The sequence below is a fragment of the Pezoporus flaviventris genome, unplaced genomic scaffold, assembly GCF_033815535.1.
Source record: "Pezoporus flaviventris isolate CSIRO_AGI_PZ_B2104156 unplaced genomic scaffold, CSIRO_AGI_Pfla_v1 ptg000001l, whole genome shotgun sequence".
NCBI classification, from domain to species: Eukaryota; Metazoa; Chordata; class Aves; order Psittaciformes; family Psittacidae; genus Pezoporus; species Pezoporus flaviventris.
This window is the reverse complement of record NW_026892549.1, coordinates 61,018,860-61,133,693: the sequence shown is the minus strand read 5'-3', so window position 1 is coordinate 61,133,693 and position 114,834 is coordinate 61,018,860. Positions and strand designations below refer to the sequence as shown.

Below are 114,834 nucleotides of genomic sequence, written 5' to 3'. Positions count from 1 at the left end.
TTCGTGTGCCTAAAGGTGTTCCCATGCACAGGCTTGCAAAATCGGGTTGTTCTTATCGAGAAAGCAAATAAGTACTGGCTGTAACTGGGATTTTACCGGCTGAAACTGCAGTTACTTACACAGGCTTCTGTGAGTTTGGTTTTATTTCCTCTTGTTCCTAGTCCTCAATTGCTCATAAATCGGCACAGAAAGACAACTACTGAATAAAAATACCATGGGAATTTTGTCCTGCCTCAGACATATTTTCTTTAAAACCACTTATCCACTAAAATATAACAGAACTTGCAAATGCTCTGTTAGAATTCTACTGATTTCTCAGTTTCTATAAAAGCAGTATTAACCCTAGAGGTTATAAAATATGTATATATGAGATATATTTAACATGAAAAACAATAATGAACTACTTTGCCTAACCATACAAATGACTTGTCTGTTACACTTGTATTATCTTCCTTATGAAACCGGGAAGCTCAGACTTTCACTAATCTTACAGCAACTGAACTAAGTTTACAGCACCTGAAGAAACACAGCACATAATCAATAGCTTAAAATGAAATATGGATATTTCCCCCTAGCTGAGGGAAGTGGGCTGTATAATTAGGTTTATGAATGAATATTAATAAACTAATGAATTTATGAACTTAATGAATAACAAGTTATTCACAAAGTCCCCAAAATACGAGTTTGACAGAATTCTAAGCCCAAGTACATCCATGCTTTATTAAGTGCTTATGCGTTTCTAATTCACATATGCTGACTAAAAGCTGCCTTCCTTGCAGATACAGTATTAGTATGACAAATACTAATAAACATACATTTACAGTACAAAAACTGATGGCCAGAATGACCAACATTCTTGATGAACTTTAGATTCTTAATTTACAAAGATTATAATGGAATCGATATCAAAATATTTTTAAGATCTTATCTTAGGGTCTTGGCTCATGGACAAAAAGGAGTGTCTGAGACATTGTTAGAAATATAAAAATACTTATAGACATAATTTCCTCATTAATACCTACAAGGAGGGATAAAGATGCAAGCAACAATCCTGCTGGAAACTGTAATCAGAGCTTAAGGAAAAAAAAACATTTATCTGTGAAAAGTAAGGGAGGGAATCCTGGTTTGCTTCTCATTTTATAGCTTCTCTTATTTCAGAAGGTGTTGGCTCTATTGCCGTAGGGCTATAAAGCAAGAAAACCAGGAAAACACCAAGAGAACCAAGAAAAAAAAAACCAACTACTCTTAAGTACGTAGTATGAGTACTTATACTCCTCCTGCACTGGCAATCATCAGTCTGTCTGGAAGGACTCTTTTCAATCATACTGGTCTCCTTAAAGGAAAAATTGTCAGCAAGTTTTACAGCCTTAATGAAAATATTTCTATGAAAGAGTACTGCATGCTGACTTGTGAAGCATCAACATCCAACATATATCAAGGAAATAAAATGCTGTGAGGGTGCTGAGGCGCTGGCACGGGGTGCCCAGAGAAGCTGTGGCTGCCCCATCCCTGGCAGTGTTCAAGGCCAGGTTGGCCACAGGGGCTTGGAGCAAGCTGCTCTAGTGGAAGGTGTCCCTGCCTGTGGCAGGGGTTGGAACTGGGTGAGCTTAAGGTTCCTTGCAACCTAACCCTGTCCAGAATTCTATGGTTAGGACATATGAACCATAAAGAGTCCACAGATGCATCTTCTTTGTAAGCGTTCTGCAATTATAGTTCATAATAATTCTGTAATTATTGCAAAGCATTAGTTTCTATTTTAACCAAAGTATCAGTCAGAGACCAAGAGGGCTGGGGAGTTGGGGTTTTAGCTTCCTACAAGCCTGAAGAGAGATAAAATCATGTAATTTGCTATTGAACTATGTCAGAGGATGACAACATCAAGTGGCAAATAAGCAAAATAACATCTAACATGAAAAGAAGCTGATGACTTTTTTTGCATAGTTCGTTACAGAACCTCAAGGAAGTAAGTGAAAGCTTATAATTTGGAAAGCAACAGGGAGGCTTCATGCCATGTACTTAAAGGGGAATTTCTGTTGCTTAAGAACCAAGGAAACAATTAAGTAAAATATATATCATTTTGGAAATGAAATCCTGCACAGTCCAAGGTATATACTGATCACTGTGCTATATTTTAAGCCCAAAGTAATATGGAAAACACTAAGCCATTGAAGCTAGGTCTGAAGAGGCCCCATGTTATTATGTGGTTCCTTGTAATCAGTTTTCCTCTGAGGTATTAAACTAACTACACAGCAAGACTGTGGTCTTTTGGTAGGTCAGTCCTTGCTCAAGGTTCGCATATGTGTGCACGAGACAAATGGTTTCTCTGTATTACTGGAAAGATTATCTCAGTAAAACACTACTTGAGCTTAAATCATGCGATGTACAAAAAGGCTGCAACCCTATCAGATTGTCTTGGTGATGGGTAGCTTGGATCTAAGAAGTTTTTGTTACTGCTCCTTTCTATTTTGATATTTTAATATGCATTAGAAAGAATGCATTTAGATTTGGCCCAATACATGTGGGATACTGGTCCTCCTATGAAGACACCCATATTTATTCACCCCACTTCTGTGCATCCTACACTTACAGGACCAGACTTTTTTTCAAGATTTGTCAAGCTTTTCAGCAGCATCATCTTAGCTAAATACGTATTAGGGAAATAATAATGATAATACTAGATCGGAAAACTTTTTCCTACCAAAGCAATTTGCATATGCCTTTTTTCCCCAAAGAGAGGGGAATGGTGAGTCGTTGAAACAACCCTGACCATCTAAAAGGAAATAAATGTCCCAGTGTAGCACCCTTAAGCTTCCGGTTTCATACTTGTGTGTTTTACCAACTGACTTAGTCTATTTTGCAGAAATAGAGTAATGGATACAAAATAGATACATGTATCAAAGAGATACATGTATCCCACTAACCTCCGGAAATACCCTTGTGTATCCTTCCCTTTGGTGTTTCTTCCTCTCATCAGTCCGTTCTACTTTCACTACTTTTACATTGTATTATTTCACTTATAAAAATGAACCCTTGAAACGTATTTATACGACGGTATCTGTTTATCTAGAGAGAAAAGAAACCCGCATTTTACGGCTTTCAGCCGATTCCCCTCCGCAACCACCTGGTGGCATTAGCCACTAAGTAAATAAGCCTTTGCCCTCGATTACGTAGAAACCTCGCTTTTGTGTCCCCGCACACCCGCAGTTGAAGTACTCTCACCAGTTTCTACCAAAATGTGTATCTACTCTGACTTCAAGAGAATTCTTTCCAAAAACCAGCGCCTTGCTTATGTGAAGTAAAAGAATGAAGTTTGCTTCCCTGATCCCAATTTGAGCCAGGTCTGTATGGGTGCTACGATGACAACCTGCCACTGCTCTGGAAAAGTCTCCACTCAGTGCACAGCACAATCAAATCAATGGATAAAGGAATCCAATAAAGTAATTTTATATGGGCCATCACTTTATCTGATGCACATTGCTGAAGTTTTATTTGATAAAAATACTGAATTACTCACTTTCTTGAGTTTTCTGTATTTTTCACCAACACAGGAGTTGGGAGAAGGGTAAAAGAGATTATTTCATCCCAGCTTTCAAGTCCTACAAGCAGCAATCCTCACTTGATGAGCACAAGGGAATATGAAGTCAGGTGTAGTGACCCAGTCCAGAGATGCTACAGAAAGCTGCCTCCTGCAGAACCAGGTTAGTACATAGTCTCTCTGCAAGTTGATACTTCCAAGGAAGTTTCAAAGCTCGGGGGAACCTGCTGCATGGCACCTGAAGTGACCCAACAAATATGTCACAGACACACTCAGAGGCAAAATATCGGTTCTGTACTACTGTAGAGGACAGTGATTCCTCCACCACCAAGAATCCAGCTGGAATGGAGAGCCGGGGTTTGCACAGAGATAAGATACTCTGAAAAGCTGGGCAGCAGCAACAGTTTATCTCAACATACAGCAGTAATTCCTAGCCCCTGTGAGTACACATAGGAGCTGCTGCCCAGCTTTGGGCAAGCTACCTCTGATTAGCAATCCTAAACTCAAATTCATGGGTAACCAGAAGATGTGACAATATCAATAAGACAAATATTAAATATGAATTTCTGGTAGCAGCAATTGATGATGGCTCAACTGTAAATGCTAATTTAGGCGCACCGATTGCTATATAGCAAAAGGAGAGCTGTCAGTCTGAATTTTAGCTCTGGAGTGCAAACCTTTAGCTTTAGAGCAAACCACTCTTGCATCACCTTCCCTGCTCATGTTTAACTTGGTGGTAGAATGTAAAAACATGTTGAAAAGAGGCCTGGGACTGAACATGATTTAGCAATGAGAAATCAGGGATTTGTTCCAAGGCATGAAGATGAGGAAGAGATGAAAATTATCTTTTAAAACAAATGCTTCTGTAGTCATACATCTGGTGAAATATTCTCCTGCTGCAACACATTACAGCATGATAGACTGTTTAAATTGCTATGGCTTGAATTCTATCTGCGCTGAATGATTACAAAGCAGGCCTACAGACCCCAGTATTAGCTTTCAGACAACCTCAGGTTATGTGGGACTAGTACATAGTTACTTCTTCACTTAAAAATCAGATGCCAATTTTATACAACAGACATACGTGCTATCAGTTGTTTGCCATTTGATCTTAGAGAGCTGTTTAGGTAAAATATAAGGATTATAATTTTAATGGATCTGAAAAATACAGTAATCTCACTGTAGTTCAATATGGTAGGAAGGGGTATCATAAAGAAAATGGACTGGGCAAGAGACACTCTTTAAATATTTATCTTTGAGGAGGAAATATAAAACCAAAAGAGCAGATCTGTCTGATAAAACTACTAGAGCTCCTTTAAGAATAGATACTCTGAAGTCTTAAATCTCAGCATATATCATTGTAAATGGAACAATTTATGGGAAGAGAAAAGTGCTGTTAGTGATTCAGCAAACTGGTATAATATGTTGTCCTTGTAAAACAAAAAATTGTCCCAATACGTGTGAATTTCTTTTACTCTTAACTAAGTTAAACGGTATAAGAATACCATCCAGACACTTAGTTTAAAATGTTGTTTGCCAATTCACCACAATTGCAGAAGATTATTAATATCAAATAAATGTGATACTGTTAGCTAAACTATGCTCAAATAAATCTTAAGCAATTATGTGAAAAGCTCCATTTAACTATAACAAAATTTTATTCAGACCTCTTTAAAGACAAATGCATTAAATTTTACTAGCTTCTATTAAAAATTTATAGCAGCCTAACTTTATATAGAAGTTGAAACAGAAAGCATCGCTTTTTTAAGGCCACACAGTAAAAGAATGGTCAGACTGGGATTAAAAACAAACAAAAAATATGTCTGCAATCCAAAATTTTCTGATGACACCAGGTTCACCTTTGAAAGGTCAAACCAACAGTGCCAAGTAACTAGAGGAAAGGGCATTTACAAGTTCAGTAAGAGCAAACTGCACAGGCTAGTGTCCTAGCCTCTCCATCTCATTTGGTCTCTTATTTATATAGATATTTTTATTTCAGCCTACTAGTTATTCACTGCCTATCAGGCTAATGCAATCTGTTTATCTATTTAAAAGGCATTTGAGAAAAATAGGCTACAGGTCACTACTTCAATGTTCTGACCAATCTTTTCTCTTAATACTAGATTCTAAGGTCCAAGGCCACGTGTAATTTCCTGCAGGGCATGTAACTTGTCTAAGAACAGCATTTGTTTTCAGCCACTGCATAGGAAAGCTCTAACTCACAGAAAAGACTTCAGTCTCATCAAATTGCAGAGAGAGTTTTAAAGAAAACAAGCTTTCTTTACAATCAGGGTTGCATTTCTGGACGAGATCGCCCCGTTAGAAGAGGACAGCTCGACAGAAGAGTCAACAACTCTGAAGCTTCCTATTGTTTGAACCACAGCCCACTGTGAACTCATGAATTTACAGGTCATGGGTGTGGGGCATTGAGGAAAACTGTGCTCTCACTTTAAATGTTATGAAGTCTCTTACTCCTGCACACAGGCCAAAGGAATCTGCATTTAATTTTAGTTAGCTGTCAGTTAAGGTCTCTCTCTGCTAGCTGGCTTTTACTGTTGTCATTGGGAGCTATTGCTCTGTTATTAAAACTAATTATTTCTAAAAAGGAGGACTGTTACGCAAGTACTTAAAGTTCCCCCACTTTGCACTCATAACCTTTAAAACAGGCATAAAGCAATATGACATCTGACACCTAGTAAATGGGCTCCCCAAAGTGTACTGAAGCCACTGCTAGGGGAAGTGTTCTGTAATCCTGTGATGCAAAACAGAAAGTGGGAGGGGAGGGAGTACTAAGAAGATGGATGTAAAAGAATGGAAGGATTTGGGTATGAATATAATTGAAAAAGCTGGGAAATTATTTCCAGATAATGACATTGATATGGTATCCACTCTTACTTTGAAGCAACTATTGATCTTTTCCTGCTGTGGTATATCATATCACACATAGAGAAACTGCAAACTGAAGGTAAAACGGCACTGTCAAATCCACCATTTAGATGCTAGTATAGCAAATGCCATGATTGATTGCTGTTGGCCGTGTCCTACACAAAATCTACAATGCTAAATGGTAGCACTTGTGCACTAATGTTTTGCTGGTGTGGTTCCCATATACAGAAAGACTGCTCAATTTATGTCTGCTAACACAGTCCAAAGTCTGTGGGGGATGTGTCAGCGTAAGCTGACAGAGAAAGGATTAGAGCAATCTGCTCCGTTTTCCTGATTAAACTTCATAAACCTGCTATAATCATTCAGTATCTTTGTAATAGTAATTTTTTTCATATTGAATTGTAGGCAAATGAAATGATACTGTTCTAGTCACTAAGTGATTCAATAGTACTCAGGGAACTTTTTTGATGTGCAATGGATCGTGTCCTTCATTCAGACTGTTGACATCTGTTTTAGCTACAGCCACAACTGTTGGTCAAAATAACTGCTTTAGGATTTGGAACCAGGAGGCTCTCTGCTAGTTTGGTTTCCTAATGTTTTTTATCTTGAGAAACTTCAAAATCCCTTTTCACAAACTTGGATGCATTTCAAAACCTGTCTAAATGCACAGTATAGTGGAGGCACATTTTAAAACTTAGTAGCAGTGGTGAAATTGCCTTTAGTGGTACCCTTTGGGGTTTTTCTTTTCATAAGGTATTCAACATGCACTTTAGGGTAACTATTAATGCAAAGGACTTGACTACATAGAAATTATTTGCTCTTCTTCTCTTAGAAGCATTCACTGCCTAAGCAGCTCAGGGAATTTCTAAATCCCACAATAACAGAATGCTGCAGGACAATAGCAAGCCTGGAGGCAGAGACTCTTGTACGAGGCTCTGCGGCAGAGAGTCACTTCCGGCTGCTGAAGCCTGCCGAGGACCACAGCAAAGAGGTGGTCTAGATCCATTTCAACAATATGTCTGTTGGTTTTATTCCTAAAACTTCCATACCTGTTGGAGCATCTTGTGTTTCCCATTCCTACGTTATATCTTCTTTGCTAGGTCACATCCTATTCAGAGAAAACAGCCAGCAAACCAGGAGAGGTGGGTTTCTGCTAGGTGCAAGTCTGTCCTTGTACACAAAGCACACAGGCCTGAAAGCTGAGTAGGAAACAGGGGGGCAAGGAAAGACAAGGAAGATGAGAGAATCCTACTGGGCCCCCAGGAAACATTCATGTAAAATAATCCAGATTGAAAGTATCACTTTTGAATCCTATCTGAATGAGTCTCACTGAGGTGAATTTAAGGGAACTGCACAAACACACAGGGGCTTTTACTAGGAATTTTCCCCCAGTCTCTCTAGGGACTGTAATATTGTTGGGGCATAAAAGCTGACATGTTCATCACTTACACCAACATGAAAACCTCTCTCAACAATACCAGAAAAACATGAACTGTAATGAAGAATAAGCACATGTTCAGAGGGAGGAGCAAGTGAAGGAGGCAAGGCAAAAAAACAGCTACCAAAAGGTAAAAGACTCAGTTTGAACTGGGTGGAAGTGCCTCCATGCATATCATAGAATCATAGAACAGTTAGGGTTGGAAAGGACCTTAAGATCATCCAGTTCCACCCCCCCTGCCATGGGCAGGGACACCTCACACTAAACCATGTCACCCAAGGCTCTGTCCAACCTGGCCTTGAACACCGCCAGGGATGGAGCATTCACAGCTTCCCTGGGCAACCCATTCCAGTGCCTCACCACAGTAAAGAACTTCCTCCTTACATTCGACCCTAAATGTGTCGTAATCAGGTGAACACACTGCAGTAAGACACAATTATAAGGCTATGCATGGGATGACTGGAAGTAAAATAGTTGTCTAAAATTGTTTTACAGGCTCCTCCCAAGTCCACAAAATACTTTGAAAATAAAAAAGCAATAAACAGTATAATGACACCATGGCTGTAAATTGAGAAGCACTTTGTTGGTGGTATTGTTTCATTTTAGGTAGTTCTAGGCAATAAAAATAAACTGACCTTCCGAAGCTGCAAGGGTGGGTGACCTTTGCAGTGGGGTGCAGTCAATGACTTAGGTGGTGAAAGGCCTGGAACAACCGTTCCAAGTATTCTGCAACACAAACCAATGGGAAGGGCTGTCTGGTGACCAGTGTGAAATATGAACTCACTCCTCTAAACAAGATAACAAGCTTTTATTGAGGGATAAAGTCAACAAAGCAAAAGCAACAGCGCTGGGTGCATGACCGTAACCAGAGGCACAAGTGACTAGTATTTGTTACAGGTTTATATACTTCCACTATTACATTAGTTACACACATATTCATAATTCCCGCATATAGGGAGGGGATATTATAACTTATTATCATAAGTCTCCTCCTCTTGGCGTCTGCGCACTGCTCTGTGGTGATTGTGGGCAGGGGTCTTGAGGATGAAGTAAACAGTCTTCCTTTTGTGAGTAGGTGTCTTCAAGATGAAGTAAGCAGTCTTCCTCACAGTGTACTTTTCACCTTTGGCACAGTTGGACCCTCCAGTAATCACACAACCAGCTATATCTGTAATTATTCTGATAACTAGCAAAGATTTAAAACAGTGTGACCTTCCTGCAAAATTTATTGCAGGATGGGCAGACAAGGAGTATCCCAAGCTAGCAGATGTTTGGGAGGCTCTGTCTCTAAACTAACTGATAAGTAGAAGGATGGTGTGAAATAATTCATTCATGTTTAGTGGGGCCACTAAATCCTGTTATCTCACGACTTACAACACAAACATTGCTCTTTAAAACTACTTTAGAAACTAGTGTGAAACAATTAACTCATGTTTAGTGGGGCCACTACATTTCACAGACTTACAACATAAACATTGTTCTCTTTCTACAACCTAAGCTAAAAAGTACTTCATGTTTTCTAGGCACTAGCTTTTCTTACATCAAGCTTCAACGCCCCCCCCCCTTCTTTTACCTTTACAAATTCTTTTGCTATGTGACTCCATTTTGGTCGAGATCTGAACCTTTTTAACTTCTTGTCTAGTCTTGTGGTTTTAGCGTGTTTTGTTTGTTATTGTAAACTCGTACAGTTATATCCACATAACCACACCTACGATTTGCGAAAGCCAATACATTTATGTGTTTATCACACGAGGATGCTCCAAAACAAGGAGGGTGGGTTTTGGGGTCTGGAGTGGTGTTTCTGTTTAAAACCACCTTACCTCTTGCTGAGGCGGATCCCCGCAGCCCCTTTCCACACCCTATATACAGCACCTAAACGCTGGCTGACACCATGTTTGTTCTGCAGGAGCCGGCCGCTGTGTGCCTGCGGCGCGGCCCCAGAGGCGGCGGGGCGGGATCGGTCTCGGAAGCCCCTTGGAGCGGCGTTTCCATCGCCGCAAGGAGCCACTCCAGGCACCGTTTAAAGCCACGTTTTCCTCAGCGGAACGCCCGTTAAATCACACGGAGCGTTGGCCCGAGCCCCCGGTGGCGGGCGGCCCCTCACGCCGTGGTGGGGGCTATGGCTGTAAACGCAGGGGCTTGCCATCGGCTCGCTGCGCGTCCTGGTGCGCTCCGAGGTCCGGCTGGCGGAGAGCTCAGCCCGCCCGCAGCCGCACCGGGGACGGAGGTCCCTCCTGAGGCAACTCTTCCCCCGGGGCGCGCTTCCAGCGGCGGGGTGGGCCCAGCCCGGCCTGGCCCAGCCCCGCACCGCTGCCGGGGCGGGCCCTGGGCTCTCGCGGGAGCTGCGCAGGCGCCGCCCGTCTCCGTGCGCGTACGCCGCGGAGCCGATAAAGTTTGTGTCAAGAAAACCGAAGAAAAGGGAAGGAAAAAGCGCGGTACTGCCGCGGGCGAGTGCGCGAGTGCCTGCCCGGGCCCGCACTGCCGCTGCCCCCGCACCTCCCGCCCCGGCTTCTCTCGGCCTCGGCGGGGAGCTGCACCTCCGCCGCTCCGCGGGCCCGCTCGTGAGTATGGAGGGGCGGTGAGGCGGGCGCCGTTGCGCGCAGACAGCGCGGCGATGAGGGGCCCGGCAGTACCGGGGCGGGCGAGCGCAGTGACAGGTGTCAGCCCTGCCCCCCCGGGGCTCTGGCTGCGGGCCGGGCCGCGCTGTGGGACGCGGAGCGCACCCGAGGTGCTGCCGGCGGCGGTGCCAGGGCAGGGCTGGGCGCCTCCTGACAGCTCCCTCGCACCCTTCTCCCTGCCCTGCAGCGCTTCGTCCCTGCGCTCCCCCGGCGCTGGGGAACATGTAAGCGGGAGCGGCGGCGTGAGGCGTGCCCATCGGCCGCCGTCCCGCGGGGGTCGCCGCTGACCTGTGCGGGTTTTGTTTGTGTTTCCTTATGGCAGGGCTTGCTTTTCCGTCCCCGAAGTGAGTTTGCCGGTGCGGGAGGAGCTTCGGGCAGCCGGCCGCAGCCATGCTGGCCGGTAAGGAGACGCGGCTGCTGCACCTCGGCGAGATGGAGAAGCTGGACAAGACTCTCTTCAGGCTGGAGCAAGGTAGGTCGGGGCCAGCGGCCTCCTCAAACACTGCTTGCATCTCCTTCTCCTCGCGGGGTGTCCCTGGGACCGGGAGCTCACCACCGCCTTCGGGCAGCAGTGGAAAGGGAGATCAGCCTGCGGTGGGGTTCGGGTTTTGCTGCTGCCGGTCTCCCGGGAATGAAGTGCAAAGCATTTATAATGTACTGACGTGACTCCAAAAAGCCTTTATAAATCCAGTGTTTATCTGCAATCTGTTATGTTGCACCCTTTATAATTTTGAAATATATCAATAATGGTAATACCTTGCAAAGTCTGAGGTAACGTTTCAGAATGTGGGCTCTTTAGGTCCTCCTGAATCTTAAGTTGCCTGTCAGATGTCTTAGAGCTGTGCTGTGTTAGTGTTCCGGCTGCCTGCTTGTAAGATCTTAATGTTCTCTCTCTCTGAAAGTGTTCTTAAGCCTATTTGGAAACACACACCACAAACACACACCTCCAAAACCCTCTAAAAAACCAAACCAAACAAGACCCACATCCCCACTAGTTGGTCCACCATTATGCTGCTCAACAAATTCAGAATATAAAGCTAAAGCCGTTTCTAGAAACCTTCTTTAATGGTGCAACGAATCTTACTGCTCATGAAATTTTGTAGGATTTATTACTTCATTTTACTGATCTAGGAGCCTAATATCAAAGTGTCTTAGTGAAGGAGTAAGATTTTGGCTCTTAGGAGTAAGTCTTTTCTTCAACTGTATGGATTTCAAAGTTTCCTGACAGTCTGAGCTAAGGAAGTGTCAGTAATGAAGATGTGCAGAGTTGACCCTAACCTCTGTTTTTATCTCATTGTGTGAGTTTTGTTGGAAGGAGTCACACATTGCGTGGCTATCAAAGTGCTCTGCTGGTGGCAGTCACTGAGAGGGCAGAGCTACTTTTAAGCACAGCATTCCTGATGTCAGTGTAACCGTTACAGGAAATAAGATATCAATGGCATATACCCCTGTCTTCTAATTTTAGTAATCCCTGCAATGAAATGTCAGGACAGTGCTGGGGAGAGGCTACTGAGCCTTCCAAAAGTGGGTTGTTTTTTTTTCTGTTAAGGTTTTTTTTTTCCTCTGTAAATGAGCTTCATTTTATCTGACAAACATAAAGATCCTAAAGCCACTGCTTTACACAGTGGGATTTTGTGCAATGGTCATTATGTTAGTAAGAGGAACTGTGAGCTTGGTGAGACTTACATTTAAATGTATTCAGACATTGAATGCTGAACCCATGAATTGCTCTTTTTCAACTTAAGATAGTGAAACTTGCCATTGTTCAGGTTTTTTTAAACTTTATAATTAGTTACCTGTGTATTAAGAACTTCCTCTTTTTGCAAATCCTCAGGTTTCTTTTACTCCCAATTTTGTAGACTGCTCCAGCTAGTAGGTGGTTCACTACAGTTAACTACATGGCTGGCATGTAATGTAGTAAAAGTTACTGTGCAAGCACTTACACCTGTTCCAGTCACTTGAAGGGGCCCTGTACTTAGCCATGCACACGATGGTGGCCCTCTGCCTGAAGGTGGAAACTGATTCTGAAAGCTATTGATTAAACTGAATAGTTCATTTCCAGCTTAACAGACTACACTATGGGTTTAGTACCTAATAGTTTAACTTAATTTTGTCCCCAACATGAGTATCTTCAGCCTAAATACTGCTCTTTCTATGTATGTGTGAGCTGCAGCAGGTATGCAAAACCCCCTTTGGTTTCTTGAGCTCTCTGAAAGTTTAGCAACTTTCTTGTATGCTGTAGATGGCACAGAAGTATATATCATTCTAAAATTAAAAACATAAGGAATTTAGCCTTGTTTAGTGAACCCTCAATAAAGAAGGAAGGGATTTGAAATATTTTCTGTTTTGAAATGTGTTCCTGATTTTTTTTTTTTCAGATGCTTTCATGGGTCAGCTTAATACATGGACTTTGTAAACCTAAATACTTAAATACTATATAATCAAAAATCTGCATAAAAGTTTGTGTAGCCTGATGATTGTTTTGCTGAATTTTATTTTTAAGGCTTTACATACAGCAAAGAGGAACAAATGGGAAAGGAGTTGAATAGTGCCATCCATATAAGTAAAGGACTATATGTAACGTGCAGAGAACAATGTTAAGAAAGTAGGGAGAGGTAATACTGCAGAATTACATCATTCTGCAAAATTCTTGGCAGATATGTTCATGCCCTTTCTTCTTAATGTCATATCAAATAGTGATTTTTAATTACAGAATAGAAATATCTTCCTGATAAAGTGTTTTTATCTCTTGAGGCTTTGAACTACAATTCCGACTGGGCCCAACTCTTCAAGGCAAGCCTGTGACTGTGTACACAAATTATCCAGCTCCTGGAGAAGTATTTGATCGCCACAAGTTCAGGACGCTATCGTGGCACAATCCCACAGGAAAAGAAGATGATTCTGACAAATACTGCAAGCTGGATCTCCAAATTTCTGGGTCATACCAGTACTATTTCAGTCTCGGGTAAGTGAAATTATACACTTGCAGCCAGATGCAGTTTGTTGCCTTGGTTTACTTTTTAACCTGAAGAAACCACAGTTAAGAATAAAAGCATTTTTTTCATGCATTTTTCAAATTGCAATCGTGGGGCCTCTCTGAATCTGCTAGTGAAAGGCAGTAGCTGTGGTGCTTGTTTAATACTTTCTGATGCGTAGATACTCTGGAGAATACACAGAACAGACTCTTGGTGACTGCTGGAGAGCCAAGCCATTTTTACAGGTTTTCAAAGTCATCGGCATTCTGAGTATTTGGATGATTAATTTGTACTTTCTTCACTGACTTGAAAGTTGCTTTCTTTCTAGAAAAAGGTTCTGGCATTCTTTACTTCCCACTCTTTATTTCCTTCTTTGTTTTCACAGGACAAGTGCAGAAGTTATACCAGCATCTGTAATGATTGTAGTCTGGTATTCTGAGTTGGGTGGTCCAATTCCCTTAAGCTTAAAAGGGCATTTAGCTCTGGGTATCTTCCCAAAGATGGTGCTCTAAATGGAGACTTTGTACAAAAGATGGGCAGCCTTGCTTTCTTTGTGTCTGTGTTTATCCCACAAGGAGGGAGAAGTACTCTGCCTCAGAAAATAACAAGGGCATCTCACTTTTGCAGAGTTTAAAGCTCTGTATCGCAATTGTACTCTTGTAAGCCTAGTAGAGAGAAGATGATGCCTAAGAAATGAACATCTCTTCAGGTGCCCTGCAGTCCTGTTCCCCACTTCCCCCCAGCCACTGTACTGGGTTACTGTGGTTTTGAAATAGTTGTGCTTGTTGGATTCTCCTTCTGAAACTGGCTGGTACAATGGATGTTTACCATACCTATGAAAATGTTTGGGTTTTTTTTCCCTAGAAATGAAAAAAGTGGTGGAGGTTATATCGTTGTGGATCCTATTTTGCGTGTCGGAGCCGATAATGATGTGTTACCTTTGGATTGTGTTACCCTTCAGACGTTCCTCGCTAAGTGTATGGGACCGTTTCATGAATGGGAGGATAGGCTTAAAGTTGCAAAAGAAACAGGTAATGCTCAGACATGTATTAAAGGATATACTTTCGTCTTCTGATCAAAACCCAGAGGTACATTGAAGAGCCTCAGTGGGAACAGCTCATTTGTTCTTCAGTTTATAGACTAAATATTTCCCACTAGATTCAATTCAGTTAACAGATTCAGTGAAATGATTAAAATATTTGAGGAGGTGTAAAAATTCAGGGATTTCCTAAGATGGGAAACCTCTCTTGTTTTATTGTTTTGATTTCAGATAGACTTGGAAGTTTGTAGAACTGACAGGGTCATTTAAAGCTGGTGTTACACAGAATTTCAAGGGGAAGATTTAGATCATTTTACACTGGTTATTCCAATCCTTAGCTTCAAGTACGTGTTATAACTGCGATTTATTATGCTGCTTTCAATTCACTTTGGATGAGATCTTTTTTTCTTACTAAATAAATTGCTTTTTTAATATGTAGGTTACAACATGATTCATTTTACGCCGCTGCAGAAGCTTGGACTGTCGAGATCATGTTATTCACTGGCTGATCAATTAGAAGTAAATCCTGACTTTTCAAGCCCTAGTAAACAGTGCACTTGGAGTGATATAGGAGCTCTTGTGGAAAAGCTGAAAACTGAATGGAATATGCTTTGTGTCACAGATGTAGTCTACAATCATACTGGTAGGATTGTTTTGTGTGTGTTTAATAACCAGATTGGTCCTATAATTGTATTTCATTATTTACCTTAACTTCACTCCCTTGAAACCATCTTTTAGTAGCTGTTTTAAGCAACTTACTTGTCTCTGCCTTTGAATCTCTCAAATCCAGGACAACTCTCTACAATTATAACATTATATGTCTCTGTAACAGTGTAAAAGAATTCATTATTGTTAGTGAAAGAGTGAATAGAGCCCTTCTTAAGAGAGAATTAATGAGCTGTTCGTGTGTCTGTATTTTTACAGTATGGTTATTTTTATGATCTGCAGTGTGCAGCTCCTACATAAATGAATGGCATCTGCAGTATGAATTTTTTGGTGAACATGAACTGAGTACTCTCTTGCTAGACAGGAGATTATTCTTGTAGCTGCTTAAAAGTAACTGTCCAAATTTGGATCTAACATGCAGACAACAAACAATAGGGACAAGAGGCTGGGATTAAGTTATGGAGGAAATGTTACAGCTCAGTTTGTGTGTGTGTGACATAGCTTTGTTTTTTTTGGGGGGGAGAGGTTAAGCATGTATAAGCCAATGCACTGAAGGCTTTACTTCACTGCTTGAGGAGCAGCAGGTTTTGTTCAGTGTGATCTGATAAAACTTACAGTACTTCATCATTTGTAGTTTTGCTGATTACTTGGATAAGTTCGCTTTGATTATGTTTATAATGCACTTGTCATTTTACACTGCAATCCTAAAGATCATACTTCTTCATAGCAGAGTACAGCAAATAGTTATGTATGTTTATGTTGCAGTCTTTTGAGGCTTAAAAAAACCTAGTAAGAGATACCTGTGAATTTGAAATTCACTTTATTTGCTTTAGTTCTTTGGTGTTGACTGCTGCCCAATATTCTTATCAGTCTGTAATGCAGCGTGGGTCCTGTGTTTGCCATATCTGTTTGCTGAGAAGTTACTAAGTATAGTTATTGGCTCTGTGTCTGAGGGAATTTTAAATCAGTTAAACATGAGGCCTTTTAAACATCCTCCCACTTTCAGATCAAAAACTTCTTGCATTTCACCAACTGGGAAGTCCAGTTTTGTTCGCATGTGCTTGAGATACTGTCATCTTTTCATTGTGTGTATATGCATGCTGTCAAGGAAAATGTTTTTATGGACAGAAATACCTAACTATTAGACTCCAAAATATGCTTGAGAAGAAAAATATCACTTTATTGGCTACATTTGTAGAAGGGCTTTTTCAGGTTACATTCAGAGTTTGAAGTAACCTTCATTGGGATGGATGATTGATTTGTACTATGGTAAAAGGATGTTTAGGTGTTTAGAAGTCTCCTAACAGGATAGAAATATGTCTGGGTCCTGACTTAACATCATTAAGCAAGAACTACTTTGATGCCTTTGTTTCCTGCTTTCACACTTTTAAATTCCTATTTCCTGGCCACCTTTGTTGTGTAGAATCAAAACCTCTTGATTTACAACAGACTCCAAGCTTAAACATCAAATTTGGCATAAACAGAAGCATATGCTGAGAAATGTGTCAGTAAGCAATAATGTTGCATATGCCTGTAGAGCTTTTTTGGGGTCTTTTGAAATAAGAAAATAGGCAAGTAGTTTTGGGGGTTCTTTTTGTCTGAATCTCGATTAGGTGGAAGTTTAACTTTACTTTTGTTTGGTTTTATTGAACAACAATTTCTAGTAGTGAAATTAGTTCATTCCTGCACATTAGGGTGGTTTAATTAGCCCCATTTGAATGGAAAAGTCACAAAATGTGTAGGCAGTTACTTAGAGCAGATGATGAATACTTGTACATTGTTATTAATTCTGCAGAGTGTCTGCATTAAAGCTTAAGTTGTCTCGAGGTAAATCCTCTAATGCTGATAATTCTCACAGCTCATGACCCCTCAGCCTACAGTGGCTGTATCTGTTGGTAGTCCCTGCATTCTAGTTGAGACCACTGTGTAAAAGTGGGAGTGTTTCCCCTCTGTTCCTGCTGGAAGTCAGGCAGCTCACTCTCAGCATTAAGCAGTAAAGGTGCTTGGTTTTCACACTGGAGTGGAGGCCAGGCTGTGTGCACAGTGGAAATCAGTGGGAGTCAGGCTTTGATGGCAATGTGTCTTTTAGGCTCTAGTGAAAGCCAGCATCTGTGGCCTGGCTTGAAAATGAAAGTCAGTGCATGTACTAATGTTAAATATAGATGCGCCTTTTGGCATGTTACCCTGAGTAGCATAGATAAACTTGCAAACCATGGCTGGTTAACTGGGTAGATGTATCCTTTTAGGGCTGCCATTTCCTTTGAGGAGTTCAAACACCCTCACATAAGAAGTACTGTGTTTGCTGGCATTTAATTTTCACCAGGAGACGCAAAATGGAATGTCGCTTGGTTGTTCTTCTGAGCTTTCAGTGGCTATAATGAATCACATGAAGTAATAAAAATGGACAAAAATAAATCATATCTTGCTTTATCTTTCAGAAGAGGCTACTACTGTATAATTGGACTTTAACACTTGGGCAAATCTTACTTTAAGCACTTGAATAATCATATCAAACATTTTTTCTCAGCTTTATAAAGGGAAGGAAAAAAATGTCACCTAGGGCAATGAGCAAACTTAGTTTATACAACAATGTCCTTTGAAAAATATGAAATACAGTTCTTTAAAAAATGTGGAATTATTTTCTTAAATAAGAATGCAACAGCCTCTAACAACCTGAGCTCGTTGTTGCTTTATGCAACTTTAAAATAAGTAAGGTATTTTTAGTTGTAGGTGGCATTTGAGCCAGGATGATCTTAATTTCCACCAATGGTTTGACCTTATAAGTATGGAATTCTGCCATGCTCATAATGGTCTTGGAGACATAATGTAAGAGTGTGCTCGGAAGAGCTGGTTGTACTATAGACTGAGAAAGGATTCTCTTTTCTTTCCCTTTAACATTTTTGTTTGAACTTCTTTGAAATAAGCAAATTTGGGGTTTAGGTACTCATTGTTTGCTACAATTTTGACACATTAGTGGCTCTTCATGTTTGCAATATAATTTTTCCCTTGTGTGAAGTAGTACTTCTGTTTTTTCCTGCTTTTCTAATGCAGTGGACTAGTAAGATGTGTTCTATGAGAAGTGATTATCAACAAAATAATTGTAAACCCTGAGTAAAAATTGTATTTGTTCCTATGCATTCTGTGCTTTTCACATTTATTTTTCCAATTGCAGATATTCATCCAAAGGCATTTATAAAAATTATTTTCAGCTGAACAGTGTTTAGGACACTTCCAAAAATGGAAATAAATGAACTCCTGTTTTTTTTTTTTTTCTTCCATGTCATACTTTCAAAATCAAATTCATCTCTGCCATACATGTATTTACTCATGCTGCTACAGGCACACTACTGTCTATTAGAATCATAGAATCAACCAGGTTGGAAAAGTCCTTTAAGAACCTCAAGTCCAACCCTTCCACCACTGAACAATGTCAAATATTACACCCATTTTCTAGCGAAGGCTCATTTCCTTCTCTGATTTAATTCTTAATGTCCAGTGCATCCTCTGGTGCTTGTCAATACCTACAAGGGTTGTTTAGAAGATAGAACAGTCAAGTGACATGTTTGAGCTGAACTAGTGTTCCCTTTGTGTGCACTCATCTTCCTGTGTAAGGCTCGATGGCATCGCTGCCCACTAGTCTGCTACTTCCTATGTACACAACAGGCTCACAGCTAAGCCTTTCTAAAAAGCTCATTTAACTACATTTTTCATTCACTTTTTGGGCAGTGTGTGTAGCAGTCTTGCTCTCTGGCTGCGAGTGTAACATCTGATAGGGTTAAGAATATTAAAACCCAAAAAACTTGAGTAATCTTAAATCTTGGTTTGGGATGTATGTTTAGCTTTTAATACACAGAGAACATTTCATGGCCATTGTTTGACGTATTTCCTGCAACAAAAATGTGATTTTGTTTTTTTAGTGTTTTAGAGTTGTTGGTACTATTGCATGTTTTTATGTAATTATCAAGGTTTCTCTGTGGCCTCTGCAACTGTATTTGTTGCAAAACAACTGCTAGCAGTAATGCACACCTGCATAAGACATGGAAAACTTTAGCTGAAACATGAGCTAACTATACATGCCATAGTACCTTAACTTCTTGGTGTTAGGATGTTTACACAAAACAACAAAGTGTTCAGTGTGTGTACTTACTTTGTTTTCTTTCTCCCCTCCCTTTCTGGAATAAGCCACTAACAGTGAATGGCTCAGGATGCATCCAGAATGTGGCTATAACCTTGTAAATTCTCCTCACCTGAAGCCAGCTTGGGTCTTGGATAGAGCTCTGTGGCACTTAACCTGTATGGTGGCTGATGGAAAGTATACTGCTAAAGGGGTTCCTCCCTTGATTGAAAATGATCATCACCTGAATGTAAGTGACTGATAACCAAGTATAAGCTAATGAACACTATAAATAGCTGAATAAACCTGTAATATTTCCAAGATTGTGGAAATGCATTAAAAATGGCGCATGCTTTACAGTTATATTTAATGAAATAACTCTTTACTCCTTTTTCCTGAACCATTCACATGAGCAGTTAGCTTTTCTTAATTCTATCAGTTATCAACATTATTAACTAACGTGATTTTTATTCTTATAGTGTATCCGTAAAATAATATGGGAAGATGTGTATCCAAAAATTAAACTATGGGAATTTTTCCAAGTGGATGTTAACAAAGCTGTGCAGCAATTTAAAACCCTTCTAACTCAAGGTAAAGTAAGAGTATGTTGCTGAAGCATGTGGATTATGTATTTATAGTACAAGAAACTTACAGGTAAACTTAACAGTAAGCTGGAGAACAGACTAATACCAGTTTTTGCTCCGTGAGCAATCTGTCACGCAGATTTAAGCAGACAAAAATGCTCTGAGGGCTAGTGAAGCCTTTGAACACTTTGTACCCCTTCAAAGCCTTTATCTACCTGCATCTTGCTTATACTAGAAAAAGGGAAGTTGTGCCTCTTAAATTCCTGTTTCTATGTTATGGTGAATGCTCTTTTTTTTTTATCCTGTTCTCAGGCAAAATGAGCACTAAATCTGATCCAAATCAACATCTTCAAGTAGTTCAGGACCCTGATTATAGGCGGTTTGGCTGTACTGTAGATATGAATATAGCCTTGGCAACATTCATACCACACAGGTATTGTATTATTGATTACAAGTTAAAATCACAAATTAAGTTAAATTTGTAAAACCAAATAAATGGAACTATTTTCAGAAATGGGAAAAAAGACTTTTTAAGTTTCTTATAGTTATGCATAGTGCATGTTTTAAAAATAAACTATTCAAATTGCTCTCTGCTTTCAATGTCCTGAGAAGCAATGGACCAGCTGCAATAGAAGAGTGTTGTAACTGGTTTCGCAAGAGACTTGAGGAATTGAATGCTGAACAGCAGAGACAAACTCATCACCATCAAGAGCAGGTCTTATAATTACTTGTGTTGTAATGCTGAATTGTTTTAAATTGCAAAGAAATATAGGAGTTTCAATAATGCCTAATTTAATCACTTCTAGGCTGTCAATTGTCTTGTGGGCACTGTGGTTTATGAACGACTGGCTGGTGGTGGTCCTAAGCTGGGTCCTATCACTAGAAAATATCCTTTAGTTACCAGGTACATATCTATTTATTTTTTCTTAATTATCAGAATCTTCCAGGAAAAGTGACTTCAAAGTTTGTTAAAAGTATACATTTATGCCTACAAGTGTAGTTTTGTTTCCCCATGGAAAAATGCTTCCTAATGAATTGATTGTCTTTTTTAAGCCACAGTGGTAACTTACGTGACCAGGGCATGAAACAATACTTAGCACGATGAAGTCATATGTAGTGGAAACGGCTCTTATAGGTGGAAGAGGGGTGAAGTGGGAAAGCTTACACCTGTCAGGTTTGATGTACTTGACACCATTCATGTATCTGAAGCGCTAGGGCTTTAGTTGTGTGCTACCAGCTGACACCAAGATAGTGGCAGCACCTGTCTTTTCTCCTTCAGGGCATGCTACCAAACAGGAAGCTCTCCACTTATAGTCTAGTCTGTATCTGGTTTATCTAGCCACTTCATAGCAGATATTTTAATTTCAAAACCACCAAGTTTCAGTTTAGGTTACTTTATGTAGTTGGCTTGTTTTAATTGCCTGTCTATTCCGTAGGTATTTCACTTATCCATTCAAAGAGCTTACAGTGGAGGAAGAAGAAACTATGATACATCAACCAGATAAAGCTTGTTATTTCATGGCACATAATGGCTGGGTTATGGGAGATGATCCTCTTAGAAACTTTGCAGAACCAGGTTTGTAAACAAACTTTGAATGATCTTATAAACCTTTTGATATTCTAACCAAAGCAGAAAGGGTTTTATTTAATGTACCTTTTTTTTCCAGGTGTATTCCTGTGAAGCTGCAGAATAGCAGACAGTTTACAGCAGTTTATTTCCCTTTCAGCATACAGATCAACTATAAGAACTGGGATTTGAGGTGCAGTTTTGCAAGATTTGAGAGGGAAATAACCAGCTTTCTGCCACTGAAATGGGGATATCCTGCCTCCCTGCTTTTGTCATTGTCTTTTCTGCTTACTTTGTACTTTGTTCCAACACCACTGCTTGTTTGCATTTCCATAAGACAATGGCAGCGGCGGAAAGCTAATGCAATAGAAAGGTGGATAGTGTTTTACTGCATTAGTGAGCAAAAAGTGGATACTTGAAAAGGCCACTTAGTGGCAGTCAAGAGATGACTCAGTTCATCCAAATTAAGAATGCAGATTACTTGTGAAAGGAAGACAGGGTATGAAATAACCATGCACTAAAGTAGTGCATTCTAACTCCTTTGGGACAGCACTGATACCAATAAAAGCAAGATTGGCAACTCTAGTTTTCAGAGTAGACATTCACTTCGTAAACTGAATCAAACAAAGGTCAGTTTAATTCTAATCTAAGAGTTACAGTCTGCTTTAGAAGCTAATCTAATTGATATTCCAGAGTGCTCTGGAGTTTGAAAATGCCTCACTTTTGCAAAGTAATCTACAGCCCTTTCACTAGTTTTTATTTACTGTTTCATTTTTGTTTGTTTGTTTTTTTTAAACCTGCTTCACAAGGATGAAAATGTATGTGTCAAGGGTGGGTTTTGTTCAGTTGCCTTTCAGCTAATTCCCCTTTCTTCTGGCAGACTTTCCTTCAGTCTCTGGCTTTAGTTGGCATACATAATGTCTATTACTGAGTTTTCTCTTTTGGAATCATAGAAACACAGACTGGTTTGGGTTGGAAGGATCTTACAGCTCATCCAGCTCCAACCCCCTGCCATGGGCAGGGACACCTCACGCTAGAGCAGCTTGCTCCAAGCCCCTGTGTCCAACTTGGCCTTGAACGCTGCCAGGGATGGAGCAGCCACAGCTTCTCTGGGCACCCTGTGACAGTGCCTCAGCACCCTCACAGGGAAGAGCTTCTGCCTTAGATCCAGCCTGAACTTCCCCTGTTTCAGTTTGAGCCCATCACCCCTTGTCCTATCACTACAGTCCCTGATGAAGAGTCCCTCTCCAGCATCCTTGTAGCCCCCTTCAAACACTGGAAGCTGCTCTGAGGTCTCCATGCAGCTTCTCTTCTCCAGGCTGAACAGCCCCAGTATTCACAGCCTATCTTTTTGTACAGGAGGTGCTCCAGCCCCTGATAATCCTCTTAATTCATCTACAGCTTTTTGAGTGCTTTATACTTGTGTTGTATCTTTGGTTTGTGACACATGTTACTGAACCTGAGAATACATTGTGAAAATATGATACATAAGGGCACAAATATAGGACTTGCAAAACTATTGTGGCTAGTTCTGTAAATGGCCCTTACAAAAAGAATGGTGTTCATCCAAAGGAAGCGTTTTTCTGTCCATGTGGCTGTGTTGCCATTAGTGAAGATAAAAGGTCGGCTGTGCTTCAATGAATGCTTTTGGAAGTTCAGGTGAGTTACAGTCCCTGCTCTTTACTTACTAGTTTCATACTCTTGTGCATCTTTCATTGTATAGGCCCAATCAGTAAGGTGTCCATAATGTGAGCTTAGGAAATCAGTGTGGCTGAAAAACCATGTTTGCTAACCCAGGATTACTTTTCAGCAAGTTTCCTGATCTAATTCAAGCTTCAACGACTAAAATAACTTGTGGTGCATCAGTATAGCAGGGCTGGGAAAGCAGAAAGCAATGGAGTAGCTATGTCCTACTCATCCTGAGTGGTGCTGACCCTGCTTGTGCTTTGATCAGGTTTAGATAAGATGAATATAAATAGACCTTCAGAAGACTGATGGCTCAAATACAATTGTATTTCTCTTATGTGGGTCTGTATATTGACATTTCCATGTTTGTCCTGGATATTACATGTTGCAAACAGTGTGGGGTGTTGGTGTTTGGTTTTTAAGTGGTATATTGCTGCACTGTCAAATAAGTGATTTATATAGGCCAGAAATCATTTGGTTTAGATCTGACTGATTATTTAAGTCTTTGTCACAGTTAAATCTCCATAAGTGCATTCTGTGCAGTAAGTACATTACAGATGAACTCGGATTTAAAGATTTTTTGTTACTGATTGTATCAAAAAGAAGGCAAAAAATTAGTATGTGAAAGTAGGTGAGATGAAGGGTAACTATTTTCATACATACAAAAGCTATTTAGGAACTTTGTCTATTTAAGTGCCCTACAGGCCTAAGTACTTTGGAAATTTGCCTTACAGCATCGGTCTGCTGGTAACAGAAATGGAATTTGAAACTGTGGCTGTGGCAGTTTGTATATGGTAACACAGAGATATGCTTTTCTATTTGGCTGGTATAAACAACCCCAACTACTGATTCCCTTCATTTTTTTGCTGCCTTTTTCTTCTTTTTTTTCCTCTCAAGAACCGTTTTTATACTACTTAGAAGAATTAAAAGGATTTTTATTTCGATTTGAAGAATTAATATCACTATAGAAGTTATCTGTTCCCTTGGAGTACTCTGAAATTGTGTGTCAGTGTCGACTACGTAGATTTTGAGTTGATAACCGTTATTAGAATCTTTATTCTTCATCACAGTGTTCTAGGAAATGAAATATCACATTCTGGTTTTGGTACATGTTCTGTACTATACATATACGCTATAATGAATTTATTTCCCTTGCAGGCTCAAATGTTTACTTGAGAAGAGAGCTCATTTGCTGGGGAGACAGTGTGAAGCTGCGTTATGGTAATAAACCTGAAGACTGCCCCTATCTGTGGGCTCACATGAAAAAATACACTGAAATCACTGCCAAGTATTTCCATGGTGTTCGTCTTGACAACTGTCACTCAACACCCATTCATGTAGCTGAGGTATGTAAAATTAGGCATGTTTGTTGTAAAGCAGGTTCTGCCTTTGAACTCAGTCCTGCTCCACTGCTGTGGAATTTGCAGGATCTACAGAGCAGAGTTCAGGTGTGAATGAATCTTCCTCATAGCATAAGAAAGGTTTCTTGACTGGTGATGTTAGGTGTGGTTTCAGCTCCTTTAAGCAGGTCACAGAGGGGTATAGCTATTGTGTCTTTCACCTCTCTGCTTTAGCTGAAATACTACACATGCAGATGGACCTGGCTAAACTTTCCCTCACATATCTACAGACTAAGTGCAGTGACTGCCAAGGTGCAGTATGTCAGTTTTATCTGGGGTCATTGCCAAGACATGGTTCAAAGTCTTGGTGTGTCTTTGTCATACATATTTTTGCTATTGCTGAATTAATCAGGAAGAGGTTTACTTCCCAGAATTGAAAAGTTGGGAAAGAACACCTGCAACAAGTTGTCTGGCAGGCTTATTGTTACAATTAGTGCTTCTTGTTTACTATGGTGCTGACTCCATCCAGACATTGTACTTCCCTAGGAAATGAGCTTTAAGTAGAGTTTGAGTAGTACAGCTTGTCAGTGCATAGCCTTAGCTTGGTTACAGAGCTTACCCACATCTGTGAAGAGCTCTCTAAAACGAGTTGAGTTGTGCACACAGGAGCTCTTAAATGCAACCATTTCCAAACTTCTGCCATTCTTTCATTTATTGTTACTGGGTTTGGAATGGTAACTTTGAAGTCTAGAACTGAAGTCTTTACAGGTATCGCTTTTATCCAACCTTTGTTTTTCCATTTTGAGCTAAGTTTTGTTTCAAACCAAAGTTGTAATTAGCTTTAACTCTTTAAAAGAATTTCCTAGAATCGATTGTAAAATACAAATGTGCTTTTATCCATCTTAACTGCTAGGAATTTCTTTAATGAACAGCATATATGAGTTACTTAAGTTTGGTTACTGTTTGTGTTCATGATTGCATATATACAGCTGACAATGCCTTGCATTAAAAATGTATTACGATCTATAGGAGATGCTAGCGACAGCCAGATCAGTCAGACCTAATCTTTATGTGGTAGCTGAACTCTTCACGGGCAGTGAGTACATTGACAATATTTTTGTCAACCGCCTGGGAATTACCAGCCTGATCAGAGGTACAATAAGCAGATGGAAATGATGTAGGATTGTCATGTATGGTTTGGGGTTTTTAATGTGAAACTAACATTGGTATGCCTTTTTTTTTCCTTAAATATCCATGTTCTTTGCTTGTGCAATTACCTCTTCTTCATTTTCTATTTAACTTGCCTGTGTTTTATGCTACTTCTTGATTTTTGCTTATGTTTGTGTGTCCTCTTCTGTGTAAGAACTTTTTTGTTCCTTAATTTTGCTGGTTTATCTTTGCTGCATGGCATTTTCCTATTGTCCACTCCCTGCCTAGCTTTGAAACTTGTCCTTTTTTTGTATCTACCTTTCCCCCCTTTCTGTGGCTTTTTTGGCTGTGCTTTTTGCAGTACATGCTGGACACAGCTAGGAAATTGCGAGCCAATTTGTATGTAGTGGCTGAGCTGTTCACTGGAAATGAGGAGCTGGACAATATCTTTGTGAATAGGCTGGGCATTACCTCCTTAATAAGAGGTAGGCTTGCTCTGTGTGTACTGTGTTCCCAACAAGAGATGATAGATGACATACATGCTTGTTCCAAGGAAAGGTTGCTTCTGCATTATGCACTATGAATTTCATACTCTGTGCAGCTAGAAGTACATTTTTTTGTATTGTGACTTCCTTGATACTTCAGCAGAAAATACAGTACTAGCTGTAAAAGAAGACATCCTGTATCAGTTTACAGGTGGTTAAATATTTCCCTCTTATTCTAGTGAGGGAAGAGGTTGTAGTGCAGTTCTGCTGTGCAGGTGCTGCATTGTGTCTGACTTCTGTCACATCAGTTTCTGTGAGGAACAGTTTGAGATCTTTTTTTTCTCCCTTTTCCCCCTTAGCTTTCTCTACCTTAATCTATGACACTGACTAGCTCAACAACTCCTGGGTTGCACATTCATACTGGAGCATATAGTTGTATGCAATTTTTGTGTTTTTTTAATGATAGAACACACCAAAGTAACAACTGTGAAGTGCTGCATTAACATCTTTCTGCATGTTTTACTCCATGGTAGTTACTCTTATGCAAATGTCTACCTGTTTTGTTCTTTAGAGGCAATGACTGCTTATAATAGCCATGAAGAAGGAAGGTTAGTTTATCGTTTTGGAGGTGAACCCGTTGGCTCTTTTGTTCAGCCGCATTTGAGGCCTTTGATGCCGGCTATTGCTCATGCACTCTTTATGGATATTACCCATGATAATGAATGTCCAATTCAGGTGAGCACCTAAACGAAACCCCAGAGTTTATATTGAATGTTTTCTGATTTGCTGTGCCTGAGCCATGAGAAGGCTTGGTACAAGCTGAATGTTTTCCCTGAGCAATATTGAGTGAAAATGTGTTTCAGTTCTTCAGGTTGTGGTGCAGAGAATAGAATTTTAGCACAACTCCCTCTGGTGCTCAGGATTTTTTCTTTTAAGGGAAAAAGCGTATAAAGCTGCTTCATGAGCTGGTTTGATTTTTTTCATTTCAGCCACTGTTTCTGCTTCTTAGCCTGTTCTCCTAAGCCACTCTACAGGAGAGAATGAGAGTGTGGTGGGAACTGGATGCTTATTTTCATGGGTTTCTCTCAAGTTGCTTTTGTTAATGCATTTGTAGTTACTTTTACTCCTCTTTTAAACTGAGAATATCTTCTGCATGCTGAATTGGGAGGGATGAATTATGTCTTTGTTCCACTGTGTTTTTAATGTAGCATCGATCCGCATATGATGCCCTTCCCAGCGCAATGATTGTTTCCATGGCATGCTGTGCTACAGGAAGCACCAAAGGCTATGATGAACTAGTACCACACCAGGTAAGTGTCTGCAGTTGAGCTCTTCAGTTCTTTTTAGATATGTAAGCTTTGTTCTTCTCCTAGGACATACTTTTATGCTGTTTATTTGAAATTTCAAGCAGTTAACTGGCTGGCGTTACTTTGGATTATCTGATTTCATATGAAATTTGAATTGATTATATAGAATCAGCCAGGTTGAAAAAGACCTTTGAGATCATAAAGTCCAGCTGTTAAGCCAGCACTGCCAAGCCTACCACTAAAGCATGTCACCCCCAGTTGTTTGTTTGTTTTGTTTTTCCAGAGTAGCTGATATTTGCTTAAATCTTAATTTCTCTGCAGATCTCTGTGGTATCTGAAGAGAGGTTTTATGCAAAATGGAATCCAGCAGCACACCTGGCTTCTGGTGAAGTTAACTTCCAAACGGGAATTCTAGCAGGAAGGCTGGCCATTAACAGGCTGCATCAGGAGCTGGGGGCTAAAGGCTTTAATCAGGCAAGAAGTGAGAGTACCACTGTGATTTCTCTATATTCCTGTTGTGAGTGAGCACAGTTGCAATGGTCTGTCTTTTCTAGGTGTATGTAGATCAAGTTGATGAAGACATAGTGGCAGTGACAAGGCATTGCCCTAACACACACCAGTCTGTTGTGGCTGTAAGTCGAACTGCCTTCAGGGATCCTAAAACTTCATTCTACAGTAAAGAAGTACCTGAAATGTGTATCCCAGGTAATCAGATTTCTTTTCAAGAGATGGCAGGCATACAAAAAATTCAAGTTATTCTCATTCCATCCTTTTTATACCGATTTCATGTGTTTCAGATTGAGAATTTTCAGTATATAACACTCTTTTTATATGTACCAACATGCATCCACCAGAAGTGGTTAAATAAACCATAAGAAGCTTACCTTGCTTAGGGTTTTCAAAGGCATGTTGAGTCTGCTTTCTCTTAGAAGCTCCCCATGAGGGTGTGCTTTTGTTTGCTGTCTTGTTTGTGAGCTGGTAAGAAATAACAGCAAGAAAGTTAGTTGTACAGAGCTGGGGCAGGGATTGCTATTAAGTGCTATACTGTGAAGGCTAAAATACCATATTTGTAAGTCATTGATGTTTAGCTTCCTTGTGTATGACTATTTTTGTAGTTTTAAAATACATATTAAGAAACAACTTTGTAGTGCATAAGTTAATATAGAGATAATATTAATATTATGTATGTATTACCTCCATATGCAAGTATTTACTATACTTAATAGCAGGAAATTATAACAACTTCTATACACTACCTCAACACACTTCTGAAGCGAAGCTTTCCAAACTGGCTTTTTAAGTATATTCAGTTCTTTGTGTGCATGTGCCTGTTTTAGTCACATTACATGTTAAGACATTTACAAGCAGCTGCAAGACCTGTATACCTTAGTTTGTAGTTTACTGAAAGGATAGAGAAAATTGGATCATTTGAATAATAATGGTAGCTGTTACACTTTGAAGATAAAAATAGGATCCCAGACTGGTTTGGGTTGGAAAGAATCTTAAAGCCCATCCAGTTCCAACCCCTGCCATGGCCAGGCACACCTCATACTAAAGCAGCTTGCTCCAAGCCCCTGTGTCCAACCTGGCCTTGGACACTGCCAGGGATGGGGCAGCCACAGCTTCTCTGGGCACCCTGTGCCAGTGCCTCAGCACCCTCACAGGGAAGAACTTCTGCCTTAGATCCATCCATCTGTAGCTGCAGTTTGGAAACCATTCTTATGGTTTCTCCTATAAGGTAATAGAGACTAACAGATCAGGAGAAGTCAGTTTGTAATTCACTAATTGGTGGCTGATTTTATGGTTCAGTTATGAAATAGCAAAACTTTTAAATACAGTGCAACAGTGAGTGTGTAGTGAGTGTTTATAGGATATTTAAAACACTTCCTCACATCTGCTTGTTCTTTAGCTGTATAACAGACTTGTATTTTCAATATTTGAGGGTTTCATTCGGAGTATTTGGGTATTTAGTTTTAGGTTTTGCTTCATGTTTTCAAAAGAACCCCTTTTCAAGTATCTTAACAGCTACAATATGATTTAACTTTTCTTAGGAAAAATAGAAGAAGTAGTACTTGAGGCTCGGACTATTGAGAGAAGTGCCAGTCCTTACAAAAAAGATGAGCGTTTTGTAAATGGATTGCCTAATTTCACAGTGGAACTCAGAGAGCACATCCAGGTAGCCTCCTTCCCCTATGTTCTCGTGTAATACTTTGTCATTTGTGTTATTTTACCTTAGAAAAAACATTGAATTTCAGTTGCAAATGTGTTCTCTTTTCAAAGATCAAGGACAGTAAAATCATAAAGCAAGCAGGAACTGCCATAAAAGGGCCGAATGAATTTGTTCAAGAAATAGAGTTTGAAAAACTGACGCCAGGAAGTGTAATAGTGTTCAGGTATGTTGTTATAGCTGGGCAACAGCTGTGTTAGCAAACAGAATGATGGGCTGCTTTGCTTTGAGACTGGGGAATAGTTATTTGAAGTGCTCCATTTCTCCAAGTTATGCACTTGTTTTTACAGAGTTAGTCTTGACCCAAAGGCACAAGAGGCTGTTGGTGTACTCCGCAATCACTTGATCCAGTTCAGCCCTCACTTTAAATCTGGAAGTCTTCCTGATGATCATTCAGCACCCATATTAAATACGTTGTTCTCCTCGTGAGTATGCTTTCAGTTTCTAAAGTAGAACCGAGAGAACTACACTTGGGAGCAAAGAATGCTCTGCAAACTCAGTGAGGATTTTGTTGTTGTTGCTTCTGAGGGTAGATTTGGATTGTCAGAAGGCAACAAAAACTCTGAGAGATTCTTTTTGTGTATAATACAAGCAAGTTTAATACTTCAGAACTTCAAAACTTCCTGAGCTCTTTTGTTCATGTTCTGTATAATTGCTGCTTAAAGTGGACATGCTACATGGAGTACTTGTCAGCGTTGGGGTTTGACTGTTCAGGGTTTGTACTTAATACTGTGTTTCTAAATAAATAGTGAAGCAACAGAGCAGAGCATCTCAAAATTTAGGCTCTTAATTTACAGGATGAAGTGGTGAGTTATTTTGATTGAAGTCTGAAGCTAGCATTGTTTATGAAATCCTCTTCTGTCTTTCCCTACTGATGCTGCTCTTTGGGTTTAGAATTGTTTTTGTTTTCTCCACTGTTTTTAAAGTATTGCATCTAAACTGACTTTGGCTGACCTAAATCAAGTGCTGTATAGATGTGAGGCAGAAGAGCGAGAAGATGGTGGAGGCTGCTATAATATACCAAACTGGTCATCACTGAAGTATGCAGGCCTCCAAGGTAATAGTTTCAGCTTTCTTTTTTCTGTCAAGTTAAAAAAAACATCGCATACAGCTGCCCAGTATAGGTCATACCTTAATGCTGGTTTATGACTAGTGCCATTGTTTGAGTAAAGAACATAAGTGAGGGTTTTTTTCTGCTTGACCATGCTGCTAATCAGAGTTGTACCCAGAAAAATCATATACTAAACCAAAGCTCCTCTCTCTTGATACTCTGGGCTGCAAAATGAAGTTTCAATATGTGTTTTAACCCCAATGCCATTGCTTTTACAATAAAACCAAAATACATATATCTGCAGTGAAAAGTCACATTAATAAACTCAGCATTACTAAATTCTGAGCACTGTTGACCACTTCTCAAATGTATTAATTGCATCGTAGTTATTCCACAACTTTCGTAACTCTGTATGATGTATGCTGTGGAAACAGCTATTGAGTTGTATCCTACCTCATTGTGCAGACCAAGAGAATGCAGTTAAATTCGCAGAGAATCACAGAATCACCTGGTTTGGAAAAGCCCTTTAAGCTCATCCAGTCCAACCATTCCCAGTACTGCCAAGGCCACCCCTAACCCATGGCACTGAGGGCCTCGTCTCCATGGTGTGTGAACACTTGCAGGGACGGTGACTCCAGCACTGCCCTGGGCAGCCTCTTCCAATGCCTGAGCACCCTGTGGGGAAGGAATTGTTCCTCAGCTCCATCTAAACCTGCCCTGGTGCAGCTTGAGGCCATTTCCTCCTGTCCCATCCTTTGTTCCTTGGCAGCAGAGGCAAGCCCCTCCTGGCTCCATCCTCCTGTCAGGCAGTTGTAGGGAAAGATAAGGTTCCCCCTGAGCTTTCTCTGCTCCAGACTGAACTCCCCACGTTCTTCAGCCGTTCCCCATCACACTTGTGCTCCAGACCATCTGTTGCGCTGTGTACCTTTTCTTCCTGAATTGTACTTGCTATTTGTGATAACAGCGTGTCTTTTAATACAGAGTTGGGTTTGTATCTTCAGGGTTAATGTCCGTGATGGCAGACATTAGACCAAAGAATGATTTAGGTCATCCATTTTGTGACAATTTAAGATCTGGTGACTGGATGATTGATTATGTCAGTAATCGCCTGATTTCACGTGCAGCAGCCTGTGCAGAAGTGAGTAAAAATACTTACTTGGTGACCTTGGGGTTTTAAATGACTAGTTTATTTCCTTTTCAGTTGCTGCTCTGTTCTGAACTTCAGTCTGTCTGTAACACCTTTTGTCTAGGCAAGTTCTAGTAGGACTTCCAGGACACCATTTTTCTTCCCTCTCTTCAATCCTGTTTAAGAATAGACTGCAAAAGGAAAGTGAAAACTGCCTAGGGCATGGAGGGATGGATAGCTGTGGTGGAAAGGCTTGCAGGGTCCTTCCCTGTTTATTACTTTTCCTCACATAAAAATGAAGTAACTGTTATTTCTTTAAGTACTTTCAAAAGAGGGCCTGAACACCAGGTGTACATTATTATGATAGAGTTACTGTAAGATGGCACAGTCAATCACTGAGAAGACAGGGATTGCTGAGATTCAGGTTACCTGTATGCAGTCCTTTTCTTTCTTTGTCATATTTGATTTTCCTGCATGGCAATTGCTGTAGTTCACAAGATGAACTGATTTGAGTAACTTCCATAATGAATATAATAATAAAGGCTTTAGCATTCTTACTTCATTTTATTCCTGAAGTCAAGTGTAAGAAAGCAGAAGAATAGATAAAGCAGCTGATGTACTGAAGTGAATGTTGAGTTCGATTTCACAGACAGAGCTTTTATAGAAAGGAAGTTGCTCTGATACTTGCCAAATTTACTGCTCCTCAAAGACTATTGCATGTTTGTTCCTGTGTAGTTTTTGAGTTCTTTTGTAGTGTCTTACTCTGTTTTGCAGAAAATATAAAGTACCTATAGCGATAGGTACTTTCCCTTCCTAATTTCCAGGTTACAAGCACAATGTCATCATGTAATACATTGACACTTACTTTCTTCATCTGCAAGGTTTGAATCTCAAGTAACTTCCTAGTAGGTTGTCAAAATGCTTTTTTAACAGGAGAAATACTTCCTATGTGTTGAATGCTTTACAGTGACACAGAGGAGGTGAAGCTCCAGAATCTCGAGCCCTAGGCCCAGATCTGCAGTAATTTTTCACTAGTGGCTGTAAATAATTCAGCCTTCTGGTAATTTTTCTATCACTGTCTCAAGCTTCATCTCTTCAACCTTGTCTTTATAAGCAATGAGGAACCCTTCCCATGGGTTGCAGTGATGCTTTCCAAGTTGCAGCTTTCCTTTGCTTCTCAGTTTTGATAACTTCTTCGTGATATTTGGAGTTTTTCCTACCAGACTAGCAAAATATAAACTCTTTCTATAGTTGGTGGTTTTGCCCATTTATGACATAATAAATATAGCACAGATTTTTCCCAACTGCTTTAGGAGCAGGAGGGTGCAGCAGTTCTACCACAAATATCTATCATGGACAGCTTTGAAAATGTGAATGGTTGCATGCTGATGGTGGTGTTAGTAACAGAAGAGAATCTCATTTTTGTGGTAGCCAAGCATAACTTGGGTGTAATAAATGTACACATACTTCAGCTAGCTGCATCCTGAAAGCACTGGTTTTGAACCCTAGTGTTATCAAGTTCTGATTCTCTTGTATTTTAATAGGTTGGTAAATGGTTGAAAGCCATGTTTGTCTACCTGAAGAGAATTCCACGTTACCTCATCCCATGTTACTTTGATGCCATATTAGTGGGTGCATACACAACGCTTCTGGATGTCGGATGGCGTCAGATGTCTAGGTATGCTGGGCAGATCAGAGCTGTAGAGGTACCTGCACATATTTGCACCTTTTCAGTTTTATCTGCTGGAGAATGTGATTTAAATCTCTTCATACTTGTCCAGTGTCAAAGGGTAAAATAGGTAATGAATATCAAATCTATCTTCTACCGGTGGTGGTTTGGAAGGCTGAGGTTTTGCATAGCTATGCAGGGCTTGAATCTATAATTCCTGTTGGTGGTGTGCAGCAGGAGGAGGAAGTCTTAAGCCAGCATTTCTTTGCCAAGCTTCAGAAACCTTTTTTTGCTGTAATTTTAGTACAACTGCAACGATTCCTGAAGTTCAGGGAAAGAAGAATATAACCAGATTGTCCTTGGGCTGTTGCTTTGTTCAGTGTTTCTAACACAGCTGAATAACCTTTGTTATCTGAGCACTTTTCTTACTTCTTCAGATAACTGTTTAGTCTTCAGCATCTGCTTCTCTTTTCTCCCTTGGAAAGGGAAGGGAGATGGATTTAATGGAGGCTTTATTCTAGTTATGAGCACTCTGAGCAAGTCAGGTTTGGGGTGTTTTAAATACAGATGTTAAAATGGGACTAGAATTTGGAGTGGCAGCGAACTCCTGTGCAAAGGGGTACATTCCATAAAAAAAGGTTTGGGCCTGGACTTGTCAGGAACACAGGCTGCATTAATTTGGACAGTGTTCACTGATCTATACATTTTTATGTATGATAATATATATTAATATGCGGTGATCTTTCTTTAAAAAAAAAAACAACAGGTTTGACAGGAGCTCTTGTTCACGGTAAAATATCTTTCCTCATATTTTTCAGGTCTGAGGTCTCTATGAAGGCATCATGTAAACCAAGCTTTTGGTTTTGCCCTTTTCCCTAGAAATATTTGTCATCAATACTCCCACTGCCGTTGTTAAATTGAATTTTAAGACTAATATTGGGCATCCATTTTTGGGGGAAAAAATTGATTTACAAACTGAATCTTATGTACTGCAAAATAGAAATATTAACCCATTGTTAGTTTATTGTATTCATTATGCCTAATACTTACAGTAGTTATTGGTAAATGAAAAAGGATAGATTGATGTTGCTGAAAATGAATTTATTTTAATTGAATTATGTTGCATTGCAGCTTTGTGCAGAATGGATCAACATTTGTGAAACACCTTTCCTTGGGTTCGATCCAGATGTGTGGCATAGGAAGATACTCCTGCCTGCCAGATCTGTCTCCTTCCTTGCGTGATGTTCCCTATAGGCTGAATGAGATTACGAATGTGAAAGAGCAGTGTTGTGTTTCCTTGGCAGCTGGTAAGTGAGGACAATGTTAAAAGTCTTCCAGAATAGTTCAGCTGTCCTTAGTAACTGTATTTAGAAGTGTCTCCATTGTGTTTGGGATCCATTATGTCAGCAACCAGGAATAAAATGTAGGTATAAAACATAGGCAGCAGTTTTACTTGCCCTTCCCCTAGGTTTCAGGTTTAAAACTATGGGAGCTCTGTCTAGTGGTACTACTCTGAGAAACCCATTTTGTTACTGCTCTTGGGGAATGGGAGATGGAGCTTATAAACACTTTATTTAGTGGATATAGATAAAAATACCTTTCTTTATCATATATGGAGATCCATAAGTATGTTCTCTCTTTCCAGGAGACTTGCTTGAGATAAATAGACTTGGTGTGATAGGCTTTAGTTTATCTTCCTTTAAACATGGATTTAAAAACTGAATTGTAATGAAGTACAAGAGTGAATTCATTTTTCACAAGTTCTCAGAGAAAAAGAGCCTTTAGCAGAGCAAAACGCCTGATCTGAAACTCTCCAAAAGGAAAGAGCATAAAAGCAGTCAGCAAATAGTGCTTATAGCTCCTGATGTTCAGCCAGCATCTTGCAGTCTTTAAACTGGGCACTTTCCTATGTCCAAAGTATTATCTCCTGTGTTTAGTGGCCTAGAATGAATTCAGTTTTGTTCTGAGCTGGCCCATTCCTTTTCTGCAACCACAGAAACTTTTCACATCCACAGAGTCTGTGGCATCTGTGTCAATGGGATGTTTATTTCCTCCTTTCTGCCATCTGTCACAGAATTTTACTGCTTCTGGTTTCTGGGTTTTAGTTACATTCCATCTAACTGCTTTAGTGTTACCTAGCAGGAAAGAGGCACAGTGTTCCCTTAAACTGGTCATGAAGATTAATTACACCAAAGGGTTTGAGTTTACGTATTCCCTTCACATACTCAGTGGTAGTTGTGTCTCAGATTTTAAACTTGTACATGGATTCATTCTCAAGTGTTCTTGTCATGTACCATAAAATCCACAAGTGTGGAGGCAGAATTTGAGTGTTAGCAAATACTTTGGACAGGTAGGTGAGGGAAGTTGAAACGTTGTTCTGTCAAGCATGCACCAGCGGCTGCTGGTTTAAGACTTCACCAAGGGGAATTTTTTGTCCAGTAAGTTAAATTTTCAGGTTAATAAATGGAAGTAAACACAAGGATGGACCCTCCTGAACCATACTTATTAAGCTGTATCAGTCAGAATCATGAGTTAGGTATTAGAAGTCTGCAATAAGATGTAGTACTAGAAGCTGCTGGAAAAGAGAAGGAGGATTCCTTTTATACTGGCTGAGAACAGTTTTGGCCTGAACAAATGCATAGCGCTTCAGCCTTGTCCCCTTTGTACTACTGAGATGGATGGCCCTCCTGCAGTAACCCTGCTGACAAAGCAGTGTAAATCCTCACATAGCTCTGGCTTTTTGGTTGTTAGTTTTCTTTCTGCTCCTGTAATTAAAAGGGTGGCACTTGGTTAAGTTACAAAGTGACTTAATTAAAATGGGACTCTTACTGAGGTGAGAATTTCTGTTGCATGATCTCGAAATTCTAGCAGATGTTCTAAAATGAGGTTTTATTTAATTCTATCAAGAACTTGGCTGGGGAGATTGTTTCAATATCTTCATCTAGAAAAATCATGATAAACGTGAATATATTCTTACTTGTGATTATTTTATGTGTACGTGTGTGCATGGAGATTTCTGCTCTATCAACAAATGAGACAAACAATGACCTTTCTGTTTAGGTTTACCTCACTTTTCCTCTGGAATTTTTCGCTCCTGGGGAAGGGATACCTTTATTGCACTGAGAGGTCTAATGCTGGTTACTGGGCGCTATCTAGAAGCAAGGTAGGAGACTGGCTTAGATTCAGTTCTTCCTGGTTTTGCAGTTAGTTAGGAAAAAGGCATGGTCTCAAAGTAGGATGACACACAGGAGTTAGAAGCAGTTGATGTGCAGTATAAAACTGTAATGGCCCTGGATGGATTTGGGAGCACTCCCAAAGTGAAATTCAATACTACTTAAATGACTTTCTCTTGCTTGCTTAGCACCATGAACCCAATGTTCTGTATAGATTAAGGTAGTTCTAATTCCTGTAACACTACTTCTTATCCTTAAACAAAGCCACTGTGTTTCGCATGTACCCGCATCATTGTTGCATTAATTTGATACTTTGTTAATATTTAATTTGGACAGAGGTTGCCACATGATGCAGACATAAATATTGGCTTAAACTGATTGGTTTAAGTTGGTATTTGTTCATGCTGTTGTACATTTGGCACAGGCTGCCCACAGGAGTGGTAAATGCTCCATCCCTGGCAGTGTTCAGGGCCAGGTTGGACAGAGCCTTGGGCAACATGGTCTGGTGTGAGATGTCCCTGCCCATGGCAGGGGGTTGGAACTGGATGAGCTTTAAGGTCCTTTCCAACCCAAACCAGTCTGGGATTCTATGATAACTATTACCTTTCTCATGCAGTAAGATCTGCAGTCTACTAGTATGTTTATATTCCCTTCTAAAGCTGGATGGAATTCATGTTTTATTCAAGGTATGTGCAAGGGTTCTCAAATGAAACTCCTCATAACTTCAGTTGCCATCACCTCTTTGTATCTTAATAGGAAATTCCGATCTACTCCTGCCCTCCATCCCCCTTCCACCCCAGATCCCCATCAGAATGAATTCCAGGGTAAACAATGTCAATAAAATCCTTCCCTGTGACCTTGGTGGGATTTGGATATAGGTTCTATAGTGTTAGCTATGAAAAAGCAAACTAGCTTTGTCATATCAGCAGATGTTGTATGTTTTGCACAGACTGACTCGAATGCATGCATGTTGGGGAATTGATAGGGAATAGAGGTTTTATTATAGAAGAAGTAATGCCAAATGAAATAACTTGTAGCTTTCACCAGCAAACTTCTGGCATCTCTCTTTGAGATCCTGTGTGTCTCCTTGACCCACCTTGCTAAAAACTTGTATGCTTTGTACTTAGTGCTCAGTCCAGTAAGGGTCTTGAAAGTAACTTAGTCAAGACTGTGTTTTTGTTTTGTTCTAGAAACATCATTTTAGCATTTGGTGGGACTTTAAGACATGGTCTCATTCCCAATCTGCTTGGCCAGGGGACACATGCGAGGTACAACTGTCGAGATGCTGTATGGTGGTGGCTTCAGTGTATCCAGGACTACTGTACAATTGTGCCAAATGGATTAGACATTCTCAGGTGTCCTGTTTCTCGGATGTATCCAACAGATGACTCTTCTCCTCAGCGTGCGGGCACTGTGGTAAAGATCCCTTCTGATTTAAGTATTTCATTAGGAATGTATAGTTGTGTTAAATCTTGTGTTTATGGTGAAATTTGAATTCCATATTTTAGGCACTTCTTGCTTCACCTGCATCACGCGATTAGACAAGTGTGGGGAGTAGGATGGAGAGAAAAAATTCCATGAGCTTCTAAATTTGTTCTTTGCTTTTTGCCTTGGAATGTTAAAGTATTAAAATTTGTATGCAATGTATTGCCATTGACAAAGATGCTACTGAAAATAATAGATGGGGCTTTTCAAGCCTCAAACTAGAGGCTAAGAATTGCTACTTGTTTGCACATTAGATACAGCCTTTCTGCTCGTTTTTCATCTTGCCTTTCACGTATCATCCCAACATGCAATCCATCTAGGATCAGCCACTCTATGAAGTAATACAGGAAGCAATGCAACGACACATGGAAGGCATAAATTTCCGCGAAAGGAATGCCGGTCCACAGATAGATCAAAATATGAGAGATGAAGGTAACAGAACACTTGCTATACAATTTAAAAGGTGCTGGTTATGGCTTATATTTGTTTAGGTCTTGAGTATGTTTCTGAAAAACTAATAATGTTTAATGCAACTAAAACTATATTTATTTAAATACATTTATTATCAGCAACTGTTACATGTTGTGGTACAAATTATCCTTAAATAAATCTTGACTTAAGTTAAAGTTGCTTCAGAAACCCACCTCAGATCTGTTGTTTGGAGGAGGGTTTGGTTTATTTAGAAGGTTTGGCGTGGGGAAGAGGGGAGAAGTTGGGGGTTTGTTTTGCTTAAAAAATGACTTCACATGTGATACTCTTTCTTGGCAGGTTTTAATGTAACTGCAGGGGTTGACCATGAAACTGGCTTTGTCTTTGGAGGGAACCGTTTCAATTGTGGCACTTGGATGGATAAAATGGGAGAGAGCGACAGAGCTCGCAACAAAGGAATTCCAGCTACTCCAAGGTGTGAAATCCAGGCTGGGAAGGGGAGGATCTTTGAACGGAGGGGAGTTTTAAACTTCAGTTCTCCTGCAGAATCATAGAATACACTGGGTTGGACAAGACCTTTAAGGTCATCCAGTTCAACCATTCCCAGCACTGCCAAGGCCACCACTAATCCATGGCACTGAGGGCCTCGTCTCCACAGTGTGTGAACACTTGCAGGGACGGTGACTCCAGCCCTGCCCTGGGCAGCCTGTTCCAATGCCTGAGCACCCTGTGGGGAAGGAGTTGTTCCTCCGCTGGCACAGCTCGAGGCCTACTGTGCCTTCCATTAACACATCTGAGAGGTGGTCTCTCAAATATTCTAACAGTTTGTGCCTACTAAAATGTTCATGCTTTTTTTTTCTTTTTTTGTTCATTTGAAGTAAAATGAAAGGTGTGTTCTTAGCAGATGCAGCCCTCAGCTTCTAGCATGGTCTTCGCTCCCTGCTAAGAGTTGGCTTTGGAATTCAAGTAGTAAAATGTAGTTTAGGAAAAACTGTGTACAAGTAGTATTAGCAGTATTTTGTTATTTAGGCATACTAGAAGAGATACCTGTTGATAATTGTATCATTTGAGTACTTGCTATTTACAATTCAAAAATACCTACCATGCGATGAAGGGGCTCTTCATCAGGGTCTGTAGCAACAGGACAAGGGGTGATGGTTTCAAAGTTATGAAAGAGCACATAGCAGTCAACTGACAGAGCATGTGGATTACCAAGCACAGTTACAAAAAGTTAGTGGCCAAACGGTAACTATGCAGTTAAAGTGGGACACATTCATCAGGGACTGCAGCGATAGGACAAGGGGTGATGGAATCAGACTGAAACAGGGGAAGTTCAGGTTAGATCTAAGGCAGAAGCTCTTCCCTGTGAGGGTGCTGAGGTGCTGGCACAGGGTGTCCAGAGAAGCTGTGGCTGCCCCATCCCTGGCAATGTTCAAGACCCATGGCAGGGGGGTTATTTCCAGTCCAAACCAGTATTGGATTCTATGATTCTATCTAAATTCTTGAAGTTGGGATGAAACATGTTAAAAACAAGCTCTTAATTCTGTGTTCACAAATTGCTGCAGGCATCCTTGCTTGACTTTGGATCTGAAACTGATGCTGTACTATTGCCATCTGTGGGTGAGAATTGGAAGAAGACAAGTTAGGCAATTGAATTGAGAACTGGGGGATATTGAGGGAACTGCCCCTAAAGAGGCTAAATCACTGATGCTGCTGGAGAGAAATTTTGCATCAAGCAGGCAGTAAAATTCAATACAATACGAGATCTATGCACATGGTGATTATTTGAATATCATCTGACAAAAAAGGCAAGTCCAAGAAGTGCATTTAGTGCTTATTTTAATTCTTCATTTTTTACTTGAGTAATCTAATACAGTAGAAGCATTACCCAAGTTACCAAAGTGCATTAAGATAAGCAGAGAAGCAATGTGTTGAACACAGTTTTAACAGCAGAGGACCAACTTGCTTGAGGATGATCTGTTTTTTTCATGTTCTTAACCACATGTTCTTAGTCACTGGTATGAAATTATCTTAAATCTGTTCAAATTAGCTGGATATGATTAAAAAAAAAGTATCTCTTGGGCAGTTTGCAATCAAGCTTGTTTCCTTGCTCTTAGCTGGTAGAAAACCTCACCTGTTTTCCACCCTTTCCTCCATAGTTTCTTCATCAGTTAGAATCCTACTGATCTAAACAAAAGTAAATTGACCCAGCTTGGGTCTTTTATTTTTGGCCCTTCATGAAACTCAAAAGTGCCACATAAAACTGAGCATTCTTTAAAGTGGCAGATAAGCTTCAGTGTGGATGGAGTTAAGATGAAGTTTGCATTTAGGGCAAAAATAGTCTAAACCATGCCTATACAGTGCTGTCAGAACTGAGCTACCACACAGGATGGAAATCAATTGCTGGCTTTCTGAAATCATGTCTTAGTGTTGAGCAGCAGCCAAAAAAGCTGATAAAACCCAGTAACACTGGGTGTCATCAGTAAAGGTTTTTAGAACAAGACAGAGGGCATTATTCTGCCTCTTGGTGGAACTTTGTACCTGAGAGATACACTTGTTATCTTGAGTGTTCTGTGTAGTGCTGCTCTCAGGAAGGGCATGATAAAGGTGGTATGGAGAAGGGCAGTGAAGGCTCAAAGGGATGGAGTAGCTGCCTTGCAAGGAGAGACTGGAGTGTCTAAGAACTCATTTTCAGTCTTATTTCATAGGTGGGAAAGGTCTGACTGCAGTTTAGGAAATGATGAATAGTGGTGATGATGGAGCTGTTATTCACAAATCACTGCAATTCACGTAATACTGCAATACTGTAGAACTTTGGGATGCTCACATAGGAGAAATGGGGGAATAGCAGAAGAATCGGGGAAAATGAAGTGTCTAAATAAGATACGGATATATTTTTTTCAGTTACCTATTGCTTTGAGAGGCCATTAAAGTAATTCTTGCACTTTTTTGTATCATTACTTTAGAGATGGCTCTGCTGTGGAAATTGTTGGCTTGTGCAAGTCAGCTGTTCGCTGGTTGCTGGAATTATCTGGGAAAAATGTGTTTCCATTCCATGGAGTCACTGTAAAAAGACACGGTAAAAACAAGCACATCTCATACTTGCCTTACTGGAGTATCAAAATAACCAGAATGGTGCAGTCATGGCCATATAGCATCAGGGATGATTATCAGACTACTCAGGAAGGCGTAAGGGAAAAAGGGGGGAAAACTTGGGAAAGAAACTTGTATGATTTAATATCTTTTGTTACTAAAAAAAGAAAAATGATTGAGTTGACAGTCTGCTCTATTTCAAGTATTTTATTCCATATATCAAGGTGTGGGTTCCAAAGGATTCTTGAGTCTAATAACATTTCTCAAAATGGATGCAAGTGATGGGATTAGTGTATGTTACAATGACTGCATCACTCTTTACAAGGATGCCAAGTAAAATGTCCAAGACACTCTTTCTGTCCCAATATTCACAACACAGAACACCATTTCCTCTGAATTTTTACATCAATATCTTTAGCTGTCCCATATGTTTCAGAGGGATGCTGCTCTGTTACAGAGTTACTTTGAGCTTACCTAGCCCAAGTGAATATACATGCCCTGTAAAGCTTTCTTACCCTCCAGTGAAGGAGAATATTGGACAGCAGTTAGCTTACTGGTTCTTTTATTCTCTTTTAGAAAATATGAATGTGTTTTCCTGTCAGTCCTAGACACAACAGATTCTTAGGTCATGAACTTACCTGTCATCTCAGGATTTCTTCAAATACACAGCCAGAGCAAGACAGCTTAGATTTCAGTGCACAGCAATGTTATAATCTGTAGATGTAGAAATATTATTTATAGGAGTTGCCTTACCTTTTTTGTCCCAGAGTTGTAAGCAGCTTCTTTACATTCAGTTTGATTTGTGGACATTCCCTGTTTTTTCTAATCTCACGTAACTGGGTTTAAATTTCATTCCTCTGCTGTTGAATTTATTTTAAAACTATATAGAAAATATATGAAAAGAAAGCTTTTAAGTGCTGCTTATCCTAATGTTTTGAGACTGTCTTTGAAGTGTCCAAAAGAGCACGAATATGTATACCAAGGACTATAAAAGAGCTGACATGTTACCATGCTGCACTGTTAAGTATAGATTTTAAAGTTAATTTACTATTTACTGTAGATCACAGTACCCCACACTGTTTGCTCTAGCTAGCTGTGTAAAAAAGTGGTGCATGTGTTGGAGTTCATCTGCAGTAGAATTCAACTTCTAGATAGTAACTCTTTGCAATGCTACTATGGCCTTTCTTGTGTTAGGATATCTTATGTAAAACTTCAGTAAGCAAAACAGTAAAAACCAGACACACACATACATACACTGCTGGTGTTACCACTGTGGCTGTTCTCACAAAGTAACCCCTGTATGTAACATCTTGCAGGAAGGGAGGAGACCATCACATATGATGAATGGAACAGAAAAATCCAAGAGCACTTTGAAAGGCTCTTCTTTGTCTCTGAGAACCCAGCAGATCCTAATGAGAAACATCCCAATCTCGTTCACAAACGTGGCATTTATAAGGACAGCTACGGAGCTTCAAGTCCGTGGTGTGATTACCAACTCAGGCCAAACTTTACAATAGCCATGGTTGTGGTAAGTGAGGAGCAGTGGGGGGGGAAGCATTTGCACTTGAAATTCTCTTTATTATTGAGCTAAGCTTGCCTGGTAAGGTCCATTTGCTTGGCATTATATTGCTTAGAATAACTTTGAAAGCTTTTCCATGCTTTTAATATTGGTCCATCTTGGAGTATGTCCTAAGAAATACATCCTTGGCTAGACTTGCCTAAATGAACCTGCTGTCCAGGGTATAGCTAGGATGAATTTGGAGTGTTTGCTGTATTCAGAATGTCTCTTTAGGTTAGATCTGGGAGGCTGCTTTTCCTGTCAGATTGGCTAAAAACCATGGGTTGTTTGTCTTTATCGGGTTTGTGAAGAGCTTCAGCAATAATACTTGGCAAGTTAATTCTTATTTTAAATGCCGGAAAGCATTGATGTCTTCTGTCTTCTTGCTTACTCTGACCTGTAGGTTCCAGAAGTTGATTCAGTAGTATAAAACTGGAGCTTTTTGTGTTCTTCTACATTTGTATGCGCAGTCTTACATGTGTGCACGCATAGAGTTTACTCATTAAATGTTTATTATTTGATTAGGCCCCTGAGTTATTCACACCTGAGAGAGCTTGGAAAGCTCTGCAGATAGCAGAGGAAAAGCTGCTTGGTCCATTAGGCATGAAAACCTTAGATCCAGAGTAAGTATAGTAGAGATAAGTGTTCATTATAGAATGTGACAGTGGGAATTACTTGACACATGGGGGTAGTATTTCTTATTTCTTAACCTTAGATCCAGAGTAAGTATTGTAGAAATAAATGTTCATTGTAGAACATGACAGTTGTGATTATTTGACACATGGGCGTAGTATTTCTTATTTCGTATATACCTGTGAAATAAGGCTCCAATAAATGTTTCCAGAACAATTCTTTTAATGTTCTAAAAACCCATGAAATTGATGTTATTCCTGTAGACAGCCACCTGTGGTTTTGGATGCCACACAGTAAGCTAGTCAAATTTGGTGTCATAAGAGATGTGTTGAACTTGTATCTTGATACATACTTACATATGATACAGTGAACAGCACTACAGTTTGAGTTAAACATACAAGGGTAAAATTATTAATCTGAAGTCATTCCAAGACTTTAACTGTTTTCCTACAAGTTTAAACTGTATTTGGAATTCCGTTGTCACACAAAACACAGAACCTGGCAGAGAACTCCCTACGTTACCCATCCTTAAATGTAAAAAAAATATAACAAATTTTTGGGCCACTTCTGCATTCCATTTTTATGTATCGTTATTCTTAAGGCTTTGTATAATTTCTTTTTTCTTCCTTGCAGTGATATGGTTTACTGTGGAGTGTATGATAATGCTCTTGACAACGACAACTATAATGTAGCCAGAGGTTTTAATTATCACCAAGGACCTGTAAGAGCCAGTTTCTTCAGCTTTAGAAGAAGTGCTGTTACCATTTCAAACTGACAGCTCTAATTGTCTCTGTTTGTTCTTTGCTTAGGAATGGCTGTGGCCAATTGGCTATTTTCTTCGTGCCAAACTGCACTTTTCCAAGCTGCTTGGTCCAGAGATCTATGCAAAAACTGTAGTTATGACTAAGAATGTTCTTTCTCGACACTATGTTCACCTTGAAAGGTAAGACACCAACTAATACAGATTCCAAGTGTTCAGTCAGCCTACTGATATCCACTATCCAATTGCATCTATACACATCTATAATATCAACAGCATCTGTTTTCTACATAGAAGGTTCACTGCTGTAAGTGCTATTGCAGATATCAAGTCAGGTTTTAAGTACAGCTGAGCTCTAGTGCTTCTTAGTGACTGCAAAATTACTAACACCCATGTAAAGACTGGGTGAAATAAACCTTATCTAAAAATTAGGATCTAGTGTCATACAAAAAGTTAATTTCACAAAAAAAGTTGGTGAGTTGTTTTTTAAAATAAAACATATTTCCAAACAACTTGCAAAACAAAATCATGAAGGGGCTGGTAGTGACAGATAAAATTGGGGCAGATCAGACAGAACCATGGGTGCTGGAAGGGCCCTCTGGAGATCATCCAGTCCAACCCCTGCCAAGGCAGGGCCACCTAGAGCAGGGCACACAGGAATGCGTCCAGGTGGGTTTGAAATGGCTCCAGAGAGGGAGAAGGGAGACTCCACAACCCCCTGGGCAGCCTGTGCCAGGGCTCTGACACCCTCACATAAAGAAGTTCTTCCTCATGTTGAGGTGAAACTTGTGTTTCAGATAAGCTGCTGCAAAGCATAGTTAGGACTTCTTATGTTAGAAATGAGGAAATTAGTATTTCAGAATCTTAATACTCTTGATATTTTGAGAGGGCAGAATTACCTTTGCATTTTGACTTCTCCCTCAAACCAAACCACCAACCCCGCACTGTTTTTTTTCCCTTTTTCTGTTATATTTTTAATTCTTAAGGATTTGAGACAAATGAAAACAAACACACAAAGATCTTGCCCTTGATATCTCTTCCATACAATCTGTTCTGCAGTACTTCAGACATGCATAAAAGTAACTCAGTAGAACTGGTCATGATAAAAGGGTTTTGTTAAGCAACTTTTTGGACTACATAGTGTCTTGTCCCAGTGTCTTGTTTTGTAGTAGTACCAAATAATCCACCATAATCCACTTTCAAGTGTGGCTTGATACCATTCAGTTATCTCAAATATCATTCCTGTTCTTCCAACTGCATAACTACCTGAATGACAAAGAGGAGCAGCATGACAGCAGTGTAAGTTCAGATATTACTAGTAGCAGAGAATCTACTTTGAAGAAGAGGCACCCGCAAAAACCACAATTCCCAGCTGCAGGAAAAATCACTACATCACAGTTATTAAAGTACAGACTGCCTGTAGGACAACAGACCTTTAGTCATGGTTTTCAATCCCTACTAGGTAACTTTCTGAATGATTTTAAACCGAAATGTTCTATTAATTTCAATGTATAATCTAACAAGAGTACTTGTTTGTTTTTTTTTTTTCTTTTATCAGATCATCCTGGAAGGGGCTTCCAGAGTTGACCAATGAAAATGGACAGTATTGCCCTTTCAGCTGTGAAAGTCAGGCCTGGTCTATTGGGGTTATCCTTGAAATCCTTTATGACCTGTAAAAGTTCATTGATTTTGATCAAACTTCTGTGGTCTTATTATTGGGCATAAATGAACACTTGGCTTATACTGCAGGGAAATGTCCTGTTCTGCACAACCAGTGAAGCTGTGTCCTGACTTTCAAAGATGCTGAATGCCAGCAGCTCCCTTGCCTCTAACTGTGTGGGGCTTGGGTGGTGTATTTGAAAATCAGGCCACGACAATCAAACAAAACTGCAGTGCACACTTAATGCAGAAACTTTTACTTCAGGAGCAAGTTTAAGCATATGCACAAACTTAAAAGTAGCTTTGTTCTTTTTAGACTTTTTGAATCAAAATCTTAATGTAACAAAGGGAGCTCTTTGCTGAGCTAAAAATGAGTAGCACAGCTCTGGTTTTGTTGTCTCATAAAGAGTAAATGGCTGTTTTGCAAATGCATGCTTAAAGGGGCATACACTATCGTACACCTTTGAGTTTTGTACGGTTTGTGATGTGGCACTATACATTAATGAAGGCATAACTTGTTGTCTCTCGAACTATATTACAGGATGTTTTTTATGTGTTCAATTGAACACTCCATTAAGCAGCCCCAGAAATAAAATTTACAAATGCTGTAATAAACCAACCTTTTAAGTTGTATAAAAAATTTTCAAAACTTCTAAACTACTTTGAAAGTTAACTTGAGCAAGAATAAGGCAATATCCCACACTGCTCCATTTTTCCATTTATTTAAAATACTGTGGGCCATGCAGGAAACCTTCATTTAAACCTGGCTTTCCCCATGGGGAATTCATAAGAAGCGTGTATGTGCCCATACAACACATGTTGATGGAGGCCAAGGATACAGAAGTCAATGTGTTCAATTGCTTAATTTATGGAAGTGATATAGTCACCTTGGCCCTTTATTCTTAGGAAGATCCTAGCTCTGTTGAAGCAGGTGGAAACACAACAGTAGTGAGAAGAAAGTTTAGCAGTAGGCTACCAGAGAACAGAATGTTTCTAGGCCTTTTGAAATTACACCAATAAGAAAAAGCATCCTACCTCTATGTACTGTTGCTTGGGAACGGCACCAGTGAACATGATGTAAACCATGTTCTGCCAGATTTGGATGCCTATATGCCCTAACGGAGTTCATTTCAGTGTTCCCACATGGAAGGGTGTTTGACAGGAGCACAGCTGGTAATTTTCAACTCCCTGTTGATATTCTGTGATTCTGTGAGTTTTCCATCTTAGTATAATAAGGAGACAGAGCGAAGATGACAACACTTCCTACATCACAAGGGAGGGACAGCAAAACTGTTAATGGCATTTCTTAATGTTAGACAGCACAAGCTGAAAAAATAGACACAGGATGTAATTAAAATGCACTAATAACACATGTCAAGTTCTCACTATATCCATATTTTAAAGTTTCTATACGCTAAGTACAGTGCAAGTGTGCTGTCTTGTTCTGGGAGATGTGTTACAGGTAGATATACTTAAGGGCCAGTTAACAGGCTGAAGGTAGATGAATTGTAAGAAGTGGCTGTATTTAGACTTTGAAAGGCTAGGAAACATTTGAAGTCCCTTCTGAATTGAATAGGCAGGGCCTGTATTACACCTCAGTTTGAGTGCTGCAGTGCATGGGTTGGAAAGCTTATATTTCTCAGCACAGTGCACGAGAGATGTCATTTGTTTGAAAGCATTACTGAAAGGTCAGCCACAGATTTACTTTTGTATTGTGGAAGAGGCGTATAAAATATTTTTCACCATTTACTGAACCTTCCAAAATTCTTGATGATGTTGAGGTGTATCACTAGCTTTTTACTGTTTTTCTCGTTATTTTTTCTCATTTGTTATTTGAAGGTATGTTTTTATAGCTCCTATGGCTTAGAAAGCAGGAACAATATGGCAGGAAAAATCATTCTGACTTGATGAAACCATTTTAAAATTGGAAGAGCTACTGAGGGCTTTTGAAAAATATTTTAAATTGTGTACATTGGCAATAGCCCTCTTTCAGTGTTGGAAAAAGAAATGTTAAATTAATCATCAAAGCCTTCCTATGTTATTCCAGATGACCTTCCACTGCTTTGCAAACTGCACTGGTGATAGAGACTGCATATTTGTCACTGCTAGGGTTTTTTTTCCCATTCACTAGTACAATTTTAAAGCTAAATCACCACTGTGTACACCAAAGTACGTGTTATGGAACTTCTCAACATGCCCATTTATAATGTTGCTTCTGCACTGGTTTGTTGAGCATAGTTAAATAGGAAAAAATACGTATCCTAGTGATTGACTTTGCTGTTAAGTAGCAACAGAAGTAAGATTTGAGGTTGTAACTGTTGGGGGATTTTTTGGGTGGTGGTGTTTATCACAAAGCTACTCAACACTGTGTTGAGACAGTTTAAAAATGAAGAGGGAAGAAAGCAGTGTTACATCTAACACTCATGGGCTCGTATTCATCTAGATGAACTCTATACCTAAACCATTATCACCTAAAAATAGCTGACATGTTGACTGATCCTGAACTGTATTTTCATTCATTAGTATCATTTATATTACACACTCAGAAACTCAGTAATGCAAAGTTATAATCACTAAAATGTGTTTTAGAAATAAGCTAAGTAACTCGGTAAGAACTGTGAATCCATGTGTTCCAGTTGGTGTTTCTTGATCTATATGGTAATGACACATCCGTCTTCTCTTCCTCTCAGTTGAAATAATTTTGACTGTTTCCAGTGTTCGTAGTTAATAGCTCTTGATTTACTCGGAGATTATTAACTTGAATTCAGGTGAAATCAGGTATCCTTCCATGCTGCGTGTTGTCATGTAAATGGAAAGACAAGTTTTACATGTGTCTGCCTAGCACAGCAACACCTGATTTTAGATGTCATTATTCACTTATTTCTGAAATGCACAAAATAAAACTCTTTCTTTCAGACAAAGTAACCTTTTCGTGTGGTTATTAGGGGGACGGATGGACAGAAAGCCAAACATTATTGTTGCTGCTTGTTTAGTTGTTGCCCATTTTACACACATTGGAGGGCAATGAACTTCTCAGGTCAAATGTTAGTAAATGCTAACAACATTTATCAACTCATTTGAAAACAAAGCAAAATCTAACTTAAGCCCTATACACAGATTCTTAGGTTTGTGTCCACGTTGGCTGTCCCAGCTGGGATTGAACAGGAGAATGGGATCGGGCTACAAGTCATCGTGTGATTTGAAGCCATGGTACTGCAGATTCCTCAAGGATACTGCCCAAGTGCTATATACAATTATTAATGCAGTGCAAAATCCCTGCGGCTACAGAGAAGGGATTTCACTTTCCAGCCTTGCACAGGTGACTGACAGATATAATGGGGTTTGCACCTACCCCTTTTCATGGCATGCTTTATACAATCAGGGTTTTTCTAGTCCTCAAGCATTTCCTTCAAGAAAATAATCTCAGTTGTTGAAAAGCTGTTAAGGAAATGGAGAAGTGACCAGCGGCTGAGTTGCTGATGGAGGGAGCTGGTACCCTCCGAGCGGCCAGCCCTGGAGCTTCCTGTCACCTCCAGCAGCCAGACGGGAGTCAGTGGATTAAGTGTTAGCGCTGAGCGGCCAGGCTCCTGCTGAAAGCCCCCCCGGGTGGGAAACACCTCCAACCGGGACACTTGAGCTCTCACCTCGTGGTAGGTCACCAGTGACAGCTCACCCCATGGCCTGAGGAAGGGCTTCCTCCGCTGACCCGCGGCCCGAGCCGTACCTCACGGGAGGCCCGGGAGCCCGCCCAGCGCCCGCCGCCTGAGCCCGCAGCGGGCGGGAAGCGGCGCCTCAGCGGCGGTACCAGAGCACAGTCCAGCTAGCGCGGAGCGAGCCGTGTCGTGAGGAGAGACCCGTGTGCAGCGGTGCGAGGGGTCGCTCAGCGCCATGGCGGTGCGGCCTCGTCCGGGGGGAGCGAGCGCCTCTTCACGGCGAGCCCCGCGCCCGGCCCGAGGCGGTCAAACTCGCCCTGGCTGACAGAAAACTTGTGGCTGTGCTTAAAACAGTAAGAAGGAAAAGGGATTTGCCCATGAGTGTGTGCTTTGCTGTGCTTCGGGGCTTATGCGCCTGGCGTATTAGCGTAGCAGCGTGAGGGAGAGCTCAGCCCTCAGAGCTACTGCCGCCAGTGAGAGCTGCCTGTGGGTGGTAGCTCGCTGAATTAAAGTAGTGGCTTCCAACTTCGGAGTTGTGCAGTAGAACAGGGGCTTCTTACTTAGGAGTTGTGCATTAAAACGGGCTCCTTACTTCGGAGTTGTGCATTAAAACAGGGGCTCCTTACTTCAGAGTTGTGCATTAAAACGGGGGCTCCTTACTTTGGAGTTGTGCACCAAGTGCAGTGGTCCCATCGGAACGCGGACAAAGGGGATGCTGATTGCAGAGCAGGAGCAGCAAGTACAGACCTTGACCAAGGTGCAGCTTCTTGTGGCTTGTTTTAGAAATCACTGTTCCTCACAGGGTTAAACTCCAGAGCAGAATTAGGACTTTCCAGAATCTGTGGTGGTTGGAAACGAACCTGAGAGCAGTGCAGAAAGAGAACTGTGTTCTTGGTGGTCGGTCACTACAAGCCATCTGTGCTGTTGTAGACTCTTGAGTTGCTGTAGGCACTTGCATGCTCCTGTGGCCGGTGGTGTGTTTGTCTCATGCTGGAATGCTCCCTAATCTGCTCCCCCCAGAAATCTTTCTCTCATTGTGCTACATCTGTGCTGTCTGCAGCCTTTCACCAACAGGCTGCTGCTCCCCCTGCCTAATAATCTGAGCAGAAATGATGCTGGTATCATTGACTGTTTGACAAACACTGTAACTGTTCGCTTCAATTCATGTGATTTGTGAGACCCAGTAGCGCTTCCCTTCTCTGTGCCTATGTGTGTGCTGCAGCAGTATCTCCATACAACTTCAGACAGAGACACTGTTCTCCCTTTTGCAATGAGAATGGAAGGTGGCCGCAACAGAAGACAACTGTGCTGCAGCCTGGCAAGGGCCTTAAATTGGGTGATCGGAGCTCCAAGCACTAGTAGAGGTAAGTTCCCCATTATTACATTTTCAACAGACATGGAGTTCTATATTGCTAACTCTTACTTTGGCAAATAAACCCAGGCCTAATATTGTGTAGTGATGGGAAATGTAAGATGGCATTTTCTAATCGTTCTAAAGGAAGATAATTGCAGCCACTTATGACTCACAGACTTGCATGTACAGTTATTTCAAAGCATGATGCCATAAGGTGGAGTTAAATGGTCACAGTGGAAATCTCTTAAGTGGTTTTTTAAGGTCATGATCATATAAAAATTCAGTAAAACCAAAAGAAAGATCTTTTTTTTTTTTGCAAGTGACATCACAAATAAAAGTTTTCTACAAAAGGAAAGATCTGTTCTTTTGTGGAATACATTCACGAGCTGTATTTTAAATTTCTTTGTAATTTTCTTACAGCCATTGTCTAGAAGGGTCCTACATACAGCCTAGACGTGGAGAATGGTACCTGCTCTAATAATATGCAATGAAAACTTGGCTCTAAATGCAAAAGTAAGGCTCACAGTTGCTCACATAACACCTCAAGAGTAGAAAACTAAAGAGGTTATATTGTCTTGGCAAGAGCAGGCATTGGAGGGCATTAGTAGGCTATTGTGGAGAAGTTTTGTGGAATTATGCCTCAGGAGAGTTTGGAGTAGTATTTTGACATAGGTAGCTATATAAACTTTGTGGATGTGAATGATTGGTTTAAACATCATGGGTGACATGTTAGAAAGGATCTTAACTTGAATGGATGGTAACCTGGAAGTCAGCACTGTGGGCTGGCTGGAGGTAAACATCTCAGTAGAAAGATGGAGGTGATAGATGGGGTAAGGATAATGCACCTTTAAATCATAGCTGGAAAATTAACATGTTCATAGCAGTTCAGATTCATGCTAAGAGTAGGCTGGGCCATTCAGCTCTCTGGGTCTTCCTTCTGAGGTTTGGATGTTTCTGTGCATCCACACTTGCTTTTCTGTGGTTTAATGGCTGAAGGCTCTGTTCCCAAAGGTCAATATAGGATTTTTAGATGTTTAGAAAATGTTTCGGCAACATATTCCCATGTAGAGGAAGAAAAAAACGGATATCTGCCTTTGATAGTTCAATGTTTTAAAGAGAACAACTGGGGCTGTTCAGCCTGGAGAAGAGAAGGCTGCGTGGAGAGCTCAGAGCAGCTTCCAGTGTCTGAAGGGGGCTACAAGGATACTGGAGAGGGACTCTTCATCAGGGACTGTAGTGACCGGACAAAGGGTGATGGGTTCAAAGTAAAACAAGGGAAGTTCAGGTTAGATCTAAGGCAGAGGCTCTCCCCTGTGAGCTGCTGGGCTGGTGGCACAGGGTGCCCAGAGAAGCTGTGGTTGCCCCATCCCTGGCAGTGTTCAAGGACAGGTGGGATGGGGCTTGGAGCAACCTGCTCTAGTGGAGGGTGTCCCTGCATGTGGCAGGGGGTTGGAACTGGATGATCTTAAGGTCCTTTCCAACCCAAACCAGTATGGGAGTCTGTGATTCTACAATAATTGCAGCTAATTAGTAGACTTCAGTATTAAGAAGTTAAAGAATCTATTTATCTCCTAAAGTGCAAGGAAATGCAAGGATGTGAAACCAGGTGTATGTTAGGCATTTTTTTGTGTCATAGTTCATCTAATGGTTCTGTAATTGTTCACCTTTGTGTCTGCCTCGTATATGTTTTGTTTATTTACAAATAAACATACTAGGAAACCTGCAATATTTCTGCCTGGGCAACCTTTCCCTCTAACTGGTGATTTGAACTGAAGTATTTTGTTACATTGGTTTCTTTAATGGCATTGAACTTGCACACAGCAGTTTTCTAGGACAGTCAGTTGCAAACCGTGAATGTAAAAATGATTGAACTACAATTGAAAATGAATCTTTTGGGACTCAGAAGAAACTGTGTAGTGCTGATATTTAGTTGCCACAGTTTGCTTTGAAGGCATTTGTTCTGACAGAGTATGAAAAATCCGTATGTCTGAGATTTCTGTTGTGATGTTAGTTAAGGATTGTTGTAAGGCTGTACTCTAGGAATGAATCCAGTAATGGAGAAGTCTGGATAAGAATACCAGCAGCAGGGGGGAATTGCGATGGACTCAGGCACAAAGACATGGTAAGAATAAAGAATGAAGAGTTACATGAAATGGTAAATCAGTGGCTTAGAATAGCTTTAGATAAAATACTATGACAAAAGCAAAACCATGGAGTGTGCAGCTGAAAAGATTGAAGTTACAGCCATAAGCTTTATGTGCTTTTAACAGGCCACGTTTTCTAGCAGTTGTTTCACTTGCTGAAGCTGGCTGGGAACACCACATTTTCCAGCTAATTTTGTAGTTTGTGAAGCCTATAATCAGACTTACTGTGACACCTATTTAAAGAGGTGGTTTTGTTCTCTTGTATTGGCTAGCTGGATAGTTCTGCTCCATGTCTCTCCCCAGGCCTCTGGTACAGCTAGGTTATTCCAGAGCTTTTCCCAAAGCCTCCAGGCACCACTCAGTTAAATTTAAGTACCAGATGCTGTTATCAGCTGGATCAGAGTAAATGCAGGGTAATTTAATTTCCATGCTTTGAGTAACTGCAGGTTTACCGTCACATAATTTTGGTTTTAGGCAGCTTATACACCTTTAGAAACAGCAGTTAAAAGTAGAAATCAGGAGTATTAATGCTATAAACTATTGTTTGTTCCAGGGGAGCCTGTGCTGTGATTTGATATGTTGCCACTGCAGGTTGTTTAAAATAGTCATACACAGGGGCTTTTGCCTTCTTTGAAACACAGTAGGTACCTTTGTAGGACTCTAACTGAACAGACTGCTGTATTCTCCAAAAGCTGGTAGGATTATGTACTTTGGGTTTATCCAATTGGAGAAAACATTCTCTGCAAGAATATTGAAAGCAAATAAAAATCAGTTGATGATAAGGTAGCAGTAGTCAGGTGTTCATCTGATTCTTTCTGTTATGGTTCCAAGCTGACCTTTGCACAAAAATTCCTTAAAAACATGAAGGATCTTGACATTTTGAGCTTATGTTATTAGAAAGTTTTGTTCTGTTGCTGCTGCTGGAAGGTTGACTGGAGAAGCTTGAAAGTCAGAATGTTCTCAAAGGGAATGTTCATTAGTTTAGTAGGTAAGATAAGAGTCCTTCAGGAAGGCAATGAAAGCTTTCTTCCAGATCTCGGCACATACTTGTTATCAGTGATGACTTGGGTGTCCTAAACTGAATGTTGCTGTTAAAATGTCAGCTTTCTCCCTGAGTTCATTTACCATAGAAAGCCCTATTTAATTGTAGGGGGTAGGTGTTTCTGTGTCTGCTTTCCAGGGTTCAAATTATAAAGCACTTAAAATATTTGTTGAGAGGGAGAGCTGCTGAGTTGCTGTTTGGAAGAGAATCTCTAGGGAGACAGAATCCTTGTGTTTTAGGTCATGCTTCAGTGCTTCAATTTTGACTTCAGACTAATTGAAGAGCAACCTGCTGCTTGGTGGTTAGTGAATCCTTCAAGGAAGTCAGAGATGTGGTAATGGTTAAGGGCTGGATATGAGAAAAGGGCTTCTATGAGGACATCAAAGAGGGGTAAGGATGGTGTTTCCTCAGCTGTGGAGTGTTTCAAAGGGAGGAGGCAGGAGAGAGAGGCCCCTCTGGTGTCTTGTGTGGCTGGATTCAGCACTACAACAAAAATTATGAAATAGAATTGAATAGCCTCCTGTTCAGCAGTATAACAACAAAGTTTTATTATGTTCTGGGAATTATGAAAAAGAACAGGCATTTTACTGTGAGTGTTATTTGTGGGATTTAACTGTACAGGAATGTCTTGGCTCATCACCTTCACGTTATACAAAAGAAAAACAACACAGATTCTGTTAGACTGCTTAGAGATCTGTCTGTAATTGTTTTCATACTACAAAGCCTTTCGTCAGATGCTGACAAGTAAGTTAGCTTTTAGCGTTGAACTCTTCAACTCTATCTATTTTGGATTCTCTAATCCTGTATAAACTCCCAAATTATTAAACTGAGGCTGCTTAAACTACTTATATTAATGTTGCATTGAGTAATCACTTTTGTTTCTTTAATAGATGAATTCTGAGATGATTCTGAATACAAAAAACATGGGCTTGGGTTACAACTTAGGAGAAGCCTTTGCAAAGAAACTTTTTTCAACAATTTAAAAACACAGATTTTTTTATTTTTTTTTTTAAATCTAAGTAGAAGTTAATTTAGGTTTTTTTCCCTAATTGTATTTATACTGTAAGCAACTAAAAAAACTCGTGTTTTGCTCAACAGGAAGCATGGCATTCAGCCTGGAATAAAATAATCTATGTGTGAGACTCAAGAAGAAGTCAGAATGAAAAACAAAGAAGAATATTCTCAAGTTTTCATGGAGTGTTCATTAATGCATGGGCTGAGGCTCTTCAACAAAGGTAATCTGTAGTCTGTTACCACGATAATAAATGTAAGAATCAAAGAGTCCCTTTGTTGGACACAGCTGTCCAACAAATAAATGGGCCATATTTCCAGATCCTGGAAGATGGAGGAGGAGGAGATGGTGGTGGTTGAGGTGTAGCTTGAAATGGAAATACTGCCTGGTGAGATGTGTGATCCTAAGGACATTATGTCCTATTTTTCCATCTCCCCAGCTGCACTGTATGTCCTAGCAGGTATCAGCAGTCACAGAGTTCATGTGATATTAGACCAGAATGAAATAGTAGTCTTACTAGGAGTTCTGGACCACAGAAGGGAAGAGCAGCTTGAGGAACTAATTGTAACCACGGATGCATTTCCATATATATTCCAGTTGTGACCTGGTTATCACTTTTTGTGACCTGTTTATCACTTTTGAAAAGCAGATCCTTTTTCATATTGAAATATCAGGGGACAAAGAACTCCTGTAGAGGCTGAAATAAAACATTTTCCACCTGACTGCTTAGAATTCTGCATTATTTGGTCAGCTCTTTCTTTAGCTCTTCAACCAGTTCACTATAGTGAGGTCACTTAGACAGGACTCTCAATGTCTCTGTCCTTCACTTCACCCTTCTTCAGTGTAGCTAAAGTACTATTGTGAATTCCACCCAGAAATCATCAAAACCACTGGAAACATAAATACTACATCAGACTGTAAGGTTTTATGTGCTCGAACGTCACATTTTAAAGTCTTTTGATGTCATATACAAAAGTAACTCATAATAATAATTACTATAATAGTAACTTTTGTCTCATAAAGTTAATTCTCAGCGTTCTCTATTTAACTTGCTGTAATTATATACTCAATGTGCTGCCAATAAACACACTCTTTCAACATGTATATATGTCTGATTTATATGTTTCCAGACATGGGGAAAAGCAGTAGAAGTCAAGGATACTACAACATCCTTAGCATTTTTTAGCACTAATGCTCTATTAAGCTGTTCTATGTTAAAATTTTGGCATGAAACTCAGACATGAGGATGCTTTGCAATGCTAACAGTTGTGACAATAATCAGTACACCCCATTCACATTAGTTTCCTGTGTTTCCAGTGCTATGAATTTAAGGATTGCTTTGAATTAACTGAAGAAGCATCTGCATAGTAGGTTGGTGTCTCTCTGACCTAACTTCCTTTCCTGGAAAATTGTCACTGTTGTACCCTGAGAACTTTTGGTAGCTTCAGGCCATGCAGATGTGGAGGAGAGCTAGTTCTAGCTGGTTAACACACTTCATTGAGGAAAGGTTTGATTTTGGTTTCCTGCTCCGTCATTTTCACTGCCCTTCCCACTTAATCACTAATGGCTTTCTACTGAAAACAAGAGTGCTGCTTGGCTCAACAAGTAGCTTCTAAGCAAAGAACCATTGCTTTTGCTGCTGCTGTTGGTTGTGATCTGTAAGTATTGCTGCTTCTGTTGGTGGTGGTGCTATTAACAGAAAAACCCTCCTCTTGTCAACATATGGGTGTGGGTGACTGGTAGGGTGTCATATTCTTGCAGAGTGTCAAGTTCAGCACAACACAGACATTTAAAAACAGGAAGTCGGGTATTTGTTTCCCATTGTCATGGTTTAAGCCCAGCAGGCAATTAACCACCACACAAAAGCAGCTCACTACCCTCAGCGGGATGGGGAGAATCATAACCAAGGTTAAAGCCCTGGGTTGAGATAAAAAGAGTTTAGTAGTTAAAATAAGTTATAATATATTACTACTAATAATAATAATGAAAAGGGAAATAACAAAAAGTTGGCTCCTCCCAGTCAGCTCCCCCCAGTTTCTATACTGGGCATGACATGCTGTGGTATGGAGTATCCCTCTGTGTAGTTCAGGTCAGCTGTCCTGGCTCTGCCTCCTCCCAGCTTTACTCACGGCAGAGCATGAGAGACTCAAAAATCTTTGATTTGAATAAGCCCTACTGAGCAACAACTAAAACATGGATGTGTTATCAACACTGTTCTCAGACTAAACACTAAAATACGACACTGTGCCAGCTACTAGGAAGAAAATTGACTCTATCCCAGCCAAAACCAGGCCACCCATCCACACAGTGTTAATTCTGCCTGTCAGATCACTCACACAGTGTAGCAGTAACACTAACATTTATCTGAGCACTGCACTCATCAGGAGCTACTTATCTGTCCTATTATCATGACTGTCATGAGGAGTGGTAAAACCTTGGATTCGTCCTCCATAAATGCTTGATATGTAATCCTACTGTACATGTGCCAGGGATTACACAGCCGTTTACACCATTCCCAGTCTCACAAAGTTTTGCAGTAGGCCTGAAGGTCAGCTTGTGTGTGTGCCTGTAGTTTGTGATAAATACTTATGTCCTACAATTTACAGCTCCTTTGCTCTCCCATCTGTCACATATATCATGTTTAGCCATCAGGAAATCACAGCCTATGCTCGTCTCTGACCTAACTGTACACAGCTTTCTGGGCTCTGTTTCAAGCATGATCTCCAAATTCAGTTCTGAAGTGTGTCACAAAGGTTGCCAGAAGTCCAGGACAGGTCTTTCTTTGGATCATCATACGGCTTTATATGACGAAACAGCTCAAATATCCATTGATCTTCCCTTTGGAGATGTTATTCACCATGTTGCATTCTGCAGAAAGTGACGTGGCATTTGAGTAACTGATGTATAAGAGTTGTATCTAGATATAACTTTCATGCAGGCTAAATGATTATTCCATAATTTAGGTCTTCAGATGCGTAGGCCACAGATTTGTAGACTATGATAAAATCACCAGTAGCTATTACTGGAAGTCACACGCTCCTGACTTTGTTTTACTTACACACTGATGGAGAAAACATTTGAAATGTAAAAATAAGAGATTCCTTAAATTAAAAATGAAGCTTGTCTTTCTGTGAACTTAGATGCAAAGTTGAAAGCACCCGGCTCCACAGCTAAATCCTGTGGAGTTATGAGTTACCTAGTTATGAGATGTATTTTTTCCTTCAACTACTTCTGACTTGAGGTGTGCTCCTCTTCTCATTTTTTCCCTTTTCCTGTGCTGTCTTTCACTTCTGTTCGTGCTTTATTCCCAGCTGGATTACTTTATTTGAATTAATATTGAAAAACTATGCACAGCGACGTAGTTTCAAATATCTAGTTAATATCTTACACTGTGGATGTAGGTGTGGTTTAACCCTTTGCAAAGGCATATATATGTATCAGTAGTACAACCAATAGTATTGACTATACAGCTATAGCAGATAGTATAAGTTACTGCAGAGCTTCTTCATCAGTGCTTTGTGGATCACTACAGGGTGCTGAATCACTGCCAGGTGGTCCATAGACATCTGACCTTGAACTGACTCTCCAAAACATTTTCACTTGCAAAACCTAATTAAAAGTAACACTAAGGGTATTTATATCACTGTTTCTCTATATTTACAGTTCCCTCAAGAATGCTATTCTTTTGTGAGAGGGTAATAAGATGTTAACAAATAGTCTGTCTTTCCTACTGTGAATAATATCATACTAAGCTTGAAAGTCTTTAAATTAATGGATTGTAGTAAATTAATACTTCTCCATAAGGATGGTTATCTATTATAATTGCGTTTACATTTATTGCAAAAAGAATATGTTCTGTAAGGAACCCACTTAATAGATGAAACATCAGATTGGAGGAACTCAAGAAAATTAATGTGCCAGTCCTCATGAGCAGGAAATCTACCTGATCATGATCATCTTTGATGGCCCAAAGAAGGCTGGGCAGGATCCTTAAGGCAGAGCTAAAATACTGAAAAATGCTGGAAGAATAAGAGGACTTAAAAGTTCTATTTGCCAGGCACGTCACACACTAACTTATTACCTGGCTTTTTGTATACCCAGTCACTACAGGTCTGTCACAGCTGAGAGAGACAGCATAGCTGCCAACGACAGCCTTGGTGGTCAGCAGGTCTTCTGTGGAACCGTCATAACAAGAAAAGCCCCACTGAAGACCAGAAGTGACCTATGACCTGACCTTAGAGTACAATCCAGCACTGCTCTAAAAAGCCGGATTTAAGCTATTTACTACTAAGAGTATTCATCACCATCTTACTACCGTTTATCTTCATCAATAAAAGCTGCAAAACATTGCATCATCTTACACCTACTCACAACTGAATCGAGTATTTTTGGGTCTTCAAAGTGCTGTTTCTTAGCATTAATATAAGTACAGGTTGTAGAAGGAGCAGGAATTCATGCAATGTGGAAAGGCAGCTTTTTAAAGTTAGCATGAGTACCACTTTGTTAGCAGAAGAACTGGGTATGGGCCAACATTAACAATGACAGCTGAGAAAACATGGATTTTTTTTATGGTTATTAAAATAGAGGTGTCAAATTAGGTAGAGAACTAAGAGCACTTGTAGTTATTCTTGGAGATTGCATAAGGTTGTGGAGCTGCAACCAAAAGACTGAGATCTATGTGTTTGGGGTGGTGGTATTTGGGTTTTCCTTGTTTGGCTTTAACTGGACTAGGAAGAACACTAGAATGTGTGAAATTCTTACTGCTTTTTCATCTTGTTAAGAATAACACAGTGGTTCTTAAAATAACTTAAGCAGCCTATGCCTGTGCAGCACTACTTTGTCTTCGTTTGAAGTACATATGCATTCAGAAACTCTGCCTTTTAGCCACAAATATTTGGGAGATAAAACAATATGTTTCTTGTAAAACTTGAGTCCTGACATTATGTTGATACATGCTAATATTTATATATTTACATATGTGTATATTTATCTATGCAGACTTGTAGTGTAACTTGTTGGATTGGAAAGCATCAAATCGCCATAGCATGAAGGTATCATGAGTCTGTCAGAAAACAACCAAAAAACCAAACTCTTGTGCTAGCAAGGTAGCATTGAGCAACGTTTCTGGGAATGGCAGAGTTCGGTGGTCAGTAGGAGCATGAAGCATTCGATCAGAACTATCATGGAGCTCAGTTTATATTTCCAAATTATATTGTATGTGATGGATATACAGGGCTTTCACACTCCATATGAAGGGCTTTTAAATCTTACATTGTGAGGTTAATGCCTAGTGCTTCTTTGCCCTTGCAGTAGAATACTCTGTGTCTCTGACTGTTCCCTCCAGTAGTCACCTCCTTCCCCTCCCTGTCCTCTGGCTAAATGGAGGAGTGGATTACCAGCAGAGGAATGTAACACTTCCAATTTGCCACGTAGGTGATAATTGCTGCATTCCAAAGAGGTTACCGCAGCAAAACGCTCAGAGATACATGTACCTCAAGTAGAAAGAAAGTATAGCTTCACGTCCAGAGTTTGTTAAATATGTCTTATTTGTGCCATATATAATGTGACACCTTGTACGCTTTAATTTGGCTGTTTCAACTCTAAGGAAAACCCAAACAAATAGGTATCTGTTTCCTTGGGTGGCCAACTTCTCACACTAGTTTTCCCTATCCCTCCTAATACAAAGTAATTATTATGAGCTCAGCCATTTCCTTTTCCTCACCTTCCCATTTTCCATTACCTAACTATAATTATTATTGATTATACCTAATTAGGATTCATTGTGCTTCAAAGACATAATACTTGGTCTCTGCCTGCAAAAGGTGATAATCCTGCATTTAGGCTTAACATCATGAGTTATAGCAAGAGACAAGGGGACAATTAGATGGAAGGACAAGAGTGACCACTTCAAAAACAAATGATCTTTGCCTTAGTTAACTAGCTAGGTATTTGTAATTAAATAAACTCTGAGCTCAAAGCATTTTCGTAATGGAATAGATATGGAAGGGAATACTACTAGTGTGAAGGTTATTTTGTTTTAGAAACGGTGTTGTCTTGAGGGCAGCTGTGCTAGTCCAATGTACAGAGCACTTGCACTTCACCAGTCCTGTGAACTGAATGGACTGTTTACACAACAGGGACTCCTTTCTTCAGTTCCACAGAAGGGGACCCTGTGTGTCAGGCTTCCCTGTCAACAGCCTTTGTTTACATGCCTGTCCTTCAGCCCTTTGGAGCTCTTTGTTGCTCTGCTATGTTCAGTTCACTTCTGCACTATGCTCAGGTCTTTGTGTGCCCCTTCTACCCAAAGTTACGTGATAATGAAGCAATGGACTTCTTTGTTCTGCTCCATTCCCACTGTCCTCCAAAGCAGATTCTTCTCCTCAGAATACTATGAATTGTATGTATTCTCATGTTGTGACTTCATTTAGGAAATCACATGTCTGTTGGCATGTCACTCAGTACCTGACTGTTGAGTACTTGAGAAAACATAGGTTCCGTAGTCTGTGTGGAAGTAGTAAGTAAAACTTACATCGTCTCTGGCTTGGTCTATAGGATGGAGAATTTTGGATATTCCAAGGTTTGTCAATGAAGCCTTGTCAGGATTGAAAGCTTTGCTAGAAGAACATGAAAGTTTATAAAGTGACTTTGCAAGCCAGAAAGTCAGAATAAGTGACAGCCTGCACAGGAAGACCATGTTCTGTCTGACAGAGGAGTTGGTGATGTTGTAGGAAAGGGATTAAGAGTGAAGGAAAAAAAAATAAAGTAAAAAAGCAAAAGGTTATGAGGCCTCAGTAGGGATGTTTTGTCTCCAGCCTTAGGTCCTTCGGTTTATGCTTAGGTCCTTCGGTTTATGCTATCTGTAATAAGCAGTCTTTGCAAACCGGGCTCTGTAGCTACTTGCCCTACGAAAGTGTGTATGATGTATTAGCTGTTCTGAAGCTTTATCCATTACCAATTTTATATGTCACTGCACTTCTATCTATTGCCATGCAATGGGAATGCCAGTCAGATACTTCTCTTTTGTGGGTGAATTGGTGGACAATGTGGGGATAATGTTGGTAAGGCATTAACTGTCCATCCCAGTCAAACAGATTGGAGGATATAGATGTGCCTGAAAACACAGGCATACTAAATATACAACACTTCTATTTGTTTCCAATATGATTCATGCTTAGCATTTTGAAACAACATGGAAGACATTGTTCCAGGTCTGGGGAACTGTCTACAGAAAGTAAGTTGATTTTTTTCTTATAGTAGTTTTCAAATTTACCATGAAAAGATGTTAAAAATACTGAAAAGAAATTGTAACCTGAGTATTCCGTATAGTGTTATCTGCTGAAAGTGAAACCCCAACCCCTGTGACATAGCATCATGAGAGCACATCCTGCCGTGACTTCTCACTGCTATGCAGAGTGAAAGGAAGGGCTTGGGAAACAGTCAGGGAATACCTTCGGAACTGGCTAGACTCTGGCTGACTGAGAAGTCCTGAGTGCCAAGACACACATTCCAGTCCTGGCACATCTGGAAGAGACCTTTGAATATTAAACAATAAAGATTAGCTGATTGTACCGAGTAAGGCCATTGTTAAAGAGTTTCTCTGTGGGCTTCTCTTGCACCTTCCAAGTCCCTATCAGGATATTAATTCTGTTCTATCTATTCTATTAAAGCAGTATCTAGAAGGCCCAAGAAGGTGTTCATGTGCTGAGTATAATGACACGGCAATCATGACCCTTGCCTCCAGGAAGCTTACTACCTCTGATCAGACACAATTTTTTTTAATTTATTTAATAGGTGTCCTTTCATTTTAACAAATTTAAAGTCTTAAGTGGTTAAAAATGTCAGTTCCTTAACCACTGAAATCAAAACCTCTTTAAATGAGTCAATCTAGTAGGAATTTAGCCCAATAGACACATGCAGCATCTCCATGTTGCCTGCTCACTGTAGCTCATCAATAGTCACACATGCAGCATCTCCATGCTGCCTGCTCACTGTAGCTCATCAATAGTCTTCTGCAAAGAAACAAGAAAGAAATCTTTCACTCTGTGCCTAGGTTACAAAAAAGAGATGCTGACTCAGCATAAATAAGGACCTTGTGGATCAGGCAGAACAGTATAGTTATTGCCAAGGCTAGATGCACTAGGATGAGAACTGTAAAGGACCTTAAAAAAAGAGGAATAAAATTGATTTTTCTAAAATAAAGAATACAAGTGCTTGAGGAGTGATGTGAAAGTATACTTCTAGTCTGAAATACAGCATTACTGTTAGTCCAGCCAGACTTTGCTTAGGAAAACTGCCTGAGCCTGACAACTGTCCTAATCTGTGGTCTGTTCTTGATTTCAGTTCACATTCTCAGATTCTATCTTGGATCATTAAAATCTTGTTTATTTTTGACAGAAGTATCACTTGACAGTGACACATTTGTTGGGTTTGTTAGACACGTTTCAACATGTTTTTGCTCAGTCTTTGGTATTTGGAGTTTTAAATCTGAAGTCAAATTTACCAAGCATATTTCCTTCATTCGATGGAGGCAGGCAGGATATCAAAATGAAGACTGCAATTTTCAGGGATTCTCAGGAGAGAAGAGACAAGGAGTGGTGTTAGGTGATCACATCCACATTCTTTCTATTGCAATTATCAATAGCTCTTTACTAAATTCTTATTGAACTAAGCTCAAGTTAAGCTACGGATGCTTTTAGGAGGAGGTACAGCTTTATGAATCTCCTTGATTTATAAGGATAAAGATTCTACTGGTGATCATTTAATTTAAAACAATGAAGCATAACTAATTTATCAGAAGTAACCAGGTAACAATGATAGCATTGTTCCCAAAATCCCAAGGGCTTGGAGCAACCTAGTCCAGTGTGAGGTGTCCATGCCCATGGCAGGGGGTTGGAACTAGATGATCTTAAAGTCCTTTCCAACCCAAACCATTCTTTGGTTCTATGAATAAGCATCCCATGTGCAGTGCCACTGCTCAGTGCCACTTGCCTCTTCCTGTGTCGTTTGTGTTCTTCCTCATCATTTTCTGAAAGTAAATCGCCTGTCATTGTATAGCTGTCAAGTGCTTTGGGATGAATCTGTTTCAGAATTGCAAAAATGGTTTAGGTGTAAAGTTGAGAATGGAGTTCTGATGCAATGCCACCCAATCAAGCCCTTGGAAGTAATTATCGCAGGCCTGATTTCAGTGTAGCAAGATATCTGCAGAAATGATAATAGGCATTGCTCAAGCCTGTCACACCTAACTTCTTGTTTCCCAGGCCATATAAATAAATAGTTGTCTTTGCATATATAAGTGTATCCACACCTCTCCTGTCACATTTCTGAGCAAAGAAGGGTCCTCCATTTAGATTAGCAGGTAGATTGAAGCAGACACCTTCCTACTTTCATAACACTAGGTATCATTTTGATATGCTTGCAAGTGCGGAGGATAATTACCATTGCTGTACTTTCAGTGACACTGCTGTTACTGGTTCCAAAACTTCATTTTTAGGAACCTCATTTTATTCAGTACCAGAAAAAACAGCTACTTGAAACTTCACCTCGGTTACATTTTCTCTCACATTCTATTCAACTTTTCATTATTTTTTAGAAATATTTTTATTAGGAAAAAAGTATTCTAAGAAATTGCTGTAGATTCTGTATTTAGAATTTCGCTTCTAGTCTTTCCAATATACTGAATGTGCTTATTATGAGTTTTAGTTTTGTTAACAAAAATTATCTTAGGCCATCATATGTACAGTATATGCTGTGCTTTTAGTTTTCAGTCTTCATTAGCACTTCAGTTTTGTAGGACCTACTGTCTTTCTGCATGTAAAACAAACAATTTCTTTATAGGTTTCATTTTTTTCTCATTCTAAGTTGCAAAATAATATCAGTAGGTCAGAGGTCGTTAAGTAGGAAGTAACTCAAATTACTAAGGCTTGTTACTAAGTCCCTAGCAGAGCAATTCAAGACTAATGCTATCATCTAGAACTTTGGAATGCAGCAAATAAGTTGCTTTATTGACTGTTGATGAGCTTGGAAAAGGTTTAGGGTCTAGAAGTATCATCAGCTGAGTGTGAGCTTCTGGAGCACAGAGCCAGGAAAGAGCCGGTATCCTTAGGCTGCTGCAAGATTGTTCCTAAAATTAATTGTAGGGTAAGCCTAATGAAACTGTTCAAAACAGGATATGGTGAAACACAGAGCACTCCCTCTCAAATCTCTCCCTCCTCTTTATATATTCTCTCTCAAAATAAATAGCTATGGCTAGTTGGAATCAGAGTGCCACTAATGCTATACTTTCTATTTTAATTTCTAGGTTGCTGTGGTTGCTAAATACTGGAAAGTGAGACTTACATAGATTCATCCATCTCCCATCTTTTTGCTGTTTTTCTGATTTCAGAGACTATCTCATAGCTGTTACCATTCATGTTTGCTTAGGTACAAATTCACGGTCATAATGGACCCGTATTTCTTTAAGACTCTACGGACTGAGCCTGCTCCTATATTGCAGTAATAAACTCCCAGATGCACCCTGTCCCAAACTTTTCACTGTAGTGAAAAATGTCCAGCTTAGCAATGCTGCAGCCTGTGTAGACTCTGTAGGTCTTGTATTACCCAAAAGTTCAAAAAGCTTTATTGCACTAGATTTCTGATAGACAAGAAGAGGGTCAAAAAGGCTCTGAACCTACCTAGAAGTTTGTGTCTTGAAAACATTTGAACATACGCTTTCTGCTTTAGAGGTAAGTGGAAAATGCTGCTCTAATTTACTATTACTAGCATTTCTTAAATAGAGTAGCAGGTCTAAGGAATGAAAGGTCTCTCAACAACTTACAAGAAATCTGTTTTCTCATTTCCACAAGCATCATTGCAAATAAAGAGCTGTATCATGCCCAACATTCTAAGCCAAAACCATTGTCCTAATCTCATTTTTGCAGTAAGGTACTTCTACAGGAGGAGAGTCTCCTCTTTATCTAGAAAAGCAAAAGCACTGTGATTATATCCAGCATTGCAAATTTAACCATACAAACTATGAGGTTTGAAAAATAATCAGTACTTAAAATACAAATTATGTTTTCAGTTACTTTTTCGGGGACATAATTACAGTGAAAAAAGAAAGCTGATATTCTGATGTGGTCACTTCTGGCCCTAAATAAATGCATTATTGACATATGCATATATGCCTATTGACAGTGCATATATTACAAGAATTGCCAATACTGCGTTGCTCTAATAAAAATTAGTTCTTTTCTTTTGCAAAACCCATGAAGTTGCATGCCTTCAAATGAATTTGCCTAGATTTTCTGTTGTGTTTTTTTATTCCTGCTTTCCACTTGGTTTGCATGAAGCTGCCACAGCATACTTAGGAACATGTGTATCCTAACTAGCTCATGTTTCTGTAGCGAGGGAATGAGAATTGAGGTTACCATTAATCAAGAGGCCAGAAAATTGTGTGATGTGCCTCAGCCAGCATCATCATAAATTAAGGGATATCCCAGTTCCCTATGGCTCCAAGTCATCACCACACAGGTCACTGTCAGCCCTCAAACTCTGGGTTGTACCCTTCTAACAAAGTGGCCCTCTACAATTAAAAGACACTTAAACACTTGCAAAGTATAAATTATAAATGTATAAATGTTAGGTACCTTGCATCTAACCACATAAACATTGCAATTTGAGGTTTCTTATATATATGAATTACAAAGAAAGTTTTCTACTCTAAACTTATTAACAATACATTGCAAATATGAATTAGAATGAAAGCTAATTTTTATGCTCTGAAATGATAAATTTCCTATAGTTACCCATTAAACATTTAATATTGATAGAGGAAAAGGAGCAAATTTCACTCAGAATGAATGGCTAGGCCATTGATCATTTTGTTGGTTATCTAAGACCTGATCTTGTAACTGTCCATGCTGGGGGTGGGGGGGAGTTAAATGGGGAGAAAATAGCAAGCTCCTGACTTTCAAAGGCCTGGCATTGTTCTTACCAAATGGGAAAGAGCTGATTTGAAGGTACTTGTCAGTATCCTTTTCAGTCCTTTAGAGCTACTCCAGGCTCACTCAGAGCTGAAGTTTTGAAAACAAACTGGGAATTCTGTAGTGTTTGCCATTCTTACTGCTGGGATTCAGTCCAGTGGAGGACTTGCTTCTCTGGCTTAATCTCTTCCCTTTTAGTTTTCTCATTTCAACCATTATATGCTCCTACCTTCTTAGCAAGGCACAGGATTTTATTCAGTTGAAGTCTTGGCACAGTAGTTTCTGTAGCTACATGGGTAGTATGTCCTTTCTCATTTCTCACAGTTCAAATGAGATGGAAAGAAGCAACTGGGGAGTTTGAGATAAGCATGAGACGTATTATATCCTTTTTGCCCACCCATATATCCAAAAGCATATCGAGCAAAATTCAGTGGGAAAAAGTAATCTCTAACTTCTTCCTTTGGTGTTTTAAATGCCTCTTCACGTTCCTGAATTTGCATATATTTGTTACACATGTTTTTCTTCCTGACACTTCTTTTGGAGTGGTTTATTCTCACCGTTGTTTTCATACCAACTCTATGGCACCTTGTCCCTGCACAGTCCTTCAGTGAGCATTTCAATAGAAGAAATAGGCCAAATTTTAATACTCTTGATGTTGCCCAATCCAGTTTATCCACTCCCAGCTGTACATCTTCTAATGCCTACTTTAGTCATACCAAGCTCACATTTTTCTCCACTGAGTGATAGGTTCTGCTGGCAGACACTGCCTTCTGAGTTAAAAGTAGGGCTCATTCTCAGCTGTAAATCTCTGTGTTGTTACAAGCAAGTGTAGATTTGTACAGACCTGTATGTGATGTCAGCTTACACAGTGTAGTTACTGCATTCCTTTGGCAGAAAGCAAATATTTGGAACTTACATGTCCTGATTTAATTTTAAACCCACAGAATCTGGAGCATAAACACATACTAGAAAGCCCCAGCTTTAATGGATGGTCATTTTTAGGTGTTGAATATAGGCCTTATCAGAATACATCTGTTTTTGAGTAATCTGCAAAACAGGTGAATCTTTCTTAGTTTAAAATTGGAGTAAAGTTAATCCAAGAGCTTTTGGAGGTTTAATGCTGTCTCTTGTACAATATCTGCTATGGTTTGTTTTGCAAGAGCCTTTAGAATGCATAGATATTAAAATTATTCTTGTTGCAAAGGCTTACAAGAGCCCAGAATCAGGCAGAAAACAGTAAGAGAACAGGAGCGGTCCATTCACATACTCCTACATCTAATTTGTAACCTTCACATCATAATTTATAGTTTGTCATCTACTCAGTGTAGTGCTGCTAGCAAGATTTGCCTTATTCAGTAGTGCCAAGCAGGAACAACCACAGGGGTCCTGTGTTACAAGTTTCCATTTCAAAACTCATTTGCGATCGAGTTTTTTAAAAATGCTGTAGTAAATGGTAAATTTTTCTTCTTTTTAGGAGTCTGACTGATTCTCTCATGGGTATGTCCCTAGGTGCTGGTTCTAGAACAAATATTTTAACCTGTTGAACCACGCTGTGTATTCTGGCCACTTACATATCATAATTGGTCTTGTTTTAATAGGGTTGACATGAAGCAAGTCATTTGGTGGTGGACCTCAATGCATTGCCAGTTGAATGGATTAGATAGATAGAAGCAGTTTCTACTGCCACCCCCATCAGAAGACTTTATTTTTGCTATGGTTGTAACAACATTCCTAGTAATACCATGAAAGCCATGCCTTCACTTTGAAAATGTGTTATGTAGACAGTGATACAGGAATAGCTTTCTCTGTCTCTTGTATACTGTTTTCACTAGTACATAACATTGTTCTAATTCCTTGTCATTTAGTAACATGCATTTGGTGAAAGTGAACACCTGATTAAGTTCCTTTTCCTTTTTCAAATGAAGAGGTGTCTTCTTGTTTCCTTTCCTAGTCAAGGTACTGGCTGTGGATATCAAGAACTTGTTAAGGTATCAGTAACGGCGTATTAGATACTTGCAAACAGTTTATGTAAACAGATATGTTTACTTCAGGTGACCTTTTAATTTGAAGAGGAAAACAGCACACGTCCATTGACATTTTACCAACACTAAAACATCACAGAGGATTTAAGTAACCAGTATTAACCCTTTTATCAAACATTAAATGAGGATTGCTATGGTGGTAGCAGGACATCAGTTTGAAGTTGTTACCTCAAAATAAGTTACCAGTAATTTGTCAGCATGAGTTGATTGAGGCTGTAGGAGATAGTCATGACATTTTTCATGTTACGCTGTCCAAAAGCCGTATAGAAGGGTATTTGATGTCATGGCCTTTTCTCAGTTAAAGGAATATAAAACAAAAACAAAATCAGGAAATACTGATGAGAAGGAGAGAGAGGACAGGACAGGACACTGGAGAGAGGTGAGACTTTGGAAAGTTAGAACTGCTGAGTATGTGTGTCTAACAATAGGTACCTACATGCATACAGTAGTTCCAGAAAAGTTTATGTGCCTTTTGCTAGAGATTCTAAACATCTGTGTTTCCCACTGACCAAATTCATTAATTTTCTTGTTTCTTTTTCACATATGCATTCAGAAGCTGGAGGTGCATTCCTGTCTTAGAGTATGTGAATGCCAGTCAGTTCAAGACTCATTGTTTGCTAGAATATCAGAGGAAAAATCAACAAGAAGCTAACATCTGTGCTACTGTCTATGACTCTCATCTATCACATAGTGGGATGCGCTAGTCTGTAGCAGAATTGAAAGCCCACAGGCATGTTTCTAAACCTTTTGTAGGCTGATGCTTGCAGTTAGATTCTAAGACTAGAAAAAGGATGTGTCATCCTCTGAAGAAGGCATCTCCATAGACTTACCAATTCATCTTGACTTTGGGGTCCAGATAGTGTGCATAGATAGCACAAGGGAACTAAACCTCAAACTTCTTGGTGACTCACTTGATTAGCCAGGCTTGTCCGTGTAATGCAGAATTGTGATATTGGTGTGACAAAGTGACTCTCCTAAAACCTTCCCACCAAGCATAATCATGCTATTACTGTTTACACTGACAGCAGCTTCCTTCTATCCAAGGAGCTCAGCACATTTCACAACCATTAAGTCTCCCAATGAAATAGTTAACCAGCATTATCCTATTTTCTAGATGAAGCACATGCAGATTAATGACTTGTTAGAGTCACACAGGAAATTTGTGACAGAGCAAGGAATGGCAGCTTCCCCAGCCTATTTTTTTGGTTACAAACTGACTCTTTCTGTCCCCAGAGAAAAGGTACTACGTGCATTTGGAGCAGCACTACTAATGTATGAACTGAAAAGGTGGGTGATCAGTTAAAATCAGTTAAAAAACCCCAACAAACAAACAAACAACCCAAACCAACAACAAAAAAACCTCACAAAACACAAAAACCATAAAAGCAGCTCTGCTTCGTTACTGTTAATTTAATGAAGAAATTGAGCTGTTATTGGCATAGGATTGCTTTTAAGTAGAGACAGGTTATAAAGATGGAAGAAACCTAGCCCTGACTTTGAAGAGGGTGAGGGAGGGGAAGGGGGATTTCAGCAGTTTGATGCAGCACCCAAAATCCAGTATGACGAGCACGGAAGAAACAACTGTTAATCTGGTCTGGAGGCTTGAACATACTGATTCATTCTTGGGCTGCTTGATTTGGCTGTGGCTGAATGTCAGCATTTCTGTTTGTACTGAGCAAAACGCAGTGTTCGCTGTGTGGGTCACAGGGGATGATGGTGGTGTTTCCTCTTCCCCAGCATGTGAGAAAGGCACTGATCACTTCTGTGATCCGTATATGTATCCATGTTAATTCATTTGCTGAATGAAGAGGCTGTTATTCAATTGCTGACTCATGAGATATGCCCAGTTTCTTACTTTGCAGATTAACACAGATAAAAGAGTAATGTTTCTGTCTTTCCCCATCCAACACAGCTCACTTCCCCTAGTGGGTTAACCAGTCTCCACAAATTCATACTATTTTTTTACTTCACAGAGTTAGTTGCTCTGTTTGTTGTCTGCCATGTTGAGCTTACAAAAGGACCAGCATTCAGTGGACTGTTCCCCAAGGTGCATCTGAAATGAAAATTATACTTGTATAAGTAAAAGTAAATTAAATTACAAAAGGTATTGGTGCCATCAGGCTCTTGTGAAATTTCAGAGTATTTAACTGTTAAAGCTGTTAAACTATTAAACAGTAAAAAAATACAAATTCTGTTGTTATGTGCACAAAATAGAGCTTCAAAACAACAGATTCAGGGTGTTTGTTCAAATTCAGGAACAAAACAATCAAGTCAAGATGCTGTGAAGACATTTCTTCAATTAAAAGAAAGTTTGAGCAACTGAAGATTAAAGATGAGGCTCATGTTTCTGCTTTACCAGCAAGAAGGAAGGGACATGATGTGCCCTTAAGTTTTTCGTCACCCAAACTAAGTACACAAACTGTTCTGATACACAAACACCCAGTGAAATAATAATATGTGAAATACATCACATAAATGCTTACACATAAAAACATATCAGAGATTTTGGAAAGTTAGTGTAAAAGTGAAATACTCTAGCATGTGAGTTCTAGTTTTTTAAGATTATTCTATCTATTTTTTACTGTAAGGATTGTATGCTTATGGATTTCCGGCTGTAGTACAAGTGTCTATACAGGAGGTATTCTGCTATTTGTGATTTGTCTGTATGTGTATATATATGCATAGTATGACATGAACTGTGTGAAACTTGGAGCTGATTTATATTGTGTAGAGAAGGAAGGTAGGGTTTTTACATGCAGCAGTAGAAATTGGGAGATTTGTGCCCTGAGTGTGTTCTGACAGAAATATGTATGTATCTCTGAAAATAATTACTGCAGATATATATTCTTGGTCCATTTGTAGACTATTATCCTGCCTAGCTACATAGTTTTAAATTAGAGATGTCCATGAGGAGGAATTCCTGGCAGGATGAAAACAAAGTAGAATCTTGAAGATAATCATGTGTCCTAAATGAAACATCAGGAAAGCCATTAACTAGGAATCATGCTCAGCCTGACTCTGACCTGGGCTGATGGAGTTTCTTCTTTCAGTCAAGGTTAGAGTGGAAGATGATACTTATGAAATCTTAAAGATGCTGTCCTACACAGAGAAAGGGGTTGAGTGAACTCTTCAGGGAGTGTCACTGAGTGCTGACAAGGACTGACGCATACCGTGAGTGGTAGCAGACTTTCTATATGACCTTGGCCGAGTCACTTAATCCCTCTGTGACTTGGTTTCCTCATCTGCAGAATTAGGTACAAATAATAATACTTCCCTGCCTTACAAGGAGCTGTGGAGATTACTTCATTACTGTTTGCCAGGTGTGTTCAGAGACAAACAGAAAAGATGCAGTGAAAATGTGATTAGTTATTGCTGGAAACCTGTACAATCTAAACCACCTTGTCGATCGTGTCTTGGAAAATATATTGTTAATTGGCTGTTGCTGGGGAATCTGATATTATCAGTAACCACACAAGCCCATCATACCATCCCTTTTTCCTCTGCCACATTTATGCTCTTGTATTCAAGTAGTTGTGCACATTCTAGGATGGCTGCTTTTAGCTTCTATAAATGATGAACCTGAGATACCACACCCCACACCCCACACCCACTCCCCCCAAAGCTGAAGTCCCATTCTGTTACCTAGGAACTTCTGTATAGAATGACATAAAGGTAAGTAATAAACTTCCTTGAGTTACAGATTCCAAGAAGTGGATCCCAAGTGTTTAAGTTGATTCTGAAGTCCAAAGGAATTGCCATTAGTGTGAGCATCTTTTTTTTGGCCAGGAGATTGAAAGAAACTCTTACAAGCTGCAGCTCTGTGCTTATTAGTACCAGATGTGTGCATTTTTCTCATCACACAGGATATCAGTTATGGATATGCAACAGCATTTCTCTCATATTAGCCAAAACTCAATCAGTCTAAGCAGTCAACATCTTTGAATTCATGAGACTGAATCAACAATGTGAATTTATACCAGTCAGTGTTTTGTATCATGCACCTATGATATTTTGACCCAATAATGGCAGGTTGGTAGGAGCTCTAAAGCTAAACTTATATTAATGAACCCTAGCTGAATGAATTAACCAATATATGCATTGCATTAGCTCCACTATCCAGGTGAATCCTTTAGGCTACAGGAACTTAGAAATAACCTGTAAATCTATTTCATCTGTGCTTGAAGTCTTCTGGATCCAAAGATGCAAATTACATACAAAGAAAATTTTAGAATCATAGAATCCTAGAATGGCTTGGGTTGGAAAGGACCTTAAGTTCCAACCTCACCCTAGACCATGTCACCCAAGGCTCTGTCCAACCTGTCCTTGAACACTACCAGGGATGGGGCAACCACAGCTTCTCTGGGCACCCTGTGCCAGCACCTCAGCATCCTCACAGGGAAGAGCTTCTGCCTTAGATGTAACCTGAACTTCCCCTGTTTCAGTTTGCACCCATCACCCCTTGTCCTGTCACTACAGTCCCTGATGAAGAGTCCCTCTCCAGCATCCTTGTAGCCACCTTCAGACACTGGAAGGTGCTCTGAGGTCTCCACGCAGCTTCTCCAGGCTGAACAGCTCCAATGTTCTCAGCCTGTCAGTAATACCAGTAGGATGTATGTTTAAGAGATCATTTAGCTTCTCTGTGACTGTGAAAAGGGTGAATTTTTGATTGTTAATCTTACAGCTGCTGTTTCCTTTTAGACTGCGAATCTCAGTAGTGGGATCCCTCTTCTACAGTATCTTCTGTCCTATGAACAGATGTTTACATTTGCTTAATGATGCCCATGGAGTCTGGTAAGTCACTAACGAATGGTAGTCACAGTGGCTTATATGAAGTATTGCCTATGTTTGCAGCCACACCCAAGCACTCACCTTAAAGCACATAGGACAATACTGTTTGTTAGCTTGCACAATGCACAAGATAAGGTGGTGCAATGTTCACATGTCATTGCTGTTGTGTGTGCTGTCCATGTCAGGTGTTTCTCCTGAGCAGCACATAAGACTATGGCATTCATAAGCTGTGCACAATCATCTTTTTCACCCTCATCTACTATGGCAGAAAAGGTTCAGTAGAAATAATCCATTTGTTCACTCCCTTTCTACTCTTTTGTAGTCAAGTCAAACCTTTTTTTTGCTTGCTAATTCTCATTAGGCTCCCAGTGACATCACCTAACTAGGACTTTCGGGGTGTGGACCATTGTTATTTATAGAGTACCAGACTTAGACTACTGTTGGCAAGGTTTAGATAAGACAACTAACATGAGCAAAGACAAAAAATGAAAGACAACAAGGAGTTGAAAGTTTTTAATATGTGAGAAAGGATCATTTTTATATATTTTTCCCAGTAAAAATGTAAGTTTACTGAATTACTAGTTACATGTTTATTCAGTGTACATGTAATATATTTCCTTAATAGTGGAACATATACTGTCTAAATTTTAGTTGGCACTTACAATGCACTATTTTAATGCAGTCTTCTTTTTGTGAAGAACAACACTATACTCAGTTACAGCTAGAGCTATTTTGAGCAGTAAATCATTCTGCTGTATTATATGTTGGTGTATTTTTAAGAAGGCAATATAATTATTGAAAGCAGGAAGTATAATGTTCCCTTACAAATAAAAAATGTGGTAATACTTAAAGGCCTTGGAAATAGGATATAAATATTGACACACTAGTATAAGGCAGAAGAAATACTGGTTTTGAAGGAAAAGTAAATAAATATATATCTTCATATAATCATTATCATACAATTCACACAGCCTAGTAAGGATTCTCACCACTAAATTTAGACTAGAATGTGTTTCAAAATAACCTCAGTTGAGTACTTTCAAGTTACAGAGAGTATGCTGGAGGATTGCAGCAATGATAACATCCGCTTAATAGCACTAATAGTGAACAGTAAGCAAACCACTTTCATTTGGAGATGAAATGTAGGATCTTCCAGAAGTATCTCTTGTGGATATTTCTTGTGATAGTCAGAGTAAGCATCAGGAACGCAAATTTTGTTTTTTAAGATATACAGGGATTTTTCTTGACCTTCCCTCTTTGAGCAAGGAGGAAACAAAGACAAGGACTGGGAGAGTTTGGGAAGGCAGCTGGCATGAAGAGGAGGCAATGATGTTCAGTAATAACTGTTTTCTTTGTCAGCACAATGGAAAATAGTGTTTGGAAGAAATAAAGTTTCTTTCTCTTCCCACTCACTTTTATTGTTGCATGAAGTCAGTTTGGAGTACTCAACAAAAGATGTGTATGATTATAAACTCACCTCTTCTTATCCATAAACCCACTTCTTTTGCACATTGTCTCTGAAAATGATTTCTGGTGGTGACTGGATTATCATTCATTGTCTCCCAGCACACCTGAGGTATCCAAGCAAATAGTCTGTCAATTCTCCCAGAAAGACTCAGTGGTGATGCTTACTGGAAGAATCAAAGCAGTTTGATTAGGATACCAGACCCTGATGAAAATAACCCTCACATCTTTTACCTTGTTGTTTATGCTGACATTAGCTGAAGCACTGTTATGCTTTCTTGCATTTCCAGTGGCAGTGTACCAGATCAAAAAGAATCTTTGGCTCAGAAGCTGCAGAGAGCAGGCTGAAGGTTGTTGAGGGTCATGAAGGCAGTTGGAGCTCCTGATGTCAGTGAGGAAAAAAGAAACGGGCTTTTTGATCTGATTTGGTTTGAAGAGCTTTTAGTAGAAGCAAAATGTTTCTAGAAAACTCCACCAGCATTTCCAGTTCTTTATTCAAACAGACGCTCTTTTGCTTAGGTGACTAGCTGACTGGATTCCCCGTTGTCCTCTGTGTATCCTTTACAGGAGGGATCCCCTTTCTTTCATTGTTCTAATCTCTGGCCTCCTGGCTTGTTCCTGAAATGAATTGGTGGCACAAATCTAATGTGTGTATTTTAAAGAAAGACCAACAAACTCTGTATGGGCAACTATACATTCAGGTATCTTTAAAAATAATAAAATAAAATAGCTAAGATTCCCACAAGAATATGCACAAAGGCATTCCAAGCACCAGGAAAGCCCATGTGCTCCAGCATTGAGTTGATCTGCTCTGGCACAGTAGTTTCAGTACGTAGCAAACTTTGTAATCATGGTTTCACCAGAGTGAGGAATTCACCACTAGTTCAGTCAGTATTTAATTCATGATCTCCAAATTGTCCTTTCAGGTGTGGAGACCTGAAAAGACTTCTTTTTATTGGCAGTTCTGGAGAGCAGGTAAATTAAAACTGAATCAGTGCCCTAGGTTTGATTCAGTGGAAATACTGTTCCTTTGAAATAAACCACAAACAGTGTATTGTGTAAGAGCTGGGGCAGCAGGTTTACAACTCTCACATTGTAAACTAATGGTCTGAGTCTTTACCAGCTTATTCAGTGTAGTATTTTATTAGTGTTACAATCATCTTGCTTGTCTTATCTATGGTTCTTTATAACCATGATATTACCAAGATTACAGCAATTCATTGCCTGACATTTGTGTATCTGTCAAACCAAATATTCATGGAGTACTGATTGCTGCTCTGAGTAGCCTGGAGTAATAGTTCTGATCCCTCTGGTGACCTATTAGTATCTCCTAGATGGTAGAAGGAGGTCTTGCATATGTGCATTTGTTTATGTGTTTCTAGGGCAGTCAGTTGCCGTTCCTTTCCTGTGTCACGTATTTGATGGTGTTGTCAGTAAGCTGGTGTGTGTGTGTAACATGCACTTTCATTGCTATTTATAATATGGTATCAATGGTTAGTTTGGTGGTACAGTAAGAGAAGGCAGATTACAATCTCTTCCCCAGTGGATAGTAACAGATAGGAAGTAATGTCTTTCATAATGGAATAATGTAAATAAAATGCTCCTCATTAATTAAATGTAATTAACTGAAAGGGAATACAGTTAGTTAAATTCACTAAATCTTAAAAATAGAGACTGTTTGTAAAATACTGTCAGCATTTTGAATTGTAATTTTAATGCACGACCATCAAGAAGTTGAAGAAGTTTCTTGTGAAAAGTCTTTGCGTCGTGGATTTCCTGTTATTCACTGGTTAAATGGAAATATCTGTCATACTGTTAAGGTTCTTGAATCCAGAGGAGGGCAAGAAAGCTGATGAAAGGGCTGGAAGGAAAGTCCTATGAAGAGCAGCTAAGGACTGTGAGCTTGTCTAATGTGGAGAAAAGGATGCTGAGGGGCAACCTCATTGCTCTCTACCACTTCCTGAGGAGGGGAAGTGGGGAGAGAGGTGCTGAGCTCTTCTCCCTTGTATTCTGTGACAGGACGAGGAGCAATGGCTATAAACTAAAACACAAGAAGTTTCACCTCAGCATGAGAGGTGAAACCACCAAGAGGGTGGTCAAGCACTGGAATGTGGTCAATGCCCCAGGCCTGGCAGCATTTAAGAGGCATTTGTACAATGGCCTTAGCGCTGAAATGATCAGGCAGATGGACTAGATGATTGTATATCTCTTCCAGCTGAAAATATTCTATCCTCTATGTCATCCAGCTTTCAGGCTTCTCCCAGTCTTCAGCAGAGACCCTGTGAAAATGCTTCTGAAAAGAAAAAATAAGTTAGTTTTTAATGCAGGTCAGATAAAATAATTTCAGGCCCTTCCCACAAGGTACATGAAATGAAACAGCCTCAATAACTCTTTGCTCTGAGAAAATGCTTGGTGGTATTTGTAGAATCATAGAATTAAGTAGACTGGAAAAGATCATCCAGTCCAACCGTTCCCAGCATTGCCAAGGCCACCACTAACCCATGGCACTGAGGCCTCGTCTCCGCGGTGTGTGAACACTTGCAGGGATGGTGACTCCAGCACTGCCCTGGGCAGCCTGTTCCAATACGTGATTGGAATTGTCCATGTCTTTTCCAGGTGTAAGAAAGGCATAGAAAAGTGAAAAAACAGCAGCAGAGCATCTCCTAGATACTCTCAGAGATGCTCCGAGGTCAAGTTAAACCAACCAGTGTAGAACACTTTAAGGGAACCGCTCATGAAATGTTAGTTAAGTGTTTCGTGTAGCGTACTTCTGTGACTGTAATCAACACAGCAGTTGAGGCTATCACCCTGGAGAAGCCTTCCCTGTGCCAGGTTAGAGTTAGAGTTAGAGGTCGAGGGGCATGACTCACCCATGAGGAGTGCGGCGTGTGTTGTCCTCGCCCCATCTGGGCAGCGCGGTCCCACCTCTGCTGTCCTCATTTCCAGGGCAGGAGCATGGCTGGCCCTGATTGGCCACACCAGCTCCCCGCCTCGCCCCGGATTGGTTGAGCCTTCCACCTCCTCCCTCTCATCTTGCTGGGCCACCAGCACTGCCAGGCTGCAGCTCCTCCACGCTGACCACCGAGGGACCGGAGGTGCCCGCACGGAGGGAAGGTGTGTTGGTGGGGATGTGGTGGATGGGTGCACACTAACTGCTGGTACTTGTTCTCCGAGGCTAAGGAGGAGGTCTGTGGCTCATCAAGAGCATCTAGGAGAAGAAAAGAGAGGAAAATACTCATAAATGATGGGGTTAGAAAGGGGTCTACAGGACTGTTGGCAGGATGGGCATGCCAGGACTATGCTTTTTCAAATTACAGAAAGGTGTTTATTATATTAAATGCTCTATATTTAAAGGCTTTTAAAACGACTTTTGTCTCTATTCAGAAATTTGCCTAAGGCTCTGGAGAAGCAAGCCACCAAAGCACCTCTTCCCAAGTCCACTAGACTTTGAATGCTGTAGCTAAGTAACTAGTACCTGGGGATTTAATTGTTGGCCCCAAGTCGTAGTAAACTAAATGTTGAAGTGGATATTTAAGGTAGCAGCTCAGGTACTGCAAAGATGAGGGCCATGTAGGCTCAGAGGAGGAAGGGATTGTATCTGTGATAAAAAGAATTAGAATCCATTAGATAAAGGAACTGAGAAGACAGTCATATTTTCACAATTATATCCAATTAGAAGCTTGCAAATGATATTTGGTTGACAAAATTCCTTCTTTTGACAAAATTGCTTCTATTTTATAAATATTTACTTTTAATTTCTTTACATTTTCCATGAAGAAAAGGTCAACTTGTGATGCAAGATAACATGATTGCATTGAATATGTATTGGAACTCAGGGTCCATGGGAATTTTTTTCTGCTCCTGCCTCAAGTCTGGACTTGGAGTTTTGTAAGATGCTGCTCTCTCCCTCTTCCTCATCTAAAACCTGCTTCCAAAGGATGGCATGTTGAGCCTAGGATAGCTTTGGAACTGTTAAGTCAGAGAGCTGATGCATGGAGAAGGCATCTCAGCTGTGTTTCAACTTGTTGTGCTTTCTTCTAGTCAGAAAAAAGAGGAAAGGAGATTTCACCCTGCTTTCCTTTCGTGGCGGAGTGTAGCTCCAAACAGTTTTTCAGTACTAGCTGAACTAGTGCTAAGGACTCTGTGCTTTGAAATAGAACATCTAATTAGGAACAGTTTTTTCTTCCACCTCTCTGTGAGTCAGACAGAGATTTCAACAACACGTAGACTGGTTCATATTAAATCACTGTTTACCACATCTGTCGCCATAATAGCACCTACATGCTGTGTTTAAAGTTTAATTAGAGGCAGGCCATGTCCAAATCGTCACAAGAGATGGGACAACCGCACCCAGCACACTGATACCAAAACATGATGCTGCCCAGGATCCCATTGAAGTGACATTTTCATGGCACTTTTGGGAGGGATAGTCTCCCTCTGCTTTAAAGACATGGTAACTTGCATATGTATCCTGATTGCTGCACTTACTGGTTATGACACCATGCAAACCTCCATCTTCCTATAGGAAATCTTTCAACACTTCACAGTCACCTCTTTTATTATCTATTGACTCATGAGGCTTTTTAAAAAGCTACCCAGAGTTAAGTATATGAGTGTTTGGAATTGTGTTCTGAAGCTTTCCCTGCTGCTTCCAAATGCTCCTGTTACTTAATTCATTAGCACATGCAAAACCAAATGGTCTTCCACATTCATGTGCAAATGAAGATACACAGGTTGATGATACAAACTGAACATATCTCTTGTGTTTGTAAAACTTAAAAAAACTCAAGTCAATTATCTCCTTTCTCTTACAGCTTATTGTATCGCACAAGGCAACCCTGTAGCAGACAGCATCGAATATAGTATTTGACTAAGTTCTTGTGATTTAACAGTTGTATCAGCCTTTTTGTAGCTGGAACAGTGATGATATTCATAAGATGTAATGGCCTGACAAATTTTGTGGTGCCATGGTTGAATGTTTAGACTTTGAGAATGGGCCAGAAAATCTGGCATTAGACACCTGAGAATACTGCTGGGAAATGTTTCTTTTCTTTCCTGGAAACAGTTTACTATCAATGTCAGTGCTACAAGTGAATTTATAGTTCATTTAAGAAAATACATTTTCTTTCCACTGAGAGTCCTTGGAGACTGGACTTCAGTTCTGCCTCTTAGTTATTTCTGTGAATTTCTGTCCTGGGTATAATATTCTTATCCTATAGGAAGCACGCTGAACAATTTAGTAGTTTTAACTTGTTTAGAAGTTCCAAAGGACTTTGCAGAAATCTTGTTAAGTCCTTCAGGAAACAAATATCTTTAAAAACTTCTAAGAGTTCTCTGGGGCATTTAACAATAGATTTCTTGGTTGTCTCTTGGAAGTGGGAGTAGGCAAAGCAGTCAAAAGAGACCATGTTAATCATGGTTAGAGCTACACAAAGCAGTTTGAGAGACTAAGGATTGTGTCTTAGCTCTTGAATAACAAAGGGACTGAGCTAAATCTGCTGGCTTAACCAGGAGGACTTTTGTTTAAATCCTTTTCCAGTCTAAAGCCATAATGCAGCAGACAGGGCTGTTCATGGATTGCTGGCATGTGTATAACGAGAGATTGTATTTTCAAATGGAAATACTTGTGTCATATATTGCACTGCTCTGCCAGTGTATATAGGCAGTTTAGTTTAACTTATTTTCTTCAAAAGACATGAATGCAATGAAAGCCCAGCTCTCTAGTCTTGTTCTGTTTCCTACCCTGGAGAAAAGCAGCTGTTTGTCAAACATGGCAACTACTCAAAAGAAGTCACTTTAATCTATATTGTCTTTTTATTTCAGATGACGAGACACCCCAGCTTCGTTTTTTTGTTCTGTGGGATATTTTTGCCCGGAACCCTTGGTTTTCCACAGACAAATACCTCAATTGATTGTGATTCTCTGTTACCAAACTATGAAGCTGTCCCACAGACATCTGCACCACCCTATATTATTGCTGTATCTTTTGATAACTTTGAGCCAGGAAACGAAGTCCAAGGTAAAAAAATCTGTCTCTCCCACAATTCCCCCTTCTCACCAAAATTCTCCCAATTTCCCTCTCAGTTTAGTTCAATTTATTTTTTTATTTAAATCTCATTCATCTATACTAGAGATACTAATTTTTTTAAAATGTTTTATATATATGTATATATTTGTTTATACATTGTGTCCTTTTTATATATATATACACATGTATATCTCTTTTTTTATCTTCCTTGGCTAATAAATTTATTTTAACTTTATGCTATGATTGTTATGACAAAGTTAAAATGAAATGGGATGATGACTGGCCAAACCAGACTAATAATTAGTTGCTCTTCAACTTCGTATATGAGTATTTGCTGTTGTGTCAGGCCTCTGCAATACAAAGGGATCCTACTCAGTAGATGCTCACATGCTGTCATCTTACAGGAAAATAAAATCTCAGGGTGCAGTATAAGACAACTCAAGAGTGAGACATTTTGAGTCATACTTCTAAGAGCTGCATCCCAGATTTTATCGTACTGCAGGAGGTGGATCTATTGTGGCTTAAACCAACCTATTTATCTTCTTAATCCAAAATTGCTCTCTGGAAGGAACACCCTGACAGCCTTGTTTCTCCATACTATGATGCCATCTCATGGTGCTATCGCACTTTAAATGGCTTGTGAATGCTGCTTTTTCTAGCCATTTGCTAGAAGCATGGAAGTGGGAGTTGTAACCTGTCACATACCTATTCTTCTATCTCAGTAGCTGAAAAAGAGCATTATTCACTAATGCTATTGCCTAGTTCACATTCTGTTTTACCTAAGCCCAGTAGCATGGATGTGCTTCCACAGAGGGTGGTATATAGGGAGAAGAATGGAGAAGTGTCCTATTACAGCTTCCATTTTTGGAAAAACATGTGAATAGCTCCTACAAGGATGGGAGGACTCTTTGGTAGCTATTTTTTAAAGAGTATTGCCAGCAAAATGTTGAATGGCTGGATTTAAGTATAGACGGATTCTTCTGTGATTTTGTATGGGATTTACCATGACAAAAATACTGAATCCCAAATGTTAATAACCTTTTTTCTCCCCCTTTTTCTTTTAACCATGCCTTTCTTGCTTTAGCACTACTTTTTATTGCTTCAGATTGTAAAGTGTCCAGTACCTGGTCTCAGGGAGCTACATTGTTACCCCCCAGTTGAGTTCACTGCAGTTTCACCTGTGGCATGTCATGTCCCAACACTTTTGCAGTTGCGTTTGTGCTTGATTTAACAGTGTGTCTAAGCTTTTGATGTCATCCCTCCTATGAGACCTGTGAAAAATTGGTGAATTAGGACTGAAATTCGATGACAAATGGGAAGGCTAATTATGGAGGTGTTATTGTCAAGGAATGATTGAGCCTTGCCTTGACTTCTGTGCCATTCCTAGTCTGTCTGTCCTTATTTTTAATGACTACACATAGATTTGGGCATAAACCTGTTATTCTGATTGTATTTGTGAAAGTGCTTAATATTGGCATTAGCAGAGCAAGTTTATGACAGATCCTAACAAATTTGGTTATGCCTCTTTAAATTTACTTTTAACTGGGATATGCACAAACTGTTCTCTTCCACAGTCTTCTGAGCTCCTTCAGTAACAAAATTGAGAAGTCAAATTGAGAAGCTCATAATCACTAATTTTTCATATTTAATAGAGAAAATGAGAGCCAAACTCTCTGGTTCCTCTTTTTCCAGTTATAGCACATAAAAAAAAGGGGTCTTGCGATTCAGCATTAGGCAAAAGTTAATCTTTTCTGTTCAAACAGATGTGGAAAGAAATGTAATTCTCTGTAGCTATTTTGACTCCGTAGGCCTAATTAGACAGAAAATAAATAACCTTTTGTTCAGCAGGGCCATTGGCTTGTTTTCGGAGTATGAATGTGGAGCAAATGAGATTAATAAGACAGTTGCAGTCATTCAGTAGGGCAGGGTTACTTCTAAAATTGCCACTAAATTAGGTATTTCATGTTACTTTAAACAGAAATGCCTCTCCAAATTTCTTCCTTTTTCTTTCTTGCCATTTCCCTGATTATTAACATTTTTAAAAGCTGAACAATTTTTAAAGCACTTTTTCTACATGCAGTCTTGTGCTTTGCAGTGAGGGAAATCAGTTGTGAAACATTTAAGAGCTTTTAGTTGTGTGTGAAACTTAAATTTCTCAAAATGTCTGTTTTCACAGTGACTCTGGAAGCACTTCAAGATGTTGGGTTTAAAGGATTTAATCTACAAGCTCGAGAAATAGATGGAGATGTTCCTGTTGGTACATTTAAAATTACAGATCCAAACACTAAAGGCATGGAGTGTCATAACGTGACGGTACGTGTTCAGTCTTTGGAATACTTACTTGAGCTTAGTTCCTTTTAAATACTTTAATCAGAATTCACAGAAGTAGTGAGCATTTTTTGTAGCAAAGTTATTTCATTAATAGAGTTAAAAAATTTAGACTTGCACAAGAAATACATGTATCTTCTGCATGTGGAATGAATCTCATAGAATCTCTGTGGCGCTTTTTAGGAGGACATCAGTCTTACCTCAAGAGACAAAAAAAGTCACTTTTGTATCTTATATAATTATATGTATTTGTTTTTAATTGCAGAATTCAGCAGTAAGTCATGCCAATTCAGATGTGAAACAGAAAGTTACAACAACATGGATTGCTCCCCATGGTGTTAAAGATCTTCAATTTATGTAAATAATTGTTTACATTTTTTCTTTTTTTTCCTTGAAATTTTATTTCTATGGGTTATTTTGACATGGGTTTGTGTTGCTCTTGCTGATGTTCTTGTCTTGCCGCAATTGTGGGGTTTTCATAGTTTGCTGTAACTTTCCACTGTATCCATTAAATAACATAAAATCATAGAATCATGGAATGGTTTGGGTTGAAAACCCCTAATGCTCATCCAGTTCTAACCCCCTGCCATGGGTAGGGACACCTTCCATTAGAGCAGGCTGCTCCAAGCCCCATCCAGCCTGGCCTTGAACACTGCCAGGGATGGGGCAGCACCCTGTCCAAGGGCCTCAGCGCCCTCACAGGGAAGAACTTCTGCCTAAGTGCTCATCTCAATCCTCCCTCTGGCAGGTTAAAGCCATTCCTCTTTGTTCTGTCCCTACAGGCCCTGTCAGAAATCCTTCTCCAGCATCCTTGTAGGCCCCCTTTGGGCACTGGAGCAGCTCTAAGGTCTCCCTGGAGCCTTCTCTTCTCCTGAAGAGAACAACCTGAACTCTTTCAGCCTGTATTCCTAGGAGAGGTGCTCTAGCTCTCAGAGCATCTTTGTGGCCTCCTCTGATCTCTCTCTTGTGTTAGAGGCCCCAGAACTGCACACAATACTCCAAGTGAGGTCTCACGAGAGCAGAGTAGAGGAGCAGGATCCCCTCCTTCAGCCTGCTACTCATGGTCCTTTTGATGCAGACCAGGATACAGTTGGCTTTCTGAGCTGCAAATACACACTGGCAGGTCATGTTGAGCTTCTCATCAGCACCCCCAAGTCTTTTTCCTCAGGGCTACTCTCAAAACATTTTTCCATTTTAAGGTATAATAATAAACATATTTATATTTCCATAAATATATAAATTTATATAAATGTGTATATAAATTTATATAGATGTTTATATAAATTTATATTATCAATTATTATAATAATATAAAATTAACACTGTCCTACAGATGTTAATATATGTAAATAATGTTATTAATGGATCTTTGAGTAACTAGTTTTTACACTTTGGCCTCTTTAATTACAGGGTTAGCAATATGAATATAACTAAGTGAGTAAGTGAAGTTCGAACTAATTAGTTAAAACTTTTTTCTTTTTGAACAGCAGAACAGTAGTTTGATGTAAATGCTTGTAAGATAAATTTAAGTTTACAATCCATGAACTAATTGTTGCAAATAGAAGACAGATTTATCCTATGTTCAGAGCTACTTTTCTTGCAGATCTGATGCTTGTAAAAATATCATCTGATCTACAAAAATGCATGTTTGATGTAATTGGAAAATATCTAAATATTTGATCTCAATACTGTTTGAGCATAGATTTATAATAGGGGCCTTGCTTCATTAAATCTTGAGGAAAACAAAAAAGGGCAAAAGAACAAAACTTAAAACCACAGTCATTTCCTGTCATTAATTGGTGAAAATCAGTTCACAATCATGGAGCTTGTCAGAGCAGGAAAGAGGTGTGACAATTGTTATGGACATTTGAGCAGATAAGCCTCACTGAAGTCAATGCTTCTTGAAATAGTGCCCATTCTGCTCCTTCTCAGCATCTGTTTTATTTATCTTCAAAATAGTGCAAGATGATAACACAGTAACTGGGAAAGCGAAGCGTTCTGGGAAATGATGATGTTCTTGTCAATTTTGGACTGCACACTCTTAAAATCAAAACAGAGTGGATTTTCTTGGCTGGGGGCAGAGGAGGGAAGAGAGTTCATTGGTAATTTATATTGAAATAATTTGATAGAAAGATAATGGTTATTTTGTTCTCTCTCCAGTGCAACTGTTGTTCAAGATCTAGAGAAATTCTGGGTTGGAATTCAAAGCAAAACTCTCACACCTACACATTCTGAGTCAGTTAATGGGACAGGAAAAAGTAAAAGGAAGGTATGTTTTGAGTGAAAGGAAACTAACAATCTAGTTCTTAGAACAATCCATAGCATAAAGACAAAGAAAACCAAATTGGTCATCAGGATAACTCAATTATACTTGTGGTGTACTATGCTAATCTAAAGCATAGTACACCCATCTGAAGCCTCAGTCACTGGAACAAGAGCTGTGTAGCATATTCTTAGAAATGAGTTTGGTTACTCTTTAGCCAAGAATTATGCTTATATGAAACATCTTAAACATGACTGGCAGCTAAAGCAAAGAAAGTCTGTTCAAATATACAGTATTGGTTCTTGGCTGTAGCAATACTGATTTATGTCATCTTGTGATCTAACCAAGAGTGAGCACCTCTCCTGTTTCCTATAATATGTTGCTTTTTTTTTTTTTCAGTAAATAATTTCTGCTCTTTCCCCCCAACAGGTTATGATAGCACTAGAATGTAAGAAGGTAAGAGCAGTTTTTCTTCAATTTCCCAGTTTTTAGAATTCCTGTCATACTGGCCCAGTTGTTTCATGGTTATAGCACAAAAAGTTATATTGTCCCATTTAAATTACTTTCCTAGTAAGATCTCATTTCTGCCTATATTCTTGTATGCAGTTTTGAATTAGTTTTTAATTAGTTAATTAATTAGTTAAATTAGTTAATAATTAATTTTTAATTACTTAATGTCAGTTCTTGGGTCAGATTGTTACAATGTGTGAGGTATTGTAAGCAATAAAACACTTGGCTCCTTCATTCAGACATGAATGTGCATTCAGTTGATTTACTGTTTAAAATAGTGTAGTACTTATACACCAGTCAATAAACAGTAACTGGAACCTGTATTTTCTCGCAGCTTGGGGGGACTTACACAACACAAGGCGGATGCGTCATGGTAAGTATTCTTTCTCCAAAGACATTGAAACACTGCTAATTGCTCAAGACCTCAAGAGCCAGTCAAAACCTGCTTCTACTCAAATCTTTATCCATCTTGTTGCACAATAAATTTTTCTATTTGGCAATTTACCTTGGTTGATGAAAGTCCCAAACTTCCTAAATGGTCATCAACCTTGTTCCCATTTCCTCCTGCCGGTTCTCTCGAGCTGATTTGGAGTAACTTTCTAAGAGAAGTTTCCTTTCTTCTGTCTTCTCTTTTTAGTCATAGTGCTTGCTTGCTTTTAAAGACCACTTATTGCAACAGCTCTGAAAACTTGCCTTTTGCAGATCATCATCTACTTATAGAATTCAAGTATTTGATTTTATTTTTCTGAAAGCTATCACTGGCAGCTAAGAGAAGAAACCTCTTTTTCTTCTTTCCATTCTCCCAGCAAATATGCCCTACATGCCACAGTGTTCAGTGATTAGATAGTCGTACCACTAAAAAATTTTCATATACTTTTTAATGGTCTTGACAGTGTAGATCTCCTCCTCAATGATGCACATCAAGTATATGAGGCCAGATAAAAAAGGGTGCAAGCAACTGAATTATGTTGATTTATGCCAGCTGTTTTGGTATAGTTTTGATTATTTGATTTTAACTTTTGATTATTTGATTAAAAATTCAGAGATCTTTAAAGATCTGTGAGATAATTTCAATAGTATCAGTTGATATAATGAAGTCAGAGAAGACTATCTTGTATGTTGATCCTTTTCCCACTAGGTAGATCCTTCTTTCATTAAAAAAAAATCTAAAAATAAGCTAAAAATCAATTTTCTGCAAAATAATAAATAGCATTTTGGTTTCTTTCCAGGTTGGACCTTCCAGTTCCTCTCAGAGCAGCTATTCAGGCAGTCCGGTAAGAGTTCTAACTTCCAGTAACCTCAAACGACTAAAACTCTGTAACTACAGTGTTCTCAGGTGATTTAATACTGCACTGAAATACCACCTCTGCTAGCTAATGCAGAATGAGTTATTGTTCCATTGAACTGTGTGTCCAGTACATGGACTAGGTTCAGCTTCCTACACTCTGTTGAATTCAGTAGATTGCTGTCAGTATTCTTAACTACAAAAAGCTTCACCACCTCTGATCTCACACATTAAACATTTTTATCAAGCTTTAACTTGACCCTTTTGCAGAAAGATTCCTTCCATCTTCCTAGGGGATTCCTACCTGTGTGTGCAGCAAACACTCTGTGAATTCAGTCAAGCTGGTTTGTTGCTGACCCTTAGGAGTGTTCCCTGTGATCTGAAGCCTTCGCATATAGAAACAATAAGTGTGAGATGTCCCTGCCCATGGCAGGGGGTTGGAATTGGATGATCTTTTCAACCCAAACCTTTCTATGATTCTATGATTCTAAGAAGTAAAAGGACCCCCTCACTGTGTGCAGTGCCTTTCAGAAAGAGGAAACTGCAGAGATGGAATAATTTCTTTTCCATTTGTCATAGTGAGAATGATAATTTTATAAAGCAAGCGTAAGCATTTGTATTGTAATCCAAATATATTATTATAAAATCATAGAATGGTTTGGATTGGAAGGGACCTTGAAGATCTAGTTCCAACCCCTCTATGGTTGGTCTCCATGATCTTAAAGGTATTTTCCAACCTAAATTTTTCTGTGGTTCTATGGTATTTATAAAATACAGAACCATAAAATCATTTCTTTTATAGTTTTGGAATTATGCGTGTGTTTCACTGACTTCCCCAAAGATTTTCTCCAAACTTCACCAGATACTCATGTGTACATTAAAGCTCCACTATAATGTCTGTATCACTTTTAACAGCAGATTATACTTGCAGTTGAAAATTTAGGGACTTCGCTGACTAGTTAGCCTTTTAAAGCTTCTGGGGAGTGTATGTCTGCACTCTCATCGATTGCTTTCACTTCCTTAATCACAGAAATGGATACTTGTGTTCTAGTTAATTACCTCCACTACCATAACATGCCTATTTGCACTTGAACTGTCAGATGCTTTCTGGTATGTCTCCAGTTTCTTGAACTGAGCTTCTCAAAGATGTATTTTTTACTACTTATTAATGAATTATCTGGTAATACTCCATTAGTTCAGTCTTCACTACTTGTAAGCAGAATCACCAGCCTCTGAGAATACCAATTGTTTTGATGTCTATATACTAAATACTGATTTTTCTTCGTTGTATTTTCTTCAGATATGATACATACTCTTTCCTAAGAGTTAGGTTTCTCATCCTGTCATTTAACTGCATGAAGTTGTTTATTTTTTCTGAAATACAGACCATTTAGTAAAACAACTTATAGCTTTTGAAAGATTGTACAACCAATGGCAAAGTTATACAAGATCCAGACGATGACTGACTTAGAATTGATACAGCCAGATGCCAGTGAACTGGTAACCTTTGCACTTGCTTATCCCCTGTTTGCACGTACACATTCTCAATTGTACAGCTTTTCACACCGTAAGCAGTAGGGCTTCTCTTTTTTTCTGCCCCGCCTTTATTCTTTACATGGAAATAACTGACTCCTGTTTTTATTTCAGAATGCAGTAGTCTACACAATAAGCAAGAATGGATGTGGCCCTGTAAGCACTTCTCTTACTTTTGCTTTTTTGTCCCCTATAAACTATATTTATACTAACTCCTAACCTTCGACTGCATTATTTATGAGTGTTCATGTGGGAGTTTCTTTTGTAAGTAGAAAATACTGGAGTGAGCAAGAAGATGATTACAGTTTATTCAATATTATGAAGTACTTGGCAAACAGAGATGTTAAAAAGTTAAATGGAAACCTATGGATCATGGAATTATGATCCATGCATGACATTACACTCATACATCTACTCAAGATAAAAATGATGCATATTGGTCTGCATGTTCTAAGTTGCTACTCAATACAAAAAATGACAAAAAAAGCTTGAAACAGTCAAGTTTAGTCTTTCTATGTTGATGACAGGGTTTTGCTTGTTTTTTCATAGTATAGCAAGTAAACAAAAATGAGCTAGTCATAGGTAAGCACTGTCAGTTGCCACTTCCAATTAGAAAAATGAGGATGACACAGCTCCAACAAGGACAATGTTTCCAAAAATGTAAACCATTCCTGTCATTTTGTAAGCTGTAAAATTCATCACAATGTCTATTGTGTGTTTGCAAAGAACAACAAAGTTACAGTTCGGAGGGGGACCGTTGATGGTATTAATAAGTGAGATTTCCTTCAAAGACGGAGCTATCAGTACTTATGCTGGACCTTGCTATTTTATAGTTGATTGACTGGTGTCAGTCAGTCAGGGAGGTGTTAATTCTTATTTCTTTCAAGTTCCCACTTCCTGAGTTTTACATATATATGTACATACACATAACATAGATGATAAGTTTGAATCACAAGCTTTACATTAAATCTTGATCATTTATTTCTAATAAATGTCTTGACAGTGTCTGTTTTAAAATGTTTCCTGAGTACCACTAAATAATCATGAATATACAAGGGGCTATTTTGCCTGGTGTCTGAAGTGTGCCTTTAAGCAATTACAGAAGAGAAATAACTAATTTCATTTTGTTTTTAGGGGGGTGCTGCGGATGCCTATAGTCAACAAGCCTGTAGAGATGTAAGTTGGTTATATATGTGTTTACTGGTTGTCGAATGCTGTGCTCATCTCCTTACTGAAAATTTTTTGTTCACGTCTGCAGAGTTACATTATTCTTCCTAAATATACTAAGGAAACTGGTGGTAGGCTGAGGTATTATTCTGAGGTTAAAAACCAAAATTAAAAGGTGTTGCACTCACTTCCTCAGAAAGTAATAATTTATGTTACAGTTGGTACTCATTGCCTGTTATAAATGCCTAATTTGTTAGCTTACTAAAATGTCAGAATTCCTAACTGCATAATGCTCTTTGTCCGATAAGAGTAATTGTCTTTGGCTATTGCATATTGTGCAATACTATTTGGGTTTCTTTTTGCAATCTTTGTGTATTAATCAAATGATTTTTTAATAAGTAATTTCTATTGTCAATCTCAGTTATTTCATTTTCACCTGAAAACAGGTTTATTTCAAAACCTGACATATTTCGCATTTTTAAAACCATAAAAGCAAGTAAGAAAACACTGTCAAATATCTGTTAGAAACTGAAACTGTAGCCAAGAAACTACTTAATGATATGCTTAACTTTAAATAAGTCATTAGATATGTTAATTCCTAAACGTTAAATATATTTCACCTTTGCTTACTATGTAAGTGTAAACTGTATTTGTGATAGAGCAACATTAATCTTATGACTGCAGTAGAATGTTGGAAAATCTTTTCTTCAGTTGCGTTTAAGCAAGTTCTGTTTACTACTGCCCTAGATTTATTTACATAGAGATAAAATCAGTTTGATTTGAAGTGTAGATCCTCTAAGAAAAAAGAAGTGATGACTTATCTATATAATTAACAAATCATTATGTAAATATATACCTGATTTCTGTTTTTATTTCAGAGTGCACCCTCCAGCAGTGGTATTTCCTATGGCCTGGTAACTATGTGCTTTCCAACATGTTTTCAGCTTCCTAAGCTATTCAGAAACCAAGCAGTAATGCCAAACTTTTACCAAATAGTAATTAAATTCATGGAAGGGGATAAAGAAGCACTGTATCCAAATGGTTAAGTAGTAATGGAAATAACTTCAACAGATGAATTATATGCTTAATTCATGTTGTAATATCAGCTTTGTTAGAAGTTATTTACTTCTGGTTTGCACAGAAACTCCATATTTGTTCTGTGAATGAACACCAGTTACTTTTATTATGATTTTCCAAAAGTCAGTGCTTTCATTGATAGTTACAATGAATTAAAAGTGTATTTTGTGGATTTTGCCTATGCAATTGTATACATGATTTGCTGAAATGCAAAACTTTGCTGCAGATTATTTTATGCTTCTTTTAACACATTTCTCATGGCACATCCCATTTATTCAAGTTCACATTTCAACAGTAGGCTTTTCAGTTTGAGTGGAATGGAGTTTGGGTTGGTTTATGTTTTGGTGATGGTAGAAGAGATTAATTTGTTTCTACCAAGAGTTTATTATGAACAAATTCCCAATTGGATGTTGGATGAAGCATTTGCAGCTCTTACACAGTGCTGTGGGAAGCTCACAAAATAACTGGGGCTTGTAGGAAAAAATTAAACCAGGCAATTTCTTTCAGTCTTTCATTTATTAATTGCCAATACTTTAATATTTTTCATCAGAATCTTATTTTGCTTGGTATTTTAGGGAAATTATGTTAGCTCTAACATTCTTGTGACAAATACTGCTGTAATTAATTTGTCGTACACTTACCTAAGTAACAAATGGGTTCTGCATTCTTTACAGTCTGTGCCTTCAAGCAGTTCAGAGTCCAGTAAGAAGGTAAGCTCTCCTTTTCAATTCAAAGGGAAAACATACTTAGAGATAGCTTGGCATTACTCCTTTTATTTCAGTGGTGCTACAGTTCCTTTTACCAGCTGGACAGAGCCTTGGATGACATGGTCATGAGGCGACACTGCCCATGGCAGAAGGTTGGAACTGGATGATCTTAAGGTCCTTTCCAACCAAAACCATTCCATCATTCTAAGGCTTCTCAAGGTTTTAACCCAGACTGAGTCATATGATTTAAATCAGTTTGGCTCTTAGATTCTTTATGCTAGCTAGCTGTGCTGTGGTGGCTTTTGTTGGTAGTTGACTTAACTGTATGTAAAATAAAATCCATACATGTTTATGTTGACTTGCTTTTAAAGAGTTAGCATAGTGATTGTGAGGTAATGAGGACTTTAAAGGTTATAGGTTATGCAGTTATTATTTAGATGGGGCTGGAGAATGAGTGTGGCTCAAAGCAAGTGAAATGAATAGAATTCATATTACTGTATTTGACTGATAATATTTACATCAACTGTTCCTCTCAGTTCAGCCCCCAGGAGTGCAGGGCTAATTCTATGGTGTATGTACACCATTGTGTAAATGTAATGTACCCATTCATGTCCTCACAGATCTAGTTTTTTATTTAATTTCCCATTGTTCTAAGAATTCAAAACATCCTGATAGATTATTTTTTGTAATGGCTACTTTTAAAAGCATAATACTTCTCCCTGGTTTATACTAGAATTCTTCTGATAGCACTAACTCTCCTCTTCCTTTTTTACACCACTGGATAATACAAACTGTTTTCAGTCAAAAAAATTAAAATAAGGTGGGAAGAGAAGCTTCCAATTAGACAATATTAAAACCTTTACAGAAGTTACTACTACTGCATTTGGCTTCATTTTTTTGAATGGACTCAATACGAAGCCTTTTTTTTTTAGCATAATGCTGAATAAAGAGAAAAGAAATTGCTCTTCCATTTTGAGGTGGAAAGTTGAAGATCAAAAAGGACACACAATATAGGCCAGTGGGTTTGGTACAATACATGAAATCCTGCTCCTGCCTATACAGCTGAGTTCTTGTGTGACTGAGAGCAAGTGTTTTACCTCCTTATACTCTTGTATATACATATATAGTCTTTTTTGCTTGGTAATGTGCATTGAATGACTTTATAAAAATAGTATTTTATAAAAGTGATCATACATAGCATTATTATTAGAGTTTGTAAATTTAGAGAACTCCGTATTCTTCTTTTTCCTAACATATTGAACTATCAAAGTAAACTCTATGATGAATAAGCAGCTTTCTCTTATTCCTCTGTAGGTGGTGGTGGTGGCCAACAGCAACCCTTTTCCACCCGTGGTAAGCACTTTTTCTCTACACTACTCAAAGTTCTGACTCAAAAAGCTTTGAAATACCTACAGGCTTACTTTGTCAGAAAGGTTCCTGGTGTATGGAGACAGCCCTTGGCAGGCATAGTTTACCCTAGGTGCATAGTTATCTTCAGGGAAAGCCAGTATTAAGATAGCTACAAAACTCATGGTTCTATGATTGCTATAAGTACTTGCAGAGATACTGGATTAGCTGCAGATAACAGGTCTCTCAATGCATACAATCTCTGTTCCTGAATAGTTTGATTGTTTTTTTTCTGTATCTATTGCAATTCACTTTTACTCTCATTTTTAAACTGTTCAATTTCCACTCTGCTCACTTGGAACTCACACAGTCAGTCAAAATTAAATTTAGCCTGAAGATGGTTAAAGAAAGTTTGTGTGATGAAACATTTGATAATATGTTTTTCTGATGCCTAGTTTCTAATCAATCATCTTATTGTTCTAACCTGAGTGACGATTATAATCCATTTGTCCTATACTGTCCTTCCTATATCTTTCTTTCACGTTTGGTTGTGTATTGTATCCAAAAGATAGGGCCCTTTTTCTGCTGCAATGTTCTGTTGGACAAGCTGTTGTACAAAATAACTAAAGGTTATTTTCTTTCATTTGTAGCGTCACACCTATCCCCAGGTAAGCAGACTTTTATTATTTCTATAATAGGAATGTGGTTCTTATGGGATCAAACCAGTTGCCTCAGGGTGGTGTCTGCTACCCTTTTACCCTCATGCCACCAAGTACAGCAAACAAGTGCCTAAATCAGTAATTGAATTAGTTTGTGTGGTGATACATGTCCAGTGCAGATGACAGTGAGCCAAGTTGGAGGGTTGATAGTGTCTTAACCTTCACTCACCATATCTTAAGCCAAGCTCACTGGTTGTGTAAAGAGGGCATAGCCTCTGCTCTGCTGCTCTCACCAGAAACTGCAATAGAACCAGACGCAAATGCAGAAGATTACTTAGTAGAGAGCTGAGGATAAAAAAAAAACTAGTTTATTGCTGGGTGTTAGCACTTTAATGCTCAATATATTGCATATACAATCTTTCCCTTTATTCTCCCAAGCAAACCAGTACAACTTTGTGTTTTCTGTTTAACTGCACTCCATTTAAACAAGTCAAATTCTATGTTATCTGATGTGGGGTTTTGATTTATTTTTTCTTTCAGAGTTTGGGAAGTTCTGCTGCTAGGGTCGTTATACAGGTAGACATTCTTTCTCCATTATGCTCAAGTTTCGACTGAAGCCCTGTGTCAATAAACTAATGATTCATCTCTTTGTGAATGACTAAATATGAATACCTTATGGGTATCTTAGATATCCATAGACTACAGTGGTGGAGTAGGGGGGTTCTATGGTTACAGCAAAGTGGTATTGTACTTGGCTGCTGATTAAAGACCATTGCATGTTTTCCACAGCCAAGAAATATGAAAACCTCTGTATGCTCATTCCATAGTACTCTCAAAATCTGCGAAATTTAATCATCTCAGTCTACTCAGCAAGATGCATGGAATTCTAGAACTTAAGTTTGAATGTTATTCACTATTAAATCAAATATGCATAAATCCTAACCTGAACAGTTCCATGTTCACTTAAACAGTCTATTTTTAAAATGTAAACAACTAGTTTAGTATTATGGCTATCACTCAGGAGTGTTTTTTCTGGGTCCTTTGCAATTTTAACCTACCTACCATTCTTCACAGTTTAGGCTTTCCTTCCTGCATATGATAGTTCTTCAAACTGTAATGTGTTCTCACTTCCATTGAAAGATCAGTAGCAAGTTACCACAGCTGAAATATGTTTATTGAACATCATTGTTTGCAAAATGTATAACATTAGATTCTACCATCTATTAGATATAAGGATAGAGTTGCTTCTTAAAAAGTGTTATTACAGAAGTAATTTCTTTTTAAAGTAAATAACCATTTTTTGGTCCCTATGTAGAGTGCACCAAGACCACAAAGCAGCAGTACCTACGTTCTGGTAAGTTTCCCCAGCTTGGAAATCAGTTATTTCCTACATGTTTAAATGTATTTCACAGGGTGCAGGTACTTCTATTTTTCTGGGGTTTTGTTCATAAAATTATCACCTGGTATTGTTGTTCAACTATTTTTGATTGAAATGCTCATAAATGTATTTCCATTTGTGGTCAGTTGAAGTGGAATGTCTGTATTCCACTCAGTGTGTCCTCTGAAAGGGGCATAAAAGTCATGGCACTGAGAGTAAGTGATTCTAGGCTCAGTATCACACCATAAATCATATACTAGTAGATTCAGATCCCATGTATATTAGATCTCACATAGTTGCTTATCCATATTGTGAACAATGGAGAATCATAAAGTCAAACCTACGTGCAATGTCTTTCGGCCTTACTAAAACCATGCAGACAAAGCTACTTATGTGGAAACCAAGTGTGTGATTTAACAAATACTACCATAATGATAACAGAAATTGTTGCAGAGGAACACAATCGTAGTATGAGCTCAGGTACAAAGGTTATTCAGAATTCCTTCTATTTGGAGGCAGACAAAAAGAAAAAATGACAAATGTTTGTCAATATTATCTGTACCACTATATGCAGCCAGGAAGATGTGTTTCAGGAGGGTAGGTATGACTTCTAGGGACCAAAGCCCGGGAAACAAGTACTCAACAGCACTAACAATCAAATGCAAAAGGTTGGGAGTCTGCATCTGAAAATGATTCAAGACTTTCACTTTAGAATAGGGCAACTTATTTGCTGCACAGATGCCAGCAGCCTGCCCTGTCTGCTTTGGCTCAGGACAAGACTTTCTGGGAAAACCTTGCGCAACTATACTTCCATAAACATGATGCTCTCTATAGAAGCCTCTTGTCAAGGTGTTAATTACCTTCTCTTTTTTACAGACTCCCCAAAGCAGCCAATACTCTGGACAGGTGAGATTTCTTTCCTGAAGTGCAATGAGCTTTTCTCTAGGGGTCCTGCCTTGCAAATGGGCTTTAGGATTTGTCTGGGGTTTTTCCTTCCTGGTGTTGCTGAGTGGTCCTTGGTTTTGGTTTGTGCCACTGAGTGAAGGAAAAAGAACTGAGCATAGAGGAACAGTTAGTGGAAATGGGCTGTTCTGTTATAGCTCTGCTGAGACTACAGCTTTATTTACAGCTGAGTTCTTGTCTTTCTACAGGTCTCCAGACCTCAAAGTGTTTCTTACAGCCTGGTAAGTATCTGCCCATCACCAGTGAGAGCACAGCACTATAGCAAGGGGAGTGCCGTGGCCCTGCAAAAGCACTCAGCAAGCTCTCACAATGGCAACTTTGAAGGATGTTTTCCTGAACATCTGTATTTTCACACTCAAAATACTTTCTTATCTGGAATCCCAGCACATGAAATCATTGCACTCAGCATCACTGCAAGGGCCAGGAGGAAGTCTGGGCTCTTCATACTGCCCCGCAGAGCTTTAAGATGTAGTTGCTTGCTTTTCCTAACATAGGCTGGATCCCTTACAAAAGGGGTGTAAGCACATGTCCTTGTCCTAGTGTGGGCCAAGTTCCTGGGGCAGTAGCAGTTCTTATGGCCAGGGAAGCAAACTGGCCGTTCCATAGGAAATTCTTCACTGACCCCTCTGTGTGACCAGCACCATTGGCAGGTTTTTGATGTTTCCTTTGGCAGTTGCATCTCAAATTGATTCAATGCTTTCACTGAGAATAGCAAATAGAATATTTACTGCACAGATGCCAGCAGCCTGTTCTGTCTGCTTTGGCTCAGGATATGCCTTTCTGGGAAACCCTTGCGCAACTATACTTTCATAAACATGATGCTCTCTATAGAAGCCTCTTGTCAAGGTGTTAATTACCTTCTCTTTTTTACAGACTCCCCAAAGCAGCCAATACTCTGGACAGGTGAGATTTCTTTCCTGAAATGCAGTGAGCTTTTCTCTAGGATCCTGCTTTGCAAATGGGCTTTGGGGTTTGGCTGGGTTTTTTTTCTTCTTGGTTTTTGTGAGTGGTCCTTGGTTTTGATTTGTGCTACCAAGTTAACATGAAGGAAAAAGAACTGGGCACATTGTATGTACTCAAATATATATTCTATATACAGAGGAGCTGTTAGTGGAAATGGGCTGTTCTGTTGTAGCTCTGCTGAGAGTACAGCTTTGTTTACAGCTGAGTTCTTGTCTTTCTTACAGGTCTCCCGGCCTCAAAGTGTTTCCTACAGCCTGGTAAGCATTTGCCAGTCACCAGTCAGAGCACGGCACTGTAACAGTGGAGTGCTGTGGCACTGCAATTGCACTCAGCAAGCTCTCACAGTTCTAAGTTTGAAGGACATTTTATATGAACATATGAATTCTCTCACTCAAACTTTATCCATGTTCTACTTTCTTATCTGGAATCTCAGCATATGAAATCATTGCACTCAGCATCACTGTGAAGGCCAGGAGGAAGTCTGGGCTCTTCATACTGCCCCGCACAGCTTTAGGATGTAGTTGCTTGCTTTTCCTAACACAGGCTGGATCCCTTACAAAAGGGGTGTAAGCACATGTCCTTGTCCTAGTGTGGGCCAAGTTCCTGGGGCAGTAGCAGTTCTTATGGCCAGGGAAGCAAACTGGCCGTTCCATAGGAAATTCTTCACTGACCCCTCTGTGTGACCAGCGCCACTGGCAGGTTTTTGATGTTTCCTTTGGCAGTTGCATCTCAAATTGATTCAGTGCTTTCACTGATAATAGGGCAACCTATTTGCTGCACAGATGCCAGCAGCCTGTTCTGTCTGCTTTCTCAGGATATGCCTTTCTGGGAAACCCTTGTGCAGCTATACTTTCATAAATAGTATGCTACTTACAGAAGCCTCTTGTCAAGGTGTTAATTACCTTGTCTTTTTTACAGACTCCTCAAAGCAGCCAATACTCTGGACAGGTGAGATTTCTTTCCTGAAATGCAGTGAGCTTTTCTCTAGGATCCTGCCTTGCAAATGGGCTTTGGGGTTTGTCTGGGCTTTTTCCTTCTCGGTGTTTGTGAGTGGTCCTTGGTTTTGGTTTGTGTCACTGATTTAACATGAAGGAGAAAGAACTGAGCACAGAGGAACTATTAGTGGAAATGGGCTGTTCTGTTGTAGCTCTGCTGAGAGTACAGCTTTGTTTACAGCTGAATTCTTGTCTTTCTTACAGGTCTCCCGGCCTCAAAGTATTTCCTATACCCTGGTAAGTATCTACCCGTCACCTGTCCAAAACCAGCATTGGAGCAAGTGGCGTGCCATAGCACTGCAAAAGCACTCAGCAGGCTCTCACAGTGGCAACTTTCAAGGGCAATTCATGTGAATATGTGTACTCTCACACTGAAAATACTTTCTTATCTGGAATCCCAGCACATGAAATCATTGCACTCAGCATCACTGTGAAGGCCAGGAGGAAGTCTGGGCTCTTCATACTGCCCCGCACAGCTTTAGGATGTAGTTGCTTGCTCTTCCTAATGCAGGCTAGATCCCTTACAAAAGGGGAGTAACCACATGTCCTTATCCTAGTGTGGGCCAAGTTCTTGGGGCAGTAGCAGTTCTTATGTCCAGGAAAGCAAACTGGCTATTCCGTAGGAAGTTCTTCACTGACTTCTGTGTGACCAGCACCACTGGCAGGTTTTTGATGTTTCCTTTGGCAGTTGCATCTCAAATTGATTCAGTGCTTTCACTGATAATAGGGCAACCTATTTGCTGCAGAGATGCCAGCAGCCTATTCTGTCTGCTTTCTCAGGATATGCCTTTCTGGGAAACCCTTGTGCAGCTATACTTTCATAAATAGTATGCTACTTATAGAAGCCTCTTGTCAAGGTGTTAATTACCTTCTCTTTTTTACAGACTCCTCAAAGCAGCCAATACTCTGGACAGGTGAGATTTCTTTCCTGAAATGCAGTGAGCTTTTCTCTAGGATCCTGCCTTGCAAATGGGCTTTGGGGTTTGTCTGGGCTTTTTCCTTCTCGGTGTTTGTGAGTGGTCCTTGGTTTTGGTTTGTGTCACTGATTTAACATGAAGGGGAAAGAACTGAGCACAGAGGAACTGTTAGTGGAAATGGGCTGTTCTGTTGTAGCTCTGCTGAGAGTACAGCTTTATTTACAGCTGAGTTCTTGTTTTTCTTACAGGGCTTCCGACCTCAAAGTGTTTCCTACGGCCTGGTAAGTATCTGTCAGAACACAGCACATGAGCCAGTGCAGTGCCATGACACTGCAAAGGGCAGGAAATATGTAATTTTTTTACCCCAAATTTTACTGATCTCTTCAGAAAGAACAAATCTGAATTCATTTCAAATCTTTATTTGTTAAAGTGACAGTTGTGTTTGTAATGGATATCTGCCAGAAGTATGAGTTACTGTTGCTGTCTGATATTTCATATGTGTATGGAACCTCAAACTTTATGGTATAGTCTGTTTGCTGTTGTTCTAGTTTATTTACATGTTGCAAGGCGAATTTACAGTAAGTTTTTTGCTGTCTCCTTTGGTCCCAGTACAGAGAAACAGTGTTGAGGAGCTGAAGAATTTTGGCTTAGGTCCTTAGATGCAGGAAGATTTGGTCTTTAAGCCTGCAGATGATGAATGTTCACCTCCCTTTACCATTTCTGTGTGAATTAAAGCAGCCCTAAGATAACTCTGAATTTTGTCAGGATCTTCATGTCAGATGGCAGAAATACACAAGATAATTCCAATTCTTTTTAGTAATCCCTGACTTCATAACCCTCCCAGAAAGCTGTTGCTCAGGTCTGAATGTACATGGAGCACCTGCATTTATTTGACATTCTGTTGAAGGCAGATTGCTTCAGCAGCGTATAGTTACCCACAGTACTGGCATCCTTGACTGATTCATTTGACCTGCTACTTTTAATTGCATTGTTTCCATTTTATGAATCTTTATCTTTTTGTCAGATTCTTTCTTAATTTTTTCAAATTATTTTTCACCTTTATTTTCCCTCAGAGGAAGGGAATTGTGCAGATCTGGCCCAATAATACAAGTACAGGAAATCAAAAGTTGTAGATGCCTCATACAAGGCCAGGTTGGATGGGGCTTGGAGCAACCTGCTCTAGTGGAAGGTGTCCCTGCGCATGGCAGGGGGTTGGAACTGTGTGAGCTTTAAGGTCCCTTTCAACCCACACTAGTCTGTGACTCTAAGATTCACTTACAATTAGCCATCTAAGCCCAATGTCTGAGAACAGCAGACAAAAGAAACACAATGAGAAAATATTGTGTCCCTTGAATGTGCTGGGAAACCATTATAATAGTAGAGTCCCACCTGAGATGGACATAAAAATACTCTGTGATTGTCATTTAATAAATACTGTGTGATCAGATATTCATCCAGAATTAAGATTAGAATAACTCCAGTAAAGCAATGAAGACTGTACATTCTCTGTTGTATTCTGGGGGGTTTTGCTCGCAAAGAGACAAGATTGAGAGAGGCATCTACTTCATCAATACAGTAATTATGAATCACTAATTCCTTTCTTACAGGGATCCCGGCCTCAAAGTGTTTCATACAGCCAGGTAAGCATCTGTCAGTACCAGTCAGAATACAGCACTGTAGCAAGTGGAGTGCCATGGCACTGCAAAAGCACTTTGGCAATCATTCACAATTCCAATTTTGAATGACAGTTCTCTTTTCATAGGGTCCCCAAAGCAGCCAGTACTCTGGCCAGGTGAGATTTCTTTCCTGAAATGCAGTGAGCTTTTCTCTAAGCTCTTCTTTACAAATGGGCTTTGGGGTTTGGCTGGGATTTTTCCTTTTTGGTGTTGCTGAGTGGTCCTTGGTTTTGGTTTGTGCCACTGAGTTACCTTGAGGGAAAAAAGAACCGAGCACAGAGGAACTGTTAGTGGAAATGGGCTGTTCTGTTGCAGCTCTGCTGAGACTACAGCTTTACTTACGGCTGAGTTCTTGTCTTTCTTACAGGGCTCCCGACCTCAAAGTGTTTCATACACCCTGGTAAGTATCTGCCCATCACCAGTCAGAACACAACATTGGAGCAAGTGGAGTGCCATAGCACTGCAAAAGCACTCAGCAAGCTCGCACAATTGCAGCTTTTAAGGATGTTTTCCCTGGACAGCTCTATTTTCACACTCAAAATACTTCCTTATCTGAAATCCCAGCACATGAAATCATTGCACTCAGCATCATTGCAAGGGCCAGGAGGAGGTCTGGGCTCTTCATACTGCCCCACACAGCTTTAGGATGTAGTTGTTTGCTCTTCCTAATGCAGACTGCATGCCTTACAAAAGGAGAGTAAGCACATGTCCTTGTTCTAGTGTGGGCCAAGTTCCTGGGGCAGTAGCAGTTCTTATGGCCAGGGAAGCAAACTGGCCGTTCCATGGGAAGTTCTTCACTGACCCCTCTGTGTGACCAGCACCATTGGCAAGTTTTCGATATTTCCTTTGGCAGTTGCACCTCAATGTGTTTCAAGGCTTTCACTGATAATAGGGCAACCTATTTGCTGCACAGATGCCAGCAGCCTGTTCTGTCTCCTGTGGCTCAGGACGAGCCTTTCTGGGAAACCCTTGTGCAGCTATACTTTCATAAACATGATGCTCTCTATAGAAGCCTCTTGTCAAGGTGTTAATTACCTTCTCTTTTTTACAGACTCCCCAAAGCAGCCAATACTCTGGCCAGGTGAGACTTCTTTCCTGAAATGCAGTGAGCTTTTCTCTAGGATCCTGCCTTGCAAATGGGCTTTGGGATTTGTCTGGGGTTTTTCCTTCCTGGTGTTGCTGAGTGGTCCTTGGTTTTGATTTGTGCCACTGAGTGAAGGAAAAAGAACTGAGCACAGAGGAACTGTTGGTGGAAATGGGCTGTTCTGTTAAAGCTCTGCTGAGAGTACAGCTCTACTTACAGCTGAGTTCTTGTTTTCCTTACAGGGCTCCCGACCTCAAAGTGTTTCCTACAACCTGGTAAGTATCTGCCCTTCACCAGTCAGAACGCAGCACTGTAGCAAGGGGAGTGCCATGGCCCTGCAAAAGCACTCAGCAAGCTCTCACAATTCTAAATTTGATAGAACATTTTCTATTCTAAAAAATACCTAAAATTCTATTCTAGAAGATTGCCCAATAGGGCAAGCAGCTTTGTTTACAACTGAATTCATGCCTTTGTTACAGGGATATCAGCCTCAAGATAGCATTTCCTATGGCCTGGTAAATACACCAGTTAGTATACAACACACCTGATGTTCCTTTATATATCAAGAATTTTATGGGTTTTTTTCTTGAAACAGTATAGTAAGGTCTCATTAGACATTGTGAACTTTATTCATATGGGTCTGCTAACTATAGGGTTATTGATACACGTCCTTCCCACTTAGGGAAGTACTTCATAATAAAACACTCACTAGGATGTGCCTGGTTTTCTTAGAAAGTGGTCAGGCAGCTAAAGCCCTTTCCAACATTTTTTTGTATTTGAAATGAAGAAAAGGAATATTTGGATTACTGAGCTGCTCTTTTCTAACTCTTGTTTTCTTTTTTCCAACAGGGTGGATCTGGTTACTCAGGTGGCAGCAACGGTTGTGGACAAGTAAGTCCTCTTTCTCCACACTATCTGAAAACTAGACCTAGCTTTGTTTGTAGTAGTAGCATATTTTCCAATAAGTTAGCTAATTTTTATTAGTTGAAATCTTTTGGTTTCATTCTTACATGGAATCTTCTAGCACAGAGATCAAGAAGCACTGATATTGTTGGTCATTGTAACCAAAATGAAGTGGCTTCTCACCATATAGTGTTACACACAAAAGATGGCCAAGTAATGTTTCATGTATCTTCTCAGTAAAGAGGCAAAAACTTTTCTTGGGAATGAGTTTTGGATGTTGGCCCATTTACTTCCTACAGAAGGTGTTAAGATTAAAGAGTGGCTCCTATGGATTAAGAATTGCATTAGTAGTTTTCATCCTGGTTCCATTTCAACTTCTGTATGCCCACACAGTGTAAAGACAGTGTCTTCAATGCTGGGGGAATGGTTGGATTTGATGATTTTAAAGTTTTTTTTCCAACCAAGCTGCTTCTATGATTGTTGGGCATTAGCCTTGCCTAAGATCTATGATGGGTGAATCTAGTGTGATTCTGAAGTAGATGGTCACACAGCTGTAACTGTTGATTCCTAAATGGACTGTCCAAACCAACCCAACAAAACAATTTACCTTTAGCAATCAAGAGGAACTAGAGTGATACCGAGAGTCTGTATCATTCAGCTGCCAGCCTACCTTGCTTTCCATATGGCACACAGTAGTCCTCCTTTGATCATATGTGTGCATATGTCTTCGTGCTTGTGACTATGTGGGTATGGGAGTGACAGAGGGTAAAGTCACAGACTTAAAGGGTTAAATGCAATTAAACTCACCCTCTGTAAAGTTTTATGTAGAGTTTTATTCCATTAATTCTCACATAGAAGTTTGAAGAAAGCTGACTACTCTGCAAGAAAATGACAGTTGGGACATTTACCTTTTGGTTTATTTTTTAACAGGGGGTCTCCTATGACAGCAATCCCTGCCACCAGGTAAATGCTTTTCCTTCTCTGATTTTTAAGACACATTCAAAATCATTTTTGCCACTAACTCAATTGGAACCAGCTTCTGATTCATAGACTGTAAATCCATGTAATTTTACCAATTATGAGATTAGCACTTACTGTCTTCCTATACACAGGAATATCACATGGGCTTGGTGGCTGTTCTCCCCTTTTTCCTAGCATTATGTCTGTGAAATGTCTAGCTCTATAGGATACTAAGGCCAGATTCTGGAAAGCTGAAACTTTTGGTGCTGGATCTCTAAAAAGCACTATCCTAAAAGATGTCTACTATGTTTAAAGAAACAATCTCTGTAAATGTTAGAAATTATGAAGAAAACAGCAATAGATGATTTGTTCTTTTTTTTTTTTTGTTCACACTTCTCTTGATTCTTGCTGATTTTTCAGAAGAAATAGAAAAATGAGATCCATTCATTGTATTAGCAATCTAAATATATTGATAAATATACAAACAACATAGATGTTGCTATAATATGTGGTATAGAATATACAGTATTCACGATACACTGTACATAACTTGAAAGAATAATATATGATGTAGGTACATTAGTATGTTTTTTTATAATAGCTATTTTTTTAAATAAAGGAGAGCTATTTCTTTCCAAGACTAAAGGCAACACTTAAATTTTGTACTAAAAACTGTTAGAACACTGACAGACAATACTTCTCATTTCATTTTCCTTTGCCTCTTCTGGATGATGTCTGAGCCCCATTTTAGTGACTGGCAAATATCCCACTCTTCAGTAGCTCAGGATCTCACTGTTCTTATGCACTTTTGTCACTAATGCTTCTACAAATATCTCTTTTGATTTCACTTGGAGAATTTACATCCCCCTTCTAAAGAGGGCATGTTGAAACATACCGAGTGCTTTATTTTAAACCTTTTCCTCAAGGCCACTGTATTTGACGTCTCACAGCTTTCTGTGTAATAATGCTACCAGGGGAATTTTTCATTCCAGTTGTAGAAGTTATGTTTTCCACAGAAGAAAAAAAGATACATTCTCTAGAGACAATTCAGAATGAAACTCATCTGTGTGCTAGGCATTACTTAAAGCTAAAAGTTTGTAGTTCCTTGGCATAGGTATTATGTAGAATTTACCTTTGCACTATTGGTGATCTATACTCACTACATTAGACATCATATCTGTATCGCATAGCTGCCTCTGCTCCTTACTCTTTCTCAGAAAGAATCATAGCTTTCATTAAAAATAAGCCATAGTCAACCAGCAAGTGTCAAAAGCACACCTATTTTTGTCTCATTTACAGGATGGATCACAGAGTGGTCAGGTAGGCAGCTCTTTATTATCCATTGGTAAAAACTTTTTAAGCAGGTCTAATCCAGAATACAGTTTCCTTGCTCATGAGGGTATAGACTCTTGCAGAGGTTCCCCAGCTCTAACCTGCATCTCACTCTCTTGAAAAGGAAGGGGTTTTCAGCCTAGAAATTCCATTTACATAGAAAGAATTCAGCAACCCGATAAAGCTGCTGGTCATATTCAGGTCTCTAGCATTACCTGTTGCTGTTTTGTTTTCACAGGGTGGATCATACTCCTTACAAACCTATGATGGTAGCCAAGTAAGTACTAGATTATTATTTCCTCCCACTGAGGTTTTACTTCACAGGTTCCAAAAGGAATTATGAATATCTGATTTACAACATTGTAATATTAATTCTATTTATTTTTGTTGGCAGGGTGGATCACCATCCTCACAAAGTTATGGTGGCAACCAGGTAGGTAGACCTTGATTTTTCTCCTGGTAAGAACTTTTATCATATCTGATAAAGCTGTATAGATATCCAGAAAGTTGTATTTGCTCAAAGGAATCCCAGGTAATTCCAACTTTACAGCCCCCAAATAAAACCACAGTTTCTTCTGAAATAGGGTTTATATTTGTTTGTTTTTACAGGGTGGATCCTACTCGCAAGGCTATTCAGGTGGCCAAGTAAGTAATGCTCTATTTCCCTACTTGTTCATCGCTTCGTACAAGCTTTAGCCTCTACCCAAAATCAGGTTTCCCGTATTCTAATTTCTTCTGATTTTGGTTTGTTTGTTTTAAAGGGTGGATCAGACACCTATTATGATAATCAGGTAATTAATTCTTTCTGTCTTCTAGATACGTATTATTTTGTGCTAATCATTGTAGTCCCTGCATAATCTTTCTCAAAGATGTACTAGAACATAACAGTTTCTATGCTCTTTTTGGTTTGGATTGGTTTTGTTTTTTTCAGCATTCCCTGTAAGCAACTGTTGTATTTGGCTCCCTATTTTCCTTATAAAGGACTTAATTTAATTCAGCTTTTTGTTTGCACGTGCCTCAGTTCTGTCTTGCAGAGTACAAAGTTTAGTTTTAACCATCCATTTTTGTGAGGAAATAACTGGTATTTAATGTCCTTCTAGGATTCGCAAAGTTACTCAGACGATAATGCTTGTGATGATGTGAGTATGCTTTCTCTAGTATATTTTCATCAGCGTATTTTTCATGTAGATGGGAAAATATTGCACTGCTAGATGCAGCCTTGCAAGCAGAATAAACCAGAAAGAATGTTGATTTCCCACACTAATAGCATGTTTTTTTACTGAAAATTATGTAAGTGTTGGCAGGTGCATTTTGTGCTTTTAAATGCATTTAACTTGGTGAACTGAAATATGGATAAAAAGACTTTGGTGCCTTTGCAGTAACGGAAAACTTCACTTAAAACCTAAGGATAAATTTTACAGTAGTGTTCAAAAAAAAAAAAAAGCAAGTCCCATAGACAAACTTTAACTGCATACTAGGAAAAAAAGAAGAGAGATACAGTGGCTATGAAAATCTTTTTCAGACTGAAACAGTAGGATTTCAGACTGATTTAAGCAAGGCTGTGGGGAATATGAGTAACAGAGTATTATTTATTTTTTATGTCTGTAAGCAGTAGCAGAAAGAATTGGGTTTCTATAAGCTTACTGTATTTAAATAACTCTTAAAGAATGAAATCATTTATTCTTTTCCAGAGTGACACCACCTATAGTGCCAATGTTCAGGTAAGTACTTTTTTCTTCTGTGGTATTCAAATTCTTATGATTAATGACAGTGTTAGTAACTGAGCACTTCAACATTAGTCCTGTGGGCCTCTGATTGTATAGTATGATTGCTTTATAGTACCCCTCAAAAGGTAGCTGAAGAAGGAGATATTTGATGTTATAGTTCTCTGTACTCAGTGCCTTCTAGCCCTTCTCAAGGCTTCTGGGCAATTATTTAAAACTCAACAGTAGTAACACAGGTTTTTTGTAGTATATACAGTTGACTGGATAGTTATTTGGGAGTTAACCATCTAGATAGGTGAGGCATGTAGCCATCCCAAGCTTTTTCCACTTGTCCTCATTTAAACTTAAATATCTGCTGGTGGTGTAAAGTAACATTCTGTCCTACAAGTAGAAACTGGTAACATGGGTTTTAATACGTTTCAGCCTCCTTTTGTTCTACTGCCATCTAGAGTAACTTTCTGTCATCTGCCGCTTACATTCAGTTGCCAGCCAGATACTTTACTGCTTCATTATTTTTCCTCTCTAGTATTTTAGTAACCTTCTGTCATCAGCCACTTACCTTCAGTTGCCAGCCAGATACTTCACTGCTTCACTATTTTCCCTATTTTTCCTCTCTAGTATTTTAGTACTGCCCAAAAAATGTACACTAGGAAGTAAGGAGGCCTTCTGAAAACCTCTTTTTCTTTGCCCTGAATGCATTGCATTAGGTTTTTGTTCTGCAAACAAAAATCCTTCAGCAACAAACCCTCTTTGAGTCTCATCACCTCCTCCTTTGTTCACAAAAGATGTTATCATTCCCTTGGTTATCCCTATCCAGTGCATATTGCTGGATTTCATTGTAAAAGAGTTTGCTTTGAAACATTCTCACAAAGAAGGGGAGGGGATTTAAAGAAGAACAACAAATGTTTATACTGTTGGCTTCTGAACCATTGTGTTTGAGCTCAGGGAGACTCCGCTCAGCAGGAACTTCTGCTGAAGGAGTGTGAGGGTGACAACAGAAAAAGAATATGCTTTTTAAGACTCTTACTGATAGTAAAATGATAGATCTGGACATTTGCTGTCTTGAAATATGCCACCTTGACAAGTTTAAGTAAATCTTTGCTGAAAGTATTTTGTGAACGGCTGCATCTATAAATAACTGGCTTCTGGCTCCTTTGCAGAGTTCTGGTTGTGCAAAGAAGAAAGTTCTTGTTGCCCGAGTAAGTAGCATCTTTTCTTTTTTCTTTAAGGACAAATAGCTTGGCTATTTGCTCTTTGGATGAATTTATGTTAAAAAAAAAAAGTATATATATGAATAAAAAGACATGAAATTCATGCTGTGAGGTATAGAGCAGCTCAGATTCCTGTTTTTCAGGAAGCACATACAGAGTTCGTCCAAGCTAAAGTTAAAATCAAATGAGTGTCATAAAATCAGAGGATAGCTAAAATTTTAGCTGAAGAAATGTAGAATACTGAAGTGAGAAAGAATAATATTTCTAATTAATAATGCTCAGCATGTTGTGGGGGAGATACAGATATGTGTATTGTATAGCTTCAAGTCAGACAAACAATGTGCAAATAGGCTTTAATTTTATAATAAGGCTTTCCTATTCTATGTATGAATGAAAAGGTCTGGAGCTGTTAGAAACACATAATAAGTAAAAAAAAAAAAAAAAAAAAAAGAGAGGCCTGTCACTGTTCATAGAGTTTTCATCTCCTCTTAGTAAATGTCTTTGGTTTTTACAGGATACCTCACATGTTTTGAGCAAAAGAGCCTACGATGCACAGGTAAACTATTCTTGTCACTTTTTCTGATGGTGTTACAGCTCCTTGGTGTAATTATCTACAAAAAGAAGAATAAGGATCTAGTTCCCACAACAGAGTATTCTGGTTAGGGTTAGGTAGTTTTTTCCCAGTCGAACTATGTATTTTCACTCATTACCCTTACAGAAAAATGAGTAATTTCTTGTTTCCTCACAGAATGAGTCTTCTACTTCAAATAGCAGCCACAGTAACCCCCAGGTAATAACAGTGTCTATTGCATGATATTGCAAAGACTTTTGTGAGAAATCTAATTTTCACTCCTGAAAATTAGATTTCACTCCCTGATCTGTGCTGAAGGATACTGGTTTGATTTGGCAGCATTTTCCCTATAATATTATGATTTTGCAGTTGTAAATAATTACAATGGGGCCAGAATATACTGTCTCCTCATTCCTTCACTGAGCAGGTAAGCATTGCAGGTGTTTGTTTTGATAATATTTTGTAAAATTTGCTTGTAAAACACAAAAGAAACAGATTTAGAATCCTTTTTTTTTAAACACTTATTTTTGGAGACATTCCTGCTCTCGTGATGGTTGTGCTCAGATACATACTTCTGTTTCATTTATAATTTGGTAACAAGGTACATCTTAGTGATGGTGTACCTTCTGTTACAAAAGTAGGTCCAACTTTCCCATTGTGTAGACTTGCATACTGCTGCAGTGGTCTGTGTGTTACAGAATTATGTGAAATTTAACTGATCCAGAGTGACACCTAATTCTGTATTTCTTAATATTTTGTACTGTATTGGTACTCATCAGCTTCCCAGAGATCTAGAATCCCAGTGTACCCAACATTAGATGCAACACTAGCATAATCCTCTGTCTCTGAAACTTTGAAGCCTAATTCAATAGTACAGTCAGATCTCTGAGCTCCAGAGAGTAACAGTTTCCTTCATTAGTTTTCCTGATAGCCATTCCCTCTGTATTGTATCCAGTCACTAAGTTTCTTCCAAATTGATATTTTCACAAGGATTTATAGAGTTCTGAACAGATTCTGTTTGTTGGTTCAGGGAAATAACATAAAGTTTGTCTCTTTCTTCATGCTACATCATTTAATATATCTTAGATTCTGATAAAATGCTTCTATAAAAAATAATTGGATTCTTCACAGGGTGGATCATTTATTGCAACCCATGGATCAAGTCAGGTCAGGTTTTTCACTATTTTTATCTAGTTTTATCCAGATAGCTTGCTGGTAGTTGAAGTAATTAAATTCAGGAGTCAGCCTTTAAGTCCAGTCATTTGGCATGGGGGATTGGTGATGATATGCACTGAGTTATAACTGAAGTGACCCTGTTCAGATTAGATTTATCTGAAATGTCTCTCCAAAATCAGTTCATAATACTTCTTCAATTTCACACATGGTTTATTGGTGAGAACACAATGATGATTCTCTGTACCCTTGACTACCCAGATAATTCTCTCTTGATGAGGCATCTGCAGGGACATAGCACTGAGAGATGTAGTGTCAGCCTAGCATCCAAAGCAAATGTTAAAGGTACAGAGCTGTGCTGTCCCCTCATTTGTTCTAGATGTAGGAACGGTCACAGCTACTCTGTAGTCCCACAGGCTTTATTTCCCCAAACACAGTTTCACATCTGAAATAAGGTATTCTTTTAAACTTCCACAATCAATAATTATTTCTTTTTTTTTTAATTTATAGGGTGGTTGTGTTTGTCCTGATGGCAGCAGTGGTAGCAGACAGGTAATTCTTTTTCTGAGTTTACACTTTCATCTACATAGTGAATTAATTGCCTAGTAAGTATGGACAGCACACTTACCAGTAATAGTATTGGGCAATGCTAAACAGTATGATGAATTTCCTTAGTATGGATAGAATTATATACAATGAAAACATAGAATCATAGAATCATAGAATGGTTTGGGTTGAAGGGACCTTAAAGCTGATCCAGTCCCAACCCCCTGCCATGGGCAGCAACACCTCACACTAGAGCAGGTTGCTCCAAGCCCCTGCCTTGAACACTGCCAGGGATGGGGCAGCCACAGCTTCTCTGGGCACCCTGTGCCAGTGCCTCAGCACCCTCACAGGGAAGAGCTTCTTCCTTATCTCCAACCTGAGCTTCCCCTGTTTCAGTCTGATTCCATCACCCCTTGTCCTATTGCTACAGTCCCTGATGAATGTGTCCCACTTTAACTGCATAGTTACCGTTTGGCCACTAACTTTTTGTAACTGTGCTTGGTAATCCACATGCTCTGTCAGTTGACTGCTATGTGCTCTTTCATAACTTTCAAAATCCAGAGTAAATATGCTCTGTAGTAGCCATAGAATATAATCCCATCCACTTTAGGTTTCTTGTCCTTCTCACAGATGCAATAAAATACTGTGACTAAAATGTCAAAATCTGATAAATATTTTGAAATATAGTCTCTTAAAACAATATTTAAACTATCTTTTCTCATGAAGAGCCACTGCAATTTCATGATCAGTGTCTCTGGATAAACTTTTCTCCTAGGCAGTGCTTTCCTGCCAGGATAAAGCCCAAGGAATGCAATTACATGGGCATTAGAGACTAGTTTTACCCAACTTCTGTCTTGAATTGCCCTACTTGGATTTTAAAGTCACCTGTGTTCTACCTAATAACAGTTTTTAAAGCTTCTCTCAAAGCTGCATTTACATACACCCATTTGAATGGTGTAATATTTTTGTAGTTTTCAAGTTCAACAAGAACCATATTCTGGGTTATTATTTCTATAAAAAAGCATGCTTTATTTAAACACACTAATTGTGTAAAGAAATTACTGCTTCCTGATCTGAACTGTCATTAACTTTAGCATAGAGTGATAGTAATTTTGGTCAGGTAATAAAATACCGCCTCTTCCCTGTAATTGAGACTGAGCAGCAATCATGACCTACGTGTTTTAAAATAGAGACTTTTCTATTGAAATACTTAATATTGAAGCTTCATCAAGGAAAAGCTTTGTTGTGTCGTGTGATCGTAATGCTATGTAAGCAAATCCATTTACAAGGGGAAAGGTGGACATCTTTCATTCTAATAGTCTAATAGGGCCGCCTTCTTTGCGTGCTGAAATAGTCAAAGCTATGCATATTTAAACCATCTTGTGTCAAAGGAGGCAATGGGTTTGCCTTATGTGGATCCTCAGATTCCTCGCTCTGCAATTATTCCATTTTTTCTCTAAACCTCATCTAAAGAACTCAGTCTACAAGTAGACTCTGAGGAAGCAGTCTAGCCATAGAATAATAACTTCATCTATTTTGCATATAAAGGGGATGTGGCAGTAATAATGGATGTTACATACTGGTAAATATTCTTCTCCTTTAAGTGAGCTGAAAAATCTGCTCTCCTAAAGCCTTTTCCAAAACATGATCAGGGTCGTGACCATCTGTGACAATACAGGGTCTGCCAGGTTTGACATCGGACTCCTGGGTTAGAAAGGGTAAAATGAAAAGTAACTAGTACTTTGAGATTTTCTAACCTGAATGAGAAAGTACCTGGTAAAGGTTTTATCTCTAACAAAAATAGCCAGCATTCTCTTCTAATGATTTCAGTAGTGTCCTCTTTGAAAGCTGTATTTTGAAAGAACTAAAACTCAGAAATGGACTCACTTAAATGTCTGTTTGCAAATAAATAGCTAGTGTGCTTTCATTGCAGGGAGCCCCAGGTTCTTCACACAGCACATATTCTGGTAACCAGGTAAACGTGCAGATAAATTGCCCTGTTCAGAAGCTCCATCTAAAACCTTCCCTGAAGAAGCAGCCAAATATAAAGCATTAATCCATTCTGTCTTCTGCACAGGGAGGGCCTTCCTTCTATCCTGGAGGATCCTATGGACAGGTAGCTGTTCTTCCTCCCTTACCAGGATAACACAGACTCCCATCATTCTGGTTCCTCCACTCCTGATACTGTGGGTGCTGTGACTTGCTATGATACAGTTGTCTCAGAGCAGAAAACTTGCATTAACCCTGCTGTAACCTAGCAATGTGAGGTTTGACAGAGAACAGCACAGAAAGGAATCTACAGGTTCCTAGCAGAATTCAGATTTAGCAGGCTACGAAAGTTACCACCAGAAGATTTCTTCCACTTAAACACTATTGGACTTGATTTTTACATAGGTACATAAAAGTTAGCTCAGAACTAAGAGAAAGGGTATAGCTGAGAACCAGATATGCTGCTATTTAAATACTCATCTTGTCTGCAAGAAAATAGCTTGTCTGTATTGTCTTTTCAGGACAGCCAGGGTTCTTCCTATGGCTCTTACTCCGGTAACCAGGTAAGTCTTGTGATCATCTGTGCCTGCACAGGAGCAGCCTAAAAGTCCTCCTTGAAAGACAGTTTCAACTACAAACCAGTAATTTTTAATGTTTTCTCTACAGGGTGGGTCTTCCTTCTATCATGGTGGATCTTATGGACAGGTGAGTGTTCCTCCTCATTTGAAAAGGTAACGGAGGGTTCTGTTATTCCCATTCCTGCACTCCCCATACAGCGGCTGTTGTGAAATGTAACACCCAAGAACTGAATTGACCAGTTGTAATTTGCACCATGAAGTCTATCAGAGGACAATATTAAATTGTGTTTACGACTTCCATGAAATGATCTTTCATCCAGCTAAGAAAATCAGTGATAAAAAGATCTTTGTTATTTGACAATATTGGCCTCAAGTGAGAGTCAGGTCCATTGCTATTTACACGATCCTGTTTGCAAAAAAATAGCCAGTCTGTGTTTTCATTTCAGGGAGCCCCAGGTTCTTCACACAGCACATATTCTGGTAACCAGGTAAACGTGCAGATAAATTGCCCTGTTCAGAAGCTCCATATAAAACCTTCCCTGAAGAAGCAGCCAAATATAAAGCATTAACCCATTCTGTCTTCTGCACAGGGAGGGCTTTCCTTCTATCCTGGAAGATCCTATGGACAGGTAGCTGTTCTTCCTCCCTTACCAGGATAACACAGACTCCCATCATTCTGGTTCCTCCACTCCTGATACTGTGGGTGCTGTGACTTGCTATGATACAGATGTCTCAGAGCAGAAAACTTGCATTAACCCTGCTGTAACCTAGTGGTGTGAGGTTTGACAGAGAACAGCACAGAAAGGAATCTACAGGTTCCTAGCAGAATTCAGATTTAGCAGGCTACGAAAGTTACCACCAGAAGATTTCTTCCACTTGAACACTATTGGACTTGATTTTTACATAGGTACATAAAAGTTAGCTCAAAACTAAGAGAAAGGGTATAGCTGAGAACCAGATATGCTGCTATTTAAATACTCATCTTGTCTGCAAGAAAATAGCTTGTCTGTATTTTCCTTTCAGGACGGCCAAGATTCCTCCTACAGCTCTTACTCTGGTAACCAGGTAAATCTTGTGGTCACTTGTGCCTGCACAGGAGCAGCCTAAAAGTCCTCCTTCAGAGACCATTTCAACTACAAACCAGTAATTTTTAATGTTTTCTCTACAGGGTGGGTCTTCCTTCTCTCCTGGTGTATCTTATGGACAGGTGAGTGTTCCTCCTCATTTGAAAAGATAACGGGGGCTTCTGTTATTCT

At 39.4% G+C, this 114,834-nt stretch overlaps 2 protein-coding genes and 2 long non-coding RNA genes across 5 annotated transcripts; all 4 read left to right on the top strand.

Moving 5' to 3' along the window:
- Nucleotides 1–10,346: 10,346 nt before the first annotated feature.
- Nucleotides 10,347–49,173, top strand: AGL (amylo-alpha-1, 6-glucosidase, 4-alpha-glucanotransferase). Of its 2 annotated transcripts, none has more exons than XM_061461539.1 (34): nt 10,347–10,420; nt 10,800–10,949; nt 13,232–13,442; nt 14,317–14,483; nt 14,931–15,134; nt 19,340–19,521; nt 19,751–19,862; nt 20,168–20,288; nt 20,468–20,570; nt 20,662–20,759; nt 21,292–21,431; nt 24,267–24,454; nt 25,959–26,082; nt 26,654–26,817; nt 27,291–27,392; nt 27,711–27,863; nt 27,944–28,094; nt 29,441–29,565; nt 29,670–29,782; nt 29,907–30,041; nt 30,543–30,673; nt 31,669–31,805; nt 33,338–33,471; nt 34,594–34,769; nt 36,523–36,625; nt 37,826–38,051; nt 38,441–38,552; nt 38,889–39,024; nt 41,516–41,628; nt 42,959–43,170; nt 43,726–43,823; nt 44,467–44,554; nt 44,643–44,776; nt 46,152–49,173. In XM_061461539.1, exons 2-34 carry the CDS (start codon nt 10,868–10,870, stop codon nt 46,267–46,269), a joined length of 4,593 nt encoding a protein of 1,530 aa, XP_061317523.1. In that variant the 5' UTR covers nt 10,347–10,420; nt 10,800–10,867; the 3' UTR covers nt 46,270–49,173. The 2 variants fall into 2 exon arrangements, with proteins under 2 accessions (XP_061317523.1, XP_061317532.1); XM_061461548.1 differs by lacking the exon at nt 25,959–26,082 and adding an exon at nt 25,478–25,601.
- Nucleotides 49,174–50,140: 967 nt separating this feature from the next.
- On the top strand, nt 50,141–89,877 carry LOC133270220 (putative defense protein 3). The gene is made up of 9 exons (XM_061455247.1): nt 50,141–50,146; nt 81,535–81,730; nt 83,916–84,052; nt 84,333–84,424; nt 86,228–86,336; nt 86,760–86,786; nt 87,175–87,213; nt 88,070–88,114; nt 89,773–89,877. The coding sequence occupies exons 1-9, from the start codon at nt 50,141–50,143 to the stop codon at nt 89,875–89,877; spliced, it is 756 nt and encodes a 251-aa protein (XP_061311231.1).
- A 1,826-nt stretch (nt 89,878–91,703) lies between these two features.
- On the top strand, nt 91,704–95,192 carry LOC133268935 (uncharacterized). The gene is made up of 5 exons (XR_009743236.1): nt 91,704–91,739; nt 92,577–92,612; nt 93,924–93,962; nt 94,607–94,624; nt 95,156–95,192. It is a non-coding gene; the product is annotated as an uncharacterized LOC133268935 (long non-coding RNA).
- Nucleotides 95,193–97,828: 2,636 nt separating this feature from the next.
- LOC133268897 (uncharacterized) lies at nt 97,829–102,590 on the top strand. The gene is made up of 3 exons (XR_009743220.1): nt 97,829–97,859; nt 98,144–98,176; nt 102,559–102,590. It is a non-coding gene; the product is annotated as an uncharacterized LOC133268897 (long non-coding RNA).
- The last annotated feature ends 12,244 nt before the right edge of the window (nt 102,591–114,834 follow it).

What these genes read in the sequence shown, in the direction of transcription:
- AGL (XM_061461539.1), top strand. Translation starts at nt 10,868, where the DNA reads ATGCTGGCCGGTAAGGAGACGCGGCTGCTGCACCTCGGCGAGATGGAG. An exon ending in TTACAATAGCCATGGTTGTG is followed by an intron (nt 43,171 to 43,725) that starts GTAAGTGAGGAG and finishes TTATTTGATTAG; the next exon opens with GCCCCTGAGTTATTCACACC. An exon ending in TTAATTATCACCAAGGACCT is followed by an intron (nt 44,555 to 44,642) that starts GTAAGAGCCAGT and finishes TTCTTTGCTTAG; the next exon opens with GAATGGCTGTGGCCAATTGG.
- LOC133270220 (XM_061455247.1), top strand. An exon ending in CAGGAAAAAGTAAAAGGAAG is followed by an intron (nt 86,337 to 86,759) that starts GTATGTTTTGAG and finishes TCCCCCCAACAG; the next exon opens with GTTATGATAGCACTAGAATG. An exon ending in GCAGCTATTCAGGCAGTCCG is followed by an intron (nt 88,115 to 89,772) that starts GTAAGAGTTCTA and finishes TTTTTATTTCAG; the next exon opens with AATGCAGTAGTCTACACAAT.